We start from the raw sequence: 144,179 nt of genomic DNA, 5'->3' as shown, positions 1-144,179 counted from the left end.
GATGAAGCACCAAGGTATGGTCTGTGTCCACTGGGTCCCGAGAGTTGGTGCGGGTTTAATCGACAGAAAGCACTCGGTCGTGGACGCTACAAGCACAAGGGAGGCCTTTCCGACGAGGTACTCAACCAAGTGAAGCCAGTGTATGCTGACCTTTGTAAGGAGGAGCTCCTTAGCAAGTGCCTGCACGGAAAAACCCAAAATGCAAATGAGAGTTCCAACATTATGATTTGGCAACGGGTACCCAAAGACGTCCACGTCGGCTTGCCTGTCCTAGTTTTTGGTTTATATGACGCTGTGTGCCACTTCAATCATGGCAGCAGAAGCACAGCTGATATTTTGAGAGAAGCAGGCATCGAACCTGGCCACCATACTCTCTTAGCATGTCGCACTAGTGACCGGTACCTTGTGAAGAAGGCCCGGCGTCACTCAACGGATGAGGAAAAACAACTCAGCAAAAAAAGACGGGCAGCTACAAAAGCCAAATGAGAGTGCGTGGCAGCTAACGAGGGCCCTAGCTATGAACCAGGTGGATTTTTACTTTCTACGATGTGATTCTTTTGTTTGTTCATGGACTGGAAAACTTTGTTCTTGTTTTTCTCAAAACTTGATTTTTTGTATTTTTCTTGCCACGCAAACAGTCGTAACTTCTAAATAAATGCAGCATTTTTAGTGAAACATTTCCTACGCATTTCTTTATTACCAGTGTATGCAATGAACTAGGATAATTGAAAACTAATGGTAAGTTTTTATGTCATGAACTTTTATTTTACAGAATCCAGTAGAAAAAGCCGAATTTTTTCGCCTTCTTCGGAATTTGTGCTGTAACTTGATTCCTATATATCGGATCACACAGATCGTAGTTAGTTGCACAGCCTGGATTGTTGGGTACCCCTGTGCCGAATAGTTTACAATTTCTGCACAGCTTTTGTAAGTTATGAATGTTCGCGTAACAGCTAATGTTGAGCAATTTTTCGTCACAAACAAGTGCCAATATAATTTTTTTACTCTTTTTCGATTTTAAATACCACTTATAACGGTCTTTCATAAGGTCAATCTAAAATAAAAGTTTTGGTGTTAAAATATAAAATATTTTTAAAAAAGGTGGTGACATTGTACAACGTGGTATGGCTGTAGGTTGTATTTATTGTTTCTTTCCTTCGCTGCAGCTAATTACTGGTTATAATAAATTTTTTTTTTTTCAGTATCGTTGTATAATGTTGTCTTGCCCCCTCCCCCCTATGTAATACCCTCGCCCAGAGGACCTTTAGGGGAACTCACAATAAATAAATAAATAAATAGACTGAAATAGCTTTTCAACTCCTGTAAACTTCCCTCAGCAGCATTGCTTACTATCCCTTGCGCGTTCTTACTATCCCTTACGCAATCTCTTCCGCTTCGCTTCTCGTCTGCTGTGGCTTTGTGAGTAGCTGCCAACGCACTCCTGAGCTAGCTTTTCGGATCGCACACGATGCAATCTCGTAGTATCCAAGCTCGTGTCAGAATGGCAGGCCGGATCACCATTCAAACCTCTTGACCGGACCGAAATCCGGGCGGCTTGCTGTGGGTGAAAAATTCGTAAGAGTGTGCTGGCTCATTAGGCTGCGGCGAAAATTACTGCAAAGCTACCACTTCGGGGTACAAACATTCATTAACCTCGTTCGGAGCACAACTTCCTCTCAAGTTTGTCCACGGTGTGGCTGAACAGTGCAGTCGCCAGGAGGTCACGCCTTCTTTGTCTTCCGACATTCAAATGATCTCAAAGAAGGCTTCCAACCAAACTTAGTAAGCTGGCAACTTGTCGCTTGTCTCTTCAATCGGCGGCGAGCTGGCGTATTTCTGGTGGTTGTGACCGCCGTAACGAACTCAGTTGATGCACCGTTTTCATTCCATCCTCGTAGCCACTGAAACGAACGTGCCTGGCAATGACTGGGTCAATACAAACCGTTTTTTTTCTGATAGCGCGACCTAATGCATATATGGGACAGAGGGGTTAAACAGTGAGCGGAGCAGAAGATACAGCGGTGCTAACGTCGGCTTTACTGGTGTGATGTCACCGACACCTAAAGGTTAGCCAGTCGAAATTATAGCGCTTAGCCAGTTAGTACGTTCGGCGCACGTGCTCTAGCTCTATGGCTAACTTCTCTACTGGAGTAGTTACATAACGATATTCATAAACGAGCACAACAAAGAATTTGACACATAAAATGCTTCTTTATAAAGCAGTGAAAAACAATTCATATTGTAAAATGTTTGGTTGCGCTTCTTCCAAAAGTAGCTCAGAAGGTGGGCTGCAAACAATCAGCTAAACATTTTCTTCGACGTGAGCTGTAATAAATGTATCGTGTCTTTGGAATTTGCATGGCGAGAAATAAACGTGCGTATTTGGCATTTCTTAGGAGTCTACGCTATGTTCCTCTCGGTTTTTGTGGCAATCTTGAAAATAAACACACTCGTCTTTTAAAAGGCCCACTTTTTTTGCAGCAATAAACATTGCTAAATGAAAAAACTTTGTGAACACGTTGGAAATATAAATCACACAAAAACACGCCTTCAGAATATGTTTTTGCTCTCGCTGGAAGATCACCATCAATGCTTAAGGGCAAGACACTGAATGTACGCAGTTACAAACATTTGCGATGGACTTCACAGCAATTCTAGATAAAAGCATATTGACGAGAGGCCCCTAGCGTATCCAATGCATTGTAGTAGGTGTTGCGGAAGTTGCGTTATTTTAAGAATGACCTCAAAAAGGGTTACGTATTCTGCCAAATCGTTACAGCTTTGGCAAAAATTCTGCGGGTGCCCGAGATTATCTCTGCTGCTTACATGAAAGCAGAGGGTGAGACGACGAGGCATAGCAGAGAAGAATCGAAAAAAGTAGTGGCTGTTCTACACAAGTGAACTTGCGGCAACGACTTCACAAAAGGTGACGTCCAGGAACCTTTTAAGCATTCTGTCCTCCATGAGTGCGACCTCTTCAAAACCAGTGCCTTTCTAGGTGGGTAGCATTGAAAAAGGCGGAAGTACACCCACGTCGTTTTATGCCAGGAAATATGTTTGGTTACATTGTTTTTTTATTTTGATTTTTGATTTATTGGGGGTTTAACGCGCCGACGCAACGCAGGTGATGAGGCGCGCCGTAGTGAAGGGCTCGGATTAATTTTGACCAGCTGGGGATCTTTATCGTGCGCCGAAATCTCGTACACACGGGCGTTTTTGCTTTTCGCCTCCATCAGAAAAGCGGCCGCCGCGGCCGGGAATCGAACCCGCGACCTCGTGCTCAGCAGCGTAACGCCTTAGCCACTGAGCCACCGCGGCGGGTACATTGTTTTTTTTTTTTTGACAGCGACACACGACGTTGTGATGCTGTGGAGTCTTTTTGCGTCCCCCTGACAAGATAACAGAGTAGCACTGTACAAACTAGTGACCTTTGGCATATTTTTATTTTAATAACTTTGTTTCCATTATAAGCCCGCCCTCTAAGCCTGCAGGTGCGAAAAAAAAAACAAAATGGGTGGACATTGCTTGGAACTACAAAGGTCACCTTACTTTCTATGCGCGTCTAAAAAGGGACCGTGCTCTTATTAGAGTTCTAAGACAGTTTGAACGCAGCCCGTACTGCAATATGCTGAGCGAAACAGTGCTGATGCATTGGCCGGAAGTGAGTCATCTAACGGAAGCAGCGAAGCATACAATGGGCTCCCTAGCGGGAGCTTCATGCGGGTGACTACATGTTCCCTGCTCTATTCTCCACCTTGATAAACTTCCTGAATTACTAAACGGTCGAATGTGTAATGGGTTTTTTTAGATTTAAAGTTCACAAGTATTAATTATGTCACCCGTTTGCCTTCCTCCGTAATGAGGCAGTTATTACCAAACTTTTGACGTCCCCTAACCTTCCTTCGTTTTCTTTTTATTCACAATCTCAATAAAAGGTGTCTTCCCATTGGTTATTAACAGTTTTTTATGGTTGCAAATCTTGGTCCACTCTTGCGTGAAGTACTCTATAGACTGCCTAAAATTCAATTGCTTTCAACTCGAAACATTTGTTCCACTGTAAAAGTGCATGCTTGTTTTATGCATTTCACAAACTAACTGCTACACATTTCACTCGCTTTGTAGATAGCATAGAAACAACGGCAGACTATAAACTACGCGCAAAATTTCGGAACCAGCGAGACGGTTGTTTTTTGTGGGTAATGAAAATCCAAGTATTTGAATAATCTCCAATGGTGCCAGATTCTCTACGGGAACTTTCAGAAATACTGACTGTAAAGAGCATAAATTTTGGATCTCCGGCCAGTTTGCTTTCACTCAGAGCCTATTCCCTGATGTCTAGCAAATTTTTTCATCCTACCAAGAAATTAAAACGCCTTGATATGTAAAGTGGGTAAAAAAAATAAATCACCATACGTCGTGAGCCCTTGTGGCGGTTTTAAGGTATTGTTTTTCACCTGAAATAGGGCTGGTAATCTTTTACGGTGCGAGAGGCTAAGGTACTGCTGTCTGCGGACAACCCTTCTTTTGACCCAGGACGAAACTTGTCTCCGCTGTAAAGAGTAAAGAAACACGTACGGTATAACAATGCAATCTAATCTCGGTTCTCCACATTCGCTGCCCCAGGCTGTAAAACTGCGCTCTCTGCTTTTAACAGCCTCGCTCTATGAAGCAACGCAAGTGCGCCGGTCGCTCCGCAGTTTTGTCCTTGAGGTTGCTGTTGTTCTCTTACAGGACATGCTTAGGACGCTTGGGACTTTGACCACGAGTACGAAGCATTGCACGCCTATTGTACCCGATGCATGAAATTAAAAATTAGCAAGTGCAAAGGTGAAAGTTTCTGAAAAGTGCGATCCGTGTGCACTCGAGTAAGACAGTGCCTATGAACAGTGCGATACCCTGCTTCTACGGATGCTGTGGCACGTAACAGTCCTCTTTCCAACATACGTAGCGCTGTATGACGAAGGAAGTGACAGAGAAAGAAGAGACGTAAACACGTTGCAGCAGAAAAGAAGCCTGTTGAAGTAACCTACTCCAAAAGTTAAAAAAAAACTACAAAATAGATAGATAGATAGATAGATATCTGTCTTTCTCTCCATATCTACTTATCTATCTATCTATCTATCTATCAACGTATCTATATAATATATATATATATATATATATATATATATATATATATATATATATATATATATATATATATATAGAGAGAGAGAGAGAGAGAGAGAGAGAGAGAGAGGGAATAGTGAAAGAAGTCGACTGACACCACGTTTCTCGTTTTTGTTGCCAACAGATTTGGAGTTAGAAACTCCTTCTTTAGGAGTTTCTAAGAAGGTGTTTCCAACTCCGAAACTGTTGGCAACAAAAACGGGAAACGTGTCAGTCGACTTCTTTCACTATATATATATATATATATATATATATATATATATATATATATATATATATATATATGTGTATATAATAAGATTTGGAAATGTGGAGAGTCTGAATGGCGCTGGCTACCACCCTCAAGCGTCGGATACAGTTGTAGTAAATATAAACACCCCAGAAAGTGAAGCAGAACACAGTCGCGCAGATAGCCGAATTGGTAAGGCATTCGAGATATAATCGAAAGGCGTGGGTTTGGTCCCCACTTCGGGCGCGTGTTTTTCTTTCCATCTTTCTCACTTAATTATTAAAAAAATAATGTAACGTGAAGTTACATTAATTTTTTCGACAATTTTTTACCGCTAGTGACGTTAGTAACGTCACTAGCGGTAAAAAATAGTCTAACCATTCCCCTATGCCTTCTTTGGCGTTGTAGACTGCCGGAATTTCTTTCTGTAAATATATATATATATATATATATATAGATATATATATATATATATATATATATATATATATATATATATATATATATATATATATATATATATATATATATATATGGGAGGGTGGGAGGGGTTGGGGGAGAGAATAACGCCAGCAGAAAGTGTCGAAACTGTATGAAAAAAACAGTTTATAATTTAAGTTTAGATTTTGTTGTTTGAAATGATAGGAAGGCTTCGATTTCATAGTTGAACCAATATCAATGACATATTCAGATAAGGTGAGCAGGACTTTACGCTAAGTGGTCATAGGGGCTTCTTGTTTAATTAAAATGTTTCGGTCTAACTATCAAGTGTAGACGCAATCATTTTATGCCTAAAACGGCCAATTGCAATGGCATACGCGGAGCACTAGCTAACAAAGAGACGCAAATGCGAAGCCGCAGCACATCAGTTGTCGATGAGTATTGCAAGCTTGCGACTTCATACTAGGCAAGCAAAGTCAGTGCCTGGGAACATTTTTGTTCTCACCTGTGAAATAAATATAATAAATGAAGCGTGATGAAGAAGCTGACCTAAAAATTATGACCAACATTGAGCGAATGCAGGTCACTTGATATTGTCTCGCTGTTGGGGTTTATTACGTTGTCCCTCGACTTACGCGAGCATTCTCTTATCCCGAATGGACGGAAGTATCTTTGCCAGTTGCAAATAAACCTGGGCGTAACTTCGCTTCTATGCTTGTGGCAACAATGTGGTCTGAAATTTATTAGGCACACCAAAATTGGGCGAAGAATTCTGCGGAAATTGTAGTGGCAATACAACATTAAATTAAACATAATTATATTGTGTTTTTTTTACCTTCGAAACGAGAAACTCATATGTTTCAGTAGAAAACGTACGTTTGTTCAATATTGCCGAAATTTACGCGCAATGGGTGCGGTTGGGGTGTATTTAGCCGTAGAAGTTGCATTTGTACAAGGCAGAAGATTGTGCCTTTAGAGGAGCGGTGAGCTATTAAAAAAACGGAAGTATCGAGGATGCATGAAGCCCAACAATCATTAGAAAGAGTACTTGTGCCTCCGCTTGTTTTGCGGCAACTCGGACGAATATACCAGGCAACTTTTTTTGGAACGCTTGCCAAAGCCGAAGTGGCTTTTTGCCTTGCTTTTTTTTCTCTTTGTGGTAGCCTGATTGACAGACCACAGCTCGACGCACAGTGAACGTTCATTTATTTGACACGCGGTTACGGTCAGTCTATAGTTTTGAACGTTAAATTTAACTTATGTTATTCCTGGACGTACGCTTTGAGGCTTCACGTCAGTATAAGTTATTCGTTAGATGAGGTTACTGATTTAACAAAGTGGTGGTTAATGGTTGACTTATTTAGGATCTTTATTTGAAAGTCTGGGTGTTAGCTCCGGTGCGTGCTGCAAAGTTCTTCCTGTTTTCTCGGCTGATAGATACGTAACAAGAGAACACACACCCGGCTCGTAATATATTTTAACGCAAGGCAAGTTAGGCGTAACTTGCATTTGGCCCACAGTTTCTGTATCCTTCCAAAAAAGTGTCGAACTTAAAAGTAATCTACACATTCAGTGCAGTGTTAACAACCGGCCAAACACACCTAAAAAGGTCGTTACATTTCCTGACACGAAGCGCCACACAACTAGAAATAACATTTTTTTGTAACCTCTTTTCTGATATCAGAGGCGGCTAAAGTTTAGGCCACCTGATAAGAAGTTACTAAAATAACAAAAGATCACCCCGTCTGCTTTAGGGATACCGCGGCTGGGTTCCTGGGCCCTGCGGGTGCTGGTAAGCCTTCACTGAAAGGACGGGTGTCTGATTGCTGTAGTGTTCCTTCTCTGATATGTCTTTGCAAATGGCTGGAAGGTCCGTCTTGAGCAACGTACAAACACACAAGCGAAACAGAGGAGAACTAAGAAATTAGCGTTTTCTTATGTCTATGTTGCTCCTAACACTTGAAAAATGCGAGTGACGGGGAAGTACTTCGTATAGATTTTGGCAGCCCAAAAAGCCACACTTCAGGATTTCGGCTTGCAAAAACTGGATAAAGCAAAAATGCAGCGGAAAAAATCATAAGCAACACGTCATTATTCATGCCTGGGCTTTTTGTGACGTACGTCTGTACTGCTTGTAATCTGAAATCGCAAAAACACTCAAGCATGTATCAATGGTCACGTGAGGCACAGGCCCGCAGCTTGCACACTTTACACTGGGTCATCCCCCATCCCCAAAATTTAAGCCAGTTATGCTGACAATTCGATGCCACACTGCAACGATTCGGGCGCACTAGACATAGGTGGGGCGCGTCTGTATCATTTTCTTTATTGAAAGCATAAAATAATTTTGCAGAAAAAGTTCTGGCTTGAGATTTTTGCTCGTGATGTTTGTGCAAACAAGACCGATCACATAAAGCCTCGTGAAAGCAATACTTGCTTCCATAGCTTTATTTCATGACGGCTGCTTCACCACATACCTAGTGTGGTTTTTTACCGTACGATATAAGAAGTTTGTGATAAAAATAAAAATTAGTATAGCCTCCACAATGTCCGCCTTTTTTCTCTTTTTTATGCCTTGTTTTTACATGGAAATTTGTTTTGAAGCTAAAATGAACGCGTATCTGCTCATATCGTTGCACATGTCTACGAAAATGATAGGCGAGTGGCACCCCCGCAAAGTAAATGCCTCCTTATTTTTCCCGTTCACCTCTCATGCTGTTGCTCTCCCATCTCATCGCTCCCAAGCTAACACACTAGAGGTATGCTCAAGTCAATTTATATTTAACGCGTTTCTATGCTGCAAATCGGGTGCCTCGATGCCAGCGCTGCCATACGGCGGAGACGCGCGTTAGTGTACTCACCTTACTTACAACGTTTATAGAACGACGTTGCACTACTACACGAGCATGCCAAACGGAACGTTGGGCCTATCTAGTAGAACCTTGGGTTGCGTTTGACGTTTCATTTCTTAAATACCGCCAGAAGCTCTATTTGCGTTGGCAAGAGCAGGCGACTGTGTTCTGCAGTTTTGGTAGTATTTCATTTGCTATCGCATAAAGCAAGCATCAATGCATTTCAATAAAAGAACACTGCAAATATCAGTTATGTACTTATTTTCTGCCTTGTATTTGCGTAATGTCCGGTTCTTATTTAACACTGTTATCAAGTATGAACATCGACACGGTGTTTAGACGTTTAGATTTGGCTATGGGTATATAAGACTATTTCACAGCTCATGTTTAACTTTGACCGCGTGGCTGAATCGGGTCACAGACAGGCAGACAGGCAGACAGACAAACATACACATAGGTCAAACTTTCTGCGTACAAGTAGCCCAAAAAAGACTATCGTCTTAAAACTACACGTAAGCACCCCTAACAGTGAGCTCCCCTGACAATGCGCAGTTAGGGGCGCTCATAAAGTTGCTCCGCTGTACCGGGAATGGCTTCTTCTTTCTTTGTTTCTTCACAAACAGACTTTTATTTGGTAAACTGTAACCATCCAAGAAGTATCTGGGGTTTTTTTAGTAGCATTAAAATGGCAGAAATAACAGTTTCCAAAACTGCCAAGCATACAACTCGAGCAATGGAAAGTAGGTACTTGAAGAGAAATATTTTGTCCGCAAGCAAGCCGCTGATCAATTCATTTATTCCGAAAATCGTTTTAGATTTCGGAAATTTAAGCCATTCTAATATTCTCTTTTTTTCGTTTTGGGGGGAAATATGGAAATCGTGAGATTCACGAAATAATTCATTTTTTTAGGTGTACACTAAATTTGGGAATTTTTGCTGCTCACTTGTGTCCGCTGTTTTGATGTTAAATCTTTGGAAATTATTACTTATTTTTTCTGTTCGGGAGAGCTTCAGGCATTTGTTATAAATCGAAACAAGTAGCCAAGTTCTATGAGTCTATCGTTTCAAACGAAACCATTGTGACTTCAAAATTGTACCTTTTATTTCTATGCATTAGAGTTTGATGTGTAATACTTAAATATTTAAAAAGAATGACACCATCTTCCCGTGCGAGAACCCTGAGTAGTATGTGAAGCAGCTATTTCGTTGATTCAAGTGCCCATTAGTTTTTAGATCGTCGTTTCCTTTAGGTTGAGATATGTAGCTACAGTTATAAATACCGTTTGGTTTCCATGGTAACTACAAAACTTTTCCCTTACCGGAACTACGAAATCGGAAATAGCGTTGACCCCATGGCTGCTTCGCATACTACTCAGGGTTCCCCTACGGGAAGAGTGTGTAATTTTACTGGAGGGGGGGGGTGTTAGAGTGGAGAGGCAACAAAGAGAGAGCGGGAGAGACGTTGTACGTGGTGTGAGTTTGTCTTTATTTAGGCATTATGATGATCATGTTCAACGCTGGTGACGTCGAAATGTTGTTGGCGTTCCGCTTTGATTATGACCGCCTTATCGTCTGTGAAATGTAAATTCAAGGGCTGTTGTAGTGGATGAACCCTAAAGTTGCTGAATATGTGGTCGATGCACGTTCCCCGGATGGTTGTGGGCTGCTTGTAATCACGGCCCGCCGAGACTCGCCGACGCACACCACCGTCGGCGACGATGTAACGTCGAACGCGCATCAAGCGTGCTCATCTCGTGCCGGCCCAGGAAGACACCGGCAACACTGTCGCTCCAGGAACCCTTAAAGGGGAAGAAACCACCGGGCGTTCAGCAAGCCGAGCATGCGCAGTGACAGCGCAAGGCGGAGGGAGGGACATAGCACCGACAATGAGATGTTTGGCATTTCAATCGCTGGTAATTGCATATGCGTGACATTTGTGAAACGTTTGGACGACTGTCATGCTACTAAAGTATGCCTCTGCGGGTGTTTATTTTCCGGGTGCTTGTGTTCTTCGAAAATCGTGAGGGTAAGACATGCTGCTTTTGCTCAGAAAATACCGAGAACAATAAAAAAATGTTCATTGTGCAACATCTGTAATCACTCCCCAAAGATTTATTCGAGTGATGCAAAAAAAAAAGTGGCCGCAAAACACAAAGCTTCGCTGAATAACGTTCAAACCGTTTTACCAAAACGACATGTAGGCCGCATAGTACACTCTAGTTACTAGTATATTTGTTCTTTTTAACAAGGAAGCTGTATCGGAAATTGTGATTTTTTGTGTCCGCAGTTGAAATAGCAAGAAAATGACGAGCGCACATGAGCGCGTAACTCGTGGCGACGGCCCAGGAATAAAAAAAAACCAAGGAAAATGCCGAGTGCTCATGTGCGCGTGCCTCGCGAGGACCGCCATGCGTGCCCGGTACATGTTTGTTAAGCCAATCATTCCCACTTAGGGAGATTGGCCAAGATTGCGGCGAGTACCCGGCAGGTAATAAAGCCAAGAAAATCCTTAGCGCTCATGTTTGCGTGCCTCGCGCCGACCGCCGAGCGTCCAGGGGGTACGTTTGTCAATCAAGACATTCCCACTTGGGATCTTTTTCAAGGTTGGCCAAAAAAACAAAGATCTGGCGTTCGCCGTAATTGTGGCAACACTTGCTCGGAACGACAGTCACATCATAACGTAAGCCCCTGCAAGGTGATGTCCAACGGTTATCACGTCCACGAATATCAAGGAGGTTCACACTTATAGCAACAACGACTGAGTAAAGGCCGTTGTGGCAGCGAACAAGAAGCAAATCAACTACAACCGTATACTGAAACCGTCGTAATGGCCATGACGATCGCAGGCAGCTTCACTGCCTTCAAGCCTTATGAGTGAGTGTGAGTTAGCTTCCTTTTTATAATTTTTTCAGCGACAATGTATTCCCTGCTACTCGAACGAAGCGCCAACGCGGAAGCAATAAATCAGGCCGCCGAGCCTACCGCAAAGCAGGTGAGGCTATTTGTTTTGCTAGATTGACATTAGCCATTTATTGTGGCTCATGTGATTTATTGGAAAACCAGTACATAAACACCTATTTGGCTGCAGGTGTCGGACATGAGATGTTTAGAAACAGGTCTAAGGTAACTTTCAATAGCGGTGTACTGAAACGGGGCAATGAAACCCGCACTATGCTGGGACGTCTTTGGTGATTCGAGCCATATGTCATTTGTTCTTGCACGATTTATAGGCAGAATGAGACCCTTTCTCGGGGCTATAAAGGATCCACACAGCCGAGCAACGATGTAAAAAAAGTGACAGGGAACAGAGTATGCCACAGAAAGTGTAACAGGGAATAGCGGTATCATAGAAAGGGAGCAGGGGAAAGTTGCGAAGGAGAACTTACAGGATAATAATAGCAAAAGCTCGGTTCAAGCATGCGTCGGGGATAGCGAAACGGTGCTGGACTAGAAAACGTCCATAGCAGACGTTGCAATTCTGTACTCAGGCGCCGCTGCTTGGATCGATTATCTGGAGAAGCCAAAACTAAGGGTAAGCGCCCCCAAGGCGTGGTAATGCCTTCACATATCTCGATTCACTTATCCGTAGATAACTCTCATTTGGCGCAACCTGCCGGATGCAATTAGGAACAATCATTCTGAATGCCACTAAAGGAAGGTCTAGGTTAATAATTCCAGCACTATTCCTGAGATCTCATGAATTGTAACCTCCCTCGTAATCAAGCAGTGCTCCTTGTGTGCATACTTACATATCCACGATTTCGAACAACGCACAAGTTTTTCTCCTTTTGATTCTTTCGATATATTTATTTTATTCGAATAGGAATAAACCCATTCGATAACCTGCACAACCTAATTTCCCTCCTTAAAAGCGTAGAATAGTAAACAGATATCGTAATATGCATTTTTCTTTGCCAACAGGCTCGTATAAGTGAATATGCTTCCCCGAATTAGCGTCAAAATGAGGACGAGCGCATTTTTTGTTAATTTTGAAGATGAAGTACGAGTGATGGTATGATGAGAGTGATACTTCTTTTAAGTGTAAGTAAATGTATATTTAATTGCACCTAATATTTAGAGTTATCAGACCTTACATTTAGAGATGTCTTGATTCAAATCCTTGAAACTTTTACTTGGTGCATTCTTCTCTAGTATACCCAGAATGAACTGTACTTCGTTGATAAAATAACAGAAATTCTTGATGTGCTTAGAGATTGGGCAGTTAGAAGTATCTGTAACACAAAAGGTTCATTTCAAGAAATGATTTTTCATTTCAATTATATATATTGTGTGATATGCCACCATGACGCCACATTTCTGGGTGTAAGGACTTGAAATATATATTACATCGTGGCATTTCTCCCACATATACGTTTTGCTTGGCCGAAGGCAACGTTTTTGCACCAGAAAAATGTTTTCCTGAGTGCTGCAGCAAAAAAAAAACACATTGGAGTCATTCCTTGGTGGTCACAAAAAGCCGAAGCTAAAAATAGAAATAATGATAATTTGGCTGCGGGCTGAAGGCACAGAGAACGCAGTGTTTAGAGTAAGCGGTATTTAGAGGACCCCGCTTTATTTGAAACATTGATTCCGACGACGAGATGTTGCTGCGTTGAGTCAGCGGCCAAAACTAAAACGCTGATGATTTAACTACTTATACTTCACGGGCACAAACAAAAAACATGTTTAGTTCGTGCAAATGGCTTCAGAGAAGTGAAGTTGACATATACTGTGTCCCAAAAAACAAAAGGTAGAGATTTTGGGAAGGGTATTTTTAACGCACGATTTTAGGTCCTCAGACCTTGATAAACCTGATAATTGCCGAGTCAGCTGACCCATATTTCCCGGTCAACCCCGAACACCTGCTATAAAAAGACAGGACCCAAAGAGAAAGGTCAGACGATGCAGCGCTGCACCAAAAAAGTCGCCCAAAAAACAACGCAGCCTGTAGTCACAAAGAGTAGCCTACGTCGTCGGCGTCATCATCAATATAGTCATCATCATCGTCAGCCTGTCTACACCTACTGCAGGGAAACGCCTCTCCCATCGATCTCCACTTATCCCGGTCTGGTGATGGGAATTCACATATCCCCCCAAACCCATAAACGTCGATGAAGTCACCGTATATGTACCTGCACATATAACCTAGGTTACTGTTAGAAAATCCAAATCTTGCTGTATTTCTCATGGATAGAATGTGGTGTTTAACGCGCCGATTTATAGCAGGTGATGAGGCTCGCCGTAGTGGAGGGCTCGGGATCAGTTTTGACCAACTGGGGATCTTTAACGTGCTCCGACATCTTGAACTCACGGGTGTTTTTGCTTTTAGCCTCCATACGAAGAGCGGCCGCCGCGACCGCGAATAGAACCCGCTTGCTTGGGCTCACTAGCACAGCGCCTTAGCCACTGCGCAAACACGGCGGAAAGATGTCCCCGGTTGCGAAGACATGAAGGGAGTGGCGTTGCATGGTCGGCCGGTTGTATTATTAGTTAAGCTTCAATTCTGGCGGAAGTATTTAACTCCTGTACCACGCAAACGAATTAATTTCGTCTCACCATCATCCTTTGCGCTCGTGCACATTAAAGCTGATTCCCATCGATGATTATGTACTAAGTATAACAGATTAGAGCCATTTGGTAATAAATTACAATCTAAAAGCACCTGTGCACACCTCGTGAAATGGACGGACAAATCACGAAGCGGCAAATATAACGAAATCTGCAGATGTTGTTGAACGCGGAAAAACGCTTTTAAGTGTACAGTTTTCGCTAAAAGAAAAAAAGGCACTTCTCACGTTTGGTTATTTTATATGCCCAACCTAATTAAAATATGTCTGTTTTTTTAGTTTTCGGTGGAGAAGCACAACTTAGTTCTTTATTAGACAGAGTAGTGTGTTTTACCTTCATATGCAGCTCTTTCTGTGATTTACAAAGAGTGAAATGTATTGCTGTAATGCAACTCATCTATCCTCGAATACACACTGGGGCAGACAGTGGCTAGGCTGTTATGCTGCTGTTCCCCATGACGCGGTAGAACCGTCGCAGTTGTTCCGATAGAGGCAAAAAGCACAAACACCCTCGTGCCGCGAGATTTCGTTGCACGTTGCAGATACGCAGGTAGTCGCAATATTCCGTAGCTCTTTACTACGGCGTTCGTGATAGTCGAAGTGTATTCTCGGCACGGTAAACCCCACAATCAATCAATCAATCAATCAATCAATCAATCAATCAATCAATCAATCAATCAATCAATCAATCAATCAATCAATCAATCAATCGATCGATCGATCGATCGATCGATCGATCGATCGATTGATTGATTGAGCGTCCGAAGCGGTTCATCATAGGAGGCAGCTTGGTACTGTGTACTCTGACCTGAGCAAGGCTTTTGATATGGTCAGTCACCCATTGTTATTTTTCTAAACTCTCACTCCTGAACATAGGCAATCCGATTCTTGACCTCCTAATTAGTAACTTGCGCGGGTGGGCCTGCTACGTAAATGTTAACGGCCAGCAATCCTATCGTTACTGCGTTTCAAGTGGTGTGCCACAGGGGTTTGTTGTAGGCCCTCTTTTGTTTTCTTTATCTGTCAATGATGTTTCCGCTGCTATAAGGCATTCTTCTTTTTAACTTTATGCTGATGACATCAAGATTTTCAAGGAAGTTTCGTGTCTTAGCGACTGCGGGCATTTGCAAGAGACGTGGTGTAAAGAGAACGAACGGATAGTGAACGCAGCGAAAATCAAACTGTTGTCGTACACGCGTAAAACAGACTGCCTGCTTTATCACTACTCAGTTCACGATGTTACTTTGCCTCGAACCTCGACGACAACAGATCTTGGCGTGCTCTTCGATAACCAGCGGACTTTTACACCGCACGTTATATCCATCTAACAGCGAGCTCTCCGCCGTTTGGGCGTAATATGCCGGATGTCTGGAGAATTCCGTAGTGCAAAGTCCGTCCTGAGACTGTACTCCACTGTCTGTAGTCCCGTGCTGGAATATGCCTCGGTTGTATGGAATGGCACATGCAAATCTAACAGCGGGGTCATTGACCAAGTGCAGAATAAGCTGCTGTCCATACTTAGATATCGCTTCCCTCGCGAGTATCACCATCTTGACTCCGGACCAAGGTACTTCCAAGTGCAGCCTGATCTAAAGGCTAGGCGCGATACAGCTGACCTCTTATTTCTTTTTAAGTTCATACATGGACAAATTAGCGGTGCGGAACTTCTTTCTGAGCTGCAACTAACAGTGCCTCTTAAAACCACAAGGAATTATCATCCTTTTCGTACTCTCAGCTCCTGTAACCTACATTGCCCGCTGTTCAGGATGCAGAGTACGTGTACCTTCTACTCTGCAGCCGTAGATATTTTTAACAGCTCCCTCAATCACTTCATTTAAGACACTTGCAGAATTTTCATTCGCTAATATGTTCCCTCTTATTCTCTTACATGAAACTATATGGAATATTTCTTTGTTCCGTCATACTGAATGGATGTTGTTCTCGTTATAGTATCTTCTTTTTACCTACTTGCCTTAATATATGAATAGTATGCCGTTTATATGACTTTTGTGTTGTTTTTCATTTTGTGGATTGCTGTTATAACGTTACACGATTATCTGTAGTGTGCAGATGTTCTGTTTCATTTGTACGATGTAATTACGAATTCTGTTGTATCCTGTCAGTTTTGTTTGCGTTCATTGCATGTAGTGTATACGCCATCTACGTTTTGTAGTGGTTTGTGTGGTATATTTTGTAATATACATTGTAAAAGTGGTTTTTTTTACTGTTTTACCTTATACGTTGTGAAAGTGTTCTTTCCTTTCACTTTTTTCCCTTTTTTTCACTTGTATCTATCCTTGTGCCAGCACCAAGGCCTCACGGCTGTTCCTGGGCACAATAAATATACATGACTGATTGATAGATAGATTGTTCATTATTATTATTTTATTTTATTATAATATAATATAATATTATTATTCATTATTGTGCCCAAGATGGCGTCTGGTACAGATGTCTGTGTGCTGTGGTCCACTGTTTTTACAGCAGACAGGAGTTTTCTCGTTCCACGTCGTGCAAAAAAACTTGCGCACTTGAAATGTATTCAGCTGCCCGACATAGAGCTGCAAGCCTTGAAGACTGGTGAGCGGCCCTTTCTGTGCAATGTCTGCGCGTCCTCGGTGGCGGATGCTGCGGATAGTCCTGGCGACAAGTCCGTGCAAGAGATCTAGCGCGTTTGCCGGTGTTCGCAACAAACATACATTGCATCCCTTGACAATAACTCCAATGAGCAAATCTGTCTTGTTGATTCCTCTGGGGAAGACGTTCGTGATGTTGCCAACCATTTTGAGCAGCAGTTTAGTACTAACGTGGCCAGCGCGATGACAGTGAAATAAACGTACTAATGTTAAATAATGTACAGGGTACTACCTTAGTACAAATCCACGAGCAGTACGTGCTTCAGAGTCTAAGGTGCACGAAACCGCTTCTGTCGTGTGGCCCTGACGGAATACCTCCCGCTATTTTAAAAACATTCAGCAGCATTTTTGTTCCTGTTCTACCTGCGATAATCAATCACTGTCTAAAAACGAACACATTATCTCGTAAGTGGAAAATGTGTCAAGTGCAGCCCGTTTTTATGTTAGGCACCAAATTTGTCGCAAAAAACTATAGAGCAGTTTTTCCCCTTTGTGCTGCCTCCGAGCTTTCTGAGGCAGCGCTGCACAAGGAATTGTCACGTTCTGTACAGCAGTTTCTTACAAGTAAACAGCATGGTTTTCAGTCAGGAAGGTCGACAACAACATATCTCGCCTGCTTCATGGAGCAGGCCTCCTCTGCATTTTCCGAGAGAGGCCAGTTGGACGTTGTCTACTGTGACCTGAGCAAAGCATTTGATGTTGTCTGCCACGCGTTGTTACTTGATAAGCCTTTGTAGTCGGGCAGTGATACACCACTCGTGGCATTGCTGGGTAGCTCTCTAAGCAATTGGTTCAGTTTGGTTAGCGTTAATGGGCACACGTCTTCTGTGTATAGATCAACGAGTGGTGTGCCCCAAGTCTCCGTGTTGGGCCCTTCCTTGCTCTCCATTTTTTGTGAGAGATGTGTCAGTCACAATTAAAAAGTCTTTATTTTTTTCTATGCTTACGACATCAAAATATTCAGACGTTATAAAGTCTATCGATGACTGCGATGCCCTACAGTATGATATATTCTTCTTGCTAACTGGTGTTCAAATAACAGAATAAATCTTATTCCGGCGAAAACAATGGTCATATCTTATACCCGGAAAACGAACCCAATTTTCTTGCGCTGCAGTATTTAGGACAATTTTTTTTGTGTCGACGAGATCAAACACCTAGGAATGCTCTTCGACAGAGCCTTAACTTTCTCGCCTCATGTCACTTAACTTACTCGGCGGGTGCTCCGCTCGCTTGGTGCTGTATGGAGGTTTTTACGAGACTTCCAGTCTCCTCATTCCTTCCTAAAACGTTTTATGGCACTTTGTATTCCTCAACTTGAATATGCTGCTGTCATTTGGAATGGAACCAGCATATCTAATTGTCAGCGCGTAGAGCGTGTACAGACCACATTTTTATCAATATTTAGGCATTGTTTTTCCTCTGAGCGGACCCACTCAGACTTTCTTTTCTTACACAAACGGTTTTATGGTACAATGTTATGCCTGGATCCGCTCTGCAATCGGTTTTCGTGTTCCTAAAAAAGCAACAAGGCTTAACCACCCTTTCCACACAGATGCACAACTTAGCAGATATTCTCCTCTTGATAGACTGCAACGCCTATATAACCTTCACTCCGGTGAACTTAATAGTTTTTGCCTTCCCCTTCGGGGGTTTTCGGCCGGGCTGTTAGCCATGGCGCGCTAACTTCATTTCGACAGTACTCATGTTCGTCAGTTTTTTTTCGTCATGTGTGCGTTGTTTTCACAGAGTTTGTTCTCATTTGTTCGTATATGATGTTGGTGTTGCAGGCGTAATTGTTGTATGTACTAAGACACACTTCTGTAGTCAACTCTTCATACATATTCTTAAGTTGCCCGGGCAGGCCAAAGTAACAAATGTATCTATAACTTTTCACTTTCTGTGAATAGTTACAAATATTTCTTATTTTCATTGTACGATGTGTTTTTGCAATGTACGATAATTTACAGTACCTGTTAGTCGTGTAAGGTAGTTTGGATACCACTTTTAATTTTATTCTCTGTAGTATTCCAGTTTTAATGTTCTTCACTCACCCTTTTTTTACTGGCTGTTTATGGGTCAGCCGCTGATGTATTTCAATGCGGCCTTTTTCCCCCTCAGTGCGCCAGCACGAAGGCTTCAGCTATTCTTGGCCACTTTAATCAATGTTGATTGATTAATTGATTAGATAAATATCAAAATGCTCGCGGTTTGCGAACAAAAGCTTCGGAGGTATTTGCGAATGTTCTTTCCTGCCCGTACCCCATCAATTATATATCCAAAACTTGGCTTTTAGACAACATTTCCTCTGCTCAGTACTGCCCCCAACTTACCAAATATTCCGTGGTGATATAAATTCTGCTGCGTCAAAACAAAGAGGTCGGGGTGTTCCGGTGGCTGTTGACAAGTAAATCCATTGTGTTCGGCATGAGGAGCTCGAAACGGTGAAGGAATTGGTGTGGCTTAAGTGGGCCTCCGCGGAGGGTAAAAACTCCTTGTTGGAGCGTTTTATGTAGTGCCAGAAGCTACCCCTTCAGTGTTCGGTTGTGTCCTCTTATCCATCAAACACGTATCAACCATCACCAGTAGTCCCAACCTGCTTGTTATAGGTGACCTTAACCCACCAGGCATTTGTTGGGACAATGCATCGTTTTCTCACTTTAATTATTACACGGAGCGAAAGTGCAGCATAATGCTTGATTTCCTAGCTTTTACTTCTTTACAGCAGCCTATTCGTACTAAAAACTCTTGCGGGTATTTTTAAGACCAGTGCTTCACTGTCATAGCAAATGTGCAAGTTTTACATCGCGACATTCCGATTCAATTGTTTATTTTTCACCAAAACAATACACCAGGTGAAAATGGTAAAAAAATGGCGGCCGAAAAAACGCTGCAATAAAGCAGCTTGATCGAGCTCAGCCCACCTTCAACTAGCAGCAAAGGAGAAGTGAAAACACAAGACATCCATACATACCGTTAAATGATTCATTTCCTACTCGGTAACATTTACCACAGGGACAAAAACAGAAGAAAAAGAAAAAAAAAGCGAGATAGCTTAGGAAACACGCTAAAATGCAAAAATAAACAGTATTTGTTCACTTCAGAAAAATCTAAATGAAGGCGTGCACCGTTAAACGAGATACAAACCACGTGAATATTCGGCAATGTAGCGCTTGTCACATGTAAGAACAAGTATATAAAATGCAAACAGGCAAGGAGGTAAAGTTTTAGGACATTGTATCTAAGAGTTCCAATGACATATAATATTCGTACGCGAGAGTGAGAATGTAAACATGAAAGTGACACAGATAATATTTTCTCCGTTCAGGGACACGTTTTCGCACGTAAAATTCTAATAAAGCCATCACAACGATAGTTCCAACAATCTCTTTCTACTCATGGATAAGAAATCGATGCAGTGCTTATAAAGCTCATTTGATGTGTTTGATAAAGTGTGGCATAATCTCCGGCGCCCATATTCTGTGCGTGAGAATGGTACCAGCCATGGAATTTGACATCAACAGGAGTATGGCAAAACATTTTTGTAGCTTAGCTAATTCCATAAACACCGCTAATTTGCAATACACTGCATTTTTATATATTCTAGTAAGTTTTTGATAATACAGTTGAAATGCTCAAACTATGCGATTTTTCTTGAATAATTCGTCAGTGCGTGCATTATAAGGAACATTTTCAATGGCTTGGACTGCCTTTTCTTGCAAAAATGGGAGTTTGTTTAGATTATTTGCTGTTGTGTATCCCCATATTATCACACAATAACTGAGCTGCGAATAGAATAAAGAATTGTACAATATTTTTTTTATTTTAAAAGGAAGAAAATATCGATACCTGCTTATTGTCTCTATGGTTTTGCGAGCTTTTGAGCGCACTGAGTCAACATGGTCGTTCTAGGACATATGATCAGTGAATATTACACCAAGCGTTTTGAGACATTCTTCAATTTTTATCATGAAGGACCCAAAATAATACTGTTTGGAATAGTTATGGGTGTATTCTGGGCCCTATATAAGAAGCACTTTGTTTTAGATTCATTAAGCAAAAGGCAATTGGTTTAAGACCAAAGTTTATCTCGCCACAAAGTCTACCTGCCTGTTCTGTTATGTCAGGTAATTGTTCTCCTTTCACGAACAATGTGCAGTCATCAGCATAAATGACAAAATTGCATTTTGCACTGATATTGAAAATGTCGTTTAAGTAATACAGAAAGAGAATGGGACCGAGAATACTGCATTGCGGCACTCCTGTCACAACCGGTCGAACATTAGATCTGCACTTATTATATTTCTGTAAACTGTTTACGTGATCGTACGTACATTCCTCGCTTTTATGCCCATAAGTTTCATCCTGCACTTCTTATTTCCGCACCTTTATGCGTACAGCGCTGTATAGCCGTTATTGCTTTAGACGGGGTGTTTATTTAGACTTATACAGATATTTTGCCTCTGCAGATTGGGCCATGGTTAAGACCCACTCTGATGTTGACGCGCAGGTCAGCTGCTTCACAGAAAGTGTAAAGTGGGGTTTGGACCAGTACATTACGAGTTACACAAATTCTCGTTCGAAATTCCCATATTGGTGCTTCAATGGTCCAGGAAACGCCCTCAAAATGAAAGATCGCGAATATAAAAAGGCGCGTGGCACTGGGCTTCATACGTGGATAAAGGAGTTTTATATACACGGTTCTCCCTGTAAAAATCTCTACAAAAGAGACTATATTGCCTACATTGAGTCTGTGGAAATAAGTGCTACGTGTGAGGCTTCTAAATTCTGGAAGTACATCCGGTCCCATTCAAAAACCTCAGGTAACCGCATTCGCCTATTTTGACTCTTCTCGAAATGAGCTAAATGACGTAGCCAATTCCGTTGTGCGCCGCTTCCGCAGCACTTTTGGGCAACACAAAGATAGCGAGACATCTGGCTTAATGAACAGAATGATGTGGCAAAGTACAGTTCTTTTGATGAGAAGCTTATTTTTGATAGCCTCAAATTCATGAAGCCTTCTCTGTCTTCTGGCCCTAACGATATTTCGGCAGCCACAATTAAAACTTTTAAAGATATCCGGTTTGCTATTTTAACATACATTTTCATACACTGTTTATTCACAAACTATCTTCTTGCTTCATACAAAATATCAAGGATATATCCTGTGTTAAAATCAGGGGACAAAATGGACTCAATCAACTACCAGCCAATATCAGACCTTTTCTCCGCCTCCAAACTTTTTCAGTCCGCTTTACATACAGTATTGCCTTCCTGCGTGAAAAATGCGTCGTAACCAATCAGCATGGCTTCATAACTGCGGTGTCTAGGACCACTAATATTGCTTGCTTTATAAAAATTTTTCCAAAGCTGTCACAGACCACGGCCAGACCATTCCAGTTCACTGTGATCTAAGTAGGGTGTTCGAGCTTGTCACTCACCCACTGTGGGAAACTGTGGGCTTGAGAAACATCGGTTTAAACTTCGTGCAATATAAAATATAGCCATTCAGGTTCCGTAGATATCTCATTACAAAAAATGTACCCGTAAAATCCTTTTTACAATAAAACCCTGAGTATTCAGCCAACTAGATCATATTAGTCTGTTTGTTGTTATTTTGTTGTTTCCTCAACTGGGCTTCTATAACCTGTTGCTCGGCGTTGTTGACGCTCCTTTTGTTGCATGTTTAGGCAGATATCTTTTTAATAGACGCTGCTGTGTTAGTAGTAAGGCCAAAACTCTACCGACTACAGTCCTAGCAGCGGCGTACGTCAGGGGTCCGTGTTTGGCCCTCTTCTGCTCTTTCTTTTTATAACAACGTATGCACGGCTAATAAGAGCTAATTTTCCGCCTTACATGCTGACGATATAAACGTTTACAAAATAGTAAATTGCCCCGAGGACTGGCTCACAATTCAACATGACATCCCATCTTCCGCACTTTGGTGTGCTGAACAAAGATTTATTCTGAGCCCATCAAAGACAAAAGTTTATATTGAAAACAAGCACGGAAAGACGTTGACTGAGAAGAGAAATACACAGGACGACGCATTAACATCAACACCAACTCGCCCAACTTTGCATCCAGTTAAAAAAAAGTTATCACCTTGAGCCGGAAAAAAGAACCCATCCAATTTTCTTGCACTTTTAAAAAAACCTGTCTTTCAAAAGTTTCCAACGTTAGAAACCTTGGATTACTCTTCGACAGTTAACTCAGTTTCACTCCCCACATCGGACGGATGGTGGGTCGGGCACTCCGCTCTGTAGTGCGGTGTGCAGGTTTACGAGAGATTTCACAAGAGATTTCACCAAGGAGGGTGTCTTTTCATCTGTAGCAGTAGCAGTATAGTTTATTTAATACATCGGGGTAGCGCCTAAGCAAAGTGTTCTAGTTTTTCTTTGCTAAAGACAATGCCAGAGCTAGGGACTCAGCGGTCACCGGGAGGCACGCGCTCTCGAGCGCTTGGAATTGTCCTGTTATATTTAATGCAATGGCTAACTTACAGCTTGCCCGACCGCTCGGATGTTAAAATCAAGAAACACAAAGGACACGGGAAAGTTGACGCGTCGTAGGCGCTGTCCCCTCTGGCACGGGAAAAGGAAACAAAGCGTCCTTCGCCATTCCTTCTTCTCCTCCCATTGTCGCACACTCCGCTAACTCTTTCCTAACTCCGCTAATTCCTGCGGCTTCCGCAATGTTGCTGCCAATGCACTGGCACCACCTTAAGCCTTCTAAAAATGCTTCGGCTTATTCCTTAAAAAAATTTGCACGGTGCAGGGTCGCTGCTTTTTGCTGTATCGCCCGCTTTCCTGTCTCGGGTTTCTCGGACGGATTAACTTATATATAACAAATCCCGTCCTTCAGAATATGGGCTTGTGAAATCACTGTCTCCAGTTTTGGGGATGGAAGAACTTGAACATAAGAAATACCCTTTTTCAGAATGTGGACTTGTAGAATCCCCCGCTTGCCGTTCCCCGTTTTCTGGGAAGGCATAACTTAGATATGAAAAATTCCCTCTCTCAGAATGTGGGCTTGTTAAACTCAGTTTTTAAATTTGTGCCAGATTAAATATAGCCTTTCTGGTTCTGTAGATATCTCATAACAAAAGTGTACCCGTAAAATCTTTTTTAAAATAGCACTCTGTGTATTGAGCCAACAAGACCGTATAAGTTTGTTTTTTGAAATAAGTTTTGTTGTTTTCTCAACAAGGCTTCCCTGTACGCCTAGATTCTGATCAACGCTTTTCTCTTTGCCTGAACATGAACAGAAGTCCTCAACTTAGAGAAAAATTACTAAATACCTACAAGGACACGTAAGGACTAGTTTATTGTAGTGATAGGAAAAGTATGAATTTCTTGTTGCCGGGCGTGGGCTTTCATTATCAGTGTCCTTTTCTTTTTGGGACTACCATGTCAGTTTATATCACTCGGGGAGTGCCCACGCTCACGTAACGAGGAAATAACATTCACTGGCTTCCGTAATTGGCGTAGGCCTCACACTTGTCTCTAACACATGGCCCTGGGCAACGGACCCAATGCATTCACCGCGTCCACACTTGTCTTTTTTTCGTTTGGTATCTCCAGCTCCCTTTGAATGAATTGCTGCGATAGCACAGACCAGCTGTAAGACATCATTGTATCCGCCGAGTTCCTGCTTATATAATTACCATGCTCATACTCATCGCGCAGGCCACAAGTGTCTCCAAATGGTGTTTTTACTGTGCAACAGAAAAAATATTCATAGGTTGAACTTTAGTTCCTTAGAGGTACCGAGACATGGCCCTGCTAGGTTTATGTATCTCCTTCATTGCCGGATGCCCTTCCTTCGCATGGAACTGAGTTTTATTTCAAATCAGTTATCCTCGTGTATATCTTGCCAACCATCCGCTATTTTGGGTGTGATTCGTCGTAAATTTTGCTACCGTTTATGTACAAGGCGCGCCTAATGCTGCACCCACCATGTTGCTCATTCTTTTCCGTTGCAAAAGATAAATGTTCCCGGCCGCATGTGCGGTGCAAGATAAGGCAGAGTTTCAGAACGCAGAAAAAATTGACGCGTCCGAGGGGCTAGAATAAATTGTTCTCTTCCATACTGGGGGCAAAGAGGACCACCTTGCCTTCACGAGATGGAGTCCTTGCAGGCTCTACCTCTGGTTACGTTTGAGGTGGAGGCAGGATTCCCGGCGGTCACCGACTGTTTGTCGGACGCAGAATTGGTTGTGGGACACACCATATCTACGTCTATGGCCGCATGAAGTGCGGCAGTCGTAAGAAGACCGACGGCAGAGCTGTCACTCCTGGCGTTCGTGGGAGGCACTACACTTGCGGGCACCGCAGGTGTCGTGTCGGCTGGTTGGGCTTCCAATGGCAGCACCTTGCGGGAATGGGGGTGGGGGGGGGAAGGGGGTTGTCGCGGGTGGCGCCAAGTCTGCTTCGCAGTATTGCATGGCCGCCACGGCAAGAAATCGTTCCGCCCTGCGGCCAGCTGCGTCGGCATGCCTTCGTGAGAACGTCGAATGTTTTTGTCGTGCTTCTTGGTAGGCAATTTTCTGGGTGACCTTGATGTTTATGAGTTCTTTCTCTGCTTTGAAAGACCTAAGTATGCAGCATAGGGCTCTTCACGGGTGGTACATTTCAATACTTTAGAAACACAGTTCTCAGAAAGGTCAGGATGTCCTGCGCACTTGGCGCATGCCAGTTTGACGGTGCAGGTGGTAGTACTGTGCCCATACCGCTGGCACTTGAAGCAGAGGCGTGGGTTCCGTAGGTATGGTAGGGCATTGCAATGAAGGAAGCTCGCAATGGCAGACCGTGGTAGTAAACTCCCGTCAAAAGTTAAAATTACATTTTTGGTTTTTACTTCGTTTCCATTGTATCTGGTCGTTATTCTTCTTACGGCAGTGAAGCCGTGGTCACGTGTGCCGCTTAGAGTGCCGGACTCGGTTTCATTTGGCAGATCCCTCTCGGAAATCACGCCTTGCGAGCTATTAAGGCTGTAATGCCGCGTCACGATTATTTGAAGGCCAAGTAAGTCGTTCTGGTTCAGAAGGCTGTCAGATTGTCTTTTAGTAGATACTTCAGGAAGAATGTCCCCCAGATATCAGCTTCTTCGCCCTGTAGTTCACACGAGCTGCACTCTCAATCAACTTAGAAATTAGGGAAACTGACTTGCAGGTTACTGGAGATTCCTTGTTTTTGGATTGTATTACCAGGAAACGAGGTAAGTTGCCCGGGGTGTTGAAATTCATGTTGGGGAGAGGTTCCAATTCACCTCGGTGCGGGCCCTTTTTGCACCTGATCATTTGGAAGAGATCCGATCATTCAGTACGGAAGCAAACAAGAAAGAAAGAAACAAACAAACAAACAAACAAACAAACAAACAAACAAAGAAAGAAAGAAAGAAAGAAAGAAAGAAAGAAAGAAAGAAAGAAAGAAAGGAAAAAAGGAAGAGGGTTTGGAAAATACGATGCGCCATAGTACATAGCAGGGATCTGGGGTAATTTGTTCTTTTATGTTACCCTGATGGTGAAAGAGGTCCCGGAGCTCCCTACCTAGTGAACACACAGGGAGCCCATTGGCCGGAGCTTGACAAAGGCTCCGATGGCCACCGTTTGCGGTTTCTCGCCTTCACATTTCAACACCTTACCACGGTTTGACACAGCTTATCTATGGGAGATAGGGGTCCGCTTTGTCGCTGCTTACCGTCACGTTGCGTACTCCAGGTGTGCCGTGCGGGGGTCCCATATTTCTCAACTGGAACCAATTTTCCAATTTTTCACGGTGTGCGAAGCCAGACCATATCTAATGATTGTTGAAAAAGTTTTGCTAGCAGGATGACCCTAAAGTGGACGTCTGTTTATGAAATTTTCTTGGTAATGTTGCCATAACCCGACAAGACGTGATTAGAAAGACTAATAATTAGCTGATGTACACCCGCTATGTCGGAGGCATGGTGCTGCAGGCATAGTGATTAGTTACTTGGAGGCTTCTTGCGCCCACAAAAATGCTACGAAATACTTCTTGCATGAGAGCAGCATCTTGCATTCTAGAGGCTATGTTATCTGACCGGTCACTCTGGATCATTTTATTAATATGTGCCGGATTTATAGTTCCCCAAAACCGTCTAGGATTACATTTTAGCATGGGTGGTAGTGTATAAGAAAGAAAATAAAAGTGGGAATTTTCAAGAGCACAATACAAGCATTCGAAACATTCTGATAACAAGGACCACCGCGTCAGTTGGATTCCGTTTGCCCACGCAACAAAGGCGCTACTTTTTCGCAGCTGAACGTTTCAGATGAATAGCGTACCAATGCCCGTGCGTTTTTGTGGATGTAGTACGGTGTGAAAAGTACAGCCTCCCCATTTTATATATCACTTAAGCGACAACCGATTGGCATGTCAGCACCTTCTCACGGTGTTGAGTGGCGAAATAGGCGAGAGTACGCGCACGCGGACCGAAAGAACAAGTTGCTGTACGAGCGCTGTCGGCTGCGCTGTTTCCTCTAGAGCAACATAGCCCCCGCAAGGGTATCTGCATGACTTTGTTTACGAGACACTGGGGTTATTTGGATCACAGGAGCATCCGCAATGAGCGTTCGACGTTTCCATCGTATCACTTGCGGGGCATGTAAATCAGGAACGTTGACGCTGTTTAGCTACTTTAGGCGCCGAACACACCGCTTTCACCAACAAGGAAAGCAGGAGTTGTGTTCCCTAATGACAACACCAAAGCAGACGACACTGATACAGCAACTGGGTCTATGCGCTTGCGCATACTCTCGCATACTTCGACGTTGGTAACCATGATAAGGTGCTGACACGCCGCTCGGTCGTCAATCCCGTGATAATAATGAAACATTGCGAGGTTGCACTGATCAGTTAGCTCATGAATTTTACGTTCGACAATATCCCAGTTTTCTAATACGAAACAATATTTCAAATTTTTAGTGAATATTTTAATTAATCGGTGACAAGGGGTTATTTATGGCGGCGAAGTCAGGGCTGTCATACTCTTGTATAGGTTTTCTTAGTCGTTTTATTGTTATATTAAGTACTTGAATGTCGAGACTGAGAGGGCAATGGTCGGTTAGTGGAGCATCCAAACTCGGCGCAAATGCACTTCAATTTCAGAAAACACCAGAAACATGTGTGTTTTTTTCTCATCAGCTTCTTTTATGGGTTCAAAACACGATTGTGCTCTGCCTTAAACAGCCAACATTTTGCTACAGTGGTTTAGCATGAAGTGCGTACGGCCGCTTGCACTAAGTCAGGAAATTGTCCAAGGAAGCCTTCCTTGGAGGCAGCCACGGGGTTTCCGCCATCCGATGGACGCTTGGTTTTTTCCTTAGGGTGTCGTACCTGTGCGTTTTTTATCTTCCTATATCAACAAGCTTGGATAAGTTGATTTCACGTACATTTGCTGATTCGGTAAAGCTGCACTCGTGAACCATTTCGTGTGGCGCTTCCCGGACTTCCCTGTTTATAACTGCTCCCCAAAGCAAGATACGCGGCAGGAGGAGATTATGACTACTCCACGTTCGGAATAACACACCCTCAAAGTGAACTTCGTAACAATGGTTCAGTCACTTGGAGAACAAGTGAGTATAATGTGGGCGAGGTCCTGGATGACTCCAACTTACGGTTTCTAATCGTTAAGCCCAAAGATAAGTCATTGGACTTAACTTACCTATTTCAGGTCTTGTGTGGTGCACATTAAATTCATTGTCCAGTGAGAAAATCGGTGCGGCGTCTTGACAAAACATAGTGTATACTCGTCCAGCTCGGTCCTATGAGAAACCTTTTTACAAAACTTTCAGATTTCTCGCAGTTAAATTTGCTAATAGAAAGATTTTTTTAGAGGGATTGCTTTCGCTGTAACATGATGCGGAATAACCGAACACATGCGAAGAGATTTGAACCCCAGAGCTTAATATGCTTGACAATGTAATCTTGCTGTAATAAAAACTGTCTACTCAGGCAATACATGCACTATGTAATTTTTTCTGGTAATTGAGGCACTACAAACGATAGCAACTGTTACAAAAAAGCAGGAGTTGCAAGAAAAGCATTCGCCGCCATGCATCGTGCATGCCATTTCTAGGATGGAGCTATAAATAGACGCTGGGGCCAGTTTTTCCTTAAAAAAAGACCTGACCTGCGATCGCAGGCACCGCATAACATTGGTGGAGTTTGGAGACGACAAATAATTTTCACGAAGGCGGTGTTACAAAAGACGTGTGTAAGGGTAATCAGGTTTGTAGATATTGCGCATCTTACGAAAGCTGGGGACAGACCAGCCGACGGCCCGGTTTGTTAGATATGACCTCTATGTACTTAAACAGGTTTGTTTTGGAGAGATCCATCAAATTTGGAAGATGCTGAGGGAACACGCGAAAGAAAAACACTTCGGGTAAGGTTGCATCGTTAGTGCGATGCGAACCTTGAGGCAAGTATGCATAGTTGGTGAAACGATATTAAAACATGCGCTCTGACTAGAGCGCACATGCAAGCGTTGCGCTGTTGGTCCTACCCATATTTTATTTTTTACTCTCACTGCACGCCGGGCTTCATCTTTTGCCAAATTCACACATTTGGTCATGCTGACTGGTCGTTGTGGGTCGTGGAGGTAATTTCTGCCTGAGCCAATTTCTTAGAGTGAACAATCAATTCGTCCGTTAGAGTGGGTTCACTTGACTCACTTCAAAAATGGCGTCAGTATTGTTTACCAAATGGTGTAATGCTGACAAAAGTACCGCAGGTATGTTGTCATTTGAAACTGGGAGTTTTATTCTATGTATGCATTGTTGTTGTCTTAGAATTCTGGTTGGTTGGTTGGTTGATTGATTAAATGATTGATTGATTGATTGAATATTAGGTATGTATTATAGAATAATTAATAATTAAGTATTTACTAACTAATTATTAAATAATTATAATTATTTCATTAGTTATTTGATCGATCGACCGACCGATCGATCGATTGATTGATTGATTGATTGATTGATTGATTGATTGATTGATTGATTGATTGATTGATTGATTGATTGATTGATTGTAGAGCTTAACGCAACGACACATCGCAGGTGATGAGCGTGCCGTAGTGGAGTGTTCCGGGGTAATTTTGACCACCTGGCGATCTTTAACGTGAGCCGAAATGTAGCACACACGGGCGTTCTTCCTTTTAGCCTCCACCAGAAAAGCAGCCGCCGCAGCCGGGTATCGAACGAGCGTCCTTGTGCTCAGCAGTACAATCCCTTAACCACTTAGCCACCGCGGCGGATAGGTGTGTTAGTACTCTCTACACGTAGATATTCGGCTACGGCTGAAGACAAACAATTTTTAGGCAACATCTGTTTACACTTTTTCTTTTGTCCTTGCGGCTTTTAAAGTCAGTTTTTTTGTAGCCTCCACTAATCAACTACAATCATGGGGTTACCGTCAATACCGAGTTGACAGAGAGGTGCTTGTGACACCCATGTTAAAGGTTTACGCAGCGAGCACGGAAATTCACCAAGATGTTCATGAGAAACGAGACCTTCTGCACTTGAAATAAAAATGCTCCAAAGAAGATATTTCACTTTGCTGGGATCTTGTACAATGTGGTCCTATGTTTTGTACAGCATTCCGAGCATTCAATTTATAATGTTCAGCAGGAAACTATGCCCGCTTTGTAATCCTTAGCCTGCTCTACTTCAAGCGCTTCTGTCTCCGGAGGCCCTAGCAGCCATGCCAAATTTACACCTGATAATCACTTATATAGTACACAGCCATATGTATATCTAAATGATAAACGCCCTCGGAAGAAAACTAAAAGTAGCGTGAAAAAGAAGAATGCTTCTCCTCCCTCGGCTGTTGGTAATAGATCCATATTGATGGTGGAAGCAATCACAGAAAGGGGCGAAATTCAAAAAACAGACATGACATGGTTCTAATCCGCAACTATTTGTTTATTGAAAAGAAACGCAAATATATGCTTACAACATCTCACCATGGGCGTTCTTCTCACCCGTAATAAAACAATGAAAGTAACTGTTTACGGGTAATAAATACATACCGGGGTACACGCCACAATCGAAGGGTTAGGGAACTAATAGCGAAACCATAACATACCACGAAACCACTACGATTGCAATAAGTTGGACAGATAGAAGTATTCTATGTCTGTTATAAAAATTGACGGGACACTAACACATCTGTATCCGGGCCTTTTTATTTTATGCGCTTTTATCAGCTCTCGAGTGGTTTTATCTCCGTTCCGCGACAAAAGCGTGGTATCACAGAAGACGAAGAATACTTGACGACGCTCAACATTCTACGACAAAACAACCCTCTACGACGACAAAACAACAATCTACGATTATTAGACATAGCTTTTAGCTCTCACGAAAACCGCGCCTGCTACGCGTACCAGCCTAGGAGCGGTGAACCTCTTCTCCCATTCCATTAAGCTCACTCAAAACTTGTTCAAAGAGGCATTGTGAACCTCTGCTTCCGCAATGCCCTACATAAGTAGGGCCCTCACCTAATGGTGAATGGTTTCAACGAGAAGTGTTTGAGGCTCTCGAATGATGGTTATCCCACGCACATACAGATATCGGTAGCGAAGCTTTGGTCAACAAGCATATGTCAAAACAATCTCTTCCACATGGAACATCATTATGCCCGCCTAAATTCGCCGTGGTTCCGTATATTCATTGCGAATCACACAACCTAAAAAGATTGGAGCACGAGCCAGTGTTTAAAGTACTGTTTTCGGCCCCGAAAAAAAAACCAACCACCTTATTCAAGATGAAATCTGCAGAAGAAAAGGTAAACCGAGGATGTTCCAATAAGCACAAGAATCCCTTCTTTCCGTGTGCAGCAAATGTGGTGTACCAGATCCCTCTCTCCTGTGGTAAGCCGTATATAGGACCGACCGGTCGCTGTCTAAATGATAGGCTCCGCGAACACGCGCGCAATGTCATGAATGGTCGCGATGGTTTTCTCACACTACACTGCATTGTTGCAGGTGTGTGTAAAGGGTTGTAGGCCAGACTTTAACACAAGCTTTGTGATAGGGAAGAGCAAAAGCAGGCTCACAAGCGAAATCATTGAAGCGGAAAAGATTTGTAGAGTGGCACCGCAATGTGTCAGCACTCCTCCCTCGCGTTTTGTGATAAACAGTTGAAATCCCTGAAGCTATAGAATGATCACGCATGGCATGTGTGTTATCTCTAGATGATTCTGTGTATTTTTCACTATTTGTCACGGCGTATAAATGTGTTTGCTTCTCGAAATAAACTTTGTCCTCATCCCATCTGCCGTCTCGTCCTGTGTCGCCTACAAGAACGAAGAACACCCGTGCGTGATGCAGTGTTCCCATAGTTGGGAACCCTGCTTTCATTTTTCTGCGTTTTGTTCTTCTAGCAGACGTATGTTTAGCAATCACCAAGTTTGGGCTAGGTAAGTGCTGTCACACGGCATCGGTATCGGGTAAACAACGCGTTGCATAACGCACAACGGGGAAGGTATGTTCTACTTGGCATGCTTGTTTTCTTGGCGGCTTTTCGTGACGATGGGGGGGGGGGGGGGGAGCACACTCCTACAGCTATATTCTATGCAAGATGTGTTTTTTAAAGAGCAAATGGCCGTATGCGTCCGTGAATGCGTGTAATCCACTTATCTTCTTTGCAAACTTTCTTGGGCATTCTGTTGCGACAGCCTCCTTTCGCGCCGAATCTTATGGTGCGTCCAATGCTTTGATGTGCTCTGCACGGACAAATAACACGGCTTTCATAGGCTCAGCGCAGCAGATTGGAATGGCTACTGCGCAACTAGTTGAAAACAACGCCACATTGCAACTCGATATTAGGCGCCCTCTACTTCATACCAAGGGCCCCTCGTAACTACGGAATTATGGTATTTACTCATTATCCCTTTCTATACAAGTGAGGGCATGTTGCGCTGTGTGCAAGTAAACTATTTTCTCGTTTTTTGTGTAACTGTCTATTCCGCGGCTTTACTCAGTTATTCCGGCTCACGCCTCCTAGGAGTTACTTCATAGAGTGGAAATAGTAGTAGTCAGTTGAATTTTATTGGCGCAGCAGCCAAGTCTGGCTATTATGCTAGATATATCTATCTAAGCATCGCTTGAGGTGAAAGAGAGTTAAATGCCGGCTTGATGTTCTGGGAGTCCCTAGTTCTAATCTTCCCGGGGGGCGTTCGTTGAACCCCTTATGGACCCACCCCCTCCTTTTACCCCCAGTTAGGGTACTTGAGGAACTACAAAACGAATGAAATGAATAGAATTCTCTTAAAACAAGGTTACGTATAAAAAAATTTGAAATCGCTTAGGTAAAATATTTAGGTATATGTGGGGTAAAATGATAAAAATCCATTTTTGATTAAAAGGTTGATGGCACTCAAAAATTTAAAAGCTGTTTCAAGTGAAAACTATGGTTTGATCACCTTGCAGTAAAACAGGCTATAATGGAATGGTAATATAAACAAAAATCGCGAAGCTGATTTTCCTCATTACGACACTCAACACGTGTGTTTATTATGCTTACTTGCTTCCCAGAATATTTCTAGAGGGTCTTATGCCAGCAACAGGAAATTGTGGGTAAACTCTTAGCCAAAAAGGATTAACGGGGCATCGGCGTTAGTCCTTTTGGGGACTAACTGCGTTGCCACTAGAATTAGTCCTTTTTGGGACTAACGGCAAGGGTACCAACTGTTAGTCCCTCTACACTTAGTCCCTTAATGGTTCAACTGTTGGTCCGCCATAAAGACTAACTGTTGGTCCCTTGCAGATCAACTGTTAGTCACCCCTGTTAGTCGACTGGAGACCAACCGTTGGTCCTCTGAGTATCAATCGTTAATCTTTCCCATTACTCTCCCTAGACCAATTGATGCTTTCAAGACTAAATGTTCATCCCTGCAAATGCTCCCCTCTGGATTAACCGTGCATACTAAAAGACGATGTGCTGGCTCGTGCAAGTACTCCATGAGTGACTGTCGTTCCATTAGACCGACAATTCAGAAGACAGGAGTAAACACAAGAGACCAGAAGCAGTATTTCTTGGCCACTTGTTCACGACAAAGTACTCACGACAAAGAAAATGTTACTTTCAAGCTTTTTATTGCAACACTGTGTGAGCAACATACACAACAAAAGTAAACCGTACTCTACTCTTGACGTTGGAGTCTCTATTTCGAAGGCCTGTACGGCACACCTTATTGAGGCGATGCGCCCAGTATTGGGCTATTCCGGGTATACATGGCTGCTGTCCTTGGCGCAAGCGTGCTCCACTTGTCTTGAGGTACTTGTCCGTTGAGAGGAGACAGCCATCCTCCGTGACGCTGTCGGCAATGGGCGTATGTCGTCACGCTCCTGCAGGAAATAAATAGGGCAACAAAACATGTGTTATTCATGGTAGGACGCAAAATTGAGAAAAACGCAGTTTCCAGCAGCCCTAACAAGCATCCGTAAAAAATACCTCAAAAAGCAAAAAGAAGCAAAATCAACGCTTTATGTAGTGCAGCCAAATGTGGCCTGTGAATTGCACTGAGAATAAGACTACGGATTAATTAACACCATGGCCACGGTAGTTAACAAGCGAAACTCAGACATTGTTGTTTTTCCGACTCCAGCAGAAAATACGCCACTCAAACCAGCAATAGAACCTGGGGACTCATGCTCCCTCACTCAACGCATTGAACCACTGTATAAGGGCAACAGAAAATAGAAAGATTGCTCATTTCTCGCTTGCAGGTTCGCTATCATTCTCAGAGGCTTACGTAGCACGAAACAAGGGCCTCTTCCCTCTCTTTCACAAGACATGTAGGGAAAGAGACGCTTCCTGTCAGCACAAGCTCTAAATCAAAATGGTTTGACTGCAATCAAAAATAAAAAGAAAACAAGAAGAAATATTTAATTATTGGAAGAAAACCTGCTTTCATGCGCTGACGGTGCGGGTTTGTATAGAACAAGGTCATTATTAATTTCTGGCTGTGATGTCGGTGTCGAAGAATGCGTTTTTATTTCAAAAATGTATTAAGAGCCAAATTTTCTCAATGTTTAATAAATTTAACAATGTTTAAGAAATAGCCTCGGGCGAAACAAACAAAACGGCGTCCTCTCAGCTTTCTCCATGGGGAGTGGCTATGGCTGCACGTTTTTATTTCCTCTTTGCGGACAGTTCACAGTGAGTTCGTACGTGCACACAAAAAAAGGCTTTCAAAGAAAAGGGGCAAAAATGTTTGAGGCTGACCACGCTGCGAGCGCTTGGCTACCAGTGAGGGAGCAACGAAAATGAAAAAAAGTGAAGGAAGCTTTCGGCCACGTTAGATGAGTCACGCGAGCGTGCGCCTGCTACTGTGAAATTCATGTGAAAGGCACGGGTGACGGGTGGGTGCGGGAAGGACTGCAGGACGAGAATGTTTCGTGAACGAGTTCCCCGACAGCCAAACAATTTTGGGGGGGCGCGTTACTGCCAGTTAGGTTCACCGTGGGGGCTACAAGGAGGACCGGTACTGGAAAAGGGGCCATTAGATGACACTGTATTCTCAAAAAAAAAAAAAAAAACTTGCCGTGAGATACATAAAGATTCTACAATTTTGTTCGAGGATTTTTATTACGGCGGTCAGACCGCGCCTTCGAGGAAGACTTCATTTTGCCGTTCTGCTGTGGTCTGGCAGATTACAAGTTCGGGTTCCGCAAAATATGGAAAAAAATGCCTTACTCAGCCAATTTACATCAGATTTTAACCGTTTTTGTCTAGTTTTATTCTGGACGTAGTTGCGGTTACGAGGGTGCAACTATTTTTGCCCTACTCAGCCTCAGAGTGTACGCGTCCGTTGCAGTTCCGGCGTTCTGCCAGACTTCTTGTAATTTTCCTGCTTAAAATAACACGTTTTCATTTAAACTTTACTATGTCTGCGAGTAATTCTTGTGTCCTAACAGCACCATGTTGTTTTTTTAGTGTTCATATGTTTGCATAAAAAGTTAGAGCCCTTCAAGATTCTCGGCCACGTGTTAACCACGCTTTGACATTTCTGGCTATAAATGTATTAAAACTGCAATTTCAAAAGAAAAGAAGTTAGCGGTTAGCTTCCTTTTTGTAGGCTGCTCCTGCTGGGACGGTTATTTATGCGGTTGGGCCACTTGTTTAAAGAGAAATTGCATTTTTACTAATTTAGGGTTAAGCAGAAAATTGGGTAAATATTGACCGAAACAAATAAAAATTAGGTCGCCGTCGGCAGTAACGCACAGCGAATCGACTGGCGTTGGTTTTAAAAAATAGCTGGCACTCTGACGCTAAGATGCAAGCTCACGAACTTCAAAAAAAGGGCGAATGGGGAAAAGCCGTCGCCGCCGCAGCTCACCTTTCGCACGTCCGTCCCCGCTGGCCGCCGAACAAGTAGAATCAAGTCGGAGGGCCCCCGCCAGGGGGAGCAACAGCAACGTTGCGGGAGCAAAGGGCGCTGTTAGTCTTTCCGTTGGTCCCATTCGCGTCGAGGGACCAACGTTTGGTCCCTTCATTTTGCACACGGCCCTAATCTTGGCGCGTTTGGTCTTTTGGGGACTAAATGTTCCTCGCGAGGCGTAATTGCTGCAGTTAGTCTTATTTTCTTCCATTTTGGCTAAGAGTGTAGAGCACATGCGTCCAATTCTTAGGTGACATAATACTAGCTATACAAATAAGTCTGTGTGCAGCTCTGCCGCCCTCGCAGGCGGCGCTTCACAAGGTGGAACTTATTTTCATTTATTTCTGTGCATTCGGGCTGCCACTTTTTACTTGTTGTTCATTTATTTTCCTTCTGTACACCTGGTAGGCTAAACTAGCCTCTGACACCTCGAACTCTTTTGTGCGGGCTGAAAAGGCTTCACTGCCTTTTTCTTGCCGTCCATTTCTGCATGACTCAGTACAAAACAGAAACTCACGTCTAAGTGATTGTTGCAACAGTCTATTGTTTGCTTGAGTGGTTGTTGAAGAAGTGGATTTTTCGCTTTGATTCCTGAACGAAGGGCTGCTAGCGCGCTACGAGATTCAGAGAAACATAGTGGGGAAATGTAGAGTATAACCCTGACCCCTACGTAAGCTAATCACTATAAATTGTCTCCACGTTGGCCTCAATGACAGATAAAGGCTGTCACCTGAATGTGTACCTTGAGATGGTGAAGTCAAGTCTGTTGCCGATATCTTAGTAAATGCCGTGGCCGCTCTTTTTACTGTGTTGTGTCCGAAGTACTACTCATGCATTGCATGCATGGTTGTTCTTATATATATATATATATATATATATATATGTATATATATATATATATATATATATATATATATATATATATATATATATATATATATATATATATATATATATATATATATATATATATATATATATATATATATATATATATATATATATATACACAAAGTAGAAGTACGCTCTTCGGAGACTTTATTTCCAACGTTTCGACCTGAGACAGGTCTTCCTCAGGAATGAAGGTAAAATCGTACGGACTCAGAGGGGGGGCGGCGCCCCGAAACACAAGCCACATGAGAAACAAACACACAAACGACCACACACAGCATACAGAGCGCGTCCTTCCTGTCTTTCCACTCATGTTTTGCTTTGTTTCTCTTTTTCATTGTTTCCCTCTTTTTCTTTTTTTCTTTTTTTGGTTGCCCCAGAGGCACGGCACATACCGACGGTCGCCTCTCTCTTCTTGTTTTCATTTTTTTTTAAATTGCCGCACTCCGACATATTTTCGTGAATTGGGCACAGGGCTCCACGCGTGCCGGCGACAGCCGAGTACTAACAGTTAACAGGCCGTACATTGACCTGGCGCGACACGACGCGACGCCGTGAACAAATGGAGGCTTAGGCGGAGAAGGGGACGCCTCAAATGGGCTCCCCCATTGGCTTTTGTGGGACCCCCCAAAGTCGTGGAGGCTGCCTGCGCTTCAGATGCAGTAATTGGCCCCGCTTGCATTCTTGACCATGCCGCTGAAGACGGTCAGTAGTTAATCCTTGTTACCGGTGACGCGCATGTAAACTCACTGCTAGTGGCGGCGTGTGCTTTAGAGTTTTTCCCTCCCGGAGACACCGGATGTTTTTGGGCCTTTCGCCACCCGTGAACTCGTCGCATTTTCTGTTATCCCCACAACCCGCGTTTATGCAGTGTGTTCCTCCTTGCCTCTTTCTTGCCTCCGCCTTGCCACCTTGTTCCTCCCTCTTCCTTTCGCCCTTTTTTTTATGGCTTTTTTTTCGCCTGCCTTTGGCAGAATAAGCTCTGTATGCTGTTTGTGGTCGTTTGTGTGTTTGTTTCCCATGTGGCTTGTGTTTCGGGGCGCCGCCCCCACTCTGAGTCCGTACGATTTTACCTTCATTCCTGAGGAAGACCTGTCTCAGGTCGAAACGTTGGAAATAAAGTCTCCGAAGAGCGTACTTCTACTTTGTGCGTATTCCTGCAGCAACTAAGGACTCCACTTCACGACTTTTTCTATATATATATATATATATATATATATATATATATATATCAAAGTTGCAGTCCTCATTGCCAGTGCTGTTTGGCGTTTTAACAGTGTTTTTATAGTGCCGAATGAGGTATGATTGCATTTTTTTTGCAGGAATAAATAATTGAAAATTCAAGTCGAGAAAAAAGGCGCCGTTTTTTTCCTCTTCTGGAAAAAACGGCACATTTTTTCTCGACTTGAATTTTCAATTATTTATTCCTGCAGCAAAAAAAATGCAATCATACCTCATTCGGCACTATAAAAACACTGTTAAAACGCCAAACAGCACTGGCAATAAGGACTGCAACTTTGATATGTGTCCTTACGGAATCCCTCGTCCCGTACGTCTCTCTCTCTCTCTGTCTCTCTCTCTCTCTCTATATATATATATATATTTATTTATTTATTTTTTTATTTATTTATATCTGTATATATATCGCGAATCCGAATATGAAATGAGGGGCTTGTTGAAAATAAGACATAAACAAGAATTGGCAGTAAAGAAGACCTCGAAAAGCAAAGGGGAGGATGTAGGAGCTCAAGATAAATAATTTGGAAAATAAGAAAGTGGAGAAAAGACGGTCCCCTTCACCCCGAGTAGTCCGAGTGGCGCTGGCTACCACCCCCAAGCGCAGGAAACAAAAACACCTTAACATAAATACCCCAGAAAGTGGAGGCTAAAGTAGCCCCGCCGTTAGCTTAGTGGTTATCGCACCAGACCGGTATTCTGTAGGTCGTGGGTTCGGCTACCACCTGGCGGGCATTTTTTCTTCACTTTCTTATTTCCAAAATTCTTTATCTTTAGCTACTACATCCTCCCCTTTGCTTTCCGAGGTCTTCTTTACTGCCAATTCATAATTCTGTCTCATTTTCAACGAGCCCCTCATTTCCTATTATGATTCACTCCATGCATAGCGATGGCCTCTGTTCTGGCAGTCTTGGTGCCATAGGGAGCTTAAGAGGGTTCAACGCTGGTCGACCACTCTCGACATGTCGTAGACGCTCGAGTCACGGCCCGGGGGTTAAAAAGAAGGTCCCCTTCACCCCGAGTAGTCCGAGTGGCGCTGGCTACCACCACCAAGCGCAGGAAACAAAAACACCTGAACATAAATACCCCAGAAAGTGGAGGTTAAAGTAGCCCCGCCGGTATCGTAGTGGTTATCGCACCAGACCGGTATTCTGGAGGTCATGGGCTCGGAACCCATCTGGCGGGCATTTTTTCTCCACTGTCTTATTTTCCAAATTCTTTATCTTGAGCTACTACATCCTCCCCTTTGCTTTCCGAGGTCTTCTTTACTGCCAATTCTTATTTCTGTCTTATATATATATAAATAAATATATATATATATATATATATATATATATATATATATATATATATATATATATATATATATACATATATACATATATACATTTATATATAGTTACGACATTGGCATTGGTCGGCTACAGCTCCAGGGGCCGGAATGTCTGTCGCGGAAACGGAACATCCGCTTAAGAATGGCGTAGTAGACGGAGATGAACGTTTATGTCGACGAGACAACTCACGGATCGGAAGTTAAATCAATGACCAGCATAAGATTCTAAATTCTCTCCAAAAAATGCAAAGTTTATCAGGACAACCAATTTATAATTACGGTCTAGTTGAGAAACCTGCCCATGATAGGTAAAGCGCATCACGTGGTAGGGCACACTCATGGCTTAGGGCATTGAGCAGTCCCAGTTGTCGGTGCCTGTGAGTAGAACTGCAGGACGACACCATGTGCCGCACTCGACGCCGGCGTTTCAATGCGTGGTCGTCGACGGCTAGCTAGTAGACACGCCAGGCGTGGCAGCCAGGTTGGGTTTCCGGCCTCCAGAGGCCACGGCTACTGCGCTTGCGGACAGCCTTTAGCAGCCTTGCTCTTCCAAATTCATTCCCCTCCGTCCCCGCCACGATCTTCGCTTCCATTTCTTATCCGTCATCAACTTTTATCATTCCTGTTATGTTTCTAGCTATTCTTGAGAGGGCGGTTTTGGTCAGGGCACATATCCGGAGAGGGCGATTGTCCACGTTTTCGTTAAACTTCGTTCTCGCCGAAGCTATATCCGAATATCGCATATATATATATATATATATATATATATATATATATATATATATATATATATATATATATATATATATATATATATATATATATATATATATATATATATATATATATAGATATGTCCAAGTTGCAGTCGTCGTTGCCAGTGCTATTCGGCTGTTTCTGAAATATTTATTTGTGCCGAATGACGTGTGTTGGTCATGTTTCTTTGTTTGATACATTGATGAATAAGCGAAAATGTAAGTCGAGAAAAAATCCGCCGTTTTTTCCGGGAGCGGGAGACGAACCCACATCTCCGCATAACGCGTGCGGTGTCCTTATCGAGTCTCTCGTCCGGTATCTTTCTGTTCTGCTATATATATATAAACACAACCCTCACTGAACCGAAAAAAATATATGACGTTTACCAATTTACGACGAAACGTTTCGGCCTTCTGGTGTTTATAAAGCGCGGTGAAGACCATTCCGGGCTTGCCGCATTCACGCACTTGTGGTGCGTGAATGCGTGAAAGTGAACCCTGTAACTTCTCAAGCATTTTCTCCTTCACACCAGTCACGATACTATCAGCGCCCAAGCAGCGCGGGATTATGTTCTTAACGGGGTAGGACATTGTGTCCTGATCACAGCCCAATGCGTGTGCGGGCTACACCAGTGTCAAAAGAGGAACCCTATCGGAGGGCAACGGCAGAAGTTTTAAGAGCACTCTAAGTCGCAATGTTTTTGCAAGGCATAATAAGGATACGAGATATTAGAGGGTATGAGATCCCTGATCGATAGCTTGTAGGGCCTATCGAGGCTGCATATAGTTTTATTGGGCAGCATCTGTTATGAAAGTCGCACAACATGCGAACGCCCGTGGCGGGTATAACTGTTCGACAAGTTATGAAGAGCAGCTCTTATCTTTAAGGTGTTGCGAGAGATTGTATCGAATACATTCCCTCTGCTGTGCTCTTCCACGCTTGTCAGCCTTCCAAGGGCCACGACAACGTTCAACCCCTTAGTTTGAGAAAAAATGAGGCTTCCACCGAAGAAAAATAAATCGAGAAATGCGGCTTTATGAAGAAGGATTGCTCGGCAGTTTTTCAGCCACTTTGTCACTTTCGTTATAACGGGAGATCCGGGAACGACTGCCATCCATAGGCAAAGAAAACTTTTATCTGTTATGAAAGTCGCACAACATGCGAACGCCCGTGGCGGGTATAACTGTTCGACAAGTTATGAAGAGCAGCTCTTATCTTTAAGGTGTTGCGAGAGATTGTATCGAATACATTCCCTCTGCTGTGCTCTTCCACGCTTGTCAGCCTTCCAAAGGCCACGACAACGTTCAACCCCTTAGTTTGAGAAAAAATGAGGCTTCCACCGAAGAAAAATAAATCGAGAAATGCGGCTTTATGAAGAAGGATTGCTCGGCAGTTTTTCAGCCACTTTGTCACTTTCGTTATAACGGGAGATCCGGGAACGACTGCCATCCATAGGCAAAGAAAACTTTTACACGCGTTTTTGGTTCGCACTATACAAACAACAGCCCTACGTTTACGTCAATAAACGTCCCATAGCTCCAAGTGTAAAGATCAAAAGTGTCACTTATAAAAAAATCGGGAACGTCTTTACCTGGGGCTTGATATTTGAGAAACGCATAAACAGCTTGGTGTTCGTCAGGAGGAGGTTGTAAAATTTGCAAAGGCGGAACAATGCACTTTGACGTGAAAAAATTGCAGGGTTCGTTTAAAAATTTAACCGCTCCGTTTACAAAACTTCGAAAGAGAGCCGCTCCGCATGCGTCTTCACATTGTCTTTTTTCCTATAGGCCATTGGATCCAAAGCAGTTTGCGTCTGATCCTGTGGTTTTTAAGGAAAACAAGCCTCAGCTACTCCTGGTGATTTCCCGCGCATAGCAGTAAAAAGGTATTGATCGTTGGTGCAATTGTCGGCATACCACTCAAGGGTTAGGGCCTCCGTCAATAAACCAACTGCACCACGAGCCCAACCAGGGTAAACAGAAATATTTTATAACTGCACAAGAAACATTACCTGCCGAACGAAAGGAGTCGTCATAAGCGCAAACAAAATCAGTCTACAAAGCATTCGCCGAGCAAAGTAACACAATTGGAAGTTCAGAAGACAGGGTCTTCGAATAGTAAACTGGGAAAATACCCAGCTGATCCCCGTATGCACCAATAACGCCTAGCGGAATCCGTACATCAGTAGCCCAGGACACTAGTGAATGGAATACTGCAGTGTTCCCCTGGTGCACAGAGAAAGCGTGGACGGTGTACTCGCATGCTTGAGGGTGAGAATGAGAATGCTGCGGCGTAAAATAGGCTGACCCGTTTGAGGATGAGGATACACGAGCGTACTCGTAGCCCGTCATGGCATTAATGCAGGGTTAACCATACGTCATCAGCACTTCCCGCGTTTCCCAAATAGCGCTCGCGATAAAAGCAATCTACGTGTTCAATCGAAACACAGTCAAAAACGACCCCTCAGTGATAAATCATTCATGGGAACGTGCCAGCTGAACAAATAATTACGAACCAACACAATGTACATCGCGAAAAGCTAGGGACCAGTTTCTCAGAGAAGTTTATATTAGGTTAACTTTTACATGCAGTGTACAAACTGATTAACGGAATGAATATTACTCTGTGACCTGAATGCCGTTTATGCATGAAATTAGGAAAAGTAGACAACTTTTCGCGTTGTAACTGAGCCAAAAACAGTCAGAAATTGCTACACGACTTGATTTATTACACCCAACTGAAGAATGACGCAAGTGGAGGGCTTCAAATAAAAAGTGGCCGCTGTACACAGTTTCCCTTCAAAATCGAAACATTCCTCCAACCGGCGCTTTCTTGAAGGAATGTCAAAGTGCACTCACTAACCAAAGATTTAGTTTCGAGTAAAGTACTTTTTTGGAACGTTTTTCACGCAATCGGCAACTCCGTATATTTTTTGTCAGAATACTAAATGATTATCGGTATTCGGTCAAAAACGTCTAGCATATAATGATTTTTATTAGGAGAACTAGATATTCAGAAGCAGAATGCCTGCTTACGCTCTGCGAGAAGACCAAATTACCCACTTAAAAACGACAAAATGCGGCCATGCGTCAGGTACTCACATTACGGTGCGGGATTGCCAGGGGCTGATAATTCTCGCGTCTTATTAAACAGCTAGAGGCCCTCTGGCCTTTACTGGCTAATATTCTGCATCGTTTCTAAGTAGGGTATTCATTGTACATTCGGTATTGCGCTTGCTTTGATGGGGCTATGCTGACAAAATACAAATTCGTTTTGTTCGAAAAATTTTGTGCTTGATAGTGCCCCCAGCACTTTCACGGCCGCAAATGATGCCGTATTCACTGATAAATTATTCAATTTAGGTAAAAATTTGATTATCCTGCCAAATCCTGTGTTTTCGGGACGTCAGCAATCAAGTCGTAAGTGTGCGTAATCACGCAAACTTCCACTGCGTCACTCGGTTCTGTTCCGTCATTCCTCCCAGATGCCACTACCATATTGTTCCACAGACCATTGTCCGCCATTGCTTTGTTTTTGACCGTACTTGAACCTGGCTTCTTTTGGTTTCTGTAGAAAAGAATCGTTTCGTAAAAAATGGGTTATCCTTGACCAACAGTGTCGCAAAAGAGAATGTCGTTTACGCCAATCGGCCAGTGTCGTGTAAGACAAACATAAAGCGGCGGACTGCTGTGCAGCTCAAACAAGCATAGTTTGTGCCGTTCCAATGCCAGGGCGCATCGGCCCTTCAGTGCTTAACCGCTTTTTGTAACTTTCATTGTTTACTGCACCATTCGTCCTACTGTAACATGATTATGCATTACAGTTCAACGCAAATACCTCGTTCGGCAAGCTTATAAGCCGTACGTAATTTCCGTTTGCTTTTGCCGGCCTCAGCCAACCGCACAGCTGGGCACATTTGACATTATAGCCTCTGTTGCGAAGAATGAGCTAGTGGGTGGCATGGCCATTCATTTTTCGTAATTATATAGCTCATTGCAGTGAAGTGTGCGTTAAAAGTGCTGTAAGTGTGATTATAACGAGACAATCTTTCGGATAAAACAAACTTACGTTTTGCCTGCATGGCCCCATTCAGCAACAACCAGAAAAGACCACAGGGGGATAAGAAGGCATTCAGGTGGGACTTTCGTTTGTAGACTTCAAAAACCAGTCTTACGTATTCCGCAAAAAAACGCAAACTTTCCCTGAGAAGATGCATATATGTTCTGTTTCATCAACGAGATCCTGCGAAAAAACACATGCAACTTTGTATACGTCTACAGCATAGATTGATGGCATTGATTCCCATTCTACAGTAGACATTCTAGCCTGCCTGCTTTACGAACAAGAAAAGAGCAACCGATTAGCTAACATAGCTTTCTCCGGTGGCAGCAATAAACGTATGCTCAAATAGAAGGATTCGTACCAAATAGCAGCCTTTCGTATTGGTATAAAATTTGATGACCCACTGTGACGCAGAATTTGTAGTCTAAACATATCATTCTATACAGCGAAAGATGTTTCCAACCATGTTCTTATTTGTCAAAACTGTGAAAACAAGGCTGCAGATGCTCGTCAGTTTTTATAAGAGTACTTTTTGTGTACACATTTGCAACGTTGGCTCAGGTACTCTGATGCCAGATAAACTGGTTCAGAGCAGCCTACACAACATTCTGGGTGACATCTTGTAGACGGGAAATGACGAATACCCTGTGGTTGTATAATTCGTAAGGGAGTCCAGTAGGGCCCTCAGCGGAGGTATGCCACATCACACTTTACAATAGAGTGGCCCGTAGGGAGCTTCGGCCAGTCTGGTGGAAGACACATCGCTCGTACTTGTAGAGGAGGAACTGTTGACATCAGTTGGTCCCAACTCTCCTAACTGTTCAAACGGAATTGAGCCGTTAGATTGCTTACACTGAATGCACCTCCTAAACAGTAGAAGTGCTCAGTCTTCTGAAATTTACTTGAGTAGCTTTGCCCTGAGGCTTCGAAGTGTTCAAAAATCTGTTTGGCAAACTGGTGGGGAGCGCTCCAAAAATGGCTCATACGTCTTTCAAAACATTTTCTGCACAAAGTGTTCGTCAATACACCATCAGTGGCTTAAAATTCGGCATAATTTACACGGGAAAATAATTCTGCAATGCATATACGTTCAACATTGTGTCGAGACATGTGGATTATAACCCCTTTGGACAGGCGTACAAATACCCGCGCCGCTTTTCTTTTTTTTTTTTGAAATAGGTCTTCGGCTAACATTGCAGATTCATGTGGCCCGGATGATAAGTAGTAGGTTTAAGGCGGCAATTTCACGTATTTGCACATTGCCCTGATGGTGTAATTCATTTGTGTTAGATGCCTCACTGACACAGAAACTGTTGTACTCCCTTCAAGGCAGCGCTTCCAATCCCGATACACGGCCCCATTCATTACTCCCTGAGCTGTTAAAACCATACGGCAACCCAGCGGCTCCCTTCCGCAAGCTTGGAGTCATAAAGGGGGCGGCTGTTTTTATTTATTTGCCACGTGCCCACCCTTTTGTTCGAAATCCTCTTCTCCTGGCACCCGTCGAAACTAAGGCCATCCGCTTCTTCCTGATAGTTGGTTTCGCCTAATGGGCCACTCCGTGCATTCGCGGAAGAAATGTACCCCAGTTAGTACGCTGCTGTGCTTAGGCCGCTACAAAGCACCTGTAAAACGTGAAAGGGTGCAAAAGAAGTACATGATTTGAATACACAGCTTTCCTCTTAAAAGGAACTTTTGCACATTTTCACGATCGCACGAACCCGTGCTTAAGCTTTCAGTTGTACCTCACCCAAAGCCGGAAACAACAGCTAGCGCTTTAAGAACCTGATACCCGCTGCTTGCCACTGACCACGTTCGTTTCAAATGTGTCGAAGCGTAATGTTTCTTTAGGAACTAGATAAATCGATGGGCGCCATATTGGGCGTTCTAGCAATGCGATCGCGGTAAAAATGGCCGACGCTTTAGAGAATACAAACCTCTCAAATGTTAATTCAATTACACATATTTTTCCAACAATGCCCCTTCACACCAATAAAAGCATACGTCGAGAAGCCAATAAAGTATTTTGTTCAAGGTTGGGTCTAAACCCTGACCTATTGAAAGCGAGGAGAGCAGCCATCCCCACAATATGCACAGAAACTCGTATTGCGAATTAAAAAGCTCGGTTGTAGACGTGTACTGAGACGTACAGAAGTAATTTCAGGATTTTAATTACAGGAGTACGGCAACTAGAGAAATACGATGACGCGGAGTGCCTCTTCTTTGGCAATGCGGACAAGGGTACCTGCCGAGCGAAGAACAGAGGAAGTAAAAAAAATGCGCGAAGTCAAACGAGAAATACTGATATAAAAAAGACAGTCCCAGACCTTAGCTACTGAAGCCTTCGAAACCACTATATTATGGGGCCTTTTTTGGTGTCATCGTAATTTTTTCTCTTGTCTAGGTTTATTGTGTTCCAAATACCTTGCAGTACACAGTAACTTTCTGTAGATACGCTGAGACAATTTTTTGCAATTCAGAAACGAAAACAAGTTTTCAACGTCGACCAACTTTACATCATCTGGGCCGCAGTTTCATACCGCACATGAGAAGCTAATATGAAGAATACGCCGTTAACGAAGACCTAAAAAAACGTTATTACAAGTACAAACTGCCAAGAGCTCCCCCAGACACCATCAACCTAATATCTAAACTCCGTGTACCTTTTTTTACCTATACAGGATAACACCTAACGCGAAAACCATTCCGAGAGCGGCTGTGACAGTTTACTTTGAGAAGCCAGTTCTGAATTGAATTTTTGCTTTTATGGTTACAGGGGCAGGGGGACCGCTGAAGACCGTCATGGCAACTGCACTCTCAGTGGGTTGTTTTTATTTCACGAGCTTCCGTTTTCTTTTTAAGCTTCGACTGCGTCTCTCTGCTCGACCTGGAGCACCAGAAGCTCGAAATCACCCACGATGCATTAGTTTCTGCAAGGTCATTGATAATAACGTCAACAGTTACGACTGAACAGTGCATTATGACGTCTCTAAGCAGAAAACTCAAGTTGAGGAAAGTAGATGACGGCCTCACGTAACGTGTAAAGCTCAGCAATGTACTCTTGGACAAGCGCAGCTGACAAGAGAAAACGCTGAATGATCTACGGGAGAAAAGCTCTCGTGGTAAATCGACGATGCGGAAATCACTGCTGCAGCACAGGGTAATAAAATGAAAGTAAGGGAGCTCCAATTGAGACGCACTACGTTTTGTTAGACTGGCTGACAATAAATAAACATGGAAAACAATAACGCACTGCAGGAGTAACTTGAAATGGGCAATAGAGGTAAAAGGAGACAGTCGACACACCCTTATTCGCGCACAGACGATAAACACCGTCTGTCCCTCCCCCCTCCTGTCCCCCACACGACCCGGAAGTGGGAAGTAATAGATGTTGCTCTTTCCGAAAACCTTAGTCCACAAGCGTGAGTACATGCCTTATCACTTAAGACAGTCGGCCTTCCTTGTAGGTCTCGTGGGCGGCCGTGAACGGGCAGGGTTGCTCCGATAAAAGCACTACGCCGTCCTTCTGCTACGAAATCTGAGCAAACAAGACAACCTGAGTGAGCGCTAATAAAAGGTTTCATGCCAGCAAATCCTGGCACTGTGAATGGAGAACTGTAAGTGCCCGGGGTTATCTTGGCCTTGAGTGAAGAGGATTCTATCCAGATCTCCCTCCACCTTAATGACCTTGTCGAACTTCCAACAGGGGTACCACCACCTATGATACTAAAGCGCCCAGAATGAAATATTACTATGGTGATGCCCAGCAATCCTTGTCTAAGCTATTCAAAATAGTACATGGGAAATAAACATCGCGAAGTAAAAGCTATAAGTTCAAAGAAAAAACAAAATGCCATAGCGCACACAGTGACTGAGATCATATTTGATTATTGATTTGTTTATACTGATTTTCAATAAGGCCGATTTGCGCTCTCTTCCGAGTGCAGTAGGTATTTGTGTTAAACGCGAATGAAAATTCAGAAAGACCCACTTTCTTCGTTGAGACAGGTGGCGAAAAAATCGAGAAGTTATTCGTATCCCAATCTCACACGGTTGCGGATTTCAGCATTACAACGTGCAAATGGGGAATACACTCGTAGAAATATAGGTTTTCGAACGAAACAGGTTCCATCAAACCATAGGACCAAGACTTATACGTGGTTTTGACAGTGGCTTTATGCAATATGCAGGGTATGTTTTTATTTAAACTAAGGCCAAACTATTCTAACTAAATGTTTTGTTCTCAGGTTCCTAGCAACTGCTGGATACGCGCGTCACTTCAAGGACGCTCTAGAAGGGTGTTACTGCTTCAAAGCAAGTTCTTTTATATATTGGTTTCAAAAACTTGCTAATGATTCCTTCATCACTTTCGTTAACATTTAAGTTTCTGGTACCAGGTTTGTACACTCCTAAATACCCCCAGTGGCTATGGTGAGAAACTTTATAAATTTTATGGAATTGCGCAAATAGAAAAAGTGTTTTGTCATGCCAACATTATCATGCGTAAATTTTAGCTTTCTTGACTGGAGAGGAAGCCCGCGGGTATTTTCAAGGCAATTAACACTATGCCTTTATGAAAAATCTACCGTGGTAACCCCACAGGCGTCCGGGGTGCCTAATTGTGCGGCACCATAAACATTCTGAATGTTATAAATTGTGCGTACCGCCATGAAGCCTCCAATCAATTACAGGCGCTCAACATACCGCTCATGTTTTTCATTTACACCTACATCATCCGCCGATGAAACTTTTTCCCTTCTTCGGAGTTTGTTTTTTTTAATAAACTCTCATTTTATTGTCGCAAGTTCTCGGTGAGTAGCGACGTTGCAATTCGGAAATGTTTCACTGAAGAAAAACAAGATGTATTATATTGCTGCTAGAGCATAATCTTTCACTGCGGTCTGACTTTTAACCGAAATCGTGATGACGACAATGGCACCATAGACCAAACACCCTCCATACTCTTGATTATCTCACAAACTTAGGAACCCGACATGCACTCTTCAGAAACGCTCCTTCAAAGAACTTTAAAAGTTTTTCATTAAATTTGGTTAAAGTTACTTTCTTAGGTGCGAAGAAGCATACACACTAAAAATAAAATGAACCAAGCTTGCTTAAATGATACTTCCAAGACAAGTTTCCTTTTATAAGAACCGGGGTCAAGATAAGACAGCTGTGGTATTTTTCTATTTCAGCCACGCCCAGGGCACGACAGGTTTTATTGCCACAATAACTTTATATTCAGGCAGAACAATTTTTCATCGCCTATTCAATCATGCAACCAGCGTTCGGTACCGATATTGTCATTCGTGTTTAATACCACAGCTTCTTCAATCATGTTTTTTTTTTCGGTATACGGTTCTCTGTTTCAAATAGAATTGAGGCCTCTACAGTACGCAGGAGCGTTGATTCTCGGTTGAGAAGCGTTGAAACGCTCACTTCAACAATAAATTTCCAAATACACAAAGCCATCCAAACAGGAATGACCCTACTACTAGACCTCACTGCTGGCAAACCCACAATGAATCCAACGCCTGTACACGCGCCGATGGTTTTTAGTATTTGCCTACCTATCGTTGAATGCGCAGGTATTTTGTACACATCACACGTTTCCTACAATTGTGTCGGATCCAATTGACAAGTTTCATAGTGTGAAAGCCGCCCTCTCTGTTTTATACAAGTGAACTAATACAAGCTTCTAAAGTAGAGTTTCTGGATCGAGAAAAGTGGTACAAATATTACTTCCCTGTCCGTATAATTCACTTCCCAAATGAAGTGCTGCAATACCGAAAGCAGATATCTGGCCACGGCTAAAATGTGCAAGGTCAGTGAATCAAGCATACCCCTTGAAAGGGCCTCTTCACAAACTCCATAGTAGATGTTCTTCACACTATATATTCATTGGTTTGCTTTTACAAAGATTGTATTAAAGTTATTAAACGTAGTTTAAAACTCAGAATGGTGCTCTGTGTAGCTTAGCACCAAATGTTATACCTCGCATGTTGCATCAATATATAGGTTTTTCAATTTCACATTACCATTAGTGTTTTCGTGAATGAACCATTAGACCAACGAAGTTATCATACGCTATTCATTGCCCACCACAAGCAGGGGATACACCTCGTTATTTGCTATTAAATCAGTAGCATCTGAAGTCGTACACTTCATACACTCGCGCCACGTGTAGACTGAAACATGTTTCAATTTCTAAGTTGGAAGAATAGTCAAGACACGCTTCGTAAACGCTTCTGCGGGTCAGTTTGGTAAAGGCGCTTGCTAAGGCGCCATCATGTCTTAAGTGTCCATGGAGCTTTGGCAGAAATGACGGAAAAAGATGTTATTAGTCTTGTTGTTTAGGTAGCCCAATATTGAATCCCGCATGGCGTAAAAAGGAGGGCGTCCACATTTCCTGAAATGGACAGAAGTGTCGTTGTGCACAATTCGTATTACTTGTACGAAATAGGGACGCGACGAAAAAATTACTTCAAGGGAGGGCAGCTGCGGGAGCGTCGGCGCCATGCCTGGTCGGGCGTTGTTGTAAGGCATAGTCCCACAGTACGCGATGAATCCTGTTATCAATGGCAAGCAGAAATTTTTATAGTCGCTTCTACTGCCACCCGTGCCGTAGCCAGTTCGGAAGCCACACGCCGACCCTCCGCAATTTGTAGCAACGTCTCACATGGCAAGCACTGTCTTCCACGAATCTTATTGTTTCTAGTTTGCAGGAGGACCAGCAAAAGGTTTGACATATCTGACGCTTCTCAGTTCATGTGGAACCTTCCTAAATATCCCGTTAATCTGCTGCCCTCAATTATTCACGTCACCCTTCCAAACTGGTGATGACCGTGAGTAGCCGCCATGTTATTTTACAAAATTCAGAGGCGCAGCAAATAAAAAACAAAACTACCACTATCAGCAACCTAAAATATCTCGTACAAAATGAGGGGGCTAAGTGAATATGTTTGCTAAGAAAGAATTCTTTGCGGTCGCATGCTCCCCTGGTTACGTCCTTTTTAGTGACGTTTACGAAAGATAGCATGTCGCGCATTAGTAAAGAAAGACTTCAACTAAGTCTTGGGGTCACACTTAGAAAAACAAGTGCAGATTCTAGACTCTGGTGACACACCCCTGCTTCAAGGGAAAGAAGCAAGGCCACCGCTTATAAAAAGACACAAACACGAAGCCTACTTTATCGTATGGTTTAATGCTTTGCAACTTAGGGAAAAAAAAGCCAAAAAATGGCACAGTGTTCATCGAGAACAGTTTCTAAACAATTCATTTGCAATGCAACGCGCAGTCCTACACAAAACGGAATACATTTAGAAATTGCAATAAATATGTACTACAAAGAAGTATCTATAAAGACATGAAGCTGTAAGGCTTTAATGCTTAGTCTCTATTCGTACACTGAACATGCCAGCACGGCAAGTTAAACAAAAGGTCTATAGCTAGTTAAGACAAGCTCATGCTCAGTCAAGCGTATACCCCAGTTGCGCTAAAGCGAAGCCGTCTTTCTGAGAGGCCAGTGTTTAATTACATGGCAGACCACAATACAATAACGCCAGTTCAATGTGCCCGTGGTTAAAAAAGAAGTAAACAATGGCCCGGCAGTCCCGCGGACGAAAATAGAGAATGCGCTCGCATGGAACATCCTTGCCAGTTTGTCGTCGACGCAGCATGAGCTCAATCTTAATGTTTGGCGTCTTTTAATGTAGGTAAAGCGTACGAATAGACGACTCGTCACCTCTCCCTAATACCACTAGCAGTGAATGGGCTCGGAAAGGTTAGTCTTGACAGCATTCCGAAAATAAATTTTTGATCGAGCAACCATAATAGCGGACGAGCTGGGTAAACAAAACAATTCAAAGGGGACCTAAGTCTACTTGGGTTATTTGAAGGCAAACGCCTTGCTAAACTTATTAGAAACTTCTTTACTACTGCACCATATGTGTGTCTGTTTCTTAGCATACATTTTTTTATCTTGCTGCGGGAATAACGTCAGCAAGCACACTGACATGCGCTGCACCGCAGCTGATTTGCAGCTGCTCTCCTCACGGGAAATCACACCCAAGTGTAACGTGGAGCGCGCTACTCTACAAATTTACGTTTTAAATTCACAGTTTTGTGAATCTCCTTAGTAGGGCACATTATGCCCTCAAAACTCCCGTTTCCGGGCCAATCCTCCGCCCCTCCCCATGTGGGCGTGTTCTTTTCGGCTATTTTTAGCAGATTTAAGCACTTAATGCTTTTCTCTTAAGAAAACCCTGCACCACATATAGGGCGACAGGACGTACGCTATGCTCGGGAACAAGTTAAGAACAGCAACAGCTCATGTGCGGTATCACTCGGCCTAAGCGATGGACCCGGATGTGAATGGGCGCGCGCGTTTTAAAGGGGAATTGCTAAATGCATAATATCGTCTGCCTTTTTCAACGCAGTTTGTTTGTCACCGCTGGAGTTGTTTATCAGCATATTAGTTCCAAAAAAATCACAGAAATGGGGCGTGCCATGTTCGAAATATTTCCAGCAACGCCCTACTTGCGCACCGCGGAGTAGCTCTGGCTGCGGTGATGAGGCAATGCGGCCACTTCCGTTGTATTTTTTAAGTTGTAGCCGAGTATATAATCCCATGGAACTAAGGAAAACACCTGCAACTAACTAGCATGATTGTTAAAAACGACTAAGATAGGTAGAAATATTTTTATCTGTAGCGGCTGGTCTAGATGTTATACAGTTGCCACCGAACATTGCGGAATTGGAAAGGAAGACAACTGTAAAATTCATTTTCTGTTTTTGAACACCGTGAAAGTGTCATGAAGCCAAAAATGACGCAGTTGCCTTCAAGGAAAATAGGTTTATTGGAGCGAACTTTTGCTCCCCTAACAACTTAAAGAATACACCGGCGGCGAAGCAGCAGTCAACAAAGTGACGTCCGCATGCGAGCGACAGCGAGTCGAATACTGTGGCGTCTGCTCGGCAGGCTTTTACCTTTCGGCGTGAATGTTTCTCGAAGCGTCGATTTACACGCAGAACATTGTATGTCAACGAAGAATATTCCAGGCTAGCGACATTAGGCGAAATGTTGTCCTTATCCGAATGAGATAACCCGTCCGGCATTTAAAAAAAGCTGGAATTGAACATGTGCTTCGCTTGGGAGACAGATAACACAGGTGGGCGCAGCCGTGTAGTAAAAACAAACCATAGATAAACAAACCCATTGCATTATTCGCGGCAATATGATGTCACTAAAGATACCGTGCTAGCACGGAACTATAGCCAATAGTTGTGTGCTAGCAGCGTGTATTTTAGCACAATGGCTTCACTAAACCAAATTTGACTAGGAAGTCTGGACATTAGGTTCTGGGTAGAAGGCTGTGGTAACATTGTTAGCTTTGACACTCTCACCTTGTAATCAATTTGTGCACACGAGCGTGTGTGAATGCTTTCCTCTCCTTTTTTTCTATTGCTGTTTTCTAATATTCGTTGCTGACCGCCTCGGCTTTCCGTGAACAGGTACTATGCATCGGCGAGATGCATACCGCCCGGTGCCACGTCATGTTCGTGCACCTGCCTTTGTTTTCTTTCTTTTCTTCACTGGTTTGACCGTGCTTTTTCTCTGCTCTTTGTATACCAATGTAAACTCATTTCTTGTCGAAACTGTATGTCCTACTGCTTTTGGGCGCGACACTTGCCTCCCACCAACAGAAGCCAAGTGTCTCATGTTTTAATCATCTGACCTTGATTCCTAGAAAGGGTGTGTATGGCCAGATGTTCGCCCTTTGTGTGCATGGACACATCTTTTTAGACATTCTTTGTTCCGCGTGACTGATTGTTTTGCCGATGTCAAACACGCGCATTGGAATATCTTGTTTTGACCCTTCGTTCACCCCGGTTGCTTTGGGGGAGGAGGGAATTACCCTGTTAATTTGTTTTCTCGTTCTTTCATTTCTTGTTGGGCTCCTTTTTCTCATGTTTGTACCGCGCGACTGTGAGTTCTTGTTATCCTACTTATATTTTTATTTTTATTTATTTATTTTTCCCTCCCTTTTCCACTTCTCTCAATCTTTTGCTGCCCAACAACCATGATCCCCCTTTGCAAACTCTCCCTTCCTTTGCCCTGCCCTCGCCCTTGATATATTTTCTTTATATATATTATATAAACCAGAAACCAACCTATTCTGTATTGTGAAGAAAGGAAGTACTCTTCCTGAAACGTCAGTAAAGTTTAATTTGTACCTTTAATGTCTTTCTCTTGTGTCCCTGTCTCTACTTCCTTATATATATATATATATATATATATATATATATATATATATATATATATATATATATATATATATATATATATATATATATATATATATAGCGAATTAGAATAGGAAAATGAGGGGCTCGTTGAAAATGAGACAGAAATAAGAATTGGCAGTCAAGAAGAAGGCCTCAGAAAGCACAGGGGAGGATGTAGTATCTCAAGATAAAGAATTTTGAAAATAAGGCAGTGCAGAATAAATGCCCGCAAGGTGGGATCCAAACCCACGACCTCCAGAACACCGCTTTGGTGCGATAACCACTACGCTACCGGCGGGCCTACTTTAGCCTCCTCTTTCTGTGGTATTTATGTTCAGGTGTTTTTGTTTCCTGCGCTTGGGGGTGGTAGCCAGAGCAACTCGGAGTACTCGGGGTGAAGGGGACAGCCCTCTAACGTAGATTTGCAATCCATTACCTTGATTATCGCACTATACGCAATACCTGCTTATGTTGGAGCTCCTATGTAGAGTGAATATCCACCCACATGAAGACACCACCGGACAAAAATTTGCATCTAACTGTAAAGTATACTGCGGGGAAAATCCACAGAGACGACAGGCCCTTAATACGAATCAAGGCAATCTGGCGTTGCAAATTTCCAGGATTAAAGTGGTCGCGATGACTTAAACAAATCTGTCGATATTTAGCAAACAAAAATTAGGCTCACTAACTTAAACTCATGTGTATGAAGGCCATTTACTCCTGGATCTGCTAGCAATAGCTGCAAAATATTTGTGTGCAAAATTAGGAATTTGTTTGAACAGCGCGACTCTTTCAGCTGCTATTTTGGCCGTAGAACACCCGCGCAAAAACATCAACGGCGAATACGTCATCCCTCGCACCAGCTTCCCAGCTTTAGGGAAGCTTTGCCTGACCACGCTGGTTGGGGACACGTGCCCCCAACCGTCGGAGGCGCCATACAGCTTCTACAAGCACGGCTTTAGAAAGGCGTCGCCGGGTGGCTAGTTGTGTCGTTCCTGCGCCAAGCTGTGCAGTTTTGGCGGTGAGAAGAGAATAATTATTTCCAAAATGAAAGAAGCCACAAGGCCGAGAAGCGATAATGCTAATCAACTTAATCAGCTTGCCAACACCAGACCACACAAGCCGGGCGGTGGCCACGGGACGAGTTCAAAAAGTTTGAGCAAACCTTCGTCCCGCTTCGCCCACCGATACTCCTGCAGCTTCACCGCAAAGCCGGAGGGCACGTGTACATTATACGTGCTTTAATGAACGAGTGTTCATTGCTCTTTGGGGTCCTGGCGACGGCACCAAGCAGAAAGCCTGACCGAGCCAGGACGCATAACCACGAAGAAGACGTAGCCGACTCTCTAAGCATAACCACGCATAAACGTAATCGAACGTGAGGGGCAATGTTTGGTCTCGTTCGATACAGTCGATGATGAATAATAAATTATGCGAACGATGCAGCATGAGGAATGAACCAATCACGTGAATGTCAAATGAGCCCTTATCTACCCAGCGCAGATGCACAAACATTCAACAGCGATGGCTAAGCTATCGAACAAAATTTACCTTGCATATTTTTACCAGGTTCGGTGGAAAAATACAACATACAACGTTCAGGACAAAATTGCAGAAAGTAACAAGCAGGTAAATGAAGGAATTTGTATAACACTGCCGGACTCCAGAATTGCATAATATTCCAACTGCTGTCAGAAAAATGCGCCAAGCAGTTGCGCTTCGAAAGTGCGCATATTACGAATCTGCTCGTCAAGACTTTCATATCCTAAATCTTTTTATAACTGCGCAGAGAGATATTTATTAGCGTGCTGCTTTTCGTGTACAATGTTTTTGCTGAGGCCCCATAAGAGTGAAGTCTGTGTTCGGTGGCAAAATTCCCCATTGTGCATAAGTATCCACTTTGTACCCGGACTAAAGAAAGCCGCCTACACTTGATTACTACGCGCACGAAAGGAGGTTTCGGACATTTTGACACACAACGTCATATGCAGGTGGCCAGACGGAAGATAGAATTATGAGCAAAAGTCAATGTACACCAAATAGCCACCGGGACGTGGTAAAAGGTCTACTAATACTATCAAAATATGTGGAAAATAGAAATGAAGGAAGAAACCAACCATGTCAATGTCGAAAGAGCCTTAAAAGGAGTTTTGAAATGCGTTTTTAGCATATTCGTTAGACATGCGCAATCGTTAGTTTGGGCGCTCGACGTCATCTCTGCTAAGTATTGTTGTTTTAACTGCCCTGGAAAGCTCACAATTTTGTTGAAAAGTTGCAGCTGCTGAACCACCATTTCCTGCGTTTTATAGGACAAGGCCATTTACTTTGATTTACGTAATCGATTTCTCACTAATGCGTTAAGAAGCAGAGATTCTACTATTGGAGTGCTTTTGTTCCCTGAGCTTGCGCAGAGAAACGTGTTCTGATCAGCGTCGGCGGGTTCGCCTGACATGTTTAGTTATTTATCACTTACTTCAGCGGGTGTTCTGTATATCTTGTTCATCTATATTTCATTTTTAATCAAACTAACATTATTTTCATTAGTGCGCCCTCACATTAGGCCGACACGACGGCAAGAGTTCACCGATGCCGACTTTCGAGTTGGCAGACCGCCTAATCACAGGATTCCGACAGTGACGCAAGCACGTCTGTTGACGGAAAGTTCGCGTAAAGTGAATGATTCCCCGACCGAAGCCGCAGACAAAACTTGTCCGTCGATGGGTTGTTAGTAATGGATCGAGAAGTGAGAATTGCGCCTTGATAATATTCCTGCCGTAATAAATAACACTCTCTTTTCATAGTTTCTGCACTGAAATAAACTTAGTTCCATGAAATGTAGGTTGATTGGCCAGTTGGTACATATAAAAGGAACGGAAACCAGCGAAAATGGGCGCGTGGTTTTGTCTCGTCTCTCGTGGTGTTTTGCGTCCTTTTTCTCTGGTTTCTGTTCGTTTCATGAAGCCCATACAACTCAATACTAGCGCAAATGGGACACGTGCTTTGGCTGACGAAGCTTCGTCCCAGCGTACCGGCGACTAATTCACTTCCCCTGAGCGGCAAACTGCATATGCATGTGCGCCCAGTATGCTTAGGGCTAGTTAAGCGCTGAAGAATAGTGAGGGAGGGTCATGTAGGCCCTATGGAATCAGCATCGTCCCACGTTTTTAGCATAAAGCGTAAACCCAAATTACGGCAAGCACTATCCTGGCTGTGAGATATCGCAGTCACTGCCATGCACACATTAACGTTGGCTTTCAACGCCCCCAGCACCGCACTTGCTGGCTATGAGTTGCAGTGGGGGCTTCTGAGAACCTAACTGCGCAAACGCATTTTATCAGAAATGTGCATTTCATCACCCCGGATTTTTTTTAAATCGAGCAAAAAGCATCAATTTCATACACGAAGCGTTGGGGTCTGTCTTAGTAGAAGCCTTTTTTCACAAACGGCTCTCAACGGAGCAGTGGTTTCAAGGATGACTCGCATATCATGAACGTTGCGGGTTAACATCACATCAAACGTCAACGCATCGCTTAAGCCATTCGCTTAAACCATTTGCATTTCAACTTAACTGCTCTTTCTCATGCAGTTCTGCTGTTGGTAGCTCTTTAGGCGTCCCGAGGAAGACTTCAACACACACACACACACACATGAATATAGAAAAAGTAAAACTAGAGCTGTGGCTTTTATTCATAAAAAAGGGAGACCGGCAGGACTGTTGTTATATTGCGGCGAAGAAAAAAAGGATAGTAATAGATGCTTGCACAATTTCTGTATATATGCATCCCAGTTCTACACACACGAGAAAAGCTTTTCGTCAGTTCAGGAAATCCAATGCTCACTATGATTGTTAATACAGCATGCTGAGCACCGATATTCCCCTATTTTATTCCTAGGAATGTTTGACATGACTTTCTATAACTGTGGTTGTTTTTTTTTCACGGGGAACTTGCAAAATATTTTGTAAGCAATACATAAAATTATTACGTCAGGCAGCCCATTTACACAAATCTGTTAACCTTGCTAGCCATCTTAATGCAGAAATACTTTCACTTTTTACGGCAATTTCCTGCGCAGATCCATGGTGATTTTTAAGACTACAATATTATACCACGTGTTTTCGTTTATTTACTTATTGAAATACTCTCAAAGCCCGAAGGCGTTACAGATCGTAGTGGTTAACATTTCATAAAATATTATTTACAGCCGTTTTGAATGATGTAAATTCCGGAATGCTGGCGATGGAGGCGGGGAGGTGGTTCCAGTCGTCGCAGGTCTTGGGAATGAACGAGTAAAAGTGGGCGTTTGCGCGACGGTTAGAAACCCCTACCTTGAACGACCGATCGTTACGTGTGAAGTTGTAGGATGGAACAGAAATGAGAGCCTGTTTGAGAACGGCGTTAGTAAAGTAAATCGTATGAAAAAGGCACAAGCGCTAAATTTTCCTTCTAGCACAAGGTCACTAAGTTTAAGAGAAGATTTAATTGCCGTTATGCTAGCGGTTCGTGAGTAGTTTGTGACAATAAACCGAGGAGCCCGTTTCTGAATGGCTTCCAAGGATGAAGACACCACCACCATATGACGATCCCAAATAGATGATGCCAACTCCTATTTTGATCTAACAAGTGTTTCATATAGTAAGACCTTCAAATACACTAGAGCAAGAGCAAAATTATGCTTAAGAAGCCAAACATGCAATTAGCATTATTAGTCACATAGTTAATATGTTCCTGCAATTTCAGATTAGATCTAATGCGGACGCCAAGGTACTTATACGAAGGGACAAATGATAAATGTACGTTGTCAATTTCTTACGGAAATGGGTCAGACGGGTTATACGGTTTTATGCCAGAAGAAACTCTCATTACTGTACAATTGTTAACGTTAGGTTGCAGCAGCCAATTGTTGCACCAAGCTACGGTGTTAATGTCGAATTGGAGAGAGGCTGATCTTCCTGGTTAGTTTTTTCACAATAATTCACGTCATCATCACCAAAAAGTCTAATTGTGGCAGAAGTGTTGTTGGGAAGGTCAATATTATAAATTAGGAATTGTAAGGTACCTAAAACATAACGTTGTGTTACTGAAGATGTTACGTGTTGCAACGGTGAGTTACATTTGTAAGCACTACATATTGAGTTCGGTTCGACAAAAAACACTCTATCCACTTGAGTAAGCATCTTCCTATGTTAAGGTCACTTAGTTTTTTAAAAAGAAGTAGATGAGAAACTGAGTCGAACGTTTGAAAATCCAGAAAAATGCAATCGACAATGGCACCCCCATGGAAACATAAATCATTAGTGATAACTTAAAATTACGTTTCACATGAAAAATACTTTCTAAAACCATGCTGGCGGTTATAAAAAAATTTGCTGTCCCCGAGGAAAGTTATGAAATTGAAATGGATTACGCGCTCAAGCCGTTTGCAGAGGATAATTGAGAGCGTAATGAGCCTCTAGTTGAAAGGGTTGGAGGCATCACCTTGCTTCAGAACTGGCACCACCCTTCACGCCTTCCGGTCGCTCGGCTGCACAGAAAACTGAAAAGAATGCGAAAACAGGTTTTACAATAGTAGTGACGAGTATGTTTCGGTTAGCTTCAAGAACTGAGCAGTGATACCATCAACCCCGGGGGAGGATGCATTCAGGTTCTGGTTTATTTACTAATGCCAACGCAATTTACAACAAGTGGGTCCATAGGCGCGAAATGCCTATTATCAACTTTGGGTAACAAAGTAGAAACACGATTACAAAAAGAAAGAACAAAGACATTTTGCAAAGCAAAGCTACACTCAATTGTGGTATCACACTACCGTTGATCACACAACTGGACCGTTTTTTTGTAGAACCATTCACTTCTGACCAAAATTTACGAGGTTTAGTATCCAGCAAAGAAGGCAGTGTTTTAGTAAAAAAGTCACGTTTAACTGTAAGAAGCGCATGCTTATATTCTAGATTTACATTTCGACAGGCTGACCACCTTTCGCTTGTACGACAAAACACGGCCGTAAGCTAAGAAACTTTGTTTTTATTGAGCAGCCGAATAGTTCACGTTTATTTTCCATCAGTTTTCCTTGAAGCTAACCTTGTTAGTCGGTTGTACATAACTTTAGTCTGAAAAGATAATGTAGGCGGTTGTTGCACATCGTTCCGGCTGGCTTCAAGCATGTTCTTTATTGTTACCAAGTGTGGCCCAGTGTTGTCTCGGCTATCCCCTTGTGGTAAAAACCGTGCCCGCTTTTACTGGCTGCTGTGGATTCCTTTACTTTAAAGCCATTCCCTCCCTACATGACGCTGAGCAGATACCGTGTATCCTGGCTTCGCAATGGAGCGTTTTAACCTGTAGCTTTAGAAAAACAATCGTGTTGCCATTTTGTCACCTCCTTTCGGCGTGGTGTGACAGCTTAAAATATCACTAATCTTTGTTGTTTCAGCTTTTTCAGCAGTGACCGCCGTGCAGTATTCATCAGCAGAATGATAAGTGAAAAAACAACGGCGCAAACGGAAAGCAGAAATGCAGACGGCCCCGTTCCACAGCGATGTTTGCGGCGCCATACTGTCGCAGTAGAGGACGCGAGCTACCAGATGATGTTCTAGGCGTCCCCAAAGATCGAGGAGTCATGGAAAATAGCCGCTAGTGGAAAGCTTGCGCAGGGCACGGGCATAGGTGGAACGACGAGTAAAGGCACCTCGAAGTAAAATACGCTAGTTGAATTAGCAATAACTCCACTGATACTTGTTGGTATAACAGATTTCCGGAAATAGTGAATTACTGGAATAATAATTTATCTGAAAATGCAAGCAACAATGTTTTGGCAAAATGTGTTTCAGGAACCCTATATTGTATCCACAGCAGATTCATAAGTATTTCAACAGCCATGGCAACGCAACCGAACAAAAAGTTTTGGGTATGTTTCAAGGAAAACGCGTTACTGAGAATAAAGACAAAAAAATTGGCGACCGTAACAAGCACCTTAAGGAAGGCATTCTCAAAAGAGTGTCCCCTCCAACATCAACCGACATTACACTGCTGTCAGAAAACTCGGCCAAGGTTTGGCGCTCCGAACGTTGGCATATTAACCATTTGCTGGGCAAGAATTTAAAGCCTGAAGCATGAAAAACTGCACAATATGATAATTATTCGAGCGCTGCTAATCACGTACAATTCGTTTTTTAAACAGTAAAAACAATCTTACTGTATCACGTGTATCAACACCGAAAATGAAAGACCAATTTTAAGCGTTCAATAATTATGACATAGGATTTTTATATTATTATTAAGGATGCAATACTGTTTACATTTAAGCCTGATGACCTGCAAACTGATCAAACAAGAATCAGGCAAAACGAGGCAGAGAAAAAGCTCTTTTTTTTACTGGGAGATGCAGATGCGTTTACCCAAACCTTGTAATGCGAGAAGTGAGAAAATCGATGATGCTGATTTAATGCCGTGAAAATGCCAAAGTTCATGTCTTTGGTACGAAAACAGTGGTATATATTATTTATTAAACGGGCTGAAATAAACCCCTTTCCGTTCATCGTCCTGTGAGCACCAACACTCATATATTAAGCTTAGGTACAGTTACCGCAAAAAGCGTATTACAGCCTCATTGTGTACCCACACGACTGTCTGTAGAGTATTTCACTGAAAACAGACTTCGGTATAGATATCCTTAGAGCACACCTTTGGCCTAATTAGGAAAAGTAACTAAAAGTACGCGGAATGATGGCGTCTTCTAACGTATCTATTTATTCTTTTCCGAGCTTTAGGACATTCGCCTGAACCTCGCTTCGTCGCAATGCGTATTCTACTCACCTTCAAAACGGGCACAAAAAATGCCAACACTAAATTTCACTAAGGTATTTTAGTCAGAATAACACCACTCTGGCGGATTCAAACCACATTGCTTTTGTTCTCACTTATCCGAGTATAAGATAAATTTCTGCGCTTGATCGGATAACAATGCTTGCATGGTTGTATTCAGTCACTGTTCTTCCATTCGCGAACTGAGGATGACGCCTGTGTTACGAAGCGATCACCGTCGTGTGGCGTTCTTCGTAACGGGAGAGCGCACAACTTATTACGCATCCTGCTCGCCACAGTCGTTCCCTTCGCTGGCATCCGCTCCTCCTGTACGGCGAGATCGCAATGAGGACGCCGACCTTTCCGTATACCTTTATTGTGTTGGAGCTGTACCCAAGAGGCAAAATAGCCATCTCGCTGGAGACTGATCGTGTTAGTCTTTTCCACGCTCCAATAAGGGCATCCTGCATTGTAAGCTTGATCAAAGCGGACGTTGGCTTGTTAAAATGGACGCTGCAACATCGCGTCAGGCAAACCCTATTTTCCGTGCTGCCGCCCTCGGGTTTACGTTGGAACGCATCAGTAAGAGGCGCTTCGGAGTATTGCACTCCCTCTCCCCTCGTTCTAGTGAAGTTCATTGACAGGTGAATAATGGCTTGCCACTTCTTCACTGCTCTGCACTTCATCGCAGTGTTTTTTGGGGGGAATTCTGCCTGCGACGTCTACCGGCCTCGGTATCTCTGAAAGTTTGAGCGCGCCAATGTGTAGGAGCCCAGCCACAGGCGATCAAAACAGTTTTTAACGAAACGAGAGTACCTGGAAGTGTAATCAGCTGTTTCATACCGTACTTGTAAGCGGATAGTTTGGCCTAATCTTTTCGGAAAAGCAGTGGCCCCAGCATTGATTCATCACTGTCCTCCTGTTATAAATGCCTACAATTAGCCTGGACCATTGAAGTTAAGGTATTTTCGCGGCTATCTTACCCCTTGATGGTTACAAAACATGCAAGGGGTGGTCTATCTTGGTGCGTGGCCTCTCATGAGACGCCGATGACGGTTTTATGGCACTTCAGTAGCAGAGGCTGCAACAACTGTTAGCCCACGAAAGTGCGCTTCAGAAGACACGAGGGAACACAAAAATGGCTTACCGCGAAAACGAATTGAGGCGCCGAATACCGCTAAAATGGCGACCAGCTGACAAGGACGAAATTGTTACGACGTAGACACTAGGCGCCAGATATATAGCCCCCTCGTTACGAAAATTTTGTGGCAACACAAATGGTCCCAATCATGGCAGACGTGCCATTACGCGTAGAAGATCGCTGAGGTTAAAAGAAAAATTTAATGCGTTGGAGACACCTCTCGAACGCACTTTTATGTGTCTCCCAGCGATTTTGCAACGTAGGTTCTTCTTTACGCAACGCCATAATAATTGTTCTTGACGGTTTAACTGATGCTTGGCACCGCTTGCTCTCCACACCAGACAGAAAATAGGTCCCAGCCACAAATTCATGTTCGGAAAGCTTTACCCTAAGAGCAGCATTAACGCTGTCGCGGACGGCAAAGGAGATGCATATCGTTCTCCGTGCACGCTCGCGCAAAACAAGGCTATCACCACGGCACGCAGCCGACCCCAGACCACTCTGACAGGTTATACGCTCATATGTGGAGTAATCAGCCGAGGTAAAATCAAATGAGCCAATGCTTTGTAAGCCAGATCAGTAGCTGGCATTTCCCGAACTCCCTTTAATATAAAAATCAAAGCCTCTTCATGTTCGCTTTCGAGACATCTTTTGGTAGTGGGTTTTAGAAGATGGCTCCAAAAACGCTATCTGCCTCTAGTATTAGCAACCACGCAAGACCTACTTTTGTAGTGAGTTACTGCGAATGAACGATCTTGGTCTGAACTGTTTAAAAATTTTGACATCATATAACAGTTCCTGTACGTTCAGCTTTACAAGCTACCCGCAAATTTTTAACTTAAACTACCAAACAAAAAAAAAACGCGATTGGGAAAAAAATGTGCTCACCTTCGCAATTCAGATGTGAAGACGCACGAAAGGGTGGAGCTGGTGGTGTAGGTTACCTTTAACTGGGCTTCTCTTAGTTCGCCCTTTCCTTAGGAAAAAGATGGAAAAAAAGCAAAGCTTTCTTCGTGCAAATTGAGTCATGTGAAAGTCCAAAATCTACGCTCCAAAATCGAAACTGTCAAAGTCTAAAGCCAAAGTCTACATCAACTCAGCCAAACATCAAAGCGAATGCCCGAACCCAACGTAAATGCTTGGCATGCCAGATGCAATAATGGCGCCATCAGATAAAGGCCGGTTACTCATGCAAACAATGCAGGTTCAGCTCCGACCCCGGAAGCATTTATTTCTTGTCACGTGACTGCAACACCTGCCAGTGGGTTCCTTGCCAGCTCACCACTTTTTTTTACACTGCTTGGACTGGCATTGCCCCCTCTCCCCTTCACCAAACACACTCTGCTATGAACGATCCGTACGCACACAAGAAGGCTTAATTAGCTCTGCCCTTAAAAACATAATATGAGGAAGCGTGTGCCGGGACTTAATTGCAAAATCAAATGTCTAGTAATATACGCCTCGAGCGCGGCCTGTAGGGGCGCCACTGAAATCCCCCTAGCGGCCCGTTTCGAAAGCAGGCGCGGGAGTCCCCGGCCCGCTCCCCCCTTTAGCCGTGGCGTTTGGGGCTCGTTCAAGGCCGCGATTTACCGTTTGTCCGCGTTCGAAATACCGAATAACGTGGAGCAGGCACTCTGTTTGCAAGCGTGGTGTGTTCACGGGAGTATAAACGTTTATGACGCGATCTTAGTGAGATGTATATGAGCGCCGGGCGTGTGTCACAGGCCGGCGTCCCGAAGCCAGCATTTGCATGCAGCTGATTGCAATTCCGCTGCCCTGAAATTTAGCGGCAGTGTCTCCGTAAGCAGTGTTTCCTCCGATGGTCATGTAGCGGCCATACACACTGTGATGTAAATCGACTTTGTGCACTTAGAAAACCCAGCGGAGCACTCATACCTGACAGCACGCAAGTTACGCCTGCCAATATCACAAATCAGATATTGATCAGTACCATGAACAAGCCAATGCGGCATACATTTCACAAACATTGTACCAAAGAAGTACGATGGATAATGCAAAATTACACTCCGGAGTCACCACACGACGACAAATTTAATGCCGTGTCGTCTTGTCCCGAGGTGAGCGCTCGCAAAGATTCATCTGTTACATTTATCCTCCGCAGAAGCGCGAAGATGGGCTTGTAGAGTAATCCGCGTCCGTGACCAAACGCTTCTTCGAAACATCGTCATATGACACAGGGAGACTGCAGAATCTAGCATAAACCGAAATCAGAGACTCTTATCAGATACGACACTCTTCCAACGAGCCCGTGTGTACGAGATTTCGGCGCACGTTAAGGATCTCCAGGTGGTCAAAATTAATCCGGAGGCCTCCACTACGGCGTGCCTCATCGCCTCCGTTTCGTCGGCGCGTTAAACCCTGCAATCAATCAACTAACTCTTCCAACGACACCTCGTATCGCTTGTGAACTGCCTACCCTGTATTCTTCAAAAAATGCGTCCGCCGAGTGATCAGCCGTTCGTTGAAGGCGAAAAACAAACGAAAAGTGCACACGCAGCCTGTGTGTGTGATTACTAAAACGTTCATTCGTTGATTTCGTTCCGCATTTGTAAACAACGATAGTTGAGCGTCCTCCTCCTCACCCCCCCCCCCCCCCGAATGTCTAGCGAAATAGTGCATTTCAAATCTATTTGGTCTGGTGAATACTACCTTGCTCAAACAAACATCTTTAGTATTTCACAGGCTGCACTCGGTTTTTTTTTTTCATTCCCGTACGACTATTTTATTTATTCCTGACTTGCGGACAATTCATTTTACCGTGGTTTCATTAACGTATATCTTGGTGCTTGCTATAAAGCTTCATTGGGCACATATTTGACAACGCACGGCCTTCGAGTGTACGTAACATTTTCGCGTGGCTTATACTCCCATAAAAGGCACAGGTTTTTGTCAGCTATTGGGTTATCACATCCCCGAAACATTTTTCTACGGCGTACATATTCGAAGCAAAGCCGCATTTGTTGTCTGCGCTGCAAAACGAATCAACCTCTTACAGTGCCAATATCAGGTCTAAACGAGGCGAAAATAAATACAATTCACTTGTGGTGACCTGTTCGAAGGTGACAGCGGTGATATGCTGCTGCCGTCGCCGACGCCCGCAAGAGCGCCCAAGAAGCGCGCAGAACCGCCTCCCCGGGCAGCTCTTGTTGGCGTTAGAGCGCTCTACCAAGACGCAGCTGTTTTTTTTAAGTGCCCTAAACGTGCAGTTTGCTTACAGACGTCACGATAACAAGTTGTTTAGTGCGCGGAAAGGCAAAGATAAGCGAAAGAGAACCAAAACACTGCATGACCACCTATCAGCCACGCAGCGCTAATCCCGCAAACGCCGCGGAGAAGCGGCGGCAGGCGGCGCAGCGATCGCGAATCTCGAGGCGTATAAAGACAAGTTAGAAATAACCCAGCATGTCGAACCGAAACAGAACTGAACCGAAAACAAGAACGGAACCGGTATATTTTTAGGGACAGAACCAAAACTGTCATAATGTTACCCCACTTAACCCGAGCGGGAATTAAACCAAAAAATAAATTTTGGTTACCGGCTTTAAGGACGAAACAGTCAGACCATTCATTTTTCGTTACGTGCAGTCAATGTCATGTAGGGTTTTCCCTTTAACGCAAGATCAACTTCCGGAACTCTCATGCACTTTCCCTTTCGGATTCATCACAACTCAATCAACGCTCTATGCGTGGTCAGAACATAATGAAAGGTTTGTGCATTTTTGTTGCAATGGTATCTTGCTTCTGGTCGCGAGTGTGGAGTGCACAGCTGAGCCACAAAAAACCCAATTTCGGCGTTGTGGACGCTATAAGAAACGCAGACTTTGACCTTCCTTGGTTGCGACTGTATCGAAGCATTCAGGTTGAAAGGTTAATGCTCGGCGCAACACCAAAGGCACACGCTTAAACGTGCTTCATTGTTGCGTTCCATAATTTGCTTCGAAGAGGTTGCCCATAAAGACAACTTAAATATTTTGCAAGTGTTATCGGCAGGAGTGGTTCAGTGGCTATGTCACTGGCAAGAATCCATGTTCATTCACCAGCCCCAGCAGTCGTTGTTTTTGATTTATGAAAAAAATGAAAAGCTGTATGTGTCGATATTTTGATGTTGGTGCAACATTCCCAGGTGGTCAAAACTTTTGTGCCGCCTTCCAATGCACATAAACGCAATAGGATCAAAACGGGCAATATATTTGACAAGTGTGTTTTCATGGTAAAATAAAAAATAAAAGCTCCTTCTTAAAAAGAAAGATGGTTAAGACGAGAAAGTTTCTCCCATTCAGCCTGCGTCTAATTCAAAGTCAAGAATCAATACTATATCGACCGTGTCGCGATGGCGCCATCGGATAAACATCTGCTTAATAACGCGAGAGACCCAGATTGGAATTCCACCACAGGAACCGCTTTTTAAATGCGACGCTGCGAGCATCTCTTGTCGGCGGCCCTGTCCTTGCTGCGTGCGTCCGTCGTTGGCGTCTGCACTCTCCTCCGGTCACCCACTCTCCTCTCCGATAGCGAACACTCTTTCGCAAGGGGCATTGGATTGGATTCGATTGGCTTGGCTTGGCTTGGCTTGTCTTGGCTTTGATTGGATTGGATTGGATTGGATTAAAGTGGATTGTGTTGGTTTGTGTTGCGTCATAGCCGCGGCAGACGCACTGGCGCCGGCACGTGCCCAGGTGAGAGCGAACACACTCTCTTAACATGTGCGGGTATGCGGCCCAGCGCGCTCTCACTCCGCCGGTGGGCGGCGCTGCGCGCGGTGCTGCGCATGCGCAGTACTCTCTCTCTCCGCGGTCTCCTCTCCTTCGGGCGCGCTGCGCATATAACCGGTGTGCCGCTCTCCAGCGGCCTTTCGGTCGGCGGTTCCTCTCCCCTTGCGCTTGAACCCCCTCAGCGTCGCATCACACCAGGGTTCCCGCAAAGGGAGGTGGGCGTAATTTTTTCTTTTGAGTTTCTTGATGTACCTTTGTGACAACTCATCTTCATCATGTGTCATCCCATTGTGTAATACAGGCTTTCCTGCAATGCGTTTGCGCGTACGGTCGTTATCAGTGAGAAAAAGAGAGCTTCGCTTTACAAACCGAAGGCGCATGAGTGTGTTTGAAATTATACCGCGCAAATTTCATACACGAATTGTTTGGACCTTTTTCTCCACCTTCAGCCATTATTTAGGCCAAAAGAAAGAGGAAGGTTTATCTAGACGTTCCTTCTTTGCCCAATCTTTAACATAACCACACTTTTATCACTACGTATAATGCATGGTATATTTCCTTACATTCTCAGCACGTATAAAGCGGACAGAATTCTACCTGCCATTTCTCGCTTTACGTTGATGTCTGAAGTTTGTTACAAGCCAGTCTAGTATGTCGCCAAAATACAGCCACAAGTCATATTTCTGGCTATGTAGCTACGAAACTTCGCAAGTAATACAACATGTTGTTGAAGATTGTGATTAAGAACAACCCCGGCTTCCATTCACGAAATTTCTAAAAGAATGAAGGAGTACGTTTTTTTCTATAGGTTTTCAACTTCGAGCAAAATACCTGACTTGTGCGCAGTGCATTTCATTTTTTTAATTGAATCATTTTTTGCTACGAACGCTGAAATTTGAACGAAGAATAAAAAATTATTACAAATAGTACCAAAGCATTGTACTTCTAATATTGTTTAGGTAGAAAAAAACAGAATATGACATTCTGAACATTGTTAAAGATGTGTCTTGTTTGCAATATTTAAATGAAAAAATACCCTCTGAAACAAAACCACGTGAATTTTAGAGGTACCATAAGTGTTGCAAAAATATACGAAGATTTCAGCAATAGCTTGTCTTTTTCACATGTGAAAGTTTCTAGCTTTGCGCGAATAGTCGAACCGTTGTGTGACCCCAGCTGGCTTAAGGGATTTTATTTTGAAATAAGAAGGTTTTGCTTTGACAATAATTTGACCTATTTATCTGTCTGTAAACACGGTGCTATACACAAGTTTTCGACCAAATTACAGATATCGACAGGACACACGGGAAACACATCTCGAGAAAAAACCCTACACACATCCTCACGACGATTATGGCCTGGGCGAAAAATTGGCTGGTGAATTGTCGCTACGTAGTCTGTTCTAGCTAATATCTCGTCAAAATGTTTAAAGATGCCCTTGAATTTGCTGCACTATTATTGGTAAAAATTATTATTGTGAAATTTTTCTTGCATGTTGTTTGTACGGCCGCTTTTAAACTATTCAGCATTCTTTTTTTAGTTTGCACATAATTCAACATATCGAACTGGTTCGCGAACCGGTTCAAACTTCGAACTATTGATCGAACCAGTTCGGTACGTGGCTTAGTCGAATCATAACTTAAGCGGAGAAACATGCATTCTCCAGAGTTTAAACCCCAACAGAACCCGTATTTTTTTCGGTGCGACGCGCTGAAATAAACGAAAAATATCCGAAAGTCAAAACAGTCTTTATTATGATTAGTAGATAACTTCGTTTTACGCGAAATGCATTTGTGCGTGCTAGTGAACAAGGACTTTTATGACGAGTTCAAGCAAGTTTTTAAAACTTTCTTGTATAATGTGTTAGTCAATAACTCTTACAGCCTTGTTCTTAGTCACCGACCCATACGTGCAATCCTAACCGCAGGCATGAGGAATGTAGTTTTATTTAAACTCAATAATAAAGGGGGAACCACTTCTGCGTGTGCACGTCTGTTCGTAGTCCGGGGTTTGCTCAAGATGGAATAGCTGATATTCCGTACAAACACCCCTTCACAGTCGTTCTCTTCTTCTCGCCGTCTCTAACTGGACAGTGGGTTGGTTAAATACAGGAGAATATGCCACTGCATGCTGTGACAAATACACTGAACCAATTGTCATTTATCGCTATGTTTCTCGAAAACGAGGCGATATGACGTGCGCGTTTAGTTCATAGAGGGGAACCTTGTAAAACCATACCTGACGTGGATGCGAAGGATGTTCATACTAACCACCAAATGCATTCGGTTAAAGAGAAAAAGTGTCGAGGATTCGAATTGAGCATGAAAAGAAACTAGGGCTTATGAGGGTACAGTTAAACGAGATTCCAGTGAACTTCTCTTTCTGTTTTGTACGTGTTCTTCGAGGCAATATAGCACTCTCCTTGTCGCAGTAAGGCTATGTTATGAGCGAAACAATGGCCAACTATGGGCGAAGTGTAAGATGACACAGCAAATTTTGCGAGAGGCTGGGGGTAGCGTTGGAGTTTATGCACCGCGTAATTGCTGCTATTCCAACTTCACGGCACCTCGCACTGCTCGTTTTTTACAGCACAATTAGTTAGCCCCAAGCAACAACAGCTTAGCTATGGCCAAGAATATACATTCACGGTAGTAAAGGGTTCACTGAGAGAAAAAGCTTCGTTGCTTTTGCTAGATTGCCATTACTTGAGAGCTTCAACGCCGTATCACATGTAAGACATGACTATCTGTTCAGGTTAAAAAATGAGGCATAGGCACTAAACAACCATCAATTCTTCGATTCTTCATTATCTTCTCAGCCGTATGCCGATGTTGCAGTGTTTCTTTGTGGCACTGCCTCCAAGAAAGCCGCCGCTACAACGGCCGCTTTAGAAGGCGCTCACAGAACATATACAATGGGGCACTCCAAACGTGAGCCCTGGAAAATACTGGTGCGAATTTTATGCGTGACCCTTCTTTTTTACAGAATATTGAAGAAGCCGGCACGATGATATAGGTCATAAAACCGATAGCCTTGGTGCTGCGCGTGCTGTTTTCTAAAGGAACGTTTTTGCGGTCGATTGTATTGAAAGCGTCACTTAGCGCGCTATCGCGCGTTGTATACCATTACTGCTTTGATATCCTGTGGCGCTTTCAAATAGATATCCTGCTTGTAAAAACGTCTCCAATAAATTCTGGAAAACCGAGAACGATAGAAACTGGTTTCTTTCGTCAAATCAAAATGGTTTTATTTATGAAATGGTCCTCACGTAGGAAGAAAAAATTGGCCTTAAACGCATATATTTTATAAGGCGTTTACTAAAACTATACAGACGAGATTTGCAAACATTTGCTCCTGGAAGAGCTGACGTTAGCTTGCCGCACGTTTTAGGCTGCTGAAGTGAGCAACAATTAAATTATGCCAATCTCCCCTCGCGGTAACCCTGGTGTGATGCAACGCATCCCATGGGCGTTTCCATTGGCGTTTTCCATCGTGTTAATTACGCTTATAGCAGGGATTCTCACGTGAAGGGGAGGTGGGCGGACGACCGTCGACTCAGACCGCCGGAGCGCGGCATGCCGCTTTATATTCACAGCGCCCGAACGAGAGGAGAGCGCGGAGAGAGAGAATACTGCACATACGCCGCGCGCGCAGCGCCGAGCGCAGCTCCGCCCACCGGCGTCTAGCAACGGAGTGAGAACGCGCTGCGCAAACACGCAGCTGTTTGGGAGATTGTGTTCGCTATCGGAGAGAGGAGAGGAGTAGAGGCGCAGCTGTACGGACAACGCCGGACAGACGCACGAAGGACCGAAGGGCGAGCATGAAATGAGTTGCATCTAATACTTTTACGTAACAAACTAAAAATAACACGCTGAAATGCACAAACTAAAACCGGAAGAATAAGTTTTCTCTCCGAGGCACCGACAAGTAACCTGGTTAAAAATGCTAGTGTAAACGCGTCTCGCGTGATTCACATGTCTTCTGAAGTGAGTTGCGCATATTTTTACACAAAATCCACAGCAGTTGAGCGGCGCTTCAAGCAATGTTACAACAACCGAAGTTAAAAAAGAGCATATTTAGTGTCATGTTTTAATCTTAAATCTCTTACAAGAACAACACCTTCCCTGTACAGATTCGAACCTGGATCCCTTGATGTAGTAAACCGAAGCTGCACACCGAACAGTGAGCGGTTAATTTCAAACTGCTGTGAATCGTAGTAGAATTACTAAAAAAAGTGTCTTTCTGTTAACCCAATCATTGACAGCAAGCTAAGCCCCTCAGAAATAGCCCGCCGTATTTGTCTTTAAAATATTTATCAGCAATTTGTTTAAGTAAATCATCCTTGCGGATTCTAACAATTTATGTAACTCCTTAACAGTTAGACGGTGCGCTTCAAGGATTGCCCACTTCGGTAATTTTTCTTTCCTATAAGCGCGATAGTACGTTTCACTGAAAAGAAATGAATCTGGTCCCTGCTGTGATGAAATGAGAGACACACTGTCACTTTTATCACAGGCAGCTCGCATTCGTGGTTATGTGTTGCAACGCATAGCACAATCCCAAAGCGGCAGATATATACTGTGCTATTATATTTTTGCGGCAGGCGCCACTACAGTATTTTGACTCGAATAAAAAAAGGGCGTAGAACTTGATCCCAGCCGTTCCGGGCTGTGTAGTCTCCCTTAACTCAATTACCGCAAGGCTGCTCGCGTCCACAAAGACTATTTCCTCATTTAGATGAGCGGTAATAACTGATGATCCCTTACAACGGTTGAACCTCTTTAATCCTGCAGATGTCAGCGATACATAAAAGGAAGCTGGAGCGAAAATGTACAATTGTAGTTCACCAATTCCATTACCTGGACTGAAATTCAATCAAACACAGGAGAAAATTTCGAAAAATAAATTGGCATTATTGGTTTATCAGAATATGTATTGACTGATTGTAGGGTTTTAACGCGACGACGCAACGCATGCGATCAGGCGCGCCGTAGTGGAGGGCTCCGGATTAATTTTGACCACCTGGTGATCTTTAACATGCGCAGAAATCTCGTACAAACCGGCGTTTTTGCTTTTCGCTTCCATCAGATAAACGGGCGCTGCCGCCGCGGGAATGAAATCCGCGAGCTTGTGCTCAGCAGCACAACGCTACAAGAATATGTAGAAGCAGCATAGATGTGCAAGGAATATGCATATATAGTTTCCTGTTTTATTTGAAATACTTGCATCTTTGCACACACATACAAAACTTTCAACTGAGTGGGTTGCAACGAAATGGAAATATCGATTCAGCAAAATTTACGATGAATGCTTTATTATTGCAAGAACATTGCATTTTTTCTAACGGTGCTGCGTTGGAGCCGTTGGTTGAGGTTGCTCGTTTTTACGCAGAGGACGTACAATTGACGTACACTGGCAAAGACGGCCCTGGTGGTGCTACGCAGTTGCGCCATCCTAGTTAAGTTGCGGGGCCAGGTTAGCGATTTGGCATTGCTTTTGTTAATAAATACATTGCACCCCGTGTCAACATTCAGCGCTTCCACTCCTGCCGGAACCTTTTCCCCTGAGGACAAAGAAGTGATCGCAGATCATGGTAGAAAAGGACGATGATGAACGATGGCGGCGATCGGGCATTTTTTGTGTGTGATCTCGTGTAAATACAGTTACCTTCCTTTACTGGAGTCGTTGTAGTCGCGACATGGTGGTGCCGAAACCCGGGATGGACGAATGACGGCATGGACGCAACGGTTGTGACCAATGCCTGAAACGAACTGACACCGGTTTCATCATGACCGAATCACGAACGAAGCCTACGGCAGATCAACTGTACCGCAATCGAAGTGTTCAACGCTATGCTATAACGAAGTTGATCTCCGCAGCGACGGCTGCCATTTTGAACGCGGACACAACGGATGAAGAAATTTCCGCCATTGCCGACATCCTCGAATGTGAGTCCGCACAACGAAGCAACACCGACCGCGACATAGAACCCTTTGTGACTGGCAGGTACGCTAATCAAGAGTTTATCGACACGTTCGAGTTTGGTGACTTCATCGTTACATGGCAATCAATCTTAAAGCAAGCGATGCAGTTCCCAAGAGGCGAACTTTATGATGCTTGTGTTAGGTATGGCGAAGTTTCGTCGCAGCTTATTGCTTGAGACAAAACACACAACTTCAACTGCCCAGGTGACGCGTCAGAGGTCAGAATACCTCTTTAAGGCTCAAGCAGCTCTCTCACTACATCCGTCCGTATCGAGGATTCTAGCCGCGACGCGGTGATACATGAAATGGCCCGACAGGTGCCGTTCAACTTGACCCGAACCCGAAAGTTCTGGCTGCTGCAAAATGTGCATACCCCGAAGTAGCACTTGACCTCGACAGACAAACCGACAGTGAACAGAATTCGCCAACGAGCGGCACCCGTGCCGGAACTGGAGCCATTGCCGGTAACCACGTGTCCCAATGCAGTTGCGGCGTCCATCTGATCTTAAAGTAGGCGCGCCGAAGGAAGCCTTGCCAAACAGAACGTGCGTGAATCAAACACGAAAAGACAAGAGCAAGCATAAAACGGATATCGATGTCTCCGCAAGATTTGCTTTTAAGCTCTCTCTGCACCGATACACCAAATTGGAACAAACGATTTTCGTCGGTAATGGCTGCCATGACAGACATCGGGATCATCGCCACGACCATGGCAGCTTCAACTATCGAAAAAATGAGAAGGACGAAGGCAACCAAAAGAAGGCTTCTCCTGCTGTTCGGCAAATGACGGCGCTGGTAGAAGTACAGACGCAAAGACCTAAGGCTATCCCCTTGGACTATCCACTGCGCATCACTGTATTTTTTTCGCCGCGGGGGGAGGTTGTTGAAACTTTTTCCCCTGATGACAAAAAAGTGATATCAGATCATAGTAGAAAAGGACGATGACGAACGATGGCGGTGATCGGGCATATTCTGTGTGTGATCTAATGTTAATAATGTTCTTTTCCTTTACCGGAGGCGTTGTATTTGCGACATAGTAATCCAGGGCAAATGGTCGCCTCGCTGGTGGTTCTTGCACGGTATTTCCAAGTATGTCGAACAGCAGGACAAGCCTTCATTCGGTTATTGGCCTTTATTGGAGAATGTGGCGACTACACTATGTCACGGCTACAACGCCTCCGTTAAAGGGAAAAGAACTGTATTTACATTAGAATACACACAGAACACGTCCGGTCGCCGCCATCGTTCTTCATCATCCTCCTCCACTATCATGCGCGTTCACCTCTTTCTTGTCTATGAAGTAAAGTTCCAACAACCTCCCCCCGCGGTGAAAAAAAAACCATGGGCGCGTAGGGGACTGCCGTTGCACCTGTGTTTGCGCTTATACTTACAGCAGCGGCGAGGTTTTCCTCCATGGAGTCCAGTCCCTGTCGTTCCGTGAAGGCGGTAGCCTCGTTGACAGTTCTTACGCCAGAACTTCCAAAAATCACGAAGTGTAGGGAAACCATTGCTTATCTAGTTGTCCTTTGTATGATCTTTTATCCAAGACTGGACTTTGTCATGGTGGCGCCAATGACTCCGCTGTCCGCCAGGAACGGCTTGCGCTACGAAGAGGTCTCGTTCGCGTTGGACATCCAGGTTTGAGCGAAATTGAATTCACCGCCTTTTCTTCGTGTGAATCCCATTCTCATGCCTTGCCTTCTTTGCTTCTGTCAGGGTAGTCAGCGTGAACGTATTTAAGTCCTCCTTGTTTGAGCCAGCCTTCTTGTCAGATCGATACAACCTTCTCGGGGACATGTCGTTAGAAGCGATATCTCCTGTTCTGGCTCTTGCCGCTCGTTGACAAAATCAGTACACCGTAGGGTTTTCTAGCGAAGTCAAGCAAATCGTCAAGGTATGCGCCGTTTTCCGCAGGCATACCTTGCAGTTTCGGTTCAAGTTGAACGTAAAATTTCGGCTTCGCTTTATGTACCTCGGTGTCGTTCCTACAGTCCTCGATACGGGTGGAAGCAATCAGGGAGCTGCTTGAGTCTTTAAGAGGTATGTTGGCCCGTGATGCGCTGACGTGGCAATTGAAGTTGCGTGACTCGGTGCGGGCGAGAAGCTGGAGACGCGACATCGCCATATGGGAGACGAGTACCATAAACTTCACTTCTTGGAAACGGCGTCGCTTGCCTTAGGATTGACTGCGATGCAACGATGTTGTCACGGAACTCAAAAGTGTCACTAAACGCTTGCTCAGCGTGGGCACCAGTGAAAAATGGTTCGATGCAACGGTCGGTCTTCCGTAGTTGTCTGGACTCATAGTTAAGAAGGTCGGTAATGGCGGATTTTTCTTCCTCCATCGTGTCCGCGTTCAAAATGGCAGCCTTTGCTGTGGAGATCAACTTCGTTATAGCATAGCGTGGAACACTTCGATTGCGGTACAGTTTTTCTGCAGTAGGCTTCGTTCGTAGTTCGGTCATCTTCAAGTCGGTGTTAGTTCCTTTCAGGAATTGGTCGCACCCGTTGCGCACATACCGTGTTCGTTCATCCCGGGTTTCGGCACCACTATGTCGCGACTACAACGCCTCCGGTAAAGGGAAAAGAACTCTATTTACATTAGAATACACACAGAACACGTCCGGTCACCGCCATCGTTCTTCATCATCCTCTTCCACTATCATGTGCGTTCACCTCCGTCTAGTCTATGAAGTAAAGTTGCAAACTCTCCTTTTGTGAAGAACTAGAAGCGAGTGTTTGGCTAGTTATTTTTTGTACATCGCAAAGTAGCGCTTGAGAAGGGACCCAAAAGTGAGGAGACACACACGACGGCGCTAACTAGCAACTGTTTTTTACGAGTTATAAACGCAAATATATACCAACACCAAACACCTGCCCAGGGCAACCACATGATAGTTTGGTCTGATAAAAAAAGATTTGGAAATAATACTCCTAAGAATAACCCACAACCATCAAACTTAACGCAATAAATAGAAAATGAAAGTATTTTACATGCAGCGTCATGGACGCATGGCTGACATATTTACCGTCATTTTTTCTGACGTGAAATGCTTGTATTAAGTACTATCCACTGGTGATCGCGCCGTCATAGAATTCAAAATTATGCGCACATCAGTCAGGATTGCGCGAACGACACCGAAAGGAGCCAATTGAGTTTTTGTCCACTTTTTGAGAATATGAGCGTTTTGCGGCGCACAACCACCAGTTGAGAATAGAGGTAATAGAAACTTCGTCAAGCTTCCGAAACAAATTTTACGTCAAAGATTTGAGCCGTATTTGAATTTTGCAATTGATTGACCTGTGCGAAGAACAGAGCGCTTTGTTAATGTGCTCTGGTGCGAGTTTTTTCGCTTTTGGCAGAGCGAGCAAAGCTTGCCAGTGCTGTGTCAAGTAAAGACGAAAGCCAGGGTCAACGCGTAATGCCAGAGCTACCGCAAACTCAAATGTTAAAAGGATTATTTCTCTATAAATACGTCCTTCTGCCTATTTTTCTCGTGTCGCTGAAGTCACGTAACCCCAAAATTAGGAAAGTTCGGAGTGCTTTAGGCATCCGGCTTGTCGTCACAGCTCGCCAGCGCTCACAGTATCAATCACACGGAGTCCCGCACCCCAACAAAGAAAATATACCCTCTATTCTCTGCCAAAAGCTAGGAGAGTACTTGAACAATAGAATTACATTCGCAGAATCACTGGACGCTCCTAAAACGGGTGGCACTGGCCGTATAGATTTCCCCAATATTTTTTTTTGTAGGGTTTTTTTGTAGGGTTTTTTTGTAGGGTTTTTTGTAGGGTTTTTTTGTAGGGCAGGTTTTTTGTAGGGTTTAACGCGCCGACGCAAGGCAAGCGATGAGGCGCGCCATGGGGCTACGGATTAATTTTGACCACTTGGGGATCTTCAACGTGCGCCCAAATCTGCTACGCATGGGCGTTTTTGCTTTTCGGCTCTATCAGAAATGCGGCCGCCGCTCTCGGGAATCGAACCTGCGACCTCGTGCTAGCACAGCGCCATAACCACTGAGCCACCACGGCGGGTAAGGAAAGGGCAGGTAGATTTGAAGCAAATTATATGAGCCTAAAAGGGGGTGCACAGCCTCTATTTAGTTAGGATTGCGGCTTGGGTTGTCTTTTACGATTGCAAGCGAAAAAATGTGGCCGCGGGAGGGACAATACGAGTGGTTCAGAATGGCACATTAAGGCTCCAGCACGCGCGAGGAGCAAGCAACAGCAGAACCCCCGAAACAAAACAAAGGGAAGAGAACCCCTGCTTATGCTGTCCCGGGCGGAACCAGGTACGAAAGGGAAAGAATACGATTCGAGCACTCTTGAGAGATGTCGCGCGAGCACTGCGAAGGGGAGAAAATGAATTTCATTGAACAGACCTCAGCCCATTTCATCATGAGAGGATTAAAACAGGGAGATGCAAAAGCGCGAGGGGTGGTAGCATAGAGCGAAGAACGGTGCCTAAACCCCTCTAGCGAATCACTTCTCCGTACTTAACAGCTTTCACATTGAGTAGTACTGCTTTAGCTTTTTTCTTTGGTACCGCAAAGTGATGAGCACCTATACGCATAGGACATGGAAAGTCGTTTGTAGTTCCTATTTCACATCTTTATATAACTGAATAATTTTTTGCTCATAATATATGTGTCACGTTCAATCGCCTTTTTATTTGGCAGTACATAGATGGTTTTTTTCTTTAAAATGTCTGTTTCACAGAATGACAACGCCCTTATTAATGGCTCGTTTACTCGAACGCTGTCGAGCCACTGCTGTTTTATCCAACCTTCAATTGACGCTGCGTTACATAAAGCTTTAGTTTTTTTCAGGCAAGCCATAAACAAAGACTGCGCTTATGAAAGTTGAAAGCGGGTGGCAGTAATTGAAACCGATGCATATCACCGCCGATCGCGAAAGGTAAGCTAAGCGAATGAAATTCTGTCGACTGCCGTTAAACTTTCTCCACAGGGTACCAACAGCGAAACCCCGTACACCCAGGCATCTCCCGTCCTGCCAAGTACGCGTGGACACGCATAAAGGTGTGCCGTATTTTTAAATCTTTTTGAACATTTCCGCCACATGCAGTTCCTTTTCATGCTTTATATCCACTCCTTCCCCCCTCCTCCCACCCCCCCCCCCCCCCCCCCCCAAAAAAAAACGAGCTTGGCGCGGAGACTTCGAATTGAAGACATCGCGTAATACGTCGGCACGGCGATGTTCCCACAGGCGTCACGTAGGCGGGAGGCATTGGGTGATTGCGTCGTTGTTACCAAATTGCTACCAGACGGCGGCACTGTCAACTGGTCCCTGCCTAGCCAAATCATCGCCCTCTCCGACGGGTAGACCCAGAAACTGAACAACGCTCCAGGCCTGGCCATCAAAATTTCCGTGAAAGCAATGGTGGTGTAGACTTTTGTTGTTAGCTTTTTCTTCGCTTTAAACTAATTCTCTCTTTTCTTCATTGTACAACCTTCTTCCGCTTTCCCTTTTTTTTTGTAGCGTAAGCTACACTGGCCGAGATTGGGCAGTTTCGCGTGTGCCGTGAAGGGCCGTTCTGCGCAAGCGCGAGCGGCATTGGATTGGATTCGATTGGATTGGATTGGATTAGAATAAAGTGGATTGTGTTGGATTGTGTTGCGTCATAGCCGTGGCAGACGCACTTGCACCGGCGCGTGCCCAGGTGGGCGCCTCAATTGCGCAGTAGCCAAGTATGAATCTGCGCCGGAGCCGCTTGATAGCCGTTTCGCATCGCCCGTGAAGAGACGTGCTGATAATGCGCGAGGAGCAGTGACTGGACAGGACTGGACTGGACTGGATTAGACTGGACAAGACTCGACTGTATTGGACTGGATTGGACTGGATTGCTGAACCTTAGCTCACGCTACGTAGATCCTGGTATAGCAGAGCTAAGCCACTAATAATTTTTAATACGCATTTCAATTGCAACGTTTTTTTCTCAGTGTGTTCGCAATAATTGTTGTGTGTGTTTGCCGTAGTTGTTCTCAGCTGCGTCGTAATGTGACCCTTTTTACTGTAACCTATGAATTCTACATCAATTTATTTTTCCCCTATATGTAATTTTGTTTTTGATACATCACTGCCGGGAGGTAAAAAGGATCCGTACCTTTTTCTGTGTGAATTACAGCAGTTGGGAATGCACCTTCCCACTGTTGTCGCTTTGGGGGATTGTAGTAAGAGTTAACACGATGCGTTTACCCTTTCTTACAATTCGAACTTGTTTTTCAGAACTATGCTGCACGCTGCACACTAGCCCTCGCCGACAGCGGTGCAGAAGCATTAATGCCTCCAGACGGTTTGGGGGACATAGGGCTGCAATGAAAGCCAACCTTAGACAATAATTGCCTTCCGCTAGCAACATTGAATCACCCTCGTTTACACCAGCATTATAACGCTTGCTCAATAAAAGAAGCGTGTCTACCACCAAGCCAAGCGTTTTAGATCTCCTGACTGATAGGAGGTTCATAAAAGTCCCGACCGGCTTTATTAGATAACAACGACCTGCCCATGCAGGGCGAGTGCGGCTGCCGAATTTCCTATTACTTGGTGGGCTATTGTTTTAGTTGTTTCCAGTGTCACTGCACCGGCGTGTCTTGCATATTATCTCCATTTTTTTCGTTGCATATTTGTGTGCTTATCCTGCTGTCACGGTTATTTCGTATTTCTTTCGGTCCGCTCTTCTGTCTTCTTGCGGACTGGCACTGAAGGAAGGGGGCAAAATCTGTGTCATTGTCGTTGTGTATAAACAATAGTTTTTAACAGAAAAAGGTTACTTGTCGGGGTTGGCCAAAACACTCACATGGATGCCGTTAACCGCACGCGCACCCAAACAGACCTGGTCCGCAAAGACCGCGCAGTACTGCATTTTTCTAGCTCCCTTAATAGCATTTCACGAGTTTCATATCGGGCGCACTGGTGCCGTCATAATTATTAGGACCAAGCATTTGTAAATATCGAGGAATATTTGGCTTTCCCGCTTTAGTACAGCCAGTACAGTTTTACAAAAAAACATTTTGTGGAACGGAGGACTCATTTAAATGCACAGCAATGCAGCCGGACACTTTTCCAAAGAGAAAATTCCTGTATGACAGGATGTTCCAATTACTTTTGACAGCACCTATAAATGGGAAAAGAATAAAGAACAAACAAATATTCAGAGCGCTGTCTTCCGTAGCACATTAGAAAAAAACGTAAATTGATTGATTGATTATATGGTTTAATCCGCCGACACACCGTAGGAGATGAGGCAGGCCGTAGTGTAGGGCTCCGGATTAATTTTGATTGATTGATTGTTAGGGTTCAACGCGCCGACGCAACGCAGGCGATGAGGCGCGCCGTAGTGGAGGGCTCCGGATTAATTTTGACCACCTGGGGATCTTTAACGTGCGCCAAAATCTCGTACACACGGGCGTTTTTGCTTTTCGCCTCCATCAGAAAAGCGGCGGCCGCGGCCGGGAATCGAACCCGCGACCTCGTGCTCAGCAGCGCAACGCCTTAGCCACTGAGCCACCGCGGCGGGTAACCGTAAATATGAAAGGGTACTTGACACGTCCTGGTTTTTCAGGGCTCTTAAGGAGAACAAAACAGAAGGAAAACGAGACTATATGGTAAATTTCCTCCTGCAACGTTCCTTTACCTGCAGTTTTTTCGGAGGTAGTGACTGAGCAGCGTTAATAGTGAGTCTGACCCTGAATATAATTGGAAGTCGAGAGCCGACATAGTCACAAGGCTTGGCCATAAACACAGCCAAACCAAACACTTTCACAAGATAATAGTTTCAAAGAACCTGTGCAACCTTTTTCTATCGTACTTTAAGTAAACAAATTGTACGTCATGGTATTTTTGAGGTACAGCTGAACAAGACCAGCCATCGCACGGCAAAGTCAATTTCCATTTACCACGTTCCCATAGCGTCCGTACAGCAGACGTGGATTGAAATAATAAAGAAAACAGCGGTTTTCACAGAAGCCATTGGACCGGGTGGCTGTCCTGGAAACTTTGCCATTTGTTCAACCTGTTAATTTCCTTGTGCGAGCTAGCACGTCCTAGCTTTGCTCCATTTTTGATGGAAACTTCGAAGCCGTATAAAACGCTTGAGTCGATTCGTTCTCCATTCAGTGCATCAAAGGTTTTTGCGCGACGAGATGTCGTTTCGACCTACTGAATAGCCCAGTCGGAGCTTTTCAGGGAAGCTCAACCGCCCTCTGAGAACTTCCCCCACTTGTGTAAACAGGCCTGAGGTAAAAAGAAATGTTTTTGACCTCAAGCGAGAGCCGTTAAAGTTTCCGAATGGGTAATTTAGCAAAACTTCTAGAAAATAGGAATGTAATAGAGCAGGAAGATATATTAGCACTGTAGTTTTATTGTGTACGTGGAAGTTTGCACAGCTAACAAGCGGGTCGAGACTGAACGTAGATTCTCGGTGCTGGCAAGTACTATTTATACTGATCGGTGCAATTGGTTTACATCGGTACGATCGGTATGATTTATCCGGGCCGTCACAGCTCCCACAGCGATCGAAGCAAAGCTGGTGAATTTGTCGATAACATTACCACCACTTGATGGAGGACCCCGTCTCTACACAGCCATCTACCGGCACGGTGGCTTCTGTTGTTTCTTGCTGCTATCTGTAGGCCGCTATCTATGAAGCCGGTCGTGATAAACATGTCGTTGACGAATGCGTTCGTGCGCTGACAGCGGAAAAACAGTCCTTTTAACTGCCAAGCACTATATGTGAACCCGTCTCACGCCCCAACCCAGTTCTCTTTCCGGTGAAGCCTCTTTACTTTGCGGCCCTCCGGGGTTCCTCGTCGCCATCCCCGAACGCTCTTTCAAAACTGTTATTCCCCGTCGCCACCACCGATGCCCTTATTGTCATTTGCGCAATCCTATGACAACGTCGGCATCGCCGTCATAAGGTGATACATAACACGAGCGCGAATGAACGAGAAAAAAAGACAGCCGTCGCCCGCTACCGACTCAAATTTCACCTCTCCGAGCTGGGCATCCGTCCGTGTTGAAGAGAAACTTCCCCTTTTGGAACACCGGCGTGCGGTCATAAGTCTTCTTCAGCATGAAAGGCTTTCCGACCAATATTTTAGCTGTTGTAATTCACACCTACGTACAGCCCATCGTTGTTTGCCATTTCATATGTGCATGCGTTGGAGGTGGAAGGAAGATGCATGCAGGCGTGGCTGTTCTTCATGCCGCAACCGATGGCATGCGCGGTACGCTGATGGGAGATATAAACGTGAAACTCTCATGGGTCAATGCGCCCTGTCCGTTGTTCTCCTTAATCAAGCGGTTTCGCTCTGGGTTGATGAGTTACAGAAATGGTAAGATGCCTACGACGGGGAAGGGAAGCGGATAGCCACATGTTTCTCCAGCAGAACTCGCGATGAGACGGGCGCATGTCGTTCGCTTGGAGGAGGACGACCGGAAATTGAAGAAGTGCTAGCCCAAACAAAAATACGAATTACGGTGATACAAGAGACAGCCGCTGCTGCCGCCGTTGCCACTAAAATTCCAGTTCTTCGAATAGTTGCGAATACGTACCCGGATAAACGGCAACTTGCCCGCTTAGAACACCTACGGGGGCCAATATTACTCGTTTAGTTAAAAGGGCTTTCACAGCGTCTTTTATACAGTGTCTTTGTTTTCTAAGCACGCGCACAGTGGCCAGGCCCCACGGGTCTTGCCCGGACGCATTAGCAGAGACGCCCGGTCGCTCCTTCTTCGCCTGCGGCTCAATTGCTGCAACGTGGGAGCGCGCTTGCACCACCAAGGCCGCCGAGCATCCCCCACCTGCGCCGACTGCCCAGAGCCTGAGACGCTAGAGCACTTGCTGTGCTCTTGCCCGCAGCACGACACCGCAAGAGCACAACTCCGGGTCGAACTCCAGCGACTCGGTGCCCCAAGCCACAAGCTACAAGACTTCCTGTTCCCCACGGGACCGGACGCCATCCGACGGGAGGTCTTCCAGCACGTAGTCAACTTCCTGGTTACAACAGGACTAGCGCTGCGTTTGTAGCCATCGAGTCATGGACTAAACGAACGCGATATAGACTATCTCGCAGTCTCCTACCGCTCTTCTCTTCCCCCTTCTCTCTTCCTATCCTTTGAAGCCCCAATCCCCTTCCCTGGACTGGGTCGTATGAGGGTGAACTCCCCGTTGAGTTCAACAATATCCCCAGGCCTTTTCTCTTCCCTCCTTGGTTAATAAATCACCACCACCACCACCCACGCGCACTTAACCGGCTTCCAGCTTTGTGTGCACATGTGGGAGTGCAGTAAGGGGTAATGCGTGCACACGCAGATATAGGTTTCATGCTCCTACCGATGACATGTCCGTTGCGGTAGCGGAAGGCATAAACGTGGATGCCAAACTGCCCAATGTGACCTGTACGGTGTTCTCAGCGGTGGATTGGATTTGCTTGGCGTGTCGCACCACGAGTAAGATGCTATAGAAGGGAGAAAAACAGACACCTCAATGATTGTCCGCTAGGATTACGCTCTGGTCGTTCCAAGTTTCAATTAGTTAATTTTCTACGAAGTCTGCTGAACCGCCTATTTCAAAGAAACGGGTTTGGTTTCGGGCACTCCGTGAACTACGTCCTGCTTCACTGGTCAACCTTACGCACAGCGCAGACGGGCACGTATTGTTTCAGAACACGTTACCATCAATGCCACAAAACCACCCCGCAAATTGTGCCAGTTCCGAAACCAGGCAGAAAACGAAACCTACCTATGAAGCGGGCAAAGTTATTCGGCCTAAACACGTTTGTGGCGCCCTTAACAATGCATTTTCTTAGTTCGTCGTGAGCACTTTTCCTACCATCCTTCCCGGAGTTAATGCTGGCGACTTCGTTTAGATTGATTCTATACGTGCACAGAGGACAGAAGTAAGCAAACTATTCTAAAACAAAGCAAGTCCTACCAGACTTCCAGGAGTTCATGCTGGCGACTTCTTTTAGATTGATTCTATACGTGCTGAGAGGACAGACGTAAGCAAACTATTCTAAAACAAAGCAAGCTTTCACTGCTCTTCCCTTCATGGTGTTTTCGCGAAAGTTTTCAAAAACACTTCAGTTCAAAAACACTGCTCGAAGTATCACTATCATGATTTTAAGAGCAGTCATTAAAAGAGGGTGCTCTCCCATAGGACTGGAAGGTTGGGAAGGTGGTTTCTTCGTTCAAATGAAGTGACACTCAGTCTTGCAAATTATCCACCAATTCCATATTTGAATATCTCATGCAAACCTCTTAAAAATATCATTTATACTCTGGTCGCAAGTTTTAGTTGCGGAATAGCTTAGGACCGCACAATGTCCGTCCGCCCCTGTGCGCATAGCATTTACAATCGCAAAAACTCCCACAGGCACCTTCAGGATTCAAGCCTGTGTATGGTAGACCAGACAGACTTAGTGTCAGTCGTCTTACCCTTTGGGCTACGACCGCGAGTTAGTACCCGAGCGTCAAACGGCTTGTTCCCTAGCATGTAACGGTGCGGAGTGCCTCAGGACCTCCCAATGTCCGTCCGCGTCCCTCCGTGCGCACACCACCAGGAAGCGAAAAACAAGCGAAATTCGATTTGAGCCGTGAGTTGCAGTTTTATTTAGCGAATAATCGAAGTGCAACTCATGGCTCAAATTGTTTACGGTCGGGGCGCAAATCAGATGTCACTCGGGGCGCAACTTGGATGCCATTTCAAGGTCCCTAAGTCTGCGCCCTTGCCATTATCCATGGAGTGGAGATACTGGCATTTTTCTTCAAAACAACCTTTTTTTTATTTTTTACCAACGGAGGTCTGCTAAATTATACCAGACACAATTTCTGGCCTCCACTGACGTTTTCTTGTATGCTCCTAATCGCCCATTCATTGTCAATTGCATCTTTATAGGTTTTTAAAATCCTTTCAGATTGCATGTCACAAGGTACTTCTCCTGAAACTAAACACGCGAAACATTGATGCTAACGTCCTACTTTGAAAGTAGTGACCGAACCACACATCACGTGGGGCAAGTCACAAGACGTCTATACACTGCACTGCGCAAGACACGTGTTTGAATGTCCAAGGGGAGCAGTGTAACTAGGCGTGCAAACGATTGGCCCCCGTGCGCGGAAGAACGCAGCGAAGGACCTAGAGCTAGCGAGCACAACCACACCCGTAAATGGTGTTTACTGAGCATAGTGAGGTACACCTTACACTGGTCAACCCCTGTTTACCCTGACAAGCTCCTGCTTCTGCTCTCCCATTTGTTGCGCTTTCTCCTGCCGGCGTGCAAATTGATTCAGCCGTCCACACACATGCCCGAGACTTTGCGCAAGTATACGCCATAATTAAACTTTCGGAGCGAAACCAATGCACAAGCCTTTCGCGCATATGCAAACGCCACACTTACTTGGAGCGGATTGCGAGGTGGAGTAACGCCCTGAAAGCTTGTGTCCCGCCATGGTCCCCGAAATCGAGTACGCACTGGTGGCGTCCGCATGCATGCACCCTCCTGACGTCTGTAGTTGTTAAGCATGACTGTTTGCACGCGTCTGACATTCGTAATGTTGTCCTGCCCACCCCACCCTTTTTGCGACGCAAAAAGCAGGTGTGTGGAAGCATTCCATCCCCAGATTTTATACGACGCAGTACGCTTTCAGGTTTAGTTTGTTAGCGACCTCGGCTTGTTGGCGTAGCATGAGTTTGACTTTGCTTAGAAACGTCCCTCACTCAAAGTCAGTGGGAACTACCTTAGCGCACGTTATTGGGGTAGGGATGTTTTACCATACCCTATAAATAGGATTAGCCAAATACGATAATGTCTGCTTCTTCATGTTAACGGCATAATAACTGACCACTACTTTGCAGCATCATCAAAACACAACGAGAGTTGAGCTTCCACAAGTTAGTTTTGTTGCACGCCGAAGTGTTATTGAAATATATTAGCTTGAAGTGAGCAACAAAAGTTTCTAGAACTGATACACAACTCATGGTGTCAGTTCATAGTTACGAAAAGGACGAATAAACGGTTCCAAATGGTCTCCTGTAATGCAGAGAGAAAGAGAGAGAGAGAGAGCCCAGAAAACCACAGGCATCAATGGGACGTAGACCTAAGTAACTGATCCAGAATCTCTTCCCAAAAAATTTGCACTGCATATCCCCAGCCAACAACCCAATAAGGTCAATGAGTATTGTTGCCAACTGGAGAGATAATTTTGCTACACAGGTAGGATGGTTTTACTAGGTGTAGCGGCTGGTTGGCGAAGTAAAAAAGACCAGCACGAATGTGGTTAATGCTAAAAATAGCTACAGCGCGAATTGAAAAAGGATACAGAAAACCAAAGAGACGAGCGCTCGTCCAATCATCTTGCTGTGTTCTTGTTTCTTTTCGAGCTGTAGCTGTTTTTAAAATGAAATAAAAACCTGCCCAACACTACACATTGTGAATAATTGTGTACTTGACAATTTGTGGATTTGAGCGAAGGGCAAGAAAGGGCGCTTCTTTGCCGTCACCTTTGGTGGTCTGTTTTTACAGCATAGCACATTCGATGGCACATACCCACACGAGGAATACCGACAGTGTCTAGGTGGTCTAGAGGCACCCGCGAAAATAATATGGTTTCTTGGTATTTGTTATCATGCTTTACTTTGTGTCCTGGCGTATTGTTGTCGCGTCTTTCTCGCCAACTGAACTTTGGAGAAAATATACGTTTTTACCCACTCATCACCCTTTATCTTTTATACAATGTCTTTGTTGTCTACCTGCATTTTTCGTTCGTTAAATTGCTGAATTCTTATAACAACGGCTAGTTCACGTGACACCCCACTCTTTCTTTTTTTACATGCCGCGTACACGAAATGCAAGGACGTTTACTTGAAGTGCCTGACGGAGCCACCACCTACTGAACATATTCGTTCTAGTATTTCAGAGTTCGTGAGTGACGCTAAATGCGGGGTTTTCTACCACTTCGCTGGGACTTCTAATAAATGCATGGAGTCGCATTTGATCTCTCCTGAGAGCAGGATATAAAAGAAACACTGATATACTAGCTCAACAGTACAATAGAAAGCACGGTGATACTTCCCAGACACCTTCTCAGGCATTCTTTTTTTTGTGGTGAAGCTCGGTGAGAAAGCAAAATTTTTATAGCAGCACCAAATGGTATTTCGAAAAGTGAAGAAAAATAAATTCGAGCATTACACCCCCTTTAATAACAGCAGTCAATACAAACTAAACTGTGCGTCGTCGATGCCAAGCTATGCGTCATTCACGTAAATTATTACGACTACTGCTTTTGGAGTGTACCCCTAAATGTGTGTTGAACTCTTTTATATGATAGACAATGAGCGCTGAACTACCTTGCACTCATCACTAAACAGAATAGGCAGCATATTGAGAAACTTGTTTTATTTTGCACACTTGTCATACAACGTCTTCAGTCAGCGCAGTATTAACTGTCAAACACTCGTTCACATGTTCATGTGTATCTTGTTTAAAAGAGGATGAGGGCACTCCGCCATGATCATTAGGCTTACTTTAGGTAAATAATGGCGTTGTTTTCAGCTGTGGCATCTATGCGTCTGAAAAAGCATACTGATTTCTTACAGGCCTTGGAGCCGTAACATCCGCTTTATACGATGTTATGTGTTTATAGGTCTATAGGTTCATACGTTTATAATTTAGAAGTTTAAAAGTTTATACGTTTATTAGTTTCTACGATGATGCGTGAGCCGCTGAAACATTACCCGATATCCAGCGCGATTGCCAATGTAGTAAAGATAACTCACCGTACCCTGTAAATTTTTCTGAATTCTGAAACGGCGCTATCATCGCACACTCTGGGGAGATGGTTTTCAAAATAAAAAATAGATGATTTACTCCGCACGTGAGAGGCCAAGAAATTATAGGGTGGCTTCTTCTAATAAAGGTACCCTGGAAAACTTCTTTAAGTTTTTTTCCAAATTCTAATTGCAAAAAACACAAAAACACCCAAAAAACACTGCACTTAAAGATTAGGGGGTTCCAAAGTACCTCGGCCAAAATTTACTGCTCTATCTGCATTAGATAACTTGTAAACTCGCTCAAAAATTTTTTTCTGTTTCCCGGTCTTGACGTTCTTCTAGAGCCTGAATTGCGTCACTAAGGCCATGTACCGGCTGCTGGCCGGTTTTCTTTCAGTTGCAGCAATGAACGCTTTTCTATAGCAACCTAAAAAAGCCACAAAAACAAAGCAGAAATTGAAGGCGTATCTGATGGACAAGCAAATCAAGCAGTGCCGCTCCGTGCTGGCGATATTTATAGCTTTCGCAGTGGTTCTAGACGCGAAGAAAAGAGTGAAAGCGCTTATCAAAAGTGTTGCAAGGTCCCTTTAAATGTAGCTCAGGCAACAGGACGACGTCAATCGTCCCTTTGGCTGACCTCTTCAAGCTATTTGGATAACTCTTTAAGCTGTTTGGAGGAAAGGTTCGGAGTGCCTGTTTTAAAGCCCCACGGATCTCCATCGTATTGCTATCGGCCTGAATTAGGCGCTGCTTGGAGACATTGGTGTATTTTAGACTCTACTAGGACCCTAATGAAGGTAACCTTGGTCGCATTATTCGTTTCAAAAACGTCGTCATCTCCTGAATTCACGTCGTAATATACAAATGTGTAAACAAAGTGTGCGCACCAAATGAAATAAATGTGTTCGCTCCTCAATTACCGTTAGTGCGTATTGCGGCGGTTCAGCTTCCAAACAGGTGTATGTTTTTAAATGACTCCTCGGCGTCAGTATTCTTTCTCCAGAGCTGTGTATTTTTGGGTTTAAGGGGTACGGTGGTTTTTGTTACTTGCAGTCCGTGATATAGGTACTCAAATAATGCAGTGATAACGAATTCAGTGCTGTAAGCTATTGTACAGATTAGCAGAAACGTCTGCACATAAATGAAGCGATTAAAAAATAATTAGATGGCCACCAAAAATACCTTGACAGATCTCTACAACACTTTACAGTGAAAGTAATGTGAAGTGTTTTGCTTGCAAATTTTTACTCAGTCGAATTTTCTAAATTATTAAGGGTGAAACACCTTAGGACCTCGATTTGTCCGGGGCTTGGCATCCTTGTACACAGTATTGCGCATGCGCGAGGAGCAATGAAATGGATCGACTTGGATCGGATTGGATTGAAGTGGATTGGATGGCAATCGATTGGATCGAATAATAATAAATTGAATTGTATCGGATTAGAGTGGATTGGAATTGTATATACCGTACACATGCGTTTTCACTCATTCACATGCGCGAGTGGGCAATGCCAAGGGTGATTTACGGTAACAACGATCCCCAATGCTTCGCCAAGTCGTCATGATTCACATAGTGGAGATGCGTGAATTTTTTTACAAGTTCATAGAAGAATGTAGCTTTTGTCTTGTCCATGCACAATTTACGCATGCCCCATGCTTCTCAGTGCACGTCTAAAGATGATGCTCAGCGCATCTTTAGACAGGAATCACTGTTGACTTCCGTCGACCGGTTAGAAAAGACGTAAGGACGCAAGAGCTGCAAACGTTTTAAAAACTACAGTGGTAATCATGTGTCTCGCCGCTCAGTGGAAAAAGTACTTAACAGGAACTGAATATAAACGGCTGGAAGATTGCAGAGCTATCTCAAAAGCTGATAGCGTCTCATTGATAATCAAAACTTCAAATAGTGGCACACATTTCCAAACAAGGAATCCAACGTATTTTTCATCAGGAGTTACAAAAGAGCTCTGTAATTCTCTAGCCATTGGATGAAGCATGCCTTGAGCATACGGACGTATTTATGGTTTTTGAACAAAAACCTATTCCTTACATGGGTTTATTCAGGACCTCTGGGGGCTATCATCTTTCGTAAGAGAATAGCGCGTAAATGACCAAAATTCATAGAATTAAACTCATATATTAGACTGAAGATAATATGAATGGGACAATGAAAGTAGATGTTGCAGCATCTGTTTCCATGTGTTCAACGGGGAGAGAGTAAATTTTCGGGAAATATAATAATTTACACTGGATAAACTGCAGCCTAGATAGGCCAGTACATGTCGAGGGAAAACGGATCTGTCTGCTGAAAAACTGGAGCGACGAAACATAAAGTGCGTACCAGTACAATCTCAGGAATATGTACACTGGGCCAAGGAAATGATTTTTCGGGGGGTACTGAGACTAAAAATAGCAGCTGATAGTCACTATACTACCGAAACTTTCATTACTATAATATTACTATACTATACGTCTGAAACCGCAGCGCGAACTGCAGTTTTCTCCGTCGCGCCGCATATCAGATGCGTCTTCTGAAGTTATAGCTTGATCAGTGGACTCAAGGGTGCGCGTGCTACCCTTAGGTCATCTCAGCGTAGCGGCGCTGCCACGCATAATGTGGAAAATTGTGTCCGAACATTCCGCGCAAATTTCGCGTGCTTCGTCTTAGCCACGAACGGAGGAGGGCGATTCTCAGCGATGACACATGATAAAAATGCGATGGGGAGGCAGTGAGACATAAGCCGCGTTCACATGAATGCGACAAGTAGCGCATTGCACGGCGTCGCATCAACTTTCTAGCGCATCGCATTCATGTAAACGCGCCTGATGCGCTAGGAGAGCGCGTCGCATCATTGCACGAGACAGGGGTGGATTTATACGCGTAATTTGACCGTCGAAGGGCATATAAACGCTATCACATCGCACTAGGAATTATGTCGACAACGCCAGTAAGCCATGCAAACGCAACTGTGGGTAAAAAAAAAACATCCTCATCGAGTGTAAGACGCCAAAACAGGTGAGTCAAAAACAAAAACGCGAACCTACCTTGCCGGAAGCACCGGAAGCGCCGAAAATGCTGCTTTGCCCTCGATGCGCTACACCAAATGGCGCCAACATCGCAACCAGGGGATATGCGCTACATATAAACGCTAGCTCATGGCATTACTCGTGGTGCGCTAGGAAATGTGACGCGTTACTGTGGCATTCTGTTGCATTCATGCAAACGCGGCTATACTCAGGCCTGACGACGCGCTGGGAGATGACGCCATAGCAGCGCATGCCACCCTCCCGCTCACACTTTTGCCAGACGCTTGTACCTTATTTGCTTTCTGCCATAGGTGTCCCGTTCCCTCGCTTTGTTAGGGGCGGCTACGACGCCTTCGCCGCTTCTGCCAAGCCACTGTAGCGGGAGCCAAAGTACTGCGCACTAAATTATCCAAAGCTTGATTTTTACGATCAAGACAGTAGCAGGCTATGCCATTTTACGTAAATTGCAACGTGGTGCACCGAAGTTGCTTTTGCTTTTGGTTTAAGACGGCAATATGGTTACGCCGACGCAGCTTTGGGCAAATTTCCATTCCCTTTTATCCGAATAGAGTGTTGTGTTCAAAAGAACGGCAAGGCTGGGCAAAATGCCCCCAAATATTATTTAGGAAAGAGTGAAATTTTCTTCCCTAAACGTAACTTACAGGAGAGGAGATTTTTTGCGTCATGCGACCGCTGTGGCAGCACCAATTATGACGCACTCGTGGCTGAAAACGCAATTCGTTTTCTTACGTAAAATGTTTTCGTCGGACTACGATATTCAAATGGTTGCCGGAAATTACTTTCGGTGACGTCTCCTTTACGGTAACGATATTTAAAAATTGCAGTGTGCCAACCCAAACGAACGTCAATTGCAAGAAAGCACCACTAAATCACACGCTGCTTTTCCATTGCCAGGTGGCTCAGGAACTTGTGGTTCATTAACCACCCATAACTTTGTGTTGCCGAACGTTCACCATCCAAGACCAATATAAAACCTTCTCCCATACCAAACATTACACCGTGGTCATGCTCTCTGGAAGTTATTTGGCCCTAGTTTTATTTGATATATATATATGGCTTTAGTATCAGATTTGTATTCAGGGCGCCGCGACATAGGCCCGAAACGACCATTTCAGAAACTAGCATTTGCAGTGACTTAATGTTTGAGATATTCGGTGTGGGGTAGCAGCCACGCCTAATCTCCTAGGGTAGGCGGGTTGAAATAAATCTTGCTTGATGTCTCTACGTGTGCATATTGAACTCCGCATAAACATGCTTTCGTATATCTTTCATTGGCGTTTTCCGGTCTAGCACAGATCGGAACTCCGCCGGGATGTTGTTTTCACTGCGCAGGATTTTCTGCTCTTTTTATCAACCGTTATTTTTTGCCCGTATCGACGTTTCTCCGCCCACGCGGCGAGACCTCTGCCTTTTTGCCTGTGCTGATTGCGGAGGCGGTGCGAAGCCCCAGAGGAAAAGTCCACGGGGCTGGTCACGTTTACCGCCTCAGGCTACACCACACAGTAGGAGTTGTAACTGTTGACATCACGTTCTTCTCTCTACTATTATTTATGGCTGGACCACCCACTCTCGACTCTATAACGCTGTGCTCATTCGTTTTTCAACGTTCGTTTGCACTGGCTTCGCAGACCTTGCACTGTCTTTAGACACGCGTGCAGATTTCTCGAGGGCACATCCCCAGTGCTCGCACAGAGGAATTTCAGGCATAGCCACCGGACTGGGTGGTCGAAAACGGGAACTTACTGGAAACCTTTACCGATTCAAATCACTGACTCTCGCATTGATTTCTTGATTAATTGAACATTTTAATTGCAAGAACTTATCAAAATGGTTAAGGGCTTTTTTGATTGACTCAAACTATAAATGCATTTAGGTCCTTTACAGAAGGCATCCCAACACTTTATGGTGAGATGTCCTACCGTAGTTGGTTTATAGCTCCATTTTAGCAATCAGACTACCTCCAAATATATCATTGTACGCACAAGACAAACTTCTTGTCGTGGAACCATATAGCACATTCGGAGAAATTTATTATGTAAGAAATAATGGATTCAAAACATGAGTGGGCATGGAAGCAGCGCTGCGCATCCGATGGCTAACGCTTCGTTTCTGCAATTTGTTCAGGTTGCTGCTGTGCTCTGCATCTACGACCATCACGGCGCGGAACCATGCTGTCCCGTGCCCTTACCAAAGGATTCACTTCGGCTTCGGATGCGCTCCCCCTACGAAGATTGCAGCGATACCGTTGGACTCTGTTTCAACTGGCGCACAGTCACATCGCCGGCAGCATCACGAGCCGTGCCGAATATAAGAAGCATCGACGACCGGCGCTACTTCAGTGGGCATGGAAGCGGCGCTGCGCATCCGATGGCTAACGCTCTGTTTCTGCAATTTGTTCAGGTTGCTGCTGTGCTCTGCATCTACGACCATCACGGCGCGGAACCATGCTGTCCCGTGCCCTTACAAAAGGATTCACTTCGGCTTCGGATGCGCTCCCCCTACGAAGATTGCAGCGATACCGTTGGACTCTGTTTCAACTGGCGCACAGTCACATCGCCGGCAGCATCACGAGCCGTGCCGAATATAAGAAGCATCGACGACCAGCGCTACTTCAGTGGGCATGGAAGCGGCGCTGCGCATCCGATGGCTAACGCTCCGTTTCTGCAATTTGTTCAGGTGTGTAATAGTTACTCGCTGTACGCCAAGCGTACAAGTAACCGCAACTTATTGCTGTTTCCATGCCCACACGTTGTTTGCAACTTGTTTGATGATTGCATTGATGTTTTTGGCATGTTGCTTTTGTGTTGCGGGGATGTGGAGCGTAACCCCGGCCCTCTTAAGAAGTCTAAAGAACGCACTGACGAAACCGTTGAAGCACCCTCTAAAGAACCCACGATCCCTCTCGCCAGCGATTCCGAATGGCAAAAGGAAATCTTGCAGCATTTACGCGATTTAAAACTCCAGTCAGGCGTTCTTACTGGTGGGCAAGCTGACTTGCTGAAAGCCGTAAACGAAGTCAAAGCTGCCCAAGAGTCTGTGGAATCAAAACTGGTAGCAATCACTGAAAGACTCACCGCACTTGAGGCCAGAACGGAATCTATTGGCACAATTGAACATGCTTTACAAGCTACGCGAGAATCGATCAGTGGCATTACTACTGCTAACGAAACGCTGCGGTCACGTCTGGACGACATGGAAGATAGGAGTCGCCGTAATAATCTGGTATTTCATGGCTTAAGTGATAGCAATGAAAAATGGAACGAGACAGAAGCCAAAGTTATGGCTGCTGTTGCGCAGTACATTGATCCTAGCTTAACAACCGATGAAATTGAGCGCGCTCATCGCTTGTCAGGTACTTATCAGGATGGTCGTTGTAGACCTGTAATCGCTCAATTTAGAAGCTTTAAGACGAAACAAGCGATACTGGTGCAACGCGCGAAACTAAAAGGCACCGGCATCTCAATCGCTGAAGATTTTTGCTTAACGACAAGACACGCTCGAAAAAAGTTAACTGAATTCGCGAAGTCCCTCCCGCACTCCCCCGCTTTCAAACTACGATATGATAAGCTGCACGTGAATAATGCCACTTACATTTACGATGCCCTAACTGACGAAGTGCAGCAGATTGCACGTAGCAGTCCTTCTCGGCAAAGTGGTTTATCGAACAACCGAAATACCAGTACTTCCGATGTCCAAACCTCTACCTCACGTGCAGGCGCAAATGAGCTGGCATTGCCTGAAAACACCCATCCACCAAACACATAACAATTAGCGAGAGGATGTGGTCAACGTGAAACTTCCAATTACCTTCCAGTGATTTTTTGTAACGTAAGAAGCGTCATGAATAAACGGGATCAGCTGAATGCCCTAATATCCTCTAGTGATGCTGATTTAATTATACTAACCGAGACATGGCTTAACGCAAAGATAAGAAATGCAGAAATTTTTCAAGTGGATAAACGATACAATCTTTACCGCTGCGACCGAGATGGCCGGCATGGAGGTGGAACCTTGATAGCAGTATCGCAAAATATTCCTTCTTTTCCCATACCCCTTGTTACCGATCTCGAGATTGTCTGCGTATGCACCACGTTCGGCAATACAAGAATAGTTGTGATAGCCTGCTATCGACCCCCCTCCGCTCCCTCTACTTTCGTGGAGGAATTGCACGACGTACTAAATGCTATCGTTTGCCGATACCCTTCGTTACCTATAATTTTGCTAGGAGATTTTAACTTTCCGAACATTGACTGGTCAAATTCTTTCCCTACCCTTAAACCATTTTCTTCCCAATCTCAGAGTTTCTTAGACCTCTGTGCCTGCTTTAATTTTACTCAACTTGTTAAAGAGCCGACTAGACTTAGTGGCAATACCGCAAACACTCTTGATTTAATCTTGTCGACTCACCCTGACTTCGTATCGAGCATTAGTTATCTTCCAGGTATTAGTGATCACTCAGTATTGCATTTCAATCTTCAATTCTCCTTCAAACGCCTTCAACAAAAGCTTAAACTGATTCGTGATTATAGTAAGGCTGACTTCGACGTCATTAATCTGAATCTCGGCTCCTATCTGGACACGTATCTAGAACGGTTTGATGACCGTAGCGTGCAAGAAAACTGGAACTTATTCCTTGGAAAAATAACCGAGCTTACCAATGCGCATGTTCCCCTGAGGCGTATTCGCTCTGATGGAAGATCCCCGTGGTACAATAGGACACTTACTCGTTTGTTAAACAAAAAGAAGCGGCTATTCCGCAATGCGAAATTTCACAACACTAGTGATCGCTGGGCGTCATATTTTTCTGCTCAAACAGAATACACTAGCTCAGTACAACACGCCAGACGGCACTTTTTGAACAACACCTTGCCGGATATTCTTCGTACGAACCCGAAAAAGTTTTGGAGCATCGTTAATACTAAAGAAAACCATGATATTGTACTTTTCGATGATACAGGCGAGCCTGTACCTCCCGCGAAGTGTGTTTCCGTGTTAAACAACGTTTTTGTTCATAATTTTTGTTCAGCCGTTCTAAGCTCTATACCAGATCTTGTTCCGAGTAGCTTTTGTGCCATGTCTCCTGTTGTGTTTGAGTCTGTTGGAATTGTAAAGATCATTGATTCATTGAAATTGACATCTTCATGCGGAATAGACGGAATTAACGCAAAGTTTCTGAAGCAAACTAAAAACTACTCATCCATTTTTCTGGCAAAGATTTTCCAGCAGTCCCTAAATAGCGGAATTTTACCACGAGACTGGAAGATTGGCAAGGTCGTCCCGCTGCATGAATCAGGAAACAGACATTCACCTCTAAACTACAGGCCAATTTCATTGACAAGCATTCCCTGCAAAATTATGGAGCACGTCCTATATTCGCACATTTGTAATTTTCTTGAGTTTAATTGTTTTTTCAATTCCGCACAACATGGATTTAGGCGTTCTTTCTCATGCGAAACACAGTTACTTCACTTTACTCACTCGCTCCATACCTATCTTGATAGCAATTCTTTGGTTGACTGTATTTTCCTGGATTTTGCCAAGGCCTTTGATAAGGTGAACCACGTTTTACTAATGACTAAACTTGCCGCCCTCAACCTCGATCCCCAGTTACTGCTATGGTTAGAACATTTTCTTAACAACCGTTCTCAATATGTCACGCTAAATGGTTTCGACTCCCAACTTAATGAGGTAACATCTGGTGTGCCTCAAGGTTCAGTTCTAGGTCCCTTACTATTTTTAATATATATTAATGATCTATCTAACCATGTGTCTTCTTCAATGCATCTATACGCAGACGATTGCGTCATTTATCGTCAAATCAGGTGTGACGACGACAATTACGAACTGCAGTCTGACTTGAACAAAATTGTGACATGGTGCGAAACATGGAAAATGGTGCTTAACCCCCTAAAATGCAAGGTTATGCGTATTTCTCGGCGTGACGTATGTTCACCTTTTTACACACTTACTGATGTGCCACTAGAAAACGTATCATCCTATCGTTATCTCGGCGTCACCTTATCATCAGACCTAACCTGGAAATTGCACATTGACTCCATCACATCAAACGCTAATCGCATGCTGGGCTATTTACGACGAAATTTCAGCCAAGCTCCTGTCTCCCTAAAGTTAACACTTTACCGAACTTTAATACGCTCGAAATTAGAATACGCTGCATCTATTTGGGATCCGAGCCAAGCTAACTTAATTCAGTCTCTAGAGCTAGTGCAAAACAACGCAGTGCGTTTTATATTGTCGAACTATCAACGAGCAGCCAGTGTTTCATCAATGAAGTCCAGTTTATCTTTGCCTCTCCTGACCCTGCGCAGAAGATATTTTCGTCTTTGCCTGTTCCACAAAGTATACAATCATAACTTGCTGCGCAGCTTGCTTATACCGCCACCATTCTATCGTTCGTCCCGTATTGATCACATGCACAAAGTTGGAATCACTCATTGTCAAACCAACACATTTTTTCACTCATTCCTACCCTGCACATCAAATGATTGGAACCGCCTTCCTGCAGATATAGCATCCATAACAGACCACACACTTTTTCGAAGCTCGTTATATGCCTATTTGGTTCAAGATGACCAATCATAATTTGTTTCTTATAGTGCTGGCGCACAGTTGCCCTTGTATCTGCAATTATCTTTTATTTTGTATGCTTTGTTCAGCATATACCACTCGGTGTTAATGCTTGTGTCTTTGACATGAAACATTGCCACCTTCCGTTCCTATTTTCTTTTTCTTCCTTTGCGATGTGCATATATTTTGATTTATGCCTTTTTGTTGTGAATATATGTTGTGATGTGATATATTGATGTGAACTAATTGTTCTTGATTATGGTATTTATGTCACGACCACGTATAGTTGGCCAATTTAAGAGATTTTGTGTAATTGGCCGCATCTGTCTTTTTTTGTGTGTACTCTGTAAACCACTCCTCTCTACAATGCTTCGGCGATTGAGAGTAAGTGAAATAAATAAATAAATAAATAAATAAATGTGTTGGAGATTTGATATAACGGGAATCGCTAGCTGCCTTACAAAGCGTTTATAATGCCCATGGAATGCTATGTGTTACTTTCTAAGTAGGTAAAGCATGTCAAGGGTGCAGAGTGGATGCAAATTTCTCAGTTCCCGGCCACCAATTTCTGGTGTTTAACGCCTCTGTACTTCCCGCACTGAATCAAATACAATCACAGTATATGATACGGTGCATTCTACCAGCTCCCGACTGCCGCTGCAGGCGCAGACATCATGTCTCACGCAGAACAACTATCTGAAGCTGCTTCGAACTCCGCTGATGATATTCAAACCTCGCGAGTCCCGCAATGCACATATACACTTAGTACGTTCTTATCGCATGCTCAGCCCGTAAGCTGAACCGAAGCACCGACTATAACATTTGAAAGCAAGCGCTATATAGCCGTTCCAACTAACCACGCAACACACCCTACGAAAATTGGCCCAAAGGAGGGGCATTTCTTGACATTTTAACACACTAAACGTCTCAGCTATTTCTAAAGGGTTTGAAAACAAATTCCCTCAAATCCACGCATAACGGTGGTTGGAAGGCTAAGCATTTACCGACACCCACAACAATTGCCCGTGGGACGTCACTTGAATGCACACACGTGGCTTTAAAAAGAGTGAAACCAGAGATTCTGCCTGCCATTACCAGGGATTCGCAGGAGTGCCGTCCCGAACGCAGCAGCGTTGGCCTTTTCTGGTGGAGGCGAAAAGCAAAAACGCCCGTGTGTACGAGATTTCGGCGAACGTAAAAGATCCCCAGGTGGTCAAAATTAATCCGGGGCCCTCCACTACGGCGTGCCTCATCGCCTGCGTTGCGTCGGCGCCTTAAACCCTACAATCAATCAGCAGCGTTGGCCATGGCCGGGCTCGAGAGGCGGATGCCACCGCTGTAGCCCGGCCGTGCGTCGGAAGAAAGAAAACGGAGGGGAGCGTCTTTTGAAGAGTGAGACAGCGGAATTTAGCCATGCTAATGCGCTGGCTCGGGGCTACACCACCGCCCGACAAAAGCGGAGGCACCGAAACAATTAGGCATGGTAGTTTAGTGATTCCCACCTATACATATTCAAAATAAGTAGTTTCTTAGGTTTGAGAATTGCGGCAAAACTGACACAACTTTTATAATCGCTTTTTATCAGGACCAGTTGCTCCGTTCTTTTTTTTGTAATACCAGTTAAAACACAACGGAAGTGGCATTCAGCAATTTAGAAAACGCAATCCCATTCGTGACAAGCACTGCGCCAACGGTGGCGTTTCTCTAGCGGCCAGATGTGCGCAGGTGGTGTCTGCATTTTGTTTTCCCGCCCTGCAAACTAATCCTTAACGTATCTTTGCCGTACGACCACCTAATTTCGTCGTTCCCGGGTTAATTCGGAGGTGCTGTCGAACACGTTATTCGAGCCGTGTGAAGTAAGCGCGCAATGGGCACAAGTCGTTGCCAAAACAGGCCCAACACCGTAGCTAAAACAGACGACGAAGCTCTTGGAAGGGTCCCGCCGACGCGAACGCCAGGGTGAGCAGGGGGATCGCTGGGTAATAGCGCCCTGTCGTCGCGCCATCTACACTGCGCTCCGTTAGTAAAAAGCGCCATCTGCGTCGCAAGCCGCGTTGGGAGTTTCTCATCCCGCACGCCACGAAGAAACAGTTGGCTCGTAGAGGTAGAAAGCTTTGCTTCAAAAAGGTAATAAGAAGGGGTAAAAAAGAACTACACGAACCCCGCGACATTTTCACAAAAGTGAAAGCGTGGGAGGAGCAAAGCATGCAGTGTATCAGTGTATTCAGAGACTGTAGGTCTTTCTCTTGCCGCACGGCGCACGCTGTTTAAATGCCAGAGAATTGCCGATGAGAACAGCAATCGCGTGCTTGCAGAGTCCGTGGTGCCCTCTCTTGCTTTGAACTAGATTTTGCAATTTCCATGCTTCATCTGCCGCCGTTCGTGGCAGTGGAAGGGGTCAACGCGAGTGCTAGCGCAATGGCTGCACCTCGCCCAGGGGGATCGTCCTCGGTTATTAACAAGGCTACGGCACCAAGGAAGTATGCCTTTCCTTCCTCTCACTGCCCGCTCTACCTTATCAGGCTTAGCGTCGAGAGCGGGGAGGATAATTGAGTGTAGCACAAATTACAGCCCGCCTACAAACAGTTTCTGCTGGTGCTTCACAATTGCTGAAGCAGACAGGCAGCGTTCCACAAACGTTTAAATCATGTTAAATAATTACAGCCGGTTTTTTGGCAGAATACAATTTTCGTTTACAATGTGTTACGTGGTATCGAGAGGCTTGCAAAACCAGATGCTGACGACGACGACAGGAGGAAACGTCCGCCCGATACCCCTAAGGGGATTCGCCACTAAAACAAACGTAATTTTATGCGGATTAGAACATACACTGATGAATTGTCGTGGGTAGCATTTAAGCTGCAGAATCAGGCCAAACGAATTCAGTAATTTTTCACTTCCCTCGCCTGGCAAAGCGTATATAGCCCTGTATTCTGAACGGCATTTTGTCAGTTCTTAAACCTGGTATAGAAATTAGCCTATGGTTGTGATCTGAATATTCGATTGAAATAATCTACTTTGCCCGTTATTAACTCCACAATTGTTCCTGGAAGATTGGCCTGGAGCTTCAACGAAAATCGTTTAATGTGGTGTCAACGATGGAGTTCTGGCACTACGATTGTAATCAGACTATTACAGAATTTAATAGATACTCCGAAATCATCCTCATTTTTAAAACAATTATCTCCTATACACGCTTTGCGCCGATTGAACGCCCAAGTAATACATTTTCAAGAATCTTTGCTAGGAAACCGACATTTTTGAGTTCATTTGCAGAACACCTATATGTTTTGTGCCTTACAGCATTATCTTTAGTGAGGTATGGCTTCGCTAATTCTGCTCAAATGACAATTTTTGTGACAATTCCTTTTACGGTTCACCACCAGCGAAATACTTGTACCAATATTTCCTTCATACCTGGTTGATTGATTGATTGATTGATTGATTGATTGATTGAATGATTGATCGATTGATTGAATGGTTGATTTATTGATTGATCGATTGATTGATTGATTGATTGATTGATTGATTGATTGATTGATTGATTGATTGATTGATTGATTGATTGATTGATTGATTGATTGATTGATTGATTGATTGATTGATTGATTGATTGCAAGGTTTAACGTGCCAACGCAACTCAGGCGATGAGGCGCACCGTACTGGAGGGCTCCGGATTAATTTAGACCTCCCGGGGATCCTTTACGCGCGCCAAAATCTCGAACATACGGGCGTTTCTGCTTTCCGACTCCAACAGAAAAGCGCCCGGCACGACTGGGAACCGAACACACGCCCTTGTGCTCAGCAGCACAACGCCTTAACCACTGAGCCACCGCGGTGGGTTTCTTCTCACATGGTGTTCTTTAGAAATCGTGGTTACATTCGAAGATGTCACCTATGCCAATGTGACCGCGCTCGCTTTTTTGTCAGCTACGTCATCAAACCCAATCATGCAAAACCGGCGCTAAGTTGACCATGGTTATCGTAGTTACTGCTCACTCAAATGCGCAACCAAAAAGAACGGTTATTTCTATTTGCAAAAAAAAATGCAAATTGTGTACTGCTGGTGCAAGGCTGGATAAACCGCAGAGATGGATATCGACCTCACTCCTCCGCACACTGAGAGCGGACCCAAGGAGAGAGGGAGCAGCTGGACCCCAGCACTCCAAAGCCCATTTGAACGCAAAGTAGTGCGCATGCCATTAAAGCATCTCCAGCATTTTATTTAGTAGCAATCATCGGCATCCTTTTCGTGGTCGTCGGCCGCCGGCAAAACCACGTACGGTAAATCCTCTTGTAGCGCGTACTCGCCTTGGAAGAGTACCACTTCGTCTTCAGCTAGTCCGGTGGCCATGTCCCCGCGCGGATTCTGATGGGATGACTTCAGATTCGTCGTCATCGCCTTCAGCTCGGCGGACCCGTGGTGCACAGGTCGTTACACGACGACAGACACGAAGGTGGATGCTCCTAATGTGACATAATGGCCGCGTATCTGCTCCTTTCGTTCCAAATGTCGACGAAAGACGATAGTCCACTGGCGCTCCTGCGAAGCATATGCCTCCCTTCTCTTTCCCGCTCACCTCTCACGCTATTCCTCTCCTGTCTCATTTCTTCCAAGATTACAAGCTATAAATTTGCTCATGACAATTTAAATTTACCGCGTTTCACTGCTCCGAGCCGGGTGGATCGATGCCAGCGCTGCCGTACGGCGGATACGCGCTTGAATAGAGGCACCCTACTACAACGTTTACAGAACCAGGCTACCTTGATCTACCAGGGTTACAAGCGGAACATGCAACCTATTTAGTGGAACCTTTGATTGCTGTTGCAGTGTGCTTTCTTAAATGATGCAAAAAACTATAGTAGCCGGGCAAGAGAAAGCGACAGTTTATGCCGTTTTTGCAGTAGTTCGTATGCTATGGCAATATTCATCATCCATGATTTTTTTAAATAAAGGAACACTGAAAATATCACTTATGTAGTGATTCTCTGCATTATATATGCTTAATGTCTTGCTCTTGTTCAACAATGTTCACAAGTATGAAAGTTAACACCGGAATCAGACGTGTAGATTTGGCTTTGAGTATATAAGACTCCTGCGCAGCTTCTGCTACACTTTGCCCGTGTGGCTGAAACGAGTCACAGACAGCATTAATGCAGAGAACCTTAGGCCCGGTGGACGTTCTTTTTTGTGAACTTGTGTGATGTTCAGTTCGTTTCCTCTGTAGCACATTGCGTAAACACTGTGCCCTGTCGACCCGTGTAGTAACTAACTACAGCGGGTCCTAGTTGTAACTAGTTTTAATAAATTCTCTTTTCGATCGAACTTTCTGCTTTTGACGTAGCCAAAGGAAGACTATCGTCTTTATTAGGCCAAACAGGAAGCCTGGACGACACCGGGTGGTCTCCGCGAGGCACGCGCTCACGTGAGCTCGGTATTTTTTGCTAAAACCTTTGCGCAAAGTTCGCGCCCTGCTCCTTATACCGGTGACGCCGGGCAGTAAGGTGAGCCAGGGGTTCTTTCAATACGCTAGGCTGATGTGGTTCGGCCTAAACAGCTCTACTTATTTAGATGATTTGCGCAGTTTGCATTAGTGATCCAAGGCTGGAGCAGCAGCTGCGCTATGCCCCTCTACCTTTGACCGAGAGACAGCTGTTGGATCATCAGTATCGGCCGACTAGGCCAGAAAGAAGGCCTATCCCATCGACCGTCAGCCGCTCCTGTTCCGCCCGCACGAGTACATTCCGTGCCTCCGGTTTTCATTATTGCATCCCTCCATAGAGTAATTTGCCTTCATCAACAGACAACCAACTACACGTAATAAAACCATACTTCGGATGCTTCACAACTGACTCACAAAACAGATACACTGAAGTCGCTCTGGACAGGCTGCGGATGGGCCACACACATCTAACGCACTCCCACCTGCTCGCTGGATGTTCACGACCTATTTGTAGAGAGTGTGGAAGGGTCCCATCCGTAGTACACATACTAATCACATGCAAGGCACTTGAAAAAACACTACACAAACAGTTCCCTGAATTATACAGACGACACATTCAACTGCACCCATCACACTTTTTGGCCGACGAACCAGTTTTCTGGTCAAGGTGTTCTAAAGTTTTCAGCTGAGATAATATTTTTTTAGCCCTTGCCATATCACGTCTGATCATCCTGGCCCTATACACCAGCCATCTCCTTGTATTGCGTCACTTTTACTTCTACACACAGGTTTTACTCTTTACAGTCTCATCAACCATTAAATACATTCTTCTCTGGCGATCTTTCCCTTGTTGGCCTTGCGCCATTAAACACCAACGACCACCAATTTGCTTTCATCTTTTTCTAAACCGGGCTCTATGTCTTCTCTGTGTCACTCTGGTAGTCTACCGATTGTCATTTTCCCTACCTAGGTGGCCAGCCCAAGTCCTCTTTTTCCATGTTTGAAGTGTTGTTTTTTATACTCTAGTTGGCTCTCTGAAAAAGGAAGCTCGTTTCCATCCTCGAAGTGTAGCTCTGAATTATATTTGTGTTATGGCCCGTTGAGACAACCTAACTTTGCTTACAGGTTACTTAGTAAGGCACCAAGGTTCTTTTCATATGTCATCAGCCAACATTTATTTCTGCTCTGGCCGCTTATAGTTCTGCATGACTGTAGGCCGGGATCGTTTAGTCCGCAGGCTTTCACATATCTCCCAAATGAGACCGCATTTGCATGCACTAGAACCACCGGCCAAGTCTAAAGCTAATGGCTGTTCTATAAACTTAAAGGAACTGCTATGCTCCCGGAATATCACGATAGCTCTATCGGATACCCGCTGGTTATCTAACCCGCGGAACCCAGGATTGATTCTTTCCACGGGAAGGGTTTTTTGTTTTCTTTTTCCCAATTGGTAACCCATATTGTATTGCTTCCCACTGCTGCTAACCCACAACCCTCGGGGCTTTAGGATATCCCAGTGGTTAGGTTGCCGGATTTATGGCGTAAAGGTCACGAATTGGATTCCAGGAACCTCAATAACGACATTGCTTTTTTGAGGCGTCCAGTTTTTTTGTACGGTAGTTGGCTTAAAAAAGCTCTGCTGTTACAAAAAGAGCTGATTAAGCGCTTTGATTTAAGGCGGCAGTGAAGGGAACAGAGCTGATGTGAGCACGTTTGAATTTTACAGTGAAATTGCTGATACATCAGTTATTCTGGTTTCGCCTACTTTTACAGACCGAATGCAGAGATTTCACTCATGGCCATGAATGTTTGTGTTCTTTTGTAATTCAACAAAGTTAAACTATATGAACGCTCCCTGTAGACGCAATTTCGGGCACAAAAGTTGAGAACTTAGGCGAAAACGGCTTCTATAGAAGATTACACAACAAATGAGTTTAATAACTGACACGTCAAACAAAGATTTTAAGCCTCTCTTTAGCCCCCTCACCGCATTCACTGCCTTTGATATTTCACCGCGCCTGTACGCAATTCCCTATGCCTTCATAGTGTTACGAAATAAGTGTTGTGTGCGGTGGGTTAACACTCACTCGGAAAGATGAAATGATTTTCCAAATACGTTTCTTCATATCATGAAAAAAAATATCCAGAAGATTTCGCCAAACGAATGTGTAAAAACGTCGTCTCGACGTGCTCTACAATGTCTAGGTTACCTCTCTCAGTATTTGAACGAAGCTGAAGGTTTAAAATATCACGTACATGAAACAAACAACCTAATAAAGGCTACAATGTAAGAAAAACGTATAGTGAAACAACAGATAAAAATATCGGGGCGAAATTTAGTTTCTCCATTTACATTTTTTGTCACGAATACTTCGTGGTACTTATTGAAGAGCCGTACGGGCCGGCAGAGAAAAATGGCGGCAGCTCCATTACAATTCTAGTTGGAACAAATAATTTATTTTAAACTGGGACAATAAAGGTGGGTACGCCGGAGCGAATCCCTACCCAATTCTCTAAGGAAGTGTAATAATGCCAAAGCCTTCTCTGTGCCAGTTTTACAAGGGCGAAAGCAATATGCATGTATCGATAGATTATGGGGCTGAGAAACTAAATACACCCCTCTAGCAACTAGCAGTTGTTTAATAAGACTGAAAATGCCAGAAGCTTGAAGAGGGGACGACGCCCCGTACGCGTTTGGGTACCTCGGTTCGTGACGTCACAAACGTAGCGAACGGCAGCAACGCATTGGAGAAGCATCTATAGATGCTTTACTCAAATAACCAGTTATTGCGTGGTGTAGCATGAGAAATAGATGTGAATAAAACTTTCTGTAAGCTCATTGTATCTCAAATACAGCTTTTATACGTGGAGAAGCAGGCTGCTTTTCTATATATTCCGTCAGCTTTCATGCTTTCACTTTCATTTTGGAAATGGATTGGTGCGCTATTAGCGAACTCAATATCCTACTACTGTGAGCACCCCAGCCTTTGCAAGAAATATACCCGCCAGAAAGCAGCTAAAGTCCCTTGAACAGAATCGGGAAAAGCAACACGGGACAAAACGCATGGCAGGCGGCTAATAGAGTCTTCCGAGCTTCCCGTCTCGTGTTCTCCGCGTGCCGTTGAGGAGGAGTTAGAAGAGAATTAACGCTTTGTTTAGAATGCGTCTTTCGGTATGGTTTGCAGGGGCGAACATAATCTTCCGCGAAATAACCTTACTGCGAGTAGATAGGTTACCAATCCGCGCGTTCACTTCGAGCCGCCGTTGATGATCTGTAAATCTCGCGTCGCTCTGCACAGCCGACGACGACTGCTGGACACCGCTTCCTTGAACAGGGATTATTTCTTTCTAGGTTCACGCTGCGCGAGCGAATATAATGTGGCATCGATGTAATCGCAAGAATAGGTGATGAAAAGGTACCAGCCAAACAGCGCCTGCCGGGAGCTCAGGACGCCGCGCTTGATATTCATAACGCGATGGTTGCTGCAAAAGGGGCTTCACCGCAGCCCTCCAGGCTCGCAACCGGCTTGACGGAGTCTGCGACGCAGGAGGATGCGGCGACACCGGCCGCTCGAGCATCTAAGCGCGTTTCTCATTCCGTCCGTGAAAATCAGTTCAAGCCAGCCTCCTTGGACAAAGAAACGTTGCCGTAGTAGACTCGTGCGCCACCGCACGGTGTGGCAGCCGCAAACTGTTTGTTCGCGTTCCCAGAGTGGGCACGCCGCCGGGGTTTCAGACCTATTTTGTGACGCCAAGGCTACGTCAAGAAAAAATGAAAGGGAAGCGGGTGAGATAAAGGCCAGTTTTTCTTATTTCTTAGCACATGACATATCTTTTCTCGTCGAATAAAAGCCGAGACAGCTCCGAAACCTAAGATCTTTCAGATAAAATAAAATTTTATTCAGCCTTTAGTGTCCCTTTAAGCGCTCTGATATAAACCGAACTTAAGTATATATAATAAAGCGCGCACATTTAAATAAGTACAAAATATGTGTACGTGCATTTAAATATTGTAAAACACAGTTGAATAAAATAGAATATTGTGATATAATGAAAAACTTACCATATAAGAAAAGTGCGAAAGTCCGACACCGGCTTTTTCAAGATATAGAACCTAAAGACGCGGGTTCGATTCCTGGCCGCAGCGGCCGCTTTTCTCATGGCACGAAAAGATAATCGCCACTGTGTTTGAGATTTCAGCAGATGCTAAGATCCCGAGTCGGTGAAAGTTTTTCTAGGGCCCTCCGCTACGGTGCGCCTCATCACCTCTGTAGCGTTGACGTATTAAACCCAACAATAAATCCAGATATACAACCTGCCCAGAAACTAGGAATCATAGTTAGGCACAGTGCAGTGCACTTTGAAGATGAATGTACAGGACTAAGATATCGTATACCGCCTTTAAAGAAAGTAGGCTTTCTCAGAGAAATCAGAGTAGTTAAGAGGAACGTCGCCTTTTGACAATGTACAAAAGCTAAACTAGAAAAAAGCCTAACGCGGGCGTTTGTCAAAGGCACAAAAATAAACATCATTAGGTGGCCAAGCGTTCCCAATCAAAAAAAGCCATATGATTTTTATATGGGTCCCATAAAATTTATACGGGTTCGTAAGAATTCATAAAGTAAGAAACCTATACGAATTTTTACTGGCCCATATGATGCGGACCCATAAGAAGTCTAACCACATATGAATTCTTATGGGCCCATATTAGATCTCCATATGGGATCTTACGGGCACATATGATACGGACCCATAAGAAGTCTAACCCCATATTAATTCTTACGAGCCCAAATAAAATCTCTATGTTGATTCTTACGGGCATATATTATACGGTCCCATAAGGGATCTATCCCTATACGAATTATATGGGCTTGTTTCAACCACCATACAGGGCTATATGTGGTTCACGAAGTCATGTGGGGGCATACGGGGCACCATGCAGCCTTCTGTGGGACTTTCTGTGAGTGATATAAAGCTATTCACAGACCCACGTTGCTACCACACTGTTGCAGATCGGGCCCGTAAGGTTGTAAATGTTCTAACAAAAATTAAAATTTATGTGCTACATGGGCATTAATTGTGAACTAAATTACATTTGTTTTTGTTCACTCTCATCATGATATCTCAGACGGCGCATTCAATATGTGCACCCAACACCACTGATTCACTGTCACAAACGGCCGGCCAGACCCTCAATTTTTTCGTTCGGGCGGCCGAAATGACGGCTTCCTCAGCGGGGGACGGCCATTATTGTCGCGCTTCGAGACCTGAGTGACCGCGTCTGCTTTTCCCGCGTTTGTTTGTATTTTTCCTTTCTCCTGCCTTTCGTTGGCGCTGCTCCGAAGAGGGGACGCGGCGGAGTCGCCGGGGCCCAGGGAGAGAGGGAAACAAAAGTGCGGGACAAGGGGGACAAAGGCGCGGCACCGCCGCGGGCGATCGGGCGAATTTTATCGGGGTGAGAGTGGGAGCTAAGGGCAGTCGGCTGGAGATTTTTCAAGGTGCCAGACGCTGGGAAGGGTCCGGAGTGACGCGGCTTTAGCGACGAAGTCCGTCGGTAGTCCCGTGGCAGAACGACCAACGCCTCCTCAACGTGAAGGAGTTCGCCTCGTCGTCGTGAGTATCAAGGCCGACCAGACATCGCACCCCGGAACACCGAAAAACGTAAGCGGCTGCCCCTGCGAAACCGACTCGACTTCGCCATGACTTTCCGTCGTTGGGCTCGCGGTAACCTATAGCCACGCCTAGCGTTAAGACCACGACCGGCTGTATAAATGCCGGTTAACACGCATGCCTCCTCCTGTTTTTTCCTGTGTCGCGCACAGCTTTCAGACCAGCTAGGTTTTTTTTTCTTTTTTGTTGTTGTTGTTTTGTATAGTGTTAGGATGTAAGCCTCTGTGTCTCTGTATTCCCCAATTGTGGAATGTTTTTTGTTTGGTTGTCACCGATCTATGTAAACGCCGATATCCATGTTTGTTTCATAAATTTTATCATTCATTGCACCTAAACAATGTTATCATTCCAGGTCATCGTCTTTCATGCCCTATTAGCCATTCCAAACCGGTTTATCCACCCCGTGCGCATACCACTGCTCATTACTCTTCATTTTTTGTGCAAACATCAATAGAATGGAACGATCTTCCTGCTGACATCATGCACCACTCCAGCATCGCAAATTTCAAAGAAGCCATCGAACAAATCATCTGTTTGTGAACTGTCTACCCCCTCATGTAACACCCCTTGACTGGGGCCCTTGAGGTATTATAAATAAATAAAAAAAACATTATGGGTTCTTTTTCCTCGTCAAGAGTTGTCTGTACCCATGTAATCTCTCCGTCTTGTGCATGCAGTAAAAGTATTTTGTTTAAAACGTGCTTGTGCACCCCTGTACCCTCTCCATTCACTCCACCAACTACTGCTCCCGTGCGCACGCACGTGCCGGCCACCCTGCAAAAAGAAATAACTGTTGTCGCGCCTCTGTGTTTGCGTGAGCGGGCAACCGGGGTCGACCGTGACATTCCCCTGACCCACTTTTCTGAGTTTGTAAGCTTTTGCATGAACCATGCATTGTCTATATCACTGCTTCTCCGATGATGGTCAAGTGTCCATGGAACCGCGAAGCTGCTCGCGCATTACTCTTCATTCCCCTCATTTTAATTTGTCAAACCTTGTTTAGTATGCACAAGGGAAGACGCATGAAAAGGGAATGAAGAGGCACGAGAAAGCGGACAGAGCTCTCATTGAAGTGTTGTTTCCTTCGCGTTTGTGGAGTTCCAATGCCCACAGCAAGACTACATTGGCAATAGGACTCTACTTGGTCAAATTTTCTGCCGTAAGGGAACCGGACAGGCTATATCCTAGTCCAAAAGAATTTGCAAAGAAATAAGTAATTTCCGTGAAATTACTGGCCTTCGGCAATTTATTACATCAATAAATTACCAACACTCAAAAGTAATTCATTTCATTACTCATTACAGCAAAAATTAACCTAATTACTGTAGTTTTATTACTGCCGTGTTCGACTGCTTCTAAGGATAACTGCATGAATTACTTTAATTGGGCTCGCTACACTTCCTTTTATTGATTTCATTATCTTTGTATCTTTGCAAACCAAAATATTTTGTCCTGCAGGTTCACCTTGGCAACAAGGTCTTTGTTTCCACAGAGCGGTGGGAATGGCTTCAGTCGAAAAAGAAAGACTCTTTGTTCATGAAGGAGCTAAGGCGGTGTGAAGGCTTGCGGACCTTCGTGGTCGCAGCGTGACTAGTGAACCGTGCCACCGGTTTATCAACAGCAAGGACCCGGGGACGGTGCCCAAGAAGCCTGCCCTCTCACCGAGGAAGCTGCACGCCGTTGGTAGTGAGTGTCTTTGCTGGGATACTTGTTTTTGCTTAGTGCATATTAACCAGTTTTCACCTCATTGCATTTAAGCTTACCACATTAATGTGAACATATGGTACACTTGCAGGTGCATTCGACCACTTCATAGGTCAAGTGGACACCGACGTGCCGACAAAAACCCGACTTTTGAAGATGAACTGGTTTATTGCAGAGATGCTTGAAGACTTGAATGAAAGCGCATCTCTGCAATAAACCTATTCATCATTCAGCTCTGCACGTGTGTTTTTGTACACAAATGTGGCAATAAATGCCTTACAAAGCAGAAACACCACTGTTTCCATGCAAAGAGAAGCCCGAAAGGCGGCAAGCACACTCACCCCAGAAAATATTTGTGTTCACACGTGTAAACAAGTGAAACAAAAGTTATTTGGGCTTTTTATGTGGGGATGTAAAATATGTGGGTCTAGTGACACCATAAGAAATCCCTATATGAAAGAAGCCCTACATGTTTCCCCCGTATCCCCATATACCCATATCCAATAATGCCATATATATGGGCCCCGTAAGATCCCATATATAGTGATTTTTGGTAGGGTTGCGGCAGTATTAAAGCCAGGGAGTGCGAAGTTCCAGTGGATGGAGCGCTTGATTTACACAGGGCCTGTTACTATCGCTTGTGCAAACCACCGAAATAAATGAAGCGAGTGAGTATTGCCGTGAAGTATCCTTCTTACGAGAAAACGCCTAGTTTATTGATTGTGGTAAATGTGAGCTTGTGACATAATTGTACATCGACATTGCGATCTTCTCAAGCAAGGAGAGAGACACAATTGGTGTTATTTGTGTTTGAAGAAAGCTTATGTCATCTAAGAAAACGGTAAAAAAACTAATACGCCTGTTTCCTAAAAAATCGAGAGGATTGTATTACGGAATCCCACTAACGTACAAAAAAGGGAGATTTTATTTAGTACGAAACAAATAAATTGCCCACACCACAAACTAGCCAATAATTTAAATTAGGTTTTCTCTGCGTTCAACAAAAAATCATGGACTGAGATAATGAGAAATATTTTCCGAAAGGGTACTTGGTTCAGACATTAGCTGAAACATTTGGGAAAGGATTAAGAATGCAGGCGAGAATGGGGTTAGTTCCAGGCTCCTAGTTTACACATGCCAGCTGCAGAATGTCATGTGTTGTTCTATATATAGAAATGAGGCATATTTTACTTTTAGGCGTAATACAGACACGTTTCTGGCAAAAAAATACATTTTCTGTACTGGCTGCGTTATGTAAAGACAAACTCAGTACAACCTACACATGCCATTTTCTTGAAACTAGGTGATGTTACATCACCCCAACCCTAGCAATTCGCGAGATCGGCTTCGAGTTTTCAAAAAACTTGCGACTTTCTAGGTTGTACATTAAACCAACTGTAGTAATTCGCGAGATCGGCAATGATCTTCAGAGAACTTCCAATTTCCAAATGGTACTTGAACCAGCTCTAGTAATTCATGAGATCAGCATCAAATCTCCAAACAACTTCCGATTTAATAGATGGTACATCAAACCATCTGTAGTAATCGGTGAGATCGATCGGGATATAATCTTTCAAGAACTTCCGATCTCCTCGAGGACAATTTTAAATTTGTATTTGTTAAACGAATTTCCCCTAGTCACGCAGTCCTGAACCCAATATTGAGCGCTAAGAGTTTGAAGCTTACATAATAAAGTGGCACTGACATATGCTGATATTAGAAACATAACTGGGTGCATAAGTTTTTAATTCCAACCATAGTGCAGTAAAAAAGTGGTTGTCGTTCTTTATTCACGATTGTTTCTGCCTTCTCCACAAACGGTACACTTGTCTCCTTCGTCACATTTAATTACAAAGAGAGAATAAGGACCGCATTAGGCATGGCATACGAAACGAAGGTAATTACATTAGCAGGCAAACAGCCCAGGTCTTGCAATGCAATTTGTGTCAAAAGCCGCCAGCTTTCCACTTTGTCGTACAACTATTACCTAAAATAAAGAAAAACATGCGGTGCATTGCATACGTCTAAGCAGACATTTGTTTTCTGTTTTTGTAAAGTTGGCCTAGTTGTAGAGCACTACGCTGTTCCGCAGCTATCAAATTCAGCCGCCAGAGAAAAGAATGCAAGAATCCAGTGAAGCATGGAAACAAAACAAAGTCGCAAAAATGTTACAACCACTGGCGGGGCAGCTCAAAGAAGGCGCACGAAGCACGGTAGAAGACATTGCCTACATAATAAAATGGTCGTCTACAGACGCACCCGTTCGTAAAAAGGACGGCAGAAGCGAAAATTACTTAAGGACAAAAAAATGCCTTGGTTGGATGGAGAGCTCAGAAATTAATGCAGGGAGCAATATAACAGCGCCGGTGTAACCTTATGATTTGTGAAACACTTCTCGATAACTTAGTTCGGCGCAGATTGCAAAGCCCTGCAATAATTCTGCCTCACCAGCCCGAAGCGCCCATTTATGCTAAAGCGCTTACTATGCTCCCGTCGGCGCTGCTTTGGGAATACACAAAGAATTTTTCTAAGCATGCTCGGCTTGGCATCTTTGTAGCCACTTCCAATCACAGAATATTGCTCGAAATGTCGAAGTAGGAATGGTTTCGTCTGTCGACATTTGAGTAGCGAAAGGTTGCGAATGTCGAATGGGGGGGAAACCGTTCGAAAACACAAATTACACCTGCGCTCACCTTAAGTGTAGCTTTTTGAGGAACGGTTATGAATTTGCTAGTCAAACTCGCCCAAATGGTACCTCGTGTGGTATGTTCAATATCTGGGGACGGTTATAGTAGCGTTGAAAAAAAACTGCCCTGAATGTTCCTGTGCAAGGTTTGTATTTCCCGCATAGGGCTTCTGAAGCCTTGTGAAGTGCGGTTCGTTCTACACATAAAAAAAGGTCCATGGGTTCATGCGATAAATTGTGCAATAAACAAAATACGTTTATGCAATAAATTACACCATTATTCCGGCAAAGGTGATTGAAGGCTTGCATAATGGTGAGAGTAAGATGCGGAAATACTTGTTGTGCGGCAATTACGGACGCTAACGTATATTCACTGCAATTGTACGGTGAGCGCCGGACAATTATCCAAGCCTTGGAGAGGCTGCTTTGAGGCTTCACAATGACATTTTTATTGTACTAGAACTGGCCTGTACGTTTGCTTCCACATGGTGTACTTGTATTCAGATCTTCAATGAGTAATAATATTGGATCACATTGACCAGAATAAATGCTTTTAGAAACAGTTTTACCAATGAGTGGAACGTCCCAGCACGTGTATGCTTTTTGCTGATTGGAAATATTTCTGTGACAAAATTATTTGTTCATACCTTGCGGTAGCGAATGTTACGACTTACTGCCGAAAAGTTCACTCTCGAGATTTCACCATACGTTAAAGACCACCCGGTGGTCAAAATAAATCCGGAGCCCCCCACTACGGCAGGCCTCCTCGCATGCGAAGCGTCGGTGCGTAAAACCCACAACCAATCGACGAAAAGTTGCACTTTGAGAGAGAAATTACAATAGAATTTTTGTCAGGTCATAATCCAAGTCACTGCCCTCAAGCGCACTATAGAACGTCACTAGGCGACATAATGGGGGTTACTGGAAAATACCCATGATAGTCTGCGCAAACAAAAACACGGCGCAGAATGAGAGGGGACTCACACGAGCGCCGTCTAAAATCTCATTGTTTTATCAAAAAGACAAATTGTATTTAAGTAACAGGAACCCTATCATCCATCATGGGTACACGACTTTTTGTATTTTGCCAAGATTGCCCGTAGAAAAATTAGTTTCTGTTGGTAAGTGCTCCATAAAGCACGATGCACGTTTCACCACCTGGGTCTGTCAAGGTTTCTGCTGCAGTACTCTTCATCCATCGGTATGAAACCACATTGGCCTGGCGGGATGGTGCTTCTTATGAAAATGTGTGGAGTCGATGATGATGATGATGGTTGGATGTTTATGGCACAAGGCCAACTGGGGCAAAGAGCGCCAAAACAATAGTCATATATGAGGGATGAAACCTTAAACACTAAGTAAAATCAGCAAAAACAAAAGTAAAATCACAAAACGACAATGAGCATGGCTGGTGTATAGGGCCAGATTTCATGATGCGTGATAGGAAATGAGGTTTAAAAACTTGACGTCGGACAAATACTCAAACACACGTTTCACGGAAACAATGGCATCATCACCCAGGGAAAACGATGGATGTAGGGGAATATGTTGTCTGTAGAGTTCTCTGAAGTGTTTGTGTCGTGTTGTGTGAAGTGCCTTGCATGTGATTAGTATGTGCACTACGGATAGGGCCTCTCCGCACCTGCTGCACTGGGGTCTAGAAGATCCCGTCAGCAGATACGAGTGCGTTGCATGGGTGTGCCCTATCCGCAGCCTACCCAAGGCGACTTCTGTGTGTCTGTTGCGTGTGTCAGTGGTGTATGGTTCCAAGCGTGGTTTTATAACGTGTAACTTGTTGTCTGTCTGTTCACTCCAGTGTGTTTGCCATGTTCTACGCAAGTGTTGTCTTATGTGTGGCTTGAGGTCTGTATATGGTATGGTTATTATGTCTACAGTGTTCCTAAGTGCAGCAGCAGCTGCCCTCTCGTCTGCCAACTCGTTTCCAGCGATCCCAGCGTGTCCTGGGACCCAGCAGAGGAGCAGCTGATGCTTCTGCGCATACACAGACATGATAGTGTTAAATACAAGATTAACTATGTGGTTTTTGGGGGGTGTATGCGATGACAGTGTGTCGAACAACACTCAAAGAATCTGTATAGATGATGGAATTGGGAATTTGATTTTCAAGAATGTGTCGTACAATCAGTAAAATTCCATACGCTTCTGCTGAAAAAAATTGTTGTGTGCACGCTCATGGTTCTGGCTGCATTGAAATTTGGACCATGAGCAGCGCACGACACCATAGTGGAGGTTTTAGAAGCGTCAATATAAAATTCTGCACATGTGTATTTAAACTGCAAAGAGAGAAAGTGCTGCAGTATTGCAGCTCGTGGTACACGATTTTTGTCAAGTCTCATAAAGGAAAGGTCGCACGACACAGGGCGAACTTGCCAAGGCGGTAAACTGTTAGCAAAGGATGACCTGTACACATCTAAAAACGAAGCGCTCAGATCCGAGGTTCGCTCTCTCACTGTAAGTGAAAAGGGCAGAGGAACGGATGGGCGATTTACAAAGAGCAAAGATGTTGATGTAACGTTAAAGACAGGATAAAAAGGATGATTATTCAGCGACGAAATTTTAAAAGCATAAAGCAAGTCCACGTACGTTCGTTGGTTCTCAAGGCTCCACTTATTACATTCAACATATAGACTCTCGACAGGGCTAGTGCGAAAAGCACCCGACGCAAGCCGTAGCCCCAAGTGTAGTACTGGGTCAAGGATTTGCAATGCTGTTTTACTCGCCGACCCATATACTACACTGCCATAGTCCAAACGAGACCCAACCAAAGCAGTATAGAGCCGTAGTAGGAGTTCTTTGTCGGAACCATACGATTGATGCGAGAGAACCTTAAGTATATTCATTGTTTTCAGACATTTATGTTTAGGTTTCTTGATGTGTGGAATGAATGTGAGTTTCTGGTCAAACACAACACCTAAGAATTTGTGCTCCTTGTTCACAGGAAGCGACATGCCATTCAGAGTAAAGTCTGGGTCCGGATGGACCCCGCGCTTCCTGGAGAACACAACGCAGGAGCTTTTTGCAGGATTCAATTTAAACCCATTCTTGTCTGCCCAGCCGGCAAGCTTCTTGACACCAAGCTGAACTTGACGTTCGCATATTGACATATTACATGATTTAAAAGATATCTGCACGTCGTCTACATACATAGAGTAAGAAATTGTAGGCGGCAGTGCCTTCCCAAGGGAATTCATCGTTACTATGAAGAGAGTGCAGCTTAGAACTCCACCTTGCGGCACGCCATTTTCCTGCACGTGTACCTTTGACAGTGCAGAACCAACTCTGACGCGAAAGGTTCTCTCCGACAAATAACTAATAACGGTATTTAACATGTTACCAGAGACACCGAACGACTTAAGGTCAGTAAGTATGCCATAACGCCATGCGGTGTCATAGGCCTTCTCTATGTCAAAAAACACCGTAAGACAGAATTGTTTGTGAATGAAGGCATCCTTAATGTATGACTCCAGTGCCACAAGTTGATCGTTTGTGGATCTTCCTGCCCTGAAGCCTGCCTGGCAGCTCTCAAGAAGACCGTTGTACTCCAAAAAGTACGCAAGCCTCCGGTTTATCATCTTCTCGAGAAGCTTGCACAGGCAGCTGGTCAGGGCAATGGGTCGATAGCTAGCGGGAGAAGAAGGGTTCTTCCCTTCTTTCAAAAATGCTACAACTATGGCATCCCTCCAAGACTTGGGAATGTGCCCCGAAAGCCATATCTTATTGAAAAGGTGAAGAAGTGTTACAAGAGTGTCTGTGTGTAAGTTCTGTATCATTGTATATGTAATGTTGTCTATGCCTGGAGCTGAGGGTTTACACGTGCTTAGAGCACCCCTCAGCTCATGAAGTGTGAACTCAGAGTTATAAGAAGTGGCTGACCTGTCATTGTCATGTAACGGCTTCTTTTCGGCCATTTGTTTGTGTTTCATGAAAGTGTTTGTGTAGTGTGCTGAACTGGAAACGTGTTGGAAGTGTTGTGTGAGTGTGTCAGCCTGGTCTTCGAATGTGTCCCCTGTTGTGCTGACCAGAGGCAGGCTGTGCGTTTGTTGTCCTCTGAGTTTGCGTATTCTCGTCCATACTTTCCGTGTGTCTGTGTAGGAGTTTATGGATGTTATGAAGGAACGCCAAGTCCCTCGTTTTGCCTCACGACGCACACGTTTTCCTAACGCCTTGGCCCGTTTGAACAAAATGAGGTTACCCGACGTGGGGTACCGACGAAGGACACCCCACGCCTTGTTCTGGGCCTCTCGCGCCCGCCTGCAGTCCTCATTCCACCACGGCCTCCGCTGGTTGCGCGGGGCACCAGAGGCGTGGGGAATGGACTTTTCGGCGGCGTCCAGGATGTGCGCCGTGAGCAGTTGGGTAGCTTCTTCAACGTGTAGGTGTCCTATGAATGTGTGGTGTAGTTTGGATGTCTCTGTAAATGTATTCCAGTTAGCTCTTGCTTCATTAAACCTTTTATGGGAAGATGGACAGCTCGGGCCTGTACCTATATACGTTAATGAAGTGGGGAAATAGTCACTACCATATGGGTCCGTGCCCACACCCCACTCAAGACATGGAAAGAGAATTGCAGAGCCAATAGCAAGGCCAAGATGTGAGTATGTGTTGTGACCTATGTTATGGTATGTAGGTTGTTTATTGTTCAAAAGGCATGCTCCAGAGGATGTAAGAAACCTCTCTATCAGGCGACCTCGGGCATCCGTACGAGAAGAGCCCCAAAGAGAATTGTGAGCGTTAAGGTCGCCTGTTAGAATGTATGGTTCGGGCAGCTGGTCAACCAGCGCCTCGAAGTCAGAGCTCGAAAGTGTAACATCAGGAGGAATGTATATGGAGCATACCGTTATCAACCTATTAAATATTATTAAGCGTATTGCTACAGCCTCCAGGATAGTGTTTAAAGTGACAGGGTGGCATGCTAAGGATTTCCGGACGATTATGGCCACACCACCAGAAGAGTGTGTGCAGCAATGCCTGTCTCTCCTGTATACCAGGTAACTATTCAAGAAATTTGTGTGTTTGGAATTCAGATGTGTTTCCTGGACACACATTAAACTTGGCTGATTGGCATGCAGAATCTCATACACGTCGTCAAGATTATTTAGAAGGCCTCTGCAGTTCCATTGAACGACATTTTCTCTTCCCATTATGATGTATTAGAGCTACTGGAGTGTGACTGTTTATGTAGGGTCTTTCGGTGCTTGGACTCTTGGACGGGTTTTCTTTACCTCATCTGGAGGTTTAGATGGAGGGACCCGCTCCTTCCGCTGCGAAGCAGACAGGAAGGGTCCCACATCCAAGTCATCATCTGATTTCGAAGGGGTACCCGGCGTACTGAACCCCCCGGACCTGGCACCCTTTGCGGTGCCCTTCGTTTTGGCCGCGACCGCCGAGGGCGTCAGGAACGCCCCGGGTAGCACAGGCGGTGCGGCGGAGGTGGGAAATGCTGCGGTTTCCTCCAGCTCCATCTCCTCCGGGCCCTCGCATGTGCTTTGGGCCGGTGGAGAGGAGGAAACAGAGGGCGCAGCAGCATCCCCAACGGACGTGGATGCCACCACAGCCGCTGCTGGCCCAGCTAGCGCTGTGGAGGCAGGTTGCGCTGCAAGAGGCAACCCAGGGGGGGGGGGGGCGGTGGCGGGACCAAGTTCGACTCGCGGTACTGGGTCCCCGCCGAAACAAGACGCAGCTCCGCCCCCCGGCGAGCTGCGTCGGCGTACCTCCCCAGAGGGAAAGAGGCGAACCTCTTCCGCGCATCTGGGAAGGTGATGTTTTTGTTGACTTTCAAGGCAATTATCTGATTTTCCTGTTTGAACTTTTCACAGCTCCTAGAATAGGCAGCGTGTGGTCCCTGACAGTTCGCAGAGGTGAAGTTCTCGGATTTGCAATTGTCTGTTAGATGATCATGTGCTTCACATTTTGCGCACGTCAATTTACCACGACAAGAGGTTGTGCCGTGCCCAAACCACTGATACTTGAAACAGGGGTGTGGGTTCGGCACGTAGGGTCGGATTGGACATCTCAAGAAACCTGCGTTGACCGACTCAGGAAGGTTAGAGCGGTCAAGTGTCAAGATTATGTGCTTGGTTGGAATTATTTCATCATTTCGACGTATGGTGATTCGCCTCACCGCTGTCACGCCCTGATCTGGGAGGCCCTCGAGCAGATCTGCTTCAGTGTCATTCATTAGATCCCGATCAGAGATCACGCCCTGGCAGCTATTGAGGCTGCGATGGGGCGTGATCTTGATGTCGACATCTACCATGCGCGTTTGCTTGAGGAGGTTGGATGATTGTTGTTTGTTCTCTACTTCTATCAAAACTTCTCCCGTTGTGAGTTTCTTAGCCTTGTACGACTTTCCGATAAGGCTTTCAAGAAACTTGGATATTAGAAACACTGACTGGGAAGTGATGGGCTTTGCCTTGTCTACAGATTCCATGATCAAAAAGCGCGAGAAATTATCAGGCTTTGGGAGAGCGATCGATTGCAAAGGAGGAAAAGAAACTTCGGTGCGGCCCCTTTTCGGGGGCCGATCACGTTTTGGGGGGGGGGGGGTGTTTGGAAAATACCATGTGATACATTGGAAAGCAGGGAGACGGGGGTACTTTCTTCTTTGACCTTACCCTGGTAGTCAAAGAGGTCCCGAAGCTCCCTGCCTGGTAGACAGGCAGGGAGCCCATCGGCCGGAGCTTGACCAAGGCTCCGACGGCCACCGTTAGAGGTTTCTACCCTTCACCTTAAAAACACGTCACCACGGTAGGGCACAGCTTATGTCGGGGGGCTCGGGGTCCGCGGTATCGCCAGTACCGTCACCAGGATTTCTCAAGGTGCCCCGTGCGGGGAAATGTGTGGAGTCTCTCGAAAGTTTACCGTCCTACACCTATTCCGCCACTGCGAGCAGTGCGTCTGCGCCCCAAAAGCTCAATCGTGCTGAACCTGCGACGAGCGTAGCAGAAAAAAAAATGGCAGCATCTCCACTTCGTGGATGATGGCGAGGGTGCGGAGTACGGGGACTCGAAATGACATCCAAGTGGTGCCCCGAGCAACATCCGATTTGCGCCCCGACCGTCATTCGATTAGACCCTTTAGTTGCACCTTGATTATTCCCTATATGAAACTGAAACTCAAGGCTCAAATCGAAGTTCGCTTGATTTTTGCTTGATGGGGTTGTGCGCACGGATGGACGCGGACGGACATTGGGAGGTCCTAAAGTACTCAGCACCGTTACAAGCGATGGAGTAAGCCGTTTGACTCTCGGGTACTAACTCGCGGGGGCAGCCCAATGGGTAAGACGACTGACACTAACTCTGTCTGGTCTACGGGACAGACTCTCGAATCCTTCCGGTGGCTGTGTGATTTTTGGCGATAGTAAATGATGCGCATGGACACGCACGGAGATTGTGCGGTCCTAAGGTGCTCCGCACCTAAAAGCAAAGGGACGTGTCTAATGCCACTGTAACACGAGCACTTTCACTCCGGATTGAAGCGAACCGCGAGTGACTTTTCGAGCACGCTTGACTTACCGCCGCTGCTACACATCACGTTTTAACCCCGATTGGGAAATTGCAGCGGTTGTTCTCAAGTATACCAGATGGTACCAAAAATCTACTTTGCGACCGGCATCTGAAAATGTTGTGCGGTCGTAGGTATACGTAACTATATGAATGTTACCACCAGTATATTTGGGCCACGTTATTTGATACAGTTTGTGGCAGTAGTGAAAGTTGTCATCTTCTGTGATATTATTCAGCGTGTTCGTATCACCGCTTTTGTCCGAGCGAGTTTGGAAGCCTCAATCGCGCTCGGGGAACCAGGATTGAGTTGAAAGGGGATCGGGCTCGATTGCGATTGAAACTCCCGGGCAGCAGCGCCCGATCCTAACTGAGCTCAACCCAGCTCGACTCAATCTCGATTGAAAGGGCTCGTAAGACAGGGTTATAAGCCACCGTACTCTTGCGCTAAGGAATGCCGAACTGGCTTTTCCGGACAAGTCCTCTGGATGACTTGGTCACTCTGCGTTTTTTGTTTTTTGTTTCCTGAGGGGTTTTCTTGCCCCTGCGCAGAAAGCTTCATGCGCATGGAAGATGATAAACCACTTGTTTCTTAAACACAATGCGTCTTCTGAATTCAAAAATCACTTGTTACACAGCGCTCCAGTCGTGCCCCCTCTTCCTGTGCTGTGTATTTGGTTTATGGTGAATGACATCATAGAATGTACACCATAAAAAGTGGCTGGCCTTCGATCTAATGCAGAACAATGGCACCCCAAGTATTTCAAATTTGCGGCTTTAACACCCGTTTCAGTGCCTATTTTTGATAAAAAACTGAACAATCCATCTGCGTAATTGTTTTTTTTTCGCTCCAACAGTTTCTTAAAAGAACGGTATTTTTGCTCTGCCACACTCCACCGAAGTAGTTCGTGAATGTGCTTTCGTAGTTTTGATTCGACCGGCGCCTGCTCTCCCGCACAGGCTGTGGCAAGTGTCCGTCTCTTCGATGGTATGAGCAAAAACGGTTGTTCACTAGTGCTCTTCGTGAACTTTTTCAGACGGCTTGAAAGTAAATTTCCGCTGAGTGTGTCGCTCGTTGTTTCCCCGAATCGATTAAGCATTTCCTCATCGACGTAGGTTTTCTTTTCGTATAATTTGAGGTTTTCCTACTGACCTTTCTCTTGCTGTTAAAACTGCCTTAGGAAAAGAGTACTAGGCCCATACCTCTTCAAGCTCATACTCAAACAAGGCTTGAGAAACGGGCTTTGTGAAAGTTCTTTTGATTTGATTGATTGTAGGGTTTACCGCGCCGACGCAACGCAGGCGATGAGGCGCGCCATAGTGGAGGGCTCCGGGTTAATTTTGACCACCTGGGGATCTTTAACGTGCGCCGAAATCTCGTACACACGGGCGTTTTTGCTTTTCGCCTCCATCAGAAAAGCGGCCGCTGCGGCCGGGAATCGAACCCGCGACGTCGTGCTCAGCAGCGCAACGCCTTAGCCACTGAGCCACCGCGGCGGGTGAAAGTTCTTTTGTCTCTGACAAATTCCGGTTTTGTTCTTTTCATCGTGTGCTGCCTACAATATATTGCCGTGCACTTTAGTTTGTTTTCCTGCAGTCTGGCTATCGTTTGAGAACTTGAGTTATATTTTCTGCGCCAGGTCTTTACTTCTCTATCAATTGCCTGCGGAATCCTATTGATTGTACTGATTTGCGATTGTTGCTTCGCGTGTGCCGATCTTGCCTTCGTTGCTCTTTTTCACGTTGTTCTGCGCAGCCATAGAGTTTCTCACAATATACACTTGAGAGGAATCTGGCGCTAGCGTCTATGCGCCTCACATCAAGGCCGTCTGTGTCGTCATGGGCCGCCATTAGATCATGCGCTCGCCTAAATTTCATTATTGGCTTGGATTGAAACGTTTTAGTGACCGCAAATTGAAACAAAGTTCAACAAAAACGCGAAAAATAGTGTGCAATTATGTAAGGGGAAAGTGCAACAGGCTGTTTTAAAACTAAGAAAAAAGAAAGTAACGCGTATTTTTGCCGGACCGTTGTTCCTGCTATTTTGCAGGCCAAGGTGGTAGTTACGAACAATGTTATTATTTGGAGAGGGAACTCATTATAGACTCTTGTTTTATTACCTTCACCATTACATCAAGTAATGAGTTGTTTGAAGAGTTTGGGAAGATATTGCAGCGTGCCAACGAAAACGTAACCTTTGTGGTGAACCTCCGGCCTTCAGCAGCAGTTTAACAAGTAAAAAGAAAACGTGGCGTTAAACAGTTGTGGACGATGACAAGATAGGACGGATTCAGGTAGTCCCTATTTGTCGTATCTTGTCTTCGTCGAAGTACCTTTCGGCTACAAATTTCGCGGCGGCATATTACCCGCTCAGTCATACGTCCTTCGACTGCGGCATGACCGACGTCAGGTGCGATCACGCACTCCCTGCTGTTTCACTGAACACAGCCACACGGCTACCACAGAAGAGGAAGGATTTCGGCTTCCTCTTAGCTCGTAGACATGTTAATGCATAGTAAAGAAAGCAAATCCCCCCAAACCGCTTAAAACTCCAATCGTCATGCCAAGCCCAAGCCGAAAAGAAATTCTTCCCATAAGCCCCCATGACGACATAAATTACCAAACGCAGTTTCGTCTCTATTATACTTACTAAGAAACTCTATGTGTGGAGCGTCTCTGAGACCATGTTGGCGCAGGTGGCGCTGTTTTGCTGACGTCCTTTTGGCGGATATTTTGTGCTTCACGGCGGAGCTCTGTAATTGTGTCCCCGTTCTAGGTGACACTGGGCCTTCGTGCCTTGGCGTCAGCATTTCGATCTCACCAGTGTTGTTTACGCTGAATCAGCCTGAGGCACTAGCTTTCCCGCTAACGTCCTACAAGTGTTTCGTTCGTGCGAGGCAGACAGGGAATTGCGTTTCAACCATGGAACCCGTCGGCTTCATGAAAACCACGAGCGATATACAGTTGTTTTCGTGTCGACCGCCGTGTTGTCGTCACCTGTCACTTTCCTGGCGTATTGTCCTGTTCAGCGTCGCAGTTCCGTAAGAAGTGACGAGGGGAAAAATCTTTGCCGGCACTTTTTGTGCCGGTGTAGTGCCCCCGTAAGGACAGGGCATAGGGCACATTTTTACTCGCTCTTTGTTTTTTGGAGTTCTGGCTGCACAGTTTCGGCAGTCGGATTGATGGCGAACTCGGCCACTGGCACCTGATATCTCATGCCGGTTCTTGTGTAGGAAGCATCTACACTCGGTTTTGCGGGCGGAAGTGCAGTACACTCGTGTGTTGCCTTCGAAAGTGGTGATACCATAGCTGGTACCGACCATCTTCCTCGCTTGCAGTATCGTAACGCTCGTTTGATGACGAGACTGTCAGCTATAACTTCGGTTCCCTAGTTTTCCCTAATGTATATTACACTTATTGTGTTGTTTTCAGGAAATGGGACGAATAGTATGATTTTAAGCCCCTTGTTGCATCTGGACCACTTCGCTTTCATTGCCTTCCTCCTCCAACGAAATTTTTGCGGTTATTGCTATTATGATATACTTATTTGGTTAACGCGACACATGACCGGCAAAAATGATGCAAGGATCCAGCACTGCTGCCGTTTAAAATAAATGGAAGCTTTTGCCGAGAGGAGCAAATTGGAGGTGAGGAATAAATTTTGGTTGTATATTTTAAAACTGAATAATATCTTACGGCAGCCCATGCTTGAAGGCCACAGAAAATACTCTCGGGTACGGGGTTTTTCGCCCCCTCGTGAAAACACAAGAAGTGCAAAATTACGCCTAAATTAGGTGACTTTTTTGACATTTTGGAACTGAGAATTCGAAACTCAGAAGTTTTATTTTAATTATTACTGGAAAATGGACCAAATATTCGTCACATAAAAATAATACCTTGCTACTGATTTTAAAAAGTTGCGAGGTGCATACCTGGAACAATTTGTTATATTACATTACATAAGACAAGGACGATGCAGTTGTGTTGAATGAGAAACACGTTTATTGGAGCGAACTTGTGCTCCCCTAACAACTCAAAAGAATACAGAGGCGGCGAAGCAGCGGTCAACAAAGTGACTTGCACAGGCGAGTGTCGTCGAATCGAATGCCCCGGCGTCCGCACTGCAGGCTTTTTAAGTGCGATGCACTTTATAAGCGACCCTGAATCCGCCGTCTTCCGCGCTCCTCCTTCTCTCCCCTAGCAACGGCGCGAGGAGCGGAGAGGAGCGTCTGTAGCAACGGCGCAGCGACGTCACACCCCACGTGACCCGCGCGCGCTCCGCCTCCCGCGCCGTGGCTGCGCGCGCCCGCGCCGGCTCCCGCACCGCTCCTCGCGCTGTGACGTCACACTCCCACGTGACCGCGCGCTGGCGCCTTTTCGTCTGCTCCCCCTCTCCTCGCGCCGTGACGTCACATGCTCTGCAGCTGGCGCGCCTCTCCCCTCGTTAGGTTTGCACTCAGGCTCGGCGCGCGCCTCTCCCCTCGCCTGACAGCTCCCCCTCGCCGGTACTGCGCCTCTCAAGGCGATGGCAGAATTACTACGCCGTGTACTCTCGGCGCAAGAAATGCATTCGCACTTCCTCACGATTCCCTTCGGGGAGGTGGGGCCATTTTTTATCTTTTGGCGCGCGTGGTTCTCGAAACGTCGATTCGCATCGAGAACATAGTAGATCCAAGAAGATTATTCTGGGCTGTTCACGTTAGATCGGAATGCTCTCCCTATCACAACAGATAACACATGCGGCACAGAAAGAAAGAATAGAACACGCGCTTCCCTTGGCGCAGAGATAACACAGACCGGCGCAGCCGGCGGTAAAAGCAAAACACAAATAAACAAACACAATGTATGGTTCGCGGCATTACCCCCCTCTAAGAGTGCATCGACCCGATGCTAACATAAGCGACAGTCCGAACAAATGAAAATGAAAGTTCGTCATCGTCCGTAGAAAGGTTTTAAGCGAACCACGTGGACGACTTCAGGCCGCGTGCGTCGTCGTGATGTGCCGGAGTCACCATCGGGGATCACTTCGTAGGTAAGTTGGCCAACACGTCGTAGAATCTGGTAGGGTCCGAAATACCGTCGCAGGAGCTTCTCACTGAGTCCGCGTCGTCGGATGGGAGTCCAAACCCTCACACGATCCCCTGGTTGGTACTCGGCGTCTCGGCGTCGGAGGTTGTAGCGGCCCGCATCCACCAGCTGCTGGTCTGTTATACGAACTCGAGCGAGCTGGCGGGCCTCCTCCGCACGTTGAAGATATCCGTGGACGTCGGCGTTGAGGTCGTCGTCTTCTACGTGCGGAAGCATGGCGTCGAGCATCGTAGTCGGCCTTCTACCGTAGACAACCTCGAACGGCGGCAGCTGTGTCGTCTCCTGGATAGCCGTGTTGTACGCAAACGTGACATACGGGAGCACTTCGTCCCAAGTCTTATGTTCGACGTCACCATACATTGACAGCATATCTGCGATTGTCTTGTTCAGACGTTCTGTTAGTCCGTTCGTTTGGGGGTGGTACGCCGTCATTCTTCGGTGATCCGTGTTGCTGTAGCGTAATACTCCTTGCATCAGCTCCGCAGTAAATGCCGTTCCGCGGTCTGTGATTAGGACTTCCGGGGCTCCATGTCGCAGAACAACTTGGCTTATAAAGAACTTCGCCACTTCTTGCGTGCAGTCCCCCTCGGAAGAGCGGCGGTCTCTGCGTAGCGCGTCATGTAGTCTGTCGCTACGACAATCCACTTGTTCTGTGATCGTGACGTAGGGAACGGGCCTAAAAGGTCCATTCCAATCTGTTGAAATGGTCTCGATGGGACGGCGATCGGTTGCAGAATTCCGGCGGGTCTTGTCGGCGGCGTTTTTCGTCGCTGGCAGTCACGGCAGCTCCGGACGTAGTGGGTGACGTCAGAGGTAAGGCCGGGCCAGTAGTACCTCGCCTTGATTTTTCCAATAGTGCGGGCTGTGCCCAGATGTCCGGAAGACGGGTCGTCGTGGCACGCTTCCAAAATTTCGTCACGAAGGTCCGCGAGGATGACGAGAAGGTAATTCGCTCATGTTCCGGGGCTGAAATTCTTCTTCACAAGGACGGAGTTTCTCAGGCTGAATGCTGGTAAGCTGCGTTTGAAGGTCCTAGGAACGGCGACGTTGCATCCCTCGAGGTACTCGATTATGACGCGTAAGTCGGGGTCGGCACGCTGCTGGGCGGCTAGGTCGCTCTCCGTCACGATCCCGAAGAACGCACTGTCTTCATCAGAGTCTTGTGGTGGTGGGTCGACGGGGGCGCGGGACAGGCAGTCGGCGTCGGAGTGTTTCCTGCCGGATTTATAAACGACTGTAACGTCGAACTCCTGCAGGCGCAAGCTCCACCGCCCAAGACGGCCAGAGGGGTCCTTCAAATGGGCGAGCCAACACAGCGCATGGTGGTCTGTTACAACCTTGAATGGCCTTCCATACACGTATGGGCGAAATTTTGAAATCGCCCATATAAAAGCCAGGCACTTTTTCTCAGAGGCAGAATAGTTTTTCTCCTCCTTCGACAGACCACGGCTAGCATAGGCGATTACCCTTTCGCAGCCGCTTTGCTTTTGGACAAGGACGGCACCCAAGCCTATATCACTGGCGTACGTATGCATTTCCGTTTCGGCATTTCCGTCGAAATGAGCGAGCACGGGCGGGCTTTGCAGGCATTTTTGCAGCTCGCCGAATGCTTCTTCTTGGTCGTTTTCCCAGCTGAAAGGGGTGCTATCTTTCGTCAAGCGCGTGAGTGGGTCTGCAATGCGTGCGAAGTTTGCGACGAAGCGCCGGTAGTATGCGCACAGCCCGAGAAATCTCCGCACGCCCTTCTTGTCTTTCGGCCTTGGGAAGTTCGCAATTGGTGAAGTTTTTGCCGGGTCAGGTAGGACTCCCGCGGCGTTGACGAGGTGGCCCAAGAACTTCAGTTCCCCGTATGCGAAACGGCACTTTTCAGGCTTCAGCGTCAACCCCGACGTACGAATGGCCTCGAGTACAGACTCCAACCTTGCAAGGTGTTCGTCGAAAGTCCGGGCGAATACCACTACGTCGTCGAGGTATACGAGGCAGGTGTGCCACTTAAGGCCAGCTAGCACAGGGTCCATGACTCTTTGAAACGTCGCTGGTGCTGTGCACAGCCCAAACGGCATCACCTTGAACTCGCATAGGCCGTCTGGGGTTATAAATACAGTCTTCTCTCGGTCTCTCTCGTCCACTTCAATTTGCCAGTAGCCGGTCTTCAGGTCCATCGATGAGAAGTACTTCGCGTGGCAGAGGTGGTCGAGGGCGTCGTCGATTCGGGGGAGGGGTTACACGTCCTTTTTCGTGATTTTGTTCAGTCGCCGGTAGTCAACGCAAAACCTTCCTGTGCCGTCTTTTTTCTTTACGAGTACGACGGCCGCAGCCCAGGGGCTTTTCGATGTCTGTATAATGTCATCGCTCAGCATGTCGTCGACTTGAGTCCGGATGGCTTCCCGTTCGTGTGAAGAGACGCGGTACGGTGACTGTCGGGTATCGGGCTCCATCTTCGGCTATTATTCGGTGCTTCGCTAGAGGGGTCTGACGTAGTTTTGCGCTCGACGAAAAACATTCGCTATAGCGAAGCAGCAAAGCCAATAATTTTTTCCGTTGTTCTAGCGGTAGCACCGGATTCACGTCGAATGGCTGCGTGAGCTTGAATGTTTCTACGGGTGTGCGTTCTAAGTCGGCGACTGCGATCACATCACTTGCTTCTTGCGTTTCTTCGAGGAACGTAATTGCAGCTCCCTTGTTTAAATGCTGGTACTCTTCGGTGAAATTAGTGACCGAAACGTGAGATTGGCGTTGCTTAAAGTGCGCAATGCCTCTTGCGACGGAGACACCGCGGTCGAGAAGCAACCTTCGATCACTCTCTACGATAGCGTCGATGTCAGAAGCAGCATCCTCACAGTAGACGGCGATCATCAAGCTTGCGCGGGGTGGCAGGGTGATGTGATCGTCGGCGATCCTGACAGCAGCACGGTGATCACAGTTCGGCTGCGGCGTAGTGGAGTGATTGGAGGAAAATGTTATCGACTTGGTCAGCAGATCAATTATTGCGCCGTTGTCCGTCAAAAAGTCCATTCCGAGAATCACGTCGGGAGCAGCTAGGCAGAACGACGAACGCCGCAGGGTACGTTGTGCCGTCTATGGTGACGCGCGATGTGCACGTTCCACTGGGCGTCACGAGGTGGCCTCCTGCTGTGCGTATGTGCGGACCGTCCCATCTGGTCATAACGTTCTTCAGTTCAGACGCAAATGGTCCGCTCATTACCGAATAGTCAGCTCCCGTGTCTACGAGGGCGACTACGTCAAAGCCGTCGATGGACACCTTGACGTCAGATGCAGTCGTCCTCGAGTTCCGGGTTCGTCGGGGCGTCGTATCTCTGCTTGTACGTGTTGATGGTCGGGCACAGTGCATCGTAGTTGTCGTCGTCTTCTCAACGGACGCCTCGGTCAGGTCGGGTACGCGTCGCGCCGTGTAGCTGTCGTCGTGTTCGGGAGTCTCGTCAGGGTTATGTCGGGTCGTCGGGACGAGGGCATGTCGTGAATCACTGTCTTCAGCGCGTCCTTGCGTCGTTGGAGGGTTTCTAGTTTTTCGCCGTAGAGCAACTTCACCTCCAGAAGTTGCCGCCTTTAGTTTCCCCCGCGTGGGCTGGGGGACCTTCCACGGGCGAAGTCAGCGTTGCTACGGCGATTCGGCGATTGGTAGGGGTAGGGCGACGGCGAACGGTTGAAACGCGCTGGGCCACGGCTGATTTCAGATAGATACTCGTCGATCTCACGTGGTCGTTGGCCAGGGAGAGGGCGAGGTGCGTCGACGGAGAAACCACGCAGTCCGAGTTTCTTGTATGGGCAGCGACGGTAAATGTGGTCGGCCTCTCCGCAGTGGTAGCACAGAGGACGGTTATCGGGAGTTCGCCATACGTCCGTCTTCCTCGGCGTCTGGTTTCGGGCTACCGGGGGTCGGGGGGGTGACAGTGGGCGGCGGTACGGCGGGGCCTCTTGACGGCGTGTTGGAGCAGGGCGGGGTCGACGAACAGCCGCGGAGTATGTCATAGCTTGTGGCTCTCGGGGTACCTCGGATGGCGTAGAAGTTCCCAACGCTTGTTGCACTTCTTCTCTAATCACGTCGGTGAGGGAAGCGACTTGGGGCTGCGGCGGCGTTGGGAGAAGTTTCCGCAGCTCCTCTCTCACTATTGCGCGGATAGTCTCGCGTAGGCTGTCGGCCGGGATCCGCGTGCTGCCAAAGTCGTTCGCATTGGCCGCGCCAACAAAGTTGCGGTCATACTGCTTAGCACGCATTTTGAGGGCTTTCTCAATGGTGCCGGCTTCGGTGACGAATTCGGCGACGGTTTTGGGCGGATTTCGGACAAGTCCAGCAAACAGTTCCTCCTTCACTACACGCATTAAGAAGCGCAACTTCTTTTCTTCCGTCATTTCGGGGTCCGCGCGGCGAAATATCTGCTTCATCTCCTCAACGAAGATCACGACACCTTCGTTGGGGTGTTGCGTGCGCGTTTCCAACAAAAGGGCGGCTCTTTCTTTCCGCATGACGATAGTGAAGGTCTTAGTAAACTCGCTTTTGAACTGAGCCCAGTTTGTCAAGGAGCTCCCGTGGTTCTCGAACCAAGTGCGAGCCGAATCTTCCAAGTAAAAGAAAACGTGCCGGAACGTTTCTGCGTCGTCCCACCTGTTGAATTTCCGGACGCGCTCCAGTTTCTCCAACCATTCTTCTGGGTCGTCTGCGGGGGCTCCTCGGAACGATGGCGGTTCCCGGGACTGCTGCAGGACGATTGGCGACGTTGTTTCTTGCACCATGGTGTTGGTTGCAGCGTTCGTTTTCTTGGGCCCTTCTGGCATCAAACCGAACTCGGGCGGTAAATCTTGCAGGCGGGGGCTGGCTCTTGTTGGACTGGCTTGGCGGCTTTTCGAGGTTGTAGTGGGCATGAAGGGTGCGTACCCAGCACCTCCACCAGATGTCACGAAGACAAGGACGATGCAGTTGTGTTGAATAAGAAACACGTTTATTGGAGCGAACTTGTGCTCCCCTAACAACTCAAAAGAATACAGAGGCGGCGAAGCAGCGGTCAACAAAGTGACTTGCACAGGCGAGTGTCGTCGAATCGAATGCCCCGGCGTCCGCACTGCAGGCTTTTTATCTTTTGGCGCGCGTGGTTCTCGAAACGTCGATTCGCATCGAGAACATAGTAGATCCAAGAAGATTATTCTGGGCTGTTCACGTTGGATCAGAATGCTCTCCCTATCACAACAGATAACACATGCGGCACAGAAAGAAAGAATGGAACACGCGCTTCCCTTGGCGCAGAGATAACACAGACCGGCGCAGCCGGGCGGTAAAAGCAAAACACAAGTAAACAAACCCAATGTATGGTTCGCTGCAATATGTTTCTGACCTAAATTATTACGGGTTTCAGGCAAAGGAATAAGATGCACTTGAGTAGAGAGGTTCGAGGAGTCCGTAAAAAAGACCAAGACAGTCAATAAAAAAACGCAAAGTGCACGTGTACACAAACAAAATGCACGCTGTCAACGTTGTTTCTACATAAAACTATCAAACAGTATAATAAGAAGCGTAATTTGCAGTTCCACTCGCTTCCTTTATGGTGAAGTGATTTATACAACATGTTTCTTTAAATCTTGATTACCATGCTCATGTTACAGCAGCCAAATCATTTCCAAAAAACTAGTGGCTTCAGCAAAAACAAGGGAAAAATGTACGCAAAAAACAGATCAGCAAAATTGTCACAGACGGCTGCTGAGGCTCTAAGTTTAATTTTCGGGCTTCCGCAATAGCGGCTTTCTCACCAGTGCAGCCGTTTTTTGGTCAATCCTTCCTGACCTCTCACACCGGGGTTAGCCAGTATTTTGTTTCCCTTCGACGTGCAGAGAACTTTAGTGGCTCGCCTTGGCGTCGTAGCCCGCTCGCTGGACCCAAGATGAGCCACACACCGTTCCGTCGTTGCGGCTCTCTTCGCGGCGTCCACAGATGCTTCAAAAGCTCAGAGATTTATATAGTCATTACCGTTCGAAACTCGTGCACCACTGGCGCTTCCTATATATATCCCCGTTGTTTAGCGCAAAAGAAGCTGCAGTTGCAATGACTAATTTATTAATCTGTCGTCCGGGGGAAAACTCCGGGGGAAAACTGTTGAGCGTAATAACACTTGCTTGTTCTTGATTTCGGACACCTGTTGACTTGAACACTGCTCGCTTTTCCGGTGGGGTTCTGTGCTGTTTGAACGAAAGCGGTTTGAATGGATAGTTTGAAATAGGTGTGATTATCCTTTGAATAAGGGTTTTTCGGGTGGTAAGAACAACCTAAACTTGGTTATTGGTGCATCAATTAGACCCTGAAAAATCCCTATACCAGTCTAGCTTGAAAGACAACCGACTCCGTGTGCACTTTCATCGTTGTTGCGAATGCAACAGGACAATAAATACCCCGAAACCCACTCTTGTCCAGTTGAAGCAAATAAACGAATGCATTTCTATTTGCGCCTTTTTTTTCTAATATAAAAACTAGAATTCTTGCCGGCTCGCCTACATGAACTTCCAAAACGTCATGTCCTTTTCAGCTGACAATTTTTTTTACGATAATTTTATTATCTTGCGCCTAAGAATACGGCGTGAGCTGTGAGATACGACTGGCCTGGTGCTCCGTGCCCGCAAACGTGACTGAAACGTCATGCTTTTGGTTTGAATGCGGTGAAGGTATCGTTTTCATGAAGGCGATGAGCGGCTATGAAAGTTGGGTTTTCCTCAGCTGTAACTGTTACGATGCCAGCACTACACGCCCTCCCCGCCTTCACGTTGCATCTATTTCTCTCGCATTTGCACGGTTTTGTTTGCCAGTGCCGGTCGCTGTGCCACAATTAATTAAAAATGAACAAAAGTAGTGAATTTTTTTCTGCGATATGGCAGACAGATAAAAATAGAATAATATTGGCACAAAAATTGCAGATTATCTGAGGTGAAATTCAACAGAGTCGCCCATTTTTAACGAGCACAGCTGCATGTAGCTAACAAACGGTTCTTTGACTTCTTGCCCTTCTTTGTAATTCGGACTGCCTTTGAGGTGATTTAATTACTTTCACCTGTGAACTTTGCGGTTGGCTTTGCTTATGTGGAGGACTGTTCGTCATAATTATGGCTTCTAACATGGTCTTGTTACGAATTCTACGGCGCACTTAAGTCGACGGTCGCTACCCCGTGACGGGCGAAGACAAAGCTATGCTCTGCTTAGCACTCACTGACACAGTTTTTTGAAACAGAAAGAACAAAGGAACAAGTTGGTTTACGGAATGCCGCCGGGAGTACACATAAACACTGCCGTCTACCCGACAGGAACCGAAGCTTGTTATATGATTCCCTTTAACTGCGCGCGTGGGTTTGCCTTTCGAACGGCGATAACGTGGCGTACTCGCTGGGCCAAAGAAAGGTAACTCCACATATTGGGAATTTCCAGATAGAACACGAGAACTGCGTTCCATATTTGAGCAGCCAGAAAGGCCGTTCAGTAAGGAGCTGGAACGGCCTCTCTGGCCGCTCCAAACCTGCTTTAGAAGGCCTTTCTTGCTGCTCTAAGCCTGCTACAAAAGGCAATTTCCTGCTCTCGAGACTCCTCCGAAACTCTTGTACCCTGTTCCATTCCTGATTAGGTAGTTATTCTTCCACTGTCAATGCGGAAAACAATAGGTCAAAAAAGAAAGGAGGTAGGAAAAAACAGAATCAACATAAAATAAGCAATAATTATATGAAGTGATTTTGGTCAGTGACGTAACAGAGATAACTCAGTAAGCACGGCAAACCGGTAGCTTGGGTGACAGCCACATGCAACATAAGAATACACTTCCGCTGTATACCTCAGTCACAATCGCTGTCACACCCTCTTCTGTTTGGTTCTTTTGGCATACCAGAGGGAAGCGATTTTGAAATTGTTGGCTGGAAATGGGCGCCGTTGCAGTCGCTATTTGTTGTCACCCAGGCTCACAGAGCCTATGGCGAATCGCTGGCCAAAATTGCCTTATGTAGTGTCCTTACCCTTCAATTTGAGTGGTGTCACATCTGGCCAAAATCAATTCCTCTGATTAGTTCTCTAATGTTCATCACCATCATCATCATTATCAGCAGCAGCAGCAGCAGCCTGTTTACGTCCACTTAAGGGCGAATGCCCCTCCCATTCATTCACCAGTACTCCTTTCCTGCATTGCTCGAGTTCAGTTTCCCTATTTCATTCCTCCATCGTAATATTGGCGTCCCCTTTCTTGTCGACACACCCCTTGGTACCAACTCCCTTAACCTAGTTGTACAGAGGTTGTTGGTTCATCTCGCTACATGGCTCGCCCAAGCCAATTTTTTGTTATTTGACCTAAGATTTATACCCCAATTTTTTTCCTCATTCAGGAATCTCGTTCCGTATCTCTGAGTATTGTTCCTATTATTCTTTCTTCTATGACCCGTGGAGCCCACGTAAGCTTGCCTTACAGTTTTTTAGTAACGCGCCAGCTCCTTACGTTAACACTAACGGTATGCACTAGTTATCGATTTTTCTTTTGAGTAACAGAGGTAGCTTACTTTTTACTATTTGGGAGTTTTTGCAGAGTGCTGCGCAGCCAGTATCTCTTCTTCGCCGGATATCAATCACGTTGTGCAGGTGAGCACTGTTACGAATGAGCCCGCCGCTTGGCTTTGTTTCAACACTCCTCGGCAGTGCGGCAAAGCCTCCTCTACGTGCGCCTTCCAAGCATGCCCCTTTGTCGGTGACTCACGCTTGCAGGCCGACAAGCCTGGATCTGTGGCGCCTATCTATCGGCGCGATCAACCTTGTATGGCGTGCCGAAAAAGCAGGCCGAGACTAGCCCCGAGGACACAGAGGCCCCGCAACCGTTGTGGAGACCTTCTCTTCCCCTTTGTCGGACTCAGTGTGTGCGGCCACTAGCGACCACTTACTAACTCTGGAAAGAGTGTTGTGTGTATCGTGTGCACAATGTAGAGGGAACGCTTGTTTTGACTGTTAGCGCTTTGGGTATAAATAAGATCCCTCCAAGCGCTGTACTTCATTCCTCACATAAAGCAATGTAAATAGAAAGATAAGGTTGTCATACCCAGCAAAAAGTTGAGTTTGTTGGGCTATCCTGGATATGAGCGATTGAGTTGTAGAATAAACCTCCGACATCACTTTGGGGGAAATCACTTTTGGTTGAAAACTACCAAGAACAGGCACATTTTTCGTTTAGAAAAAATCATATCGTGGTGTCAGCAAAAAAAAAAAAAAAGAAACAGACCACCGGAGGATTGAACCACCAACTTTGCAACAAAAAACGAGCGCGTTACCACTGCACCACCACCACAATCGGAACCTATGTCCGAACAAGTGCCATTTAGTTGGTTTGTCAATCTGAATCGCCCATGAATGCACAAATATTGTGAGTTATGTTTACTGCTTCTCGTGTATAACCCATTCCGGCAGTCATACCGCTTTTTGGGCACGCACCAGTCTCCAAAACGAGGCTCACCTTGAGAAGTGTAGCCAGCTATCTCAACCTAAAAGAGATATCGCACATCCCCGTTCTCCCCGACGAAAGCCAACGTAGCCGACGTAGCTATGAGTGAAATGGCATAGAGTGAAATGGCATGCGCGCCCGGAATTAAAATTATGTTGTGTAATATTACCGTTCTTAGATCTGTCTCAAGGCAGCTGATTACAACTAAGGAGGATCGGCGAAGCGCTAGACCCGTAGTCTGCCGCGTAGAATTTAAGCCATGCCACGGACGGTTCTGTCCGCGGGCTCAGCGCAGCGAAAATGAACACGTACGGTTTGACGGTTTGACCCTGTCGCAGCGAAAAAAAGCTGCCCATGTTTTAAACGTAAGGGTCGGCACTGCCATCCTTACACCGAAAACGGCGAATAAAGGGCATACAGTTTCATACCAGCCCTCCAAGTTCTGGCTTAAAAACAAGAAGCGCTAATCAAAGTAGCGTTTCTCTAATATGCCAAGTTTTCAGCAGCACCTTATCAAAAATGCAGTTATTGTTTTTTCTTCTCAAAATTCCCAATGCCACCGCTATGTTTCTGTTATAATATCAGTCCTTCGCTATCGAATGAATTTTGGCTTGCTGCCAGCATTCGTTCGGAAAATGCCTTTCCATCATCAATACAGCAGTCAAGCTTGCCGTCACGCGAACATCTGCCGTCATCGCGCAGCATGCGTGCCAAGTTTTCGGCAACACTTTTTCAAAAAGGCAGCTTCTGTAATTTTCTCGCAACGGCCAATGCCAAAGCTATGTTTCTGTTATTACAAGCGCTTCGCTCTCGTATAAGTTTTGGCTTTCTGCCGTCATTCATTCAGAAAATGCCTTTCCATCGTCAATTCAGCAGTCAAGCTTGCCGTCACGCAAACATCTGCCGCCATTGCGCCGCAAACCTGCCAGCATGGAGGAAGGTGCTGGAAGGTGCTGGCAGGCATGATGGCATGCCTGCCAGCACCTTCCAGCGTCTCCTTCCAGCAGCTTCCATTACAGTTTCTTACGTACATCAAGCTTTCCAAGGCGACCATCAAACGCAATCAACCTTTCCAGCAATGAATCTTGATGGTTGGTTAATGGAATTTTCAAAAGGGACCTCCACCTGCGTTACAAAAGAAAGGGAAGAAAGGTTGTGTGTCCTGCAGAAGCCCATTAACACATTCTTGGCTGCTTCAGTCTGCAAGTGTTCGTAGCAGCTGATTTAGGCTCATGAAGTTCATGCCGCCACTGTCTTTTTTCCTCTTGCAGCATTACCGCCTCCCTCGAGCGTGGCGCATGACGTTCTTTCTTTCATTCTTCTCATTATACCGAAGTTGTCTCTGTTAGTTTTGCGAGATTTATGAATTCCCGGCTTTCTAAAGTGAGAATAAAGGACCCTCAGGAGCGTGAAAGGGCCCCTAACAATGCAGGCTGTTATCTTCAAAGGAAGCACACATTCCTACTCGCATCGCGTTGGAACCACTCTCATAATAAGTAGAAATTAAAAAAGCTAACATCAACACTAAATTAAAATCTCCAAAGCAAACTCCTTTCGCCGCACGCCTCTGAGTGGAATCTTTTCCTTCAAATTGGGGAGTGAAGGAGCCATAGAAGGGCGAAAGAGCATAAAACAAACACAAGCGCGCATCGCCAAGGCAAGCACATGCTGCCACTTGAGACGGAGATATGTGTCTCTTAATTTATGCCGCCTTCCACGTCTGATAACGCTGGCAGGGAGTACGTTTTGGTATCTTTTCTCGCCAGCATTTAAGGGGAAGGCCACGGCTTATTTGTTCTCCTAAAGAACAGCATCTGACGTTGTTTTGTTTGACTGAACACGTGGAAAATCATCAGTTGCGGAGGGAAATAAAGGGGACCAAAAAATTTTGTACAGTCTAACTTCTGCCTCTTGTTGAATATACCCCGCAATACACACTGTCATAAAATAGTCACACAAGTTTTGTTTAATTACGAATTCTGGCGTAAAAAAAAGAACAAGAAGTGTCATACCTGTGTAGGAGCTTAGCTTCTTAATCATCGACCCATGATGGAATGGGTGATCTAATTTTGCACCGAGAAAAAAATTACCATTCTTAGAATATGAAACAGTCCCTCGCAGTTTTAGCAAGGTTGTTGTCATTGTTCGAGATACGGCTACGACGCACAAACCCTAGTACAATAAAATTTCTAACGTTTATTCGCAATCTACTTTTTGGGGTAAGCATCTCGTGCGCAACACAAAAATAGCCACCGGTCCAAAAAGGCGACATTCCATTCTATGCATTTTAAAGCAGGTGATGCTTTTGGCAAAATGCCAAACATTGCACGTTTTCAAAATGTAAGCTTTATGGGAACTGACATGATTTTCCCCAACACACAGCATATTTCACGAATAAGCAAACATACGTGGGTGTAACTATCGAGAGTCGTAGTTTACACACAATACGATCTACGTTGCATAGTTCAGAATACCGTTTTGAACAGACTTTTCTGGAAAGCAACTATCCCTGATCAGAATAAAAATAGAGAAATACGCTTAAGCCCCCGCTTTGTATCTGTGATCCTAAACGAGTGTTATAAATAAATCAATAAAAACTATCGTACGGTTGCCTGACTTTCTTTTTCTGTTTGCCTTAAATTGGAATGTCGTTTAGGTAACTGTTTATATTTCAGGCTAGCATACGTGCATGTAATAGTTACACCAGTAGCACTGCATTTGCGAAGCAATTTTAACAAGTCTTATGTGGTAATGAATGTTGTAAACCTCAACATGTTCCTAAAAAATCCTACAATGTTCTAAAAAATGGCCATTGAGGTGAATACAAAAACAAAAAAAATAAATTATAGTGGAAATGTTTCGCGGAAGTGATAACATGCACCAGAAGAAATTACATGGCATGCTCTGAAAAACGATTCAATTTATGGGAGTGGATATCAGTGGGAAAGAAAATGTGCACGTAAACAAGCAGTAGTTACGGTAATAGTTAAGATAACGGCTCTGATGTGCAAAGAAACTTTGGCCACCACTAAAGAGGGTTTCATAATTACAATACAGTTTCTTTCTCAAACCACATTTTCTACGAAGGACAGCACCAAAATCTGCTTCTATATTTGGGAGATTGTTTGTTTTTTAGGTATTTTATGTTCTTTTCATCTAAGCGCTGACACAAAACTCGACTGCAGCAACAGAAGTCTCCCAGGCATTTTTGTGTTGAAGCAGTAACAAGATGAACATTAGAAATGAACATCTCCCGGCTAGAAAGTCCGCAAACACGCACAAACGGCATAATACAAAGGAACTACATTCGTTCATGTCCAGGTATTTCCATTCGGGTTGGACTTGTATTGTTGCTGAAATTATTTCCCAGAGGGATTCACGCAATTGTTTCACTACATTAGGACTTGTGGTCCTCAAAAAGGTTTTAGCAACCAATTTTTATTGGCGAATTTCTTGGCGTATACCAAACAAAAATAAGTTGGTTATACAGATGCAAGCATGCAAAATATCTAAACACTTAACGTTCCTGAGTATGTTTTGTACGTTTATAGCTACGACGTAAAAGAATTATCCTACTAATATGACCAATATGAAAGGGAACACAGTAATGCGTGAAAAACACGCTCAGCTACTGCTGTGACTTACACGCAGCGGCCGCTGTCGGATGCAAAGTGGAAAGGGGGACGCTGTTCTAATAACTGTCCCCATTCCCCCCGTGCGCCTTATCATCTGTCGGACGCGACCATATTATTCGCGAAACGACGTAAGCTGCTGCTTTGTAGAAAGTTCAGCGTGGTGGGAGTGCCAACAGCTAGTGGAAGAGCACCCTCTTTTCCCCCTTTGTTTTTCACAGTGGTATCCGCGTATCGCTCCGAGCCTGTTACGAGGCTGTTTGCCACGCTTTGCTGTGTTCTCTTTCATAATGCTTTCATAATGTCCAGACGACGCAAACGAAGCATGATATTGAAATGTTTTAAAATGGCGATTTATAGAAAACTATTGTGCGCCGCATAAAGTGCAAAACACTGTTTTGTAGGCAGCAGGTGGTGATACTTAGAACTTACGCCTGTGATATAAAAACACGTGCGAGACAGAGAAACCGAAGCTATGACAACGAAGGTATAGGGGTGTAACCTATTGAGGAATTCACTCCAACCCAAAGTAAAACATACATTTTCAATTATCTTATAAACACGTAGGAACGAGCAAGTGACTGGAAGAAAAACTCTGATACAGGCATTAGGTCAGCTGGCGTGTTTTAATTCCAGAAGCAGAATGTTGTCAACTGGTGACAGTTTATGCGAAATCAGGTGTTTTTGTGGTTATTTGTTTATACGTTGTAGGTTCTTTACAAGGTAACCCTTTTAAATCTCGTCGCTTATTCATCAATGCTTTGTAGTTTCGTAATCAGTGCAAACAGAACTAAAGGGCGGAAAAAATATGGCCACACATCACGTAGGAGGAAAGAAGTCCTTGATAGATGGAGGAAAAATACTCATCTTTTTCCTACAATTAGTTGCACGTTAAGTCCACAGGCCATTTTCTCCTCCAAGAAAAACGGAATGAAGCCCGCCGTTGGTATTAAAACTTGAGCCTCGTTTGTAATAAAACTTGAGCGCCTGTCTCGTCTACTCTGTTCTTCGTCCGTGTATTTTGGTTGCGCATCAAATCATGGTAATTTTAACCGTTTTGTTGAAGTGTTCAGACCCGAAATTTTCCTTCAAAGGACAGTTTTGTAAAAAAGAATACAGTTCGGAATGAATTTCTAGCACTTTACTGCATTCGCGGATGTTATTAGAATGTCATATATTGTGATAAAATAGCGGTCTTTGATTCAGTAGAGTAATTTGATGGCATAACCCCGTGTACATGTGAACGACTATAGTCATTGTTATATCCTTTCAAAATTGGAACTGCTGTTACATCGTTTGCACTCCTGTACATTCGTCTTAACAGGAAACTGACCAGCATATCTCTTTTGCGTACTGCTGTTTTTAGGTTATAATGCTATGGTATAAGCCCACAGCCACTATCGAACATACACATAGGACAATAGTCCGAGCAAGGCAAACAAACTACGGAGCGTAGCGCATACGTTTGAAAGTCGCTACTGCTGGTCGGGAAAAACCCTGTAGGCCTGGTGCTCAAAATTTAACTCCGTCTACAAATGTGTGGTACAGAACGTATATCAAGGTTTCTAACCCTCAACGACAAGACCCAGAGGGCGTCACAAAACTGTAACCACCTGTACTGGCGCCACCACCATTTGCATTTGGCCCCGCTATCATCATCTGCATCATCCCACAATCATCATCAGCGGTGACTGACTCGTAAGCAGTTCCACGGCACACAGATAGACTGTCGAGTCAGCAGATGGGAGGACGCTCGTTTTGGCCGGGCCTACGTGACCTAAATAAACGTAGAAATTATCATCAGCGCACCAACTGAGTCTGCTTCCTACATGTGGTGACCCGGACGTTTCCTACAAGTGGTGACCCGGGAGTTACGCGCCTCATACCCCGTCAGCGGCACACTGACATGGCGACGTGGGGGGACCCGCCGATACCGGTGTTTGACGCACGCAATGTCAGAGCATGGTTCTTCAAGTTCGAGCCTACGGTCTGGCTGAACCACGTCAGTGTACAGTCTCTGAAGCACTCTATTCTCTGGGAGACGCTTCCACTAGAGCTCCGCTACGTCCTCGCCCTACCACCGCCCAGCGCCACCCCCTACAATGACCTTCGGGCTGCCGTGCTAGCACACTACGGTTGGACGACCCGATCCGCAATCACCACAAGAGGTACCCCCACGATTTGCGCACGCAGCGCTGGCGCACACGGTATCATCCGGGCCAACCAGCAATGCGACGTCCTCTACCACCGAGGCAGAAGACCTGCTCTCCATCTCCATCTACCTGCTTTCCATCTACATCTAGGCCCACCTTCACCGACCGGACTTGAATCCGACAATATTGCACGCGCTCACCGACCACCTCCCGCCTCGCCCGCTTATGAAACGCCACGCGCAGGCACTGGTAAGCCAAGCAATATTGAAGCAGCGACCCCATTTCCTCCTCGGATGACAGCGCCACTGTACCCACACCGACAACAAGCCATTATGTGACGTAACCCCGTGACCGGGCCGCCTCAACGCGGGCCCCTCAAAGCCATCGTATACGGCGGGCAATGTGGAGCACCTATGGAACACACATCGACGCACCCACCATGTCTCGTCGCGACATTGCGTGTCCCATCGCGGTGAACACAATGGAGCAGCAGGAGTCTTTTGAGCAAGACGTCCTTAGTCGCACCGACATTATGGACGAAACTGCAATCCCTTGGAGTTACTAGGCTCGCCAGTCAGGAACCGAGTGAGCTGGAGGACACTGAACGAGCACACGCGACCATACCACAACTGGCTCAAAACTTCGGAGACTCCACCACTGTTCGTAAATACCAAACCCCGCTCTCGCCTGCTCGTTCGCGAAACAACGCCATGTCTTCTGCTCGGAGACGCCGCAGCGGCAAGCGAACACGCAAACGTCGTGCACCTCGCGGATGGCTCGTCGCTCCACCTCGGCCAGCTACCTCCACGACAGTGCTGTCGTCGCTAGCTAAGCGCAGAGAACTTTTCGCGCTACCCGTACGACAGCGCAGTACATTCTTCACCCGTTCACCTGCTTACTGTTTCTTAACACGTGGACGCATCCGTCGCTGGGAGAAACCACTGCGAGTGCCAATGTTACTTTGTCGGACCCGGGGCGTTAGACGGCGCCGGGGACTTACGGCACACACGTTGTCATGCCCTGTGCAGAGAGAGATCTTCCTGCATGGCCGATACGTCATACCCTCACATGCCGTCTCTATTCGACCACGTTGTGATCCTGATAGTGCTCTCGCCATCTGCGAGTCATCTCCTCTGCCTTCGGACGCGCCTGTCAGCTTCCAGATCGGTAGATGTCGGTTTCTGCGGGCGACCCCTGCGCAACTCCAAGCCAAGATCACCCGATGGCATGAACTCTCACCGGACGCTCTCACGAGACTGACCACGACACCCTAAGGACCTTGAATGCGGATGGACGCTTCTTACCTGTTCGTAGCTGCACATAGCTGTGTATAGGTTTTTATTCGCGAGCAATATCCATTCACCTTACCGCACTCCGCGCTAGGGGGGGGGGGGAGGGGTCGCGGAACAACCATTTCCACTTGGCACCACTGTCATCATCTGCATCATCAGACAATCAATATCAGCGCTGACTGGCTGGTGAGCAGCTCCACGGGACACAGATGAACCGTCGAGTGAGCAGCTGGGCAGCTGCTCATTCTGGCCGGGCCTACGCGACCTAAATAAATGTAGGAAGTCTCACCAGCACACCAATCAAGTCTGCTTTCTACACACCTTTAAGCTCACACGCAAGAAACAAACATTATAGAGCTCGTCTCACATATAATCGTACGGTTCATTGAGCATTGTACGTCATAGACAGCTCCTAATATAAAGCTTGTAACACTATACACAAATAGTAACAAGTGTCGAATGCGCCTCAAAAGTTTGCATAGAAAACTGGAGCTGGTGGGTAGTAACCTCAACTGCCGAATACAGAAAATGATCATATCACTTTGGATGCGTAGACATAACATACAAATAATTG

At 45.1% G+C, this 144,179-nt stretch overlaps 1 protein-coding gene, 1 long non-coding RNA gene and 1 pseudogene across 2 annotated transcripts; 2 read left to right on the top strand and 1 right to left on the bottom strand.

Moving 5' to 3' along the window:
• The window catches only part of LOC144143389 (uncharacterized), a 1,717-nt pseudogene extending 1,165 nt beyond the window's left edge, over positions 1-552 (top strand).
• A 33,446-nt stretch (positions 553-33,998) lies between these two features.
• On the bottom strand, positions 33,999-36,502 carry LOC144142087 (uncharacterized). The gene is made up of 2 exons (XR_013316823.1): positions 36,262-36,502; positions 33,999-34,267 (listed from the first exon to the last, which is right to left on the bottom strand). It is a non-coding gene; the product is annotated as an uncharacterized LOC144142087 (long non-coding RNA).
• A 58,508-nt stretch (positions 36,503-95,010) lies between these two features.
• Positions 95,011-142,463, top strand: LOC144143388 (uncharacterized). The gene is made up of 2 exons (XM_077675150.1): positions 95,011-95,719; positions 142,354-142,463. The coding sequence occupies exons 1-2, from the start codon at positions 95,011-95,013 to the stop codon at positions 142,461-142,463; spliced, it is 819 nt and encodes a 272-aa protein (XP_077531276.1).
• The last annotated feature ends 1,716 nt before the right edge of the window (positions 142,464-144,179 follow it).

Source organism: Haemaphysalis longicornis, unplaced genomic scaffold, assembly GCF_048455015.1.
Source record: "Haemaphysalis longicornis isolate Haplotype H1 unplaced genomic scaffold, Haemaphysalis longicornis Haplotype H1 scaffold_6, whole genome shotgun sequence".
Classification (NCBI taxonomy): Eukaryota; Metazoa; Arthropoda; class Arachnida; order Ixodida; family Ixodidae; genus Haemaphysalis; species Haemaphysalis longicornis.
This window is presented reverse-complemented; position numbering and strand designations above follow the sequence as displayed.

Coding starts and splice junctions, on each gene's coding strand:
- LOC144143388 (XM_077675150.1), top strand. CDS start 95,011: ATGGCTAACGCTCCGTTTCTGCAATTTGTTCAGGTGTGTAATAGTTAC. Junction 95,720..142,353: donor GCGCGCTCATCGCTTGTCAG/GTACTTATCAGG, acceptor TTGCGCACGCAG/CGCTGGCGCACACGGTATCA.